Consider the following 121,974-nt stretch of genomic DNA (forward strand, 5'->3'; position numbering starts at 1 on the left):
AGCGAGGACGAGTGACCTCCCGCTCCGAGCCAGAAGGCCGGATCCAACCCCGTGGCTGTCGTCTGCCGACCACACGAAGGCTCAAGCCAGCGTCCCCCCAAGAGGCCGTCAGAACCACTGCCTGTCACCCTCGACTTCTGGCTGCCGCGGCCCCTCTACGAATTGGGGCTCTCAGGCCTGTCCTGTGGGGTTGTGTGAAGAGAAAATGAAATCAGAACAGCAGGGCCCAGCGGGCTGCAAAGCAATTCACAAACGGGAGACGCGACCAAAGGCATCTGTAAAAGACATTTATTCCGACGATCTAAAATCCGGACAAAGAATGGTGGATTTTTAGAAAACGCCTACACAGAATTCTGTCATTTCTTCCTAATACGTTAACAACCTAATAATGGGGGGCGGGGGGGACTTTTCAAACAATATTGCTCCAGTTTGTCTGCAGTTATGTGATTTAAAATATCCCTGTTCTATTGAGGTATAAGCTGCAAACTTTGGTAAAGTTAGAAAAATTAACAAATCATTCCAAAAAAATACAAAACCAAAAAAAAAAAAAAACAAAAACAAAACCAAACTCTAAGTTATAGAATTCTTGATACATATACAGTAACTACAAAAAAAAATTTCATTTATAAAAAGTGTTTACTTTAAAAAAAAAAATCCCTCTTGTAATTCTCAGTTGGTGAGTTGAAAATTCAATTTAAAGGAACGACAGAACTCAACTCAGCCCCAAACACTCACCCGGTCTCGGGAGAAACTGGTTGGCCGGTCTGAGAATCTGGTCGGCATGTCCAGTAATTAAATTCAGTGCTAAAAGACAGCCCTGCATTTAGAAAGAAAGAACCAAAGGCACTTGAACATGGCTTCGTGCGTCGGCTCCCGCGGCGCTCCAGCTTGGAGGGCGCGTGGCTGCTCGCCCAGCCTCGCCGCGGGGCAGAGTCCCACGGAGGCGGCCTCTGCATGGCCTTCGCTCTGCTCAGGAGGCGGTGGCCTCTGCCTGCGGGTCTCAAACACAGAAGCCAGCTGGTGGCGGGGGCTTGGCGGCCAGAGTTTAAACTGGACTGAACGGGGTTTTTCCTCTTTTCGGCAACATACTGACGGACGACAATGGGGCCACGCCACACCCAGGGCCACCGCCAGGCTCCGTCCAGCTGGGCTCTAGGCGGCGACATGCTGGCAGGAGGGCAGCTCGCATCCAGCTCGCGTCCAGCTCGGGGCCGGGGCCGGGGCCCCGCGTGGGAAAGACCGGAGCAGGCAGCCAGCGCCAGCTCGTGGCCGCCGGGGCCCGGGCGCTGGGGACGTAAGCGGCCTCCGGGCCGAGTCGCTTCTAATTCCATCTTCAGAAAAAAAATTTTCGTTTTTTGCTTCTATGTTGCAGGCTTTGTATTTTTTTAAAAAACCAAGATAAAACACTGAGAAGTCCAACTTTCTTTCTTTCTTTGAGCCGTTATACAAATTCTTGAAAATTTATAGATTAAAATAAACAAAGCCAGGAAGACAAAGGGCTTTTTTGGGAGCGGAGAAAACTACCTGTTTAAGTTAAGCCCACTAAAAAACAAGGGGATTGGGGAGGGGGGGCCAAAGACCCCTCTGATGCGTTTTTAGAAAACGCCGGCGCGAAGTGCTGAGCATCACCGCCCACTGCCGTAGCCGGGGAAGAGCTGGCTGAGGACCGCCTGCAGCGGCTGGTTCACCTGCATGGCGTAGTTCCGGCCCAGGTCGTAGCGGCAGGCCGGACAGCTGAACACCTGGGCCCGGAAGGATCTGTCCAGGCAATCCTACGAGGGAGAGGGGGCAGGTGAGACGTGCCGTCCTCGGCAGCGGGGCCACTCCTGGCCGCCCGCTGTCCCCAGCGATGGAGTCAAGAGCAAACACTGACTTCTCGCAAGGTCCAGAGGCCCCTCCTGCCTGACCCTCCGTCACCTCCTACCACTCGCCGTCCACCACCAGCCCGGCCTCCCCAGGACCCCCTAGAGACTCCTTGCTCATCCTGCCCCAAGGCCTCGGCACGTGCAGGCCACACCACCCGACAGGTCTGTCCTCTGGCTCTCGCAACACTCATGCCTGGGCTCAAGTCACCTGCTCGGAGGACCCGTCCCTGACTCCTGGAACACTGGAGTGGCCCCACCGCAGCCAGTCCTCGCCCAGTGCGCCTCAGAGCAGCACCTTCCCTCTGGAGCCGGCTCGTTTACTAACGTGTTTAGCTCTGACGGCCAGACACTTCCTGCAATCGAGGCTGTGTCTTACTGACCCTCCCAGCACCAAGTGCAGGACCCGAAACGTAGCAGATGCTCAATAACTGTACATCGACGAGACCAACAGGGAGAAGGAAGGCACTGCGGTGCTGGGCACACTCCCAGTTCACACTCGGTTCTCACGGCCGACGCCGGGGAAGAGTGCCAGGCAGGGGCAGAGCCACGGCGCGGACAGGCCCTGGCCAGTCAGCCGCCCTGTCAGAGGAACAGGGAAGACCCCGCCCGCCTGGCCGGAGGTAATGCACGTGGGACGGGGGCCCACATGGGCGTGCACACCCGGAGGATGACGTCGGGCAGCGGGGCGCGGGGGCGAATGTCAGCACAGCACCTTCGACCATGGACACGCGCCGTGGCTTGTTTCCTATTCCTAAAACTCCTGAGCTCCTTTTTCAACGTGAAGTTTACGGCCTTGATTCCAGAGGCAAAGGTAGTTCTCTTTGTGCTCAACAAAAGTAAGATTTGGGTCCACATTCAAAAACCAGGTTCTGATTGTGCATGAGTCACAGCACCCAAAGGTCCATGAGCAAAGAACGATACTCACAACGTGGTCCACCCAGGCCATGAGATATCGTTCGGCCTTAAAAATTAAATTCCAACACAGGCCACAACATCCATGAACCCTGAGGACGTTATTCTCAGTGCAACATGCCAGTCACAAAGGGACAAACACTGTGCGATCCCACTCACTGGGGGTCCCCAGAGGAGGCAGATCCATTAAGACGGGAAGTAGATGGTGGGGCCAGGGGCTGGGGGAGGGGAGGGGAGGGAGTGTTTAACGGGGACAGAGTGTCAGTTTGGAACGATGAGAAAGTCCCTGGAGGTGGATGGTGGGGACTGTTGCACATTTAAACGTGCTTACCGCACTGGACCGCACACTCACAAATGGCTAGGGTTGTAATTTTGCGTTGTGTGTACCTCAGTACGATAAAATAACTTTAGAGTACAAAAACACCAGGTGCTTGGACAGCAGGGCAGAGGGTCACAGCCACTTTCCCATAATCCCTCGGATGCCAAGTGAGTCTCTGGGAGACGCAACCAGTCACACGGACAGACGGGCAGACACATTAAGGCCAGTACCCTCTTCCCGCACAGCGATGGCCCTTTGAGACGGGCGACTGACCTGAGACACTCGGTCCCCGGAACCCCAGCGACTGGTCCACTCGTGCTGTACTAGCCGGCCTGACCCGCTGCAAACCTCCCCGCCACCAACGCCTCCGCCCGTGTGCTGGCCTACAGCCCCGCAGCACGGGTCACCCAGAGCCAGGAGGCTGTTGCTGTGCCCTTCGTCAGGGGCTGCGAGAATGAGGGGGCTTTCCCAGGCTGAGACGGGCAGGCTGGGGGGCGGTCCCACCCTGGCGGCTGACTCCGAAGGCCCCCACCCTCCTCCACCGAGCCTGTGCCACACCTCCAGGTCCCACACCAACGGACCCATCAGGCCACAGGACCGGGTGCGGGGCCCGAGGCAGGCAGGAAGGCCGGACCCTGAAGCCAAAGCAGTTAGGACGAGTCCCCCCCACGTGACAGCCAGCACTGGACAGCCCGACGGCCCCAAGGCGAGGACAGGGGCTGGGAGCGAAGTCGCCAGCAGCTCAGAGACCAAGGGGAAGCAGGAGGCAGCGACGGCCCCTCACACTGCTGCCGGCACTGCCCAGAGCGGCCAGAGAAACCGCTCCCGCGGGCCGGCACCTGCCGCCGGGCGGTCCTGCCCCAGGGGACCCTCGGCCACCCAGGGACACCCATGGTGCGCTCCTGGCACCGTGTGCGGGGGGGCCACGGAAGCTGCTCGCCCCCCACCCCAGTGCTCAGGACGCCCCTGCCAGAGAACGATGCGGCCCGACACCCGGTGTCGAAGGAGAGACCTCGGTCTAGTCTAATCTCAGCCCCCACCTGTCCATCACGTCCTTTCTCTCCAGAGACTGACCACCGGGCAGAGCCTGGAGCCCGCCTGCCCGCCCCACGTCCCGGATCTGCAGGCCCTAACTGTTCAGACGTGCCTGCTCGTCTGTCTGGACCTCCGCACGGGCCCTTCTGCCCTCCTGGAATGCTGCCCGAGGCCCCTCCTCCAGGAAGCCCTCCTCCTGCTCCTCTAGGCCCCTAGGGCGGCAGTCCCAGCCTTTGTGGCACCGGGGATGATGCTCCTATGAGCATCTAACGCCTGAGGACCCGAGGCGGAGCTGAGGCGGCGACGCCGGCGCTGGGAGCGGCCGCGGATGCAGAAGGAGCTTCGCTCGCCCACCCACCCCTCACCCCCCGCTGTGCAGCCCAGTTCCTAACAGGCCTCAGACCGGTTCCAGTCCGCAGCCCAGGGGTTGGGGACCCCTGCTGAGAGACCAGCACCTCATGCCTCTGTACCCCAACCCGCCACCTGTTTAAGTCACTAATCACAGCCGGACCTCAGGCCAGCGCTCTCCCACCCTGACGCGGGACCCCCCGGTGCATGGCAGGCTGGGAGGGTGTTCGACAGACCCAGCCAACGGGCGGCGCGGGGCCAGGTGACGCGGGGCGGCCCAGGCCAGCTGGGGGACGGGGGCCGGGAGGCGGGGGGCAGGGGAGCGGGGCGAGGGGGGCCCGCGGCGAAGGCGGGGCGCTGGGCCACCGCGCTCACCTTGCACACGTTGTGCTGGCACACGGTCGTCACGGGCCGGAACACCAGCTCCTGGCAGCAGATGCACCGGAACGTCTCCTCCACCTTGCTCAGGAACTTCTGAAACGGGAGCACACGGCGCCTGAGGCCAGCTGGGCCTCGCTCCGGGCCGGGCCGGCCACAGAGTGCGCGTCAGCGGTCACGGCAGACCGCCCGGGGCGCACGTGGCTGGGGAGCCGAGGAGAGCTGGTTCCCGTGGCGGGGGTGGGGGGGCAGCCAGAGGACAGCGAGTCGCTCGCTCGCCGTGACCATCAGCGTCACACCCCACTCAGGGCAGGAAGGTCAGGACAGCAGCCTGGACTGGCGGGTCGGTCCTCAGTTGACCATGTGACCCGGCAACCCCGCCGCCAATCCCCAACTTACTATGGCTTCGTTTAAAATTTTCCAACTTCGCAATGGTGTAAAAGCAATCCCAATTCAGTAGGGCCCACACCTCAGGTTTTTAATTGGGCTCGCGCCGCAGGCTCGCACGCCACCCTGCAGAGACGCCGGGCAGCGGCCCGGCCCGGCCGGAGGCCAACGTGAGCGTCCGCAGCACTTTACGGCCGGGCCGTCTGCGACGCAGGGTGGCTGAGGCGCAGCAAGCGCATTTTCCACGTGCGACGGTCTAAGATGTGACCCGTAGAGCACGGAACGTCTGCGCACACCCGAGAGCACGGCCGGCAGCGGCCGGGGGAGACGCTCGCTCACTCACGCTCACAGCCGTGCGCGGAACGCCGTCCGTCCAGACAACGGACCATCATTCGGCCTTAAAGAGAGCTTTCTGACACCTGCTATGATGTAAATGAACCCGGAGAACGTTACGCTCAGCGACATAAGCCAGACACGGAAGGACACGTGCTGCGTGGTCCCGCCCAGGACGTCCCCAGAGGAGTCAGATGCACAGAGACAGGAAGTGGGTGGTGGAGCCAGGGGCTGGGCGTGGGGGGAGTGAGTGTTCGAAGGGGACGGAGTGTCAGTTGGGGACACCGAGGAAGTTCTGGAGACGGACGGTGGGGACAGTGGAAAAGCAACGGGAAACCACGTAATGCCACTGAGCCGACACGTCACGACGGTGCCGGTGGTCAGCGTCACGCCCCCTCTGCTTCGGGGCGGGCGGCCGGGGCGGCGGGGCGCGGGGGACGCTCACCGGCCCGTCCGTGAGCGCCTTGAGGAGCTCGGCCCACAGCTTGGCGTTGCTCTGGTCCTCCCTGACGAGGCCCCTCTGCTGGGCCGTGAGGCTGTACGGCTCCACCTTGCTTTTCTTGGGCGTCCTTCCCGGGGACCCGGCGCCGGTCCTGCCGCCTGGGACAGAGCGGGCGGTGAGCGCGGGCAGCGCCGAGCACGCGCGCGGGCTGCCCCGAGACACCCACCTGCCGGCTTGCTCTTCCGCTTGCCCTTCCTGGGGGACGAGAAGTCCTCGTCCTCCTCCTCCTCCTCCTCCTCCTCGGCCGCCCTCTTTCTGTTCTCCTTTTCCTTCTCCTTCTTGGCCAGCGCCTCGAGGTAGCCTTCTGGGTACTGTGGGAGAGGGGACAGCCGTGAGGAGCGGGCTGGAGCCATGTGCGCCCGGGGCAGCCGGGAACCCCAGGGACCAGGGACCGCCCCGCCCCACTCACGCTTCCTGCCACCCCCCTCCGTGCCTTCCCCAGCCCCCCAGCCCCCCACAGCAGACCGCCTCAGCTCTGCCTCCTCCACTCACTCAAGCCTGGAGCCCGAGGCAGTGACTGTCACAAACCGGGTTCCCAGAATAAAAGGCTAACCTGCCCCTGGCAGGGTGGAGGTGACAAGTCAAATGAGACAGTGATCCAGCCAACCTGATAACCTCGCTATCTTTCTTACTTCCAGTAGGGCAGGCAAACTTTCTCCAGGGGCTAGGTGGCACACCGGCTAGCTTTGTGGGGACACCAGGCTCTGCTGGGCCCCACAGCAGGCAGAACCCGCAGGCGCACGGAGGGACTCGGCTGTGCCCCAAGAAAACTCCGTTTACCAACAAGCAGCCCCAGCCCAGGGGCTCGGCTCACCTACAGGCCCGCTGTGAGGAGCATGGGCTCCCACAGGTCCTCACAGGCGACTCGGTTACAGCCCCATCTCTGAGGCACCTACAGTCATGTCCGATTCCAAAATGTTTCGAGAAATTTCCACCTTCTTTAGAGCAACACTAAGTTGCAATAAAGACTGAAGTCGTCCATAAAGACCCTGCCCCCAGCAGGTGCCGACGTTCCCCGCCCACAGCTGGTTGTCTCCCCAATTCCTCAGCTTCTGAAATCCCCTGTGGTACTAACTTATGTTCAGAAGACAGCTCTCGTGACCCCCCCTCAAGGGGCAGGCACTTTCAGACTCTCAGTGGCAATTAAGATTCCTCAAATAGTCCCGCAAGCTACCAGCTGCACGGCACCTCCCCACGCGCAATTACGGAGCCGAGAGCCGCGTTCCGCACAGGCTGGATCCTCAGGAGGCAGGCCGCTCCATCTCGGAGAGAGGCGAGCCGGTGCCTGGGAGGGGCCCCCTCCTTACCTGTACACCCGCCGCTCTCCACATTCCTCCAGTTTTGTTGTTTTTTTTGGGGGGGAGGGGCTTCTAATTTAATTTCAGACAAACCCACATACTAACACACCTATGAGCCTGGGTCTCAACTCTAAAACTACGAATGCAAAAGCTCAACACGGTCTGCCCAGCCCCACGGCCCACTGGCTAAAGAAGTGAAACGGGCAGCCGCAAGCCGTGGCCAGCGCGGTGCCTGGACAGCACGCAGGAGAGAAACCCGGGAGTGCTTCCGAGCGGAGGAGGCAGGCTTCGGCTGGCTGAGCACTCCACCACCCAGCCATCCATGGGGTGGCTCCTGCCATGATCCCCAGGGACCAACCAAGAAGACAGGGCTCCAGGCAGCACTATGGGCCCAGGTCGCCAGGGCCTCAGCTGCCAGGTGGGCCAGGGGCGTCCCGGCCCCCGCAAGCCCAGCCTGGACGCACCTGCATGGTCAGCCCCAGCTTCTTGATCCGGTCCTTCCCCTCCTTGGTCCAGGGACCGGGTTCATTGTCGTCCCTCCGCAGGAGATAGCGCCACACCAGGAAGCCGGACTTCCCTTTCTCCGGCCAGTACCTCACGACCTGCGGGGCGGAAGGCGCCGTCAGGACTCTGGGACCGGGCGGCCAGGGGTGCGAGGGGGGGTGGGGGAGGGGCGCGTGGGGGCGGGGGGGGGGCGGGGGCGGGGCGGCTCACCTTGTAGATGCCGTCGTACCGGTTGCCCTCGGTGGGCGCGTACTTGCTGTGCTTGCGGCCCCTGACGTTGCGCACCACGCGGACCGGCTTCCCCGACCGCCAGTCCTTGGCCTCCGCCCCCTTGCGGTCGTTGATGGGGGCGCTGCAGTTGAGAGCCAGCGCCCTGTGGGGACAGCGGGGCCATGGATGTGGGTCACACTACGCCCCCCAGGAGGAGGGCCGCACCCCATGCCCTGGGACCTATGCACGTGGCCTTTTTAGGAAAGAGGGTGCTCGCAGATGGACTCGAGTTCAGAGGCCAGGATGGGTGAGGGGACCCCCACATCCGATGGCTGGTGTCCCTGTCAGCAAAGGAGGCGGACGGAGGGGAGGGCGCGTGGAGACGGGGACAGAGACTGAGCGCTGCGGCCACGCGCCAGGGGCGCCAAGGGCGCGGCAGCCACCAGGGGCGGGAGAGGCCGGAAGGGCCCCCCCAGAAGTGTCACAGGGAGCCGGCCCCGTGACACCTGGATTCTGACTTGGGGCCTGCAGGAACGTGCAAGAATAAATGTGTTAAACCACCTCGTCTGCGGGATTTTGTTACTGGCGCTGCAGGCCACTAACGCCCAGTGGAAAAGGTGCCACAGACAGGCGGCGGGGGCACAGGCGGGGGGGGGGGGGGTAGCCCTGGCCGGGCGGGGTGAGCCGGGCGGGGTGAGCCGCAGAGGCTCCGACGCCCTCACCGGGCGGGAAAGGGACAAGAGCTGCAAGTACGCGGCTGGTTTCTGGGCAGAAACGCCACTTTTAAAGAACACGTTTCTTGGACTTTTGGGCCCAGCGTGTATCACTTAATGTCAGCTCGTGCGCAGTTCGTCACATTAAACCTTTTTTCAAAACACGACTTTTAACAGCTACTGAAACTGAAACGCTCCCCCAAACGGATGCTGATATTTTGCTGTTTTACATAACAGTGCGATAAATACAGCTACCTGTAAGTTTCATTCCACGTCTCATAGACACTTTCGATTTTCAAGAGATTTCCAGAAAAATGGTACCAATTTGTATTTCTGGCATTTCTCAACATTTTAAAATTTTTGGCTGTCACAGGAGAAATAAATGGTACCTCACCATCACCTCCGTTTGTATTTCTTTGATTACTAAAGTTGAACGGTTTTTCATGGTTATTGAAAATTTCCTTTTCTTTTGTCGATAATCTGCATGCCCTGTGTGTTAGTTCCTATTGGTCTGCCACAGCTCCTCACGCCTGAGGACTTGACGATTATATGTCCCTCCAGAGAGCCATCTGCCTGCCTTGTCGTTTCAGTTATGGGTTTCACTGATGCAATTTACCATGTTTATGTCATCAAATCTGTCTCTTCTTTTGGACTTTACGATATTCTTTATGCTTAAAAAGTCCTCCCCCTTTCTGCAGTTGGAGGTCAGCAAACTCCAACCCACTGCTTGGTTCTACAAATAAAGTTTTATTGGAACACAGCCACGCTCCTTCACTTACGTAAGCTCTGCAGACGCTTTTGTGCTACGGTGGCAGATCTGAGTGGCTGCAACAGAGACCGTGCGGCCCACAAAGCCCCAAAGATTTATTATCTGGCCTCGCAGGGGAAATACTTAATGTCTCTGAAAGATTCATGAGACGTCAGCAGACAAAGAAGACAAGAAATAGCACCCTTAGGTTCCACCAGTCTCAGTGAGGATCCAGCTTCCTGGGTGTGACACCCCAAGAAAAGAACCAAACCCCCTTCCCTCCGCGCAGCCACCAGCGGACGGGGCAGAGCGAGCAGGCGAAAACGTGAAACCTGGTTTCTGCGGACCTGTTGGTGTTGGTGAGCTTCTGATCACAGGACTGTTCTGCAGTCCGCTTGTTGCCGGAAAGGTCTCGACCACCACTCCCGGTGTAGGTGAACGAATTCCCGTGGTCCTGAAACAGAAGGGGGAAGCTGACGCCCCCGCGGGGCGGGGCCTCACAGACAGCACGCCCAGGGCCCACGAGCACGTCCACTGTCAAGGACACAGGCGCCAGTCCGCGGAGGAGGTGGAGACGCTGCGACCCTGGCCCTGTGCGACCCTGGCCCTGTGCACTGCGACCCTGGCCCTGTGCGACCCTGGCCCTGTGCACTGTGACCCTGGTCCTGTGCGACCCTGGCCCTGTGCACTGTGACCCTGGTCCTGTGCGACCCTGGCCCTGTGCGACCCCGGCCCTGTGCACTGCGACCCTGGCCCTGTGCACGGTGACCCTAACCCTGTGCACTGCGACCCTGGCCCTGTGCACTACGACCCTGGCCCTGTGCACGGCGACCCTGGCCCTGTGCACGGCGACCCTGGCCCTGTGCGACCCTGGCCCTGTGCACTGCGACCCTGGCCCTGTGCACGGCGACCCTGGCCCTGTGCACTGCGACCCTGGCCCTGTGCGACCCTGGCCCTGTGCACTGCGACCCTGGCCCTGTGCACTGCGACCCTGGCCCTGTGCGACCCTGGCCCCGTGGCCGCCGGGGAGAACAGCGCGGCCGCTGCGTAAAGCGGCACGGAGGTCGCTCAAAAGTTAAAGACGGGACGACAGGGCCACACCCGAAAGAGCTGAGAGCAGGGTCTCTACGAGGTACTTGTGCACTCGTGTTCACAGCAGCGGGATTCACGACAGCCGGGAGGACGCGGCAACCCACGTGTCTTGTCCGCCGACACGGGGTGGGTACCAACGCGGCCCATCCCGAAGGTGGCACGGCACGGAGCCCTTAGAAGGATCCTCTGGCACACCCGCTACGAGGATGAGCCGGGAGGACGCTACGGTCAGTGACGTCGGCCGTCACAAAACGACGAGCACTGTGCGACCCCGCTCCCAGGGGGGCCCCGGGGGAGGCAGATCCGCAGAGACAGGAAGCGGATGGGGGGGCTGGGGGCTGGGGGGGAGTGTGTGGCGGGGACAGAGGGTCAGCCCGGGACAATGAGGAAGTCCCGGAGGTGGACACAGGGACGGGTCAGTGGCCTGGCGAGGCGCGTGTGCGCAATGCCGCTGAGCCGTGCACTTACAAGTGGCTAAACGGCACGTTTTACGTTATGCGTGTTTTCCTACAATTACAAAATAAATACCAGCCCCCCCACTCACCACGTCGTCCTCGTACCCGCCGGCCAGGACCAGGGAGTATGCCCCATCATTGCTCCGGCCGTGGATGCCCGCGACGTGAGGCCGATGCACCCCCGACTCGCTGACCTGCAGAAGCCACCGAGGTACGAGTGGCACCACCTGGGGCAGAGGCGCTCGCCCCGCCCGCCCGGCTGCCGCCCGCACCGCCAGCGGCCCGACTCGCCCTCCGAACGCGGCGCGCCCGTCACGAGACCCTCCTCCCCGACAGCACGGGCGCCGCCTGCTCGGGCGGGGGCTGGCGGCCGGGCCCGCCTGCCGGTACCTGGACTCTGAAGCGCCACATGGTGCCCACGGGGATGCCCGGGATGGGTCCGTAGTGGTTGGAGGGCACGATGGTGCACTCCTTGGTGCGGCCCACACACGCCATGCCCTGTCCGCGCCAGGAACAGAGGGGAGAGCAGCGTGAGCGGGCGCGGGGCGCGGGGGGCGGGGGGCGCACGGGGCGAGGGCCACCTCACCTTGCCCCAGTCGCGCTGTGAGGACGACGTGGCCGACGCCATCTTCGCCTTCTTCTTGCTCTCTTTCAGCTTCTCTCCGGCCAGCACCACCTCGCTGGCATCGTTGCGACACTCGGGACAGTACCTGCGACGACAGGGACGTCACCCCCTGCCCTCGGCCCGCTGCGCGCCCCAGCCCTGCAGGCACGACTGGCTCCTGCCACCCTGTGCTGTCCAAGCACGGGGCCACTGAAGTTTACGCTCATGCAAGATCCCAGCTCCTTGGCCGTGCGCGCCACGCGGAGCGAGAGCAGTTCCCCCACCGCCGGCCCTGCCACTGCACGGCGCCCCCGTCCCGCCCCCGCGGGGACCCCCCGGCCAGGCTGTGGGGACCTCAGTGCCCCGCACTCGGCTTCCCCAGCTCCACCAGGGTTGGTGTGTGGACAGTGGCCACTTCCGAGTTGCAGGGCAACTCTGCTGACAGGTTCGGGTCCTCGGACCAGAGCCTGCGGCACATCTGCGGTCACATGTGTGGTCACCGTGGGCGGCTCTGAGGCGGTGCCACGCCCCAGCCCCCTGCTCCCTGCCTGCAGGGGCTCCGGCCCCGCAGTGACCGTGAGGCCCGGGCCACACCGGAACTCAGGACAGTCCCTCGCCCCGTTCCCGTCACCACCCCTCAGGCGCTGGCCAGCCGACAGACGGCGCGGGCCCCCGCCAGCCCTGCCCGGCGGCCGCGGCGGCGCTCACCACTCGTCCTCCTTGGGCACGCTGCTGAGGGGCGGGCAGAGGCAGTAGGTGTGGAAGGCCATGTCGCACTCGTCGCACAGCAGCTGCTTGTCGGGGTCCTGCTTGCCGCCGCACAGGTGGCAGGCGCACACGCGGCAGGCCTTGCTCTGGTCGTCCTTGCAGTGCTTGCAGGACGGCCCGCTCTTCCCTGGACACGGGGGCCAGGGTCACCCCGCGAAGGGCGCCAGAGGCCCCCTCCCACCCCCGGGCGGAAGGCGCGGGCAGGACCCCAACTCACGCCTCAGCGGGTGTTCGGCCACGGGGCCCCCCTCGCCCGGGCGCTCGATCTTGAAGACCTCGTCCACGAAGACGATCCGGCAGTCGTTGAGAGAGTTCTCCCTGCAGGACACGGGCCATCAGGCCTCGCGGGGGGCTCGGCCGCCCCGCACAACCTCCGAGCACGGGAACCTGAGGCTCCAACCGGCTCAGGAACAGGCCTCGCGGGCCTCGGGCGAGCACCTGGCTGTTCCCCCAGCCAGTTCAACTCCTACTACATCAGACACAGCGGGGAGGAAGCAGCGCCTGAAACAGGATCGCCACACGATGCGCCAAGAGGAAGTTCTGACCCTTGGGCGGGCAAGGCCATTAGACAGGGCCCATCATGAAAAATCCACCAAGGTAAAGTCTGACCGATGTGCCTATGTCAAAACACAAAAGCTCCTCCAAGTTCAAAGGGCCCCGAGGGGCCGCGGTGCCATCCACGTCGGCAGCCGCAGTGGCGGCTGAGCAGGGGCCACACACCTCACAGCTGCGACTCCTAGTAACCGCTTCCAGAAAGAAGAGAGAAGCAATTCAAACGTGTCTGACGTAACCCAAGGCCAACAAATATCATTTCAACATGTAATTAATGGTCAAGAATGATCAGTGAGCTTTTCTACAGTCTTTTTCGACACTAAGTCTGCAAAACGCAGCCTGTACTGGACGGTCATGGCACATCTCGGTGACTCACTTGTTAAGAAAAAGGGGACAAGAAACCTAAAGATAAACAAGAGATTTAAAGATACGTGAACACTACTTAGAGCCTGATCAACAAATGGTTTTAAAAAAAGTGAGATAATCAGAAGACTGAACAATGACTGAAAACGCATTAAGAAATTACCGCTAATTTTTAAGTTGTAGTAATGACATTCTAACTACATTTCTTCAAGAAACATGTTTCTAAAACATTTATGAATAAAACCATTCGACGCCTGGGAGTTGCGGGGTGGGGACGATGGCATTCTCAGATGAAGGAAAATTAAAAGACTTCTCAGCTGGCAGACCCACTCATGCAGGATAACCAAAGGAAGCTCTTCGAATAGATAGGAAGTTACAAAGGAAAGACTCCTGGAGCAAAAAGGAAGAACGAGCAGAAATATGGGTAAATACAACTGATCATCCTCCTCAGGAGTATCCTGCACCAGGTGATGATCGAAATAAAAATCGTAACACCATCCGATACACTCACTACAACAAGTGACAAGAGACCAACACCGGAGAAACATTTCTAACTCTTCAAGGTGGTGACACCAGGGTGTCACATGTTTATGGGGTAAAGGCCGGAGAAACCACAAGGAAAACTATACAAAAGTCATTGCCCCAAAGACTGACATAAATCAAGACAGAATCCTAAAAACCGTTTAGGTAGGCGCCAGGAAGGACAGAAAGAGAGAAACAGAAAAAAACAGAGAACAGAAAGACGGGCTTAAGCCTTAACATACCGATAATTATTTCAAACATAAATGGTCTAAACATGCTAATTAAAAGGCAAAGACTAGCAAGGTGGATAAAAAAAGTGACCCATTCTATGTTATTTATAAGAAACGCACTTCAACCTCAACTATATAGGTTGAAAGTAAAAGGAACAAAAAAGATACACCATCCAAACATAAATGTTAAAAAAAAGGTGTGCTCAGTCCACACGCCTCAGGCGAAGCAGACTTGAGAACACAGAATATGACTCGAGACACTACAGGAGGACATCACTACCCTAAGTGTGTGCACCAAAAAACAGCCTCTTCACTATGAAGCCGAAGGGAGAACCAGACGAAGCCAGCTACAGCTGGCCGCCGACTCCGACGCCCCCCAACGCCAACAGAGGCACTGGGCGGAAAACCCGCCAGCACGCTCCCCGGGAACAGCGTGGCCAGCACACCCCCGGGCGCAGGCGCTGCGCCCCGCGCGAGCACCCCGACGGCCACGGGGTCGCCAAGGCAGGCCCGGCTCTGGGCCACGGAACCAACTCTGCCGACTCTCGAAGAGCCGAAATCACACAGCGCGTGCTCTTTGGACATCACGAAGTCAACCTACAAGTCAATAAACGAAAGACGACACAAAGGTCTCTCGAACCCAGCAATTAAGCGCCACACCACTAAAGAAGCCAGGAGTCCGCGAGGAAATCTCAAAGGAAACCAAAGAAACAGCACCGAACGAGGAGAGGGCCTGGCGGCACACACCGCGGCGGGCAGAGGCGAGGGGCGTCCTCGGCATGCGCGCTAGAGGAGCCGCCCTGCTCGCTGGTCTGAGCTGCCGCCTCCAGAGAAGGCAGCAAACTCGACCCGCGGCAAGGAGGGGGGCAGCGCGGGGTGGGAGCAGCCGTCGGCGCAATCGGAAACGAGCCGAGGAAAACGAACAGCGGTGCAACAAAAAACGGGGTCGCGTTTAATGGTGACGTCGCCACCGCCCGCCCCCGCCCCCACCCCCACCCCCCTCCCGCCACCCCCCCCAGGGCCCCTCCCCCGTGACCGCGGCACGGGCCACGTGTGTGTGTGAGACACCGCTGCCCAGATTTTCACGTCTGTGTTCTATGCAGACGTTGGAATGCTGTTCATCCATGGAAGAGGTAAGTTCTAACACGTCCTGCTACCTAGACGGGCCTGGAGGTCGTTACACCCAGTGACACAGCCAGACACAGGAGACATGCCGGGGGGTCCCACTCGCAGGAGGGCCACAGAGGAGCCGGACTCGCGGAGCGCAGACGGTGGGGGGGGGGGCGCGTGTGATGGGGGCAGTGGCTGTTTGGGACGATAACAAAGTTCGGGAAGCGGAGCAGCACTGACAGTTGGCACCTGATGCCACTGAACCGTACACTTACAAATGGTCGGGAGAGGTTTTGTGTTGTGTTATTTCAACATAGAAAGAGACAGACAGACAGACAGACCGAGAAAGGCAAAGCAGACTAGAGCCTGGCAAACGTTTTCTGCAAAGCACAGAAGAGTGAGTGCTCTTGGTCTCTCCCAAATACTCCAAATGCCAACACAAGAGGAGCCACCGATAACAGGCAAACAGATGGGCACGCTGTGTGCTGATAAAACTTTATTCACCGAAACAGGCAGGGGCTGGATCCAGCCTGCGGACAGCAGTCTGCCAACCCAGGTGTGGCGCACACCACCTCGGGCCTGTTTGTCTGCGTGCACATTCATGCTTGTTTAGGCACAGGATGTCCCCGGAAGGTGCCGGCACAGGCATGTCTCCAGAAAGGAGAACGGGGTGGCCAGGCGACAGAGGAAGGAACAATGTTCACTGTGGCTCTCCCGACCTTCTGGATTCTGACGCATTTAAAGTTTCTGCCTATTTGCCAAATCTACAGCAACAAGGAGCACAGGAAGGCTCGCATCTCCAGCCAGGGCCCAGAGCCGCTCCCGGCAGGGGCACGAGGCTCAGTGTCCCAGTCGGAAGATCACCTGGGGGCCCAGAGAGGCGAAGGGGGCTGGGCCCCCGCAGAGGGCGCTGCCCGGACAGCCGGCCACTCACCCGAGCCGGACGTTGGCGTACAGCTCCCGCGCCGTGCGGGTCTCGCGCTTCCGCAGGATCTCGGCGTCGTACCAGAAGCCCCGGTCCTTCGGGTTGTCGGGGTTGTAGTTGAGCATGACCTCCTGGCCCACCTCCAGCTCCTGCCACTTGAGGATGTGCCGGGCGCGGGCCCGGACGTCCTGGGAGCTCATCTGGACCACCCCGTTCTCCGGGTAGCTGCGGAGAGAGCCACGTTCAGACCCCAGGCGACACCCACCGCATGCTCTCCGCGGCAACAGGACACGGGTCCGGGTCCTTCTCACCACGCAGTTCGCAGAGTCCCCTCCCCCGCCACCTCAGGTGCTGGTGGCGGAAATTCACAGGTACAGAGGGCGCACCAATTACAGAAAATGTTAAGGGCTGATGCGTGTCCCCTGAAAAGATATGTCAGAGGCCTAATCCCTGGCATGTAGGAATGAGGCCTAATCTGGAAATAGAGTCTCTGCAGGTATTAATTTGGTTACAAACTAAGATGAGGTCACGTTGCCTTAATCCAGTATGACGGGTGCCCTTGTGAGAGGGCGTCACACACACAGGACACTGGGAGCCCGAGACAGCCGGCCAGCACTGGGAGCTGGAGGGGGCGGGAAGCACGGCCCCTGGCCGCCCGGACCCCCGGCCGTGGACATCCGGCTGCCGGAACCGTGAGAACAAACCTACTACAAACCACCCGGTCTGCGGCCCTAGGGACGTGACAAAGAAATGGGGCGGGGGGAGCCTGAGCTTCCTCCAGACGCACGGATTGGAACGGGTTCTGCAGAGGGGCGTCCAGCACCTCGTTTACGTAAGCACGACGTGGAGATTAGAATACGACGCCCGATCATCCTGAACATGCGGCCATAGTCCGGCAGCCTCGAAAAGGCATAAGATGACGGCTGGAGAAAACACCGTCAGGCAGAGTGAACCTCGACCGCGAGGGGGACGAGCCCGAGGTCGGCTGCGCCGCCTGGCACTCGCTGCGTCCACTGCGCTGCCAGCACGGGGGTGCCGAGCTCTTCCTGCGAAGGGCCGGGCAGCCGAGGGGCTGGGAGGTCTGCTGCCAGTACTCAATTCTGTCGCTATCACCAAGAAAGTGGTCACGGGTAACATGAAAATGGATGGGTGTCGACGTGTTTCGATAGCTTTGTTTACGAAAACAGGCAGTGGGCCAGCCTTGGCCCTTGGGCTGCAGTCTGCAACGCCCTGACCAAGAGGAATCCTGCTCGGACTGTGATTCACCTACTCAGTTACTCCAACTGTTCATATGGAGCTAGGCTTAGGACGTGCCCAAGACCAGGGCAGGCAGTAGGGACCCCAAAGAGAACCAGAAGCCCCGAGCACCCAGAATGGGACGCCCGCAGGCATACTCGCCCCCCGTTATGGACTGCATTGTGTCCACCCCCAATTTCATGCCTTAAAGTCCTGATCCCTAAAGTGACTGTATTTGGGCATGGGGCTTTGAGGGAGGTAACTGAGGTTAAATGAGGTCATGTTGCTGGGGCCCTTAGCTGACAGGATGGTGTCCTTGCAGGAGCCCCCAGAGCTAGCTCTTTCTGTGTGTACAGAGAAAAGAGAGGGGATGGCTGTCCACGGGCTGGGGGGTCGGGGCTCAAGAACGAGAGCTGCAGAGCTTCCCGCGCAGGGCCGGACCCGCCCGCCCCATTGGCCCCGGAACCGTGGAGAAGCAATGCCCGACGCCCGAGACGCCCTCCGCGCTCAGAGACGAGGCTCCCTGTGCCCAGCACAGGCCCGGGCACACAGTGAGCACTCAGCAGCTGCCATCGGTCACATCCGGCGGGGGAGGGACGCCAAGCCGGTGTCACGCGGTGACGCACAGTGTGAGCGCCACGTGGAGACAGGGCCTGGGGTGGGCTCTGACCGGCAGAGCAGGCTTCTCCAGAGGCGAGGAGGACTCAGCCCGGCTCTGGGTCTCCACAGCACTGGGCTTCTGGGGGTGCCCTCCTGTGTGGTTTGGAAGCCTGAGGGCGGGGTCCCCGAATCCTGGCCATCACGCCCAGGGCCGTGCCGAACCCCAGGTCTCGCACGGAGCGCCGACGCCCCGAGCCCGCCTGCCTGCGGCGAGGTGACACTCACTCGTCGTACGTCACGTGGTAGATGACGTCTCCTTCCGGCGCCGAGCAGGAGGTGGAGCTGCAGGGCTCGTCCTGGGCGGGCGCCCTCCTGGTCACCTTGACAACCTGCGCCTCAAACCACGCGCCCATGTTGGTGTCCCGAGCGTCGACGTACTCATTGACCTGTGAGGAGAGAGAACGCTCCCATCCGGCCCGAGCCAGGGAAGGCGGCCCGACCCGCGGCACCGGCCAGGGCCCGCTTCCGGTCCGCGTGCCGACGCCGGGGACGCGAGCCCAGGGCCTGCAGCGGGCTTCCCGCGGGGGCGCTGTGGACCTCTGGGGCCCGGCCGTCCGGGGCACCGGGGGTGCTGAGCAGCTTCCCCGGCCCCGCCCACTCACGCCAGCAGCACCCCCAGTCCTGACGACCCCGGAGGTCCCCGTTGTCCCCTGGGGGCAGGACCACCCTGCTGTGCTGCCCAAAGAGACTGGAACGGCCCACTTTTTCAAGATCGCTATGTGAATTTTCGCCAGCGAAGCCAGCAGCTCCACAGCCACGGCAGACCGCAGACCGAGAGGAGACGCGGGGAGGCCTGGACTCCCCCAGGGACAGGGAGCGGGAGCAGCTGCGATTCTGCCCCAGGAGCTCCCGGAGCTGGGCACGGCGGGACTGCAGTGCCCGCCGCAGGGACAGAGCTGCAGCGGGGGCCAGGGAAGGCAGGGGGCTGTGGGGCACGGAGACCGGCCGCCCTCGAGCCTTCCGCGGGGGCCCAGCCTCACCTTGTACAGGCCCAGCTCCGTGTCATCCCACGCGTCCTCGTCCCCCTCGGCCGTCTTCCCGTCCGTCTCCACGGCCGCCTCGCCGCTGTTGGAGGACTTGTCCGACTCGCTCTGGCCCAGGCAGCAGCCCGAGTCCGTGTCCGAAAGCTCGGAGTCCCTCTCCTTGCTGCTGCTGCCGCCGCCGCCGCCGCCGCTAGGGGGCAGCACGAGGCTCTGCCGCACCAGCAGCTGGATGGTGTCGTTCAGGCGGACGTCATAGTCAAAGAGGGTGTGGCCGTCCTCCATCTGCAGGGAAGCGGGACCCGGTCACTCGTGCCAGACATACCGGGTGCATCTGTGGGCCCCTGGCAGCCGGCACGGGCCCTGGCAAAGGCCCAAATGTGCCCCCGAGTGAGGGGACAACAGAATCCGCCCGCTCCCGAGGGCGCGCACGGATGCCCCTTCCGCAAGGTCCCCGGACCCTCTCGGACGAGGGCTCCTGGTGTCACGCGATGGCCCCGCTGGGCTGTGGACACACACCGGGTGTCCTGAGGCTCACGCTGTGCGTGTTTTGTGCTCCGCGGCTCTCGTCACGGTAAACGTGAGCTGCCTCTGTCACTGGCTCCCGGTTGGGGCGGTCCTCGGGGGACAACGGACTGCGACGTCTGGGGACGTGTGCGGTTGTCGCGGCTGGGTGAGGGGACCCTCCTGCCGTCAGGTGGGGGGGGGGCAGGGACGCTGCAAACCCCTAGTGCCTGGGACGGCCCCCCCAGAGTACCCCGCCCTGGCATGCGAGAACCCAAGGAGGCCCCCCCACCCCCCAGCCTCCCGGGAAGGCTCGAGCTAGAGTTTGACCCACTCAGGGCGCCTTCTCGGATCCAGTCGCCCACCCTCTGTTAACGCCTTCATGCTGACTCCACCCACCCTGGTCGCCTGCTAACGGGACCGAAAGGCCAGCACAGCTCAGCAACTGGCACCCCTGGGTGTCAATCAGCAGGCACGAGCAAAGGAGTTTTGTCATCTGAGCTGCATCCCAATGCACCAAGGAGTCGCCTTTTATTAGAAACTGTCTGTCACGCGGGACTCTGCTGGCATCCACCAAGGACCCTGCAAGTCCGTCCTGTCCTATCTAGACCTAAGGCAGGTCTCCATCCCCCACCGCACTGTGACCCGGGAGCCCGATCATGCTGTGGGGGGCCGAGCAGCACCCCTGCCCCCACCCGCTTGGTACCAGGAGCAGTCCCTAGTCGTGACAACCACAGATGTCCCCAGGTGCCCAGTGCCCCCTGCAGGCAGAACCACCTGGCTCAGAAGGAGCGCCCTAAAAAAAGGAAAACATACACGAAAGATCGATTTTCCTTCCTTCCCAATTTTTACCAAAAGCCGGCGAGTTCACAGGACTGGTGGCCATTCACATGCCAACAGCACAGTGGAGACGAGCTCCACGTCCAAGGTCACCCTTCGCCACAGACCTGAGAAGCTGATGGGCGATGACCCTCTCGCCCGCTGACGCGTCCAAACACCTCGACACGCGCCTACAGCCGCAGGGGGCCCCTGGCTTTCCGGTCCCACGCTGCCCGCTCCCGACGAGCCTGGCACGGCCCAGGTACCACGCGGAGGACGGGGGGTGAGACGTGGCGCCAGCTCAACACGGGGCCGCACGGAACAGCCGGGACGCCGGGCGGAGGGGACACGGCCAGGAAGAGACGAGCCGCCCTGCGCGCCCACGTTCGCGGCACCGTCACAGGAGCCCGGGGCGGAAACGGCCCAGGCATCCACTGACGGACAAACGGAGACACACGAGGTCGGCCGTCCACACACTGCAGTGTCACTCGGCCGTGACGGGCGCCTGCCACAGGGACGAGGCCTGAACACACGCCGGACGCAGGGGCCGCGCGGCAGCCCCGCGGGTGGGGCATGTCCAGAGCAGGCGCGTCCCCAGAGACAGGGCTCGGGCGAGTGGTCCTCAGGGGCTGGGGGAAGGGGCTGAAAGGCCCGGGCTTCTCTCGAAAATGTAAAATTTACTGTGATGGCTGCGAACCTGTGAAGAGAGCCGAACACTGAACTACACATTTAAATGGGTGAATTGTATAGCACGTGAGTTCAATCTCCATAGAGCTGGTAAAAAAAAAAGAAGTCCAAAAAAGCTACATGATTCCAAATACGGACTGTCCCCAACTTACGACGGTTCCACTGACGACTTTTCAGCTTTGCGGTGGTGTGAGAGCCACACACAGTCAGTGGAAGCGTCACTTCTCACTCTGAACAGGGCTCTCGTCCCGGGCTAGCAAGACGCGGCCGGACACGGTCCCCGGCCCGGGGAGCGCGTCTGCGGGAGGCCGCGCTGAGCCGTGGCGGTCGGCGGGCCGGGCGCATGCGCATCCGCCACTCACGGCACTTTCAACGGGCGACGGGCGCTTCGGGGCAGTAAGTCAAGGAGCGCCTGCCTACGACACTGGACGAAGCCGGACTACGGAGGTCGCAGACGGGTCAGTGGTTGCCAGAGGGGGGTGATCTAAAAAATAAAGTTTACTAACTTACAAAAAAAGATGGGGACAAGTGTCTCCAGCACAACTGTGACAGGAAAGCCGGCAGAGGGCCAGCCAAATGCTACTAAAGAGAATGAGCAAGACGCTCGCACCCTGGGGCCCGGCACCTCCCCAGGGAGGCAGCACCCCGCGACTCGAAGCCGGAGCGCTCCCTGTGGGGCGAGGAGCAGCAGCGGTGTGTGGCCTCCTCCCACGCATGACGCCAGGCACGTCGCAGTCAGACAGCCACGGCGTCCCCAGACGTGGCCCGGCATCGCCGGGGGGGCAGAGCGGTCCCCTGAGAACCAGTGACTAGAGACTCTCACATGTGCACCCCAGGGACACGGACACCAGTGTCCCCAGCATGCTCGCAGCAGCATCGCTTGCAAACAGAACAGTGGCTTTTGCTCACACAGGACCGTTTCTCACAAACAGTGGCTTTTTCTCACAGCTGCGTGTGACAGGGAGACACAGCAGCGTCTCCCACACACGTCAGGAGACGAGGACGGCTTCAGAGGACAGGAAATAAACCCAGCCACCTGAGCAAGACAGCCAGGAGCAGGGCCGAGTCAGGACGGAGCACACGGTCAGCTTTCTGTTCCGCAGAGAGCAGAGCAAGAGGCCGCGCTGGAGAGGAGAGGCCGAGGTGGGAGGCGGGGCGGCCAGCCGGGGGGCAGACGCACCGGAGTGAGCACTGGGGTGCGGGGTGGGGGAGGAGCCCCGACGTGGGCCCAGCACGCACACTGACCCCACCTCCCGCCGGTGAGCCCCTCGCTGGGCCTGGCCCGGGCTGACAGCACCCCCACCTGCTCAGGCCTGGGCTCCGTGGAGGAGGGGACATGCCTCCCAGTGCGAGGGTGCAGACAGTCACGAGGGGCAGGGCATAGGCAGGCAAGGCGGCACTTATACTGGGTCAGGCCAGCCTGGAGCTCCGCCTCCAGGGCATAATTCGTAAGCTGTTCCAGTGGCTTCCAGAGGCCCCTTCTGGAACTTTCCAGAAGGGCCCTGCAGTCATCAGGAAGAAGCTTGCACGACTGTTCACTGTGCTGAGGGGTGTGGGTGTGTGTGCACACGCATGCACCCCTCTGCCCTCCCGGCCCCCACTTCCCCAAAGCTGTGCGGCCCACTGAGGGAGAGAGGCTGGGCCTGGCCCCCCTCACACCAGCAAGTCGGCGGGATCCAAGAGTCCAAGTCCAGGGCTGGTACCGAGATCCTGAAATCCCAACCGAGGCTAATGACGTCGATACAAGCATAAAACTGAGTGACGATGAGCCTTACCTTACGCTAGAAATTCCAACGTTAAACCTGAGGTTAAAATCCTGTATGACCAAAATTCCCACTGAAAATCCCTTAACTTGCCTGTAGTAAAGCACGTACAGCTGTCCCTAGGGATGCAGGGGGACTGGGTCCCGGACCCCCGAGTCCCTCACGCGGAACGGTGGTTTGTCCACGACCCGTCTGCGCACCAGGCCGCGTACGGCACTTCGTTGCCGGGGATTCGGCGTCACGCTCAGCGTGGGGCAAACCTGGGTTTTGCTTTTTGGAACTTTTTTCTGCCCCCGGATACTTGTGATGTGCAGTTAGTTGAGTCCCTGGATACGAAACCCACAGATGCAGGGGACTGACTGTATGTGGTTTGGGGCAGATACCATCATACTGTAGATTCAGGTCTGAGGGCAAACTGCCCGCACTATTTAAATTACGTCTCTCTCTCTAAACCCCAGTATCCTTCCTGGATGTTTGAAATTTTGCACCATGAGCATCATGTAAAACTAAACAAACACGCGATTTAACAACTAGGCGCCAGTTCCTTTTGTAAACTTAGACTGAAAGCTCACTGTGCCTGCTTCCGCCCACTTCCTGCCCCTCGTGACATTCCTGGGGGATCTTTCTCAGGATGCCGAGTGCGGCCCAAAGACACAGAGGGCAGGTAAGAAATGCCACCGGGTTGGCACGTGCTGACTCTCTGACTGGCTTAGAGGTGGCACTCTGGGTGAGCGGCTATCACCCGGACCGCAGGGTCCACCCGAGGGCGGTGTGGGCCTCGAACCGAGACAGACCTCAAGCTGGAGGAAGGGAGCATCCCACGGCGGCCCCGACCGCCGCTCGCTGAGCTCGGGGGAGAGAGGAAGTGAGACCGCCGCCCCCCCTCCTGGGGATGCGGCCCCGGCCCCCGCCTCCCCATGTCAGCCTCCAGCCACGGCGGCAACCTGAGGTGCGGGCCAGACGGACGCCCAGACAGAAGGACACATGGGAGGCAGCACCCCAGGCGGGAAGGAGGGGACAGTGGACGGCGCCTCCAGGACAAGCGTGTCCCCCCACTTCCTGGACCTGCGCAGACACGGAGGGCGAGTCGGGCTTGACAGTGAACTCTGCCCTTTGACCCCAGAGGGCTGCAGCTGAGGACGTGCCCTGGAGCAACACTTCGGCGGGAGCTCACCGGCACCACGCGACAGGACCGCACCAAGCCACAGCGCCCAGCTCTGCCCCTGGGGCCCTCGGCCACGTGGACACGTGGAAAGGGGGCCTGAGGCCCAACAGTCCGAGCCCCCTGCCCCGGGGCCTGTCCCGCACACTCCCCGGCAGTGCCGTCCGCAACGAACCCTGGCTGCACAGCCCGGGGCGCGACCCAAGCGCGGTGACGGGCGCACGGAGGCCGGCCTGACGCTTGCGCCTGCACCTATTTTTGTAAATAAAATGCGCCGTGACCCCTGCCGGAACACGCCCGTTCGCTCACCCACTGTCGTGGTGGCGGTGGCGGTGAGCGGTCCCTCAGGGACAAACATCTCCCCGCGGGCCCCTTACAGACAGGACCTGCGGACCCCTGGCTTGGAGGGCGTGCCCTCCCGGGAAGGACACCCTCCCTCGAGCAGCCTGAAGGACAGGTCTCCGTGAGGCGACCGTCCTCTTTGCTGCCTGACCCTCTGGGAAGACAGGCAGCGTTCGGGACAGAGCAGCACGCAGGGGCGCTCGGTGGGGCCCTGAGACACGAGTGACCCTCGAAGGGCCATTCCGAGGACACCATTTCGACGGCTCTTTCAGACCGACCTCAACACAGCTTCGAGGCCAGCAAAGCCGCCGAGCTGTTTTCCTAAAGTCAAAGACCGGCCACAGTAACAGTCCTCGCGTGGGGGCGACGCCACCCCCAAGGGGTTGTCATGACTGGGGTGCTCCTGGCACTGCGTGGGTGGGGGCGGGACGCCGCTCCGCACCCCGGTGCGCAGGCGGCCCCCCGAGTGCCCCGGCCCCGACGTCGGCAGGGCAGGGGGACACAGCCTGTGGCTGCGTCTTCACCGCGAGGCAGGCACGGGGCGCGGCCCTCACGTCTGTTACCTCAGCGGACTCTCGCCGCGCCACAAGGCGGCGGGTCCGCCATCAGCCCTGTCTGAACGGTCACCCGCCAGGCCACTTGGCCGGGGGACTGGTGAAGATTACACTAAACACAAAGCGTGGTGCCCGAGCCTGTTAAAGGCCGTGCCACAGACGAGAGCTGTTGTTACTTTTATGGGCAGCCAGACAACAGCCGCCAGATGCCGCTCCCCTGGCCCGGCGGGGCCTGCCGCCCCGAGTCCCTGCCCCCATCCGCCCCCTGCATTTCCGTCAACCAGGCGACATAACCGCCGACCCATTCAGCTTAACGAGGCGCCCCCTCCCATATCCTGGAGACTCAGCTATGTGCTGCTTTATGGTCTTAGTCAATCTCCCCGCAGACCTTGGACTGCTGTGCATGTTTCTTCAAGAGGAAAAAAAAAAAAAGGACTGTGTACACTCTTCCAGAACATTCTGGAAAAACAAGAGCTCTCTTGAAGCCACGGAAGTTGCACGGCTCTCTCTCACGGTTAGGCCGCTCCGTTTGCAGACGTCCCCGGCTGTGAGCTGCTGCCTTCGCGGCCTTTGTCCCCCGGCCTCCTGCTGCTGCCCATACCTCCCCGCGGCCAGGCAGCCCTGGGGAAACTGCATCAGGCTGAGGCCCGGCTTCCTCACCCGGAAGACAGAAAGGACCGGGCGCTCCCTCGGAGCTGCCAGGTGGGGTGTGGCGGGGCGCGGCGCCGGGAGGGCGCGGGAAGGAGCACGGTGCCGGTGGCGGAGGAGCCGGGGCGAGGGCGCCCCCTGGCTGAGCGCCCCGGCCCTCACCGCCACGGCCTGCGGGTCGGGGGCGCGACGTACGCGTCCAACGCACGCTGCTGCTGCCGTCACTATCGCGTTTGGCGCCTCACGCAGACGTCACGAGGACTTCTGAGCGGATCGAAAAACTGTGACGAGTGAAGGGAGACACGGGTCTGGGCACGTGGGTGTGGACATCTGTCTGAACCCCAAGGGGTCTGCTTAAGACGTGTGTCTCACTATACACAAACTTTACCCAAAGACAATTTCCACAAATAGCGAACTCTGCTAACGACAGGCTCGATGAGCGTTTGGGAGTGACGAGAACTTACTTTGAAACGCATCCCCGGAAACAGAGCAGGCGCCAGAGGAAGCTGCGAGCTGCACGCGAAGCAACTGCGCACGGCATCACCGGTAAAACCCAGGAGGAGGCGTTCGTGTTCGTGGCTCTTTCCCCTGTTCTGCGTGTTTGAACTGTAAAGCTAAAACGCACGGGGCCTGGCACACGGCGCACTCAAATACGTGCTCCCCTTGACCCCCGAGAGGACTCGGCCCAACCCGCCTTTGAACTACACCCAGAACCACTTCGCAGCACACACAGGTTGTCCAAACTCCGAAAGGACCTCCTGCTGAGTGGCAACTATGGACCGAGTGGCAAATCAGAATCGGCGTGGACACCACGAAAACGAGCCACTGTGAGAAGAGGCAAAAGACAGACCGGCCCAGGGGGCTCCACGCCCGGCCCCCCCTTCTCAGCGCGCGCGCGACTGCACAATCCCCGAGCACGTGGGACCGGCTCTCCCTCCCCCGGCGGAGCGAGTTCACTCAGGTTGAGATGTTCGAGTCACCCTGTCTCTCACAGGAAGGAGGCCAGAGGTCTCCCGGGGCTCCACGAGCCGGAGAAATTAATCATCACATCTTGCTTTGCGTAAGCGCACCGGATCCTCCCAGCCCCCAAAGTCGTGGCCAGGCAGAGCGTTTACTTTCTAATCTAGACGCCAGATGGCGGCAGGATCCTGTTCAAAACGCGACAACAAAGTCGGGCACACGCGGCCCAACTGAAGACTTTCGGTCCAGTTCGCTGCTGTGGCTGCAACCCACCCAGCTCCAGGACGGGGCCGGCACGCGGGGCCGTCACGTCCTCATACCTCCACTTAGGGAAACCCCACCCCCAGTACACATCTCACCGTGCGCCCCAAAGACACCCACAAAACTGGAAACCCCCAGCGTCCCAATTGTGGTCAGCCGCTAAAGCAAGGGTGGCCATTTTAAGCGTTACGAGGGGCTGGAGAGAGAGCACAGAGGAAGGAAACCAGGGAGCAGCAGGGCCGCGGACCCCAGGCAGCGCCAGCCCCTGCTCACAGGCGGCCCTGCCCCGAGCGGCCGGGCGGGCGGCAGAAAAAATGCCTCATCGGCAGGCACCGTCTCCAGCCTCGGAAGGAGCTGATCCAAATTTCCAGAAAACAGACCCTGTGCGATCAAATGCTAAAGAGGTGTGGGCCGTGGGCCACCGGTGCGTTTCAAACAACAACTGGTCTCTCCTGTCCTAGTCTTTGCGAAACGAGTCTAGGTTTTTCCTCGAAATTCATCAGCCCTCCGTCGGCCGCCTCCAACTTCTTTTTCTAGAGATTTTGAGGGAGGCCTCGGAAACAATGAGATAAAAAGGGAGTTTTAAGAGCCCAAACGCCACCGATGCGAGTGCCAGCTGCCTGCCCAGTGTGTCAATCTGCGAGTTGAGCCTTTGTTCCTGGCTCGGGCGTCTGAGTTTTCTGCGGAGACGTGAAGCGGGACCAGGCGAGGGGGGAGAGCGGGCGCGCTGGTGGCCGCCAAGGAGCAAGGCCCGGGCGAGATGAGAACAAAGGTGCTGGGCGGGCGGGCGGCCTGCGGGGCGGGTTTACCTGCTTGCCCCGGTAGAAGAGCCTCTGCAGGCCGGGCTCCACGTGGAACAGCTCCTGGATCTTCTTCCTCAGCTCCTCCACCTTGGTCAGCCTGGACAGCGAGTCCACGGTGTGGGTGACCTTCCCGTCCATGGTGCGAACCTGGATCCACATGGTGTCTGCTGGTGCTGAGAGGGGCCAGAAAACGGATGCCTCCGTCAGTCCTGCGGCCGCCACCACCACCCGGCCCTGCCATGCTCCTTGCTTTTGTCCAGTCCGTGGACACCAGGAAACTCTGGGAACGCCTTCTCAGGCCCCTTGTCCCCACAGACCGCCAGAGCTGGCACAGGGCCCAGCAGAGTAAATTAAGTAGTTAGTGCGTTAATGACTAGCACCGGTGGAGGGTTGAGGAGGAAGAGGAAATTAGGGGAAGGAAAAACAGCACCTTGGACCACTCCGTCCAACCCACATCCCCCCGTTTTCAGAGGAAAAAGACACCAACGTCCAGAGCAGGAAGAAGAACACCGCCACACGGTGCTGGCCGAGTTCGTCCGTCTGTTCGTTCATTCATTCATTCATTCCCTGGATTAAGACTGACGCCAAGAGGGAAACCCGAAAGTCCGGCGCGGGTCGGAACTTCCTAAGTCCCTGGGAACTCAAGTAAGTGTGGCCGGAGGGGAAGAACGCCACCGGACACCAGCGAGCCCCCGACCCCTCGGTGCCCGAGGCCCCCTGCCGCCCCCCGCGCGCGTGCGCGACGCGGCCGGCCCACCGTGGCCATGGCAACCGGCTGCCCCGTCCCGGCCACCCCTGGGCACGCCGCGCGGCTCACCTCGGCCCCGCGGAGGTCCCGCGAGCCAGCGAGTGCTGCCCGGACCCCGACCCACGGCCCCGGAACCCCCCTGTCCTCCCGCCTGCGCGGGCCAAGCCGGCGAGCCCACGCCCACCCCCACCCCCGGGACCGGCCAAGGGGCCCCTCGCGCCAAGTCCCGCCCCCTTCACTTGGGCCGCCTCGATCATTGGCTCCGCGGCGCCCGGCCGCCCCGCCCCGCTCGCTCCCCATTGGCCCAGAGGCGCCCGGGGAACTAAGGGCGCGCGAAATCGGGCTCGGGCGCGACAATTGAATCGCGGGGCGCCTCGCGCGCAGGCGCGGAGCCTGACATCCTCCCCTGCGGCTCGCCGGGCCCTCCCCCCGCACAGCCGGCGCGACCCCCGCCGGGATCCCGGGAAGTTCCGCTCGCGAGTGCGGGAGTCTGGAGTTCCGGGGGGCACTCCCCCGGCGGGGGCAGGGCCAGAGGCCGCCTGCAGGCAGCGCCGCCGCGGGGCACGCGTGCGCCCGTGCCGGCCGCGCGTCCCGGGCCGCTCCGGGACGTCCTGCAAGGTCTCCGCGCCGGCTGCGCCGGGTTCCCCATCCCCCGGCCCGCGCTGGCATCCCGAGCGCCCCGCTGCTCACCTCTGCGGCCGCTCTGACCACTCGCCTGCCTGCGCACCTGGCCCGGCTGGGGATGGCGTTCGCGCCGCCTGCGAGCCCCGGGCCCAGCGCCGGCGTGCCTGCGATCCGGAGCGCCCACCCGGCTACCACTGCCCGCCGCGCTGCCAGCTGCTCTGATTTTTTTCCCGCGAAAACTCGGCGTTTGGGAGTTGCGGGACCGCGGGAGGCCACGCCAGGGGCGGGCGCCTGCCTGGTGATTGGCCGCTGCGGTGGCGGGAAGCAAGAAAGGGGGTGGGGGCCCCCCCCCCCCCGCCTCCGTCCACCCCCCCACACTCCGCCCAGCGGGCCACGGCCCCGCCCAGCCGGGCGCGCTCTGCTGGGTGCGCCCAACGTGCAACGGGCCCCAGTGGCGGGTCCTGGGTCTCCCCATTATTCGTGCGCTCCAAGAGCCCCAGGGATTCCCTGTGGCAGGGATCCCCAGAGTAGAGACCCCCTGACCTACTAATTCCGTTCCTGGAGTCCCTCTGCCTGGGCACTCGACCAGGAGAGCAAGGCCGGAATCGCTGTCTAAACTCTGCAGGAGAATGTGGGGGTCCCCCAGAAGACCGCCTGCACCCCTAAGGCCAGCCTGATCGCCCCCAGCCCCACCCCCTAGCGTCAGGTCCCGTCAGTGCTCCCTCTACCCACCCACAGGACTTGATTGCAGGTTTTTCCCGCCTCGTTTTCCCGCCTTCTCCGGGCTGTCCAGGCGGGCAGGGCTGCCCTGCCCCCTCCGCCTTGCCTGCTCTGCTCTGGCCAGTCTTGGCGGGCACACAGTAACGCACGCTGGGCACCTACAGAGCGCTTGGACAGGGTGCTCAGATCTGGGGGGCCCAGCAGGGAGGAAGGCTGACCCCGTGGGTGGTCTCCGGGAGGGTAAATTCTTATCTGGGGAGACCAGCAAGAAATGAATAAATGAAGCGTGTCGTTGCAGACACTAGGTGCAGCGAAGACAGGACAATAGCTGGAGAGCGACCAGCAGCCGTGTGGGGGTGGGGAGAGCGGATATGCTGGCCGAAGTGGAGAGGTGGGCCTCTGTGGGAAGATGACATTTGAGCTGAGATCTGAGAGGAGAAACCAAGGACAGATGGGCCCGGCAAGGGAGGGCAAGCTCAGAGGCAGGAAGAGGCCGAGAGGTGTAGGGGGAGCCGCAAGGAGGCCGGCGTGGGCTGGACAGACGCGAGAGGAGGGAGGTGGGAAGGGAACGAGGTCAGAGGGGTGTCAGATACGGTCTCACAGGCCACCAGGAGGACTTTGGTTTTCCTCGTGGGAGCAGCAGGCAGCATGGGAAGGCTATGAGCAGAAGAGCGATGAGTCCGCATCTGCGCTTCTCGAGGCTCCCCTGGCACTGTGTAGAGACTCCTCCATCTCGGCATCGGCACTTCTGCTTTGGTTTTCCCAGGTGCAAGCAGAGGCATGCCTCCTCCCACCCCCACCCCAGCCCCCCCGAGATGTCCACATCCTAATCCCTGGAGCCCCCGGACAGGGCAGCTTCCGTGGCGACAGGGACTTTGCAGATAGGGTTAAGCGAAAGATCTTGAGATGGGACAATTGGCCTAGATGGTCCAAGCTGGCCTGATGTCATCATGAGGGTCCCAATAAGTGGGAGAGGAGAGAGGGTCAGAGCCAGAGAAGGAATTGTAACAAGCCCCTAGGGGCTAGAGAAGGCAGGGGACAGATTCTCCCTCCTAGACCCCTGGAACGCAGTCCTGCCGACACCTTGATTTTACCCCTCGGCCCCATTTCCGACTCCTGACCTCCAGAACTGTGAGAGTATCAAGTTGGGTTGTTTTCAGCCACTAAATGTGTGGCAATTTGTTATAGAAGCCATAGGAAACTAACATGCTCCAATGCACAAAGCCCAGACGGGCCGTCTCCACCTTCGGGACCCTGCTGGCAGACGCACTCCGGGCGCTCCCCTGTCACCACCACGAGTGGGTCACATCACAGGTGCAAGAGCAGGGATCAAGCAGGCCTGCTGGCCCCGGTGTGGCAAACGAGACCTTCCAAATGGGGAACAGCTGCCGGGGGCAGCCGGCCCATTCCCGGAGCAAGCGTATCATCCACTTATGCCTGCTGCTGCAGAAACGCGGCGTGGCCCAAAGAGGGGGTGCATCTGGTGCAGGGCCCACAGCCCAGGCTCCTTCGGTACCTGACGTTAACGAAGAGAGGTGTCTGACGTTCCCTGCAGAAAAGCCCGCGAGGGGCCGTGGCTCACGGCCCCATCTCTCTACTCATTTCGAGACAGCCAGAGGGGTTATTTGGGTTAATTAACCAACACGAATGATGCTGCGCCAAGCATCTCCGAAAGATGCTCACGAACCAGTCCGGGAGACGAGGTATTGATGTCCACAAAAGACGACATGTAAATTCAAATGGCACCGCAGAGACGATGGACGAGGCCAGCCAGAGTCTGGGAAATGGCCACTTCCTAGTGCCTCTTCCACATCAATGTCTCTCCCTCTTCAGCTCCGGCCCATGTGCAAATCAGGCACCAGGAAAAGCTGCTAGGTTGCAAAGGGCCTCAGTTTCCCTTTTGCAAAATGATATGCTCTTCAAGGTCAGTAAGTCATTCAACAAACTTGTATTAACCTCCCTTGTCCAAACCAGGTCCTGGGGCCAGCAGACACCGGTGGACATGAAGCTTCCTGAGACAAAGTCCCACCCTGAAGGGGCTCCCAACCAATGGGGGAGACAGACGTAGGAGTACAGAGGAACGTCTGTTGTGCGGGGAGATGGTTCTTCGTGACGGCGCGCGTCTGTGTGTGGACCACACGGTGCTCCGAGCCGATGCCGTTCACACCAGGTTTCCTGTCCGGGCTGCATTCTAAACAGGCAGGCATAAATATAGAGCCATTAAAATGAAGATGATTGTGTACGACCCAGAACGTGTGAGCCCGGAGAGGCGCACAGACCACATCGGGCAGCCATCCGATGGGGCAGGAAGTGTCTCTGGGCCCAGTCGCCGAGCTGCTCCGTCGTCCGTGCAGCTCCCGACACCCACCTCAGCAGAGCGCTTGGAAGGGCTCTTCCCACCCAGGCCCCCCAAACCCTGGCGTGGGGACAGGTGTTGCCCGTGTGGCAGGAATGTTGGCTCCTTACAGTCGTTTTTGCTTGTTACTGCCTAGGAAAGACCGTTTCACACACCAGTGGGGACTCCGGGATCCCCAAGCTGCCGCCCACTCCCGGCAACAATCTTGCCTCCCCTCCTCCTGGCCATTGGGGACCCCTTCCCAGAACCCTGGCTGGATGATGTCACAGATGAATGACCTCACTGCGGCCAAGGAACTGGGCTCCTCAGTGGCATGGAGGAGGGGGAGGATGTTTCCCCACCCACCCAACCCTCCATGTCTGTGGTGAAGCTGATCGAGTTAGTGCTGCCCAAGGATGCGATCTACCTGGCTGGCTCCTGCGTCCAAGGGCAGGTGGTTCTCACCCTGCACAGCACCCTGGTGGACCCCATCGTGAGGGTGGAGCTCGTGGGGCGGGGTTACGTGGAGTGGAGCGAGGAGGTCGGGGCCTCCCGCGATTACAGCAGAGATGTCATTTGCAACAACAAGGCCGACTACGTGCACAAGACGAAGACGTTCCCAGTGGCGGGTAAGGACGAGGCCGGCAGCCAACCCGAACCGTACTGGGAACCTGGGTCTGGAAGGTAAACACATCTGTTAGTCGATCACCCAACCCCAGGGACAGCACATGGGCTGAGACAGAAGGAAGGGAAGCCATGTAAAACACTACGGTCAGACACACGTAAGGAGACATGAGGAGCGGGCCAGGGAGGTCTCTCCAGAGAGGTGGCCGTGGAGCTGAGGTCTGAGCAGTGGGAGGGGCGCCAGCCCTGCAGGTATCTGGGGGCGGAGGGAGCAGCAAAATGCGGGGTCTCAAGACTCAGCAGTTAGGCGGCCTCCCTGTCCTAGTTAGGCCGTCCAGAAAATGGTAACAAGAAGCTCGGCCTCGTAAGATGGCTCTAAGGACCTGGCAACTCGACGGCCTGGACAGGGCTGAGACGGTGCGGGCCCTGCAGCAAGTGCTTTGGAGCTGTTTGTCCTTTTACCCAAAATAACCCCCTGCCCAGAGCGGCCCCCGCCACTAGGCGCCACGCTTCCTTCCCCGTTTCCAAGAGACGGCATGTCCCCGCACAAGCATCAGCCTCAAGCCTGCAGTGGGTGCGTCCCTTTAGTTCGCAAAGATTCACTGAGCACCTACTGAGTACCAGACCGAGCCGAGCCTGGTGCCGGGAACGCAGCAGTGAATGAAGCAGACGCGGGGCCTGGGCCACCGGGCAGGGGGTCGCCCTCACAGGCAGATCGGGGCGGAATACAGAAGAAATAAAAAGGGGCGGTCGCGGAAGTGGGGGCGCTGTGAGTTGCTCCCTGGCCCTCGGTTGCGGCCGCTCGGCTCGGTCACTCAGCAAACATTAAGCACCTCCTGTGTGCCACACCCCAGGAGTTCATGCCGTCTCCCTCACTACCGCCAACAGCGCCTCATAGAGTTTCTGGCACATGTAGGAGCGAGACGTGTTTGCTGAATGAATGTGTGACTGAATCCTGAGGGCAAGTTTCTCAGGTCCAAGGCAGGGCTGAGCGAGTCCCTGTCGGTGTTCCGGGGTGACCGCCCCAGCCCTGTCACTCACGCGGGGCGATGCCCTGCAGCCCAGCTGAGGCCCGGGCCACATATTTATGGGCCGTGCAGGTCCCTCTAAAAGCACATAGCTCAGCCTAGGTCAGGGACAGAACAACCTCCCCACCAAAACAGTAAAGAGGAAGAAAAAAAGAAGAAGAAAAAAAAAAAGCTCTAGAACCTTCTGATGGCGTCGGTGTGTTTTGCTTTCAGATAATTGGTTAAGTGCAGGCAGCCACACCTTTGACTTCCATTTCAACTTACCTCCCAGGCTCCCTTCCACCTTCGCCAGCAAAATCGGCCACGTCTTCTACTACGTGCAGGCCTCCTGCGTGGGCCGGGAGCACATTCTAGCCAAGAAGAGGATATACTTGCTGGTTCAAGGGACTTCGGACTTCCACAGAGAAAACCCGCTTCAGGTAGTGATGGGGGAGGGGCGGCGGCAGGGCTTGTCCCCAAAGCCGCAGGAGGCAGGGGGAGGCGGGTGGGCAGGGGACAGAAAAGACCCCAGCGGGGAAGAAGGGGGAGGTGCTGCCCACTGCCACGGCCCAGGGCGTCCGCGCGTGTGAATCAGAAACCAGGGCAGGATCTAAGCCGGTGGGACTCGACTGGGGTCTTCTGCCCCCAGGGGACATTGGCGATATTCTGGGGACTGTGTGGTGGGCACGATGGGGGTGCTCCTGGCTCGGGTGGGCGGAGGCCAGGGATACCGCTCATCGCCCCAGAGGACGATCGGGCCCCGCCGTCCTTGACCCTGCAGGAGGTCAGGACTGAGCCGAGGTCGCCCCGTCACCCCATGGGTGAGGGAGAAGCCCGGACACTCAGTGAGCCCTGGGGGCTGTGAGCCCTCAGACCGGGAGACGGTGCCCCACACTCCCCACCGAGCCAGGGAGGGGGCGGCCTGCGTCGCAGGGCAGGAAGGGCCTGTGGCCTCAGTCCGGAGGTTTCATGGATGGCTTCTGGAGGTGCAGGTGCACAGGCGGAAGTGGGGGGGGGGAGGAACGTTGGCCAAAGTCACACTGCACCTTCCTGGGGACTCGTCTGCTCTCAGAGCAGTAACTGGGAGAGATGCCATTTTCATTTTCAAGGTCCAGACTACAATCCCAGAGCCCCCACCTACCTGCCGAGTGACCCTTCAGAAGTGGCTTTGCCTCTCTGTGCCCCTATGTCCTCGTCTGTAAAGTGGGCGCAGATACCGCGCCTGCCTCCTAGGTCATGGAGGGTGTAATAAGTGGACTTAATGCAAGTCCAGGTCTCCACACAGCGCCTGGCACGGGGTGGGGAGTGTGCCCCGTGAATCTCATTGCCGCTGGGCCCCCCGGTACTATCCTCTGTGTGACAAGGATCATCTCTAGCCCAGCCGACCTCAGGGGATGGTCTGGGAGGGGCCCGTCAGTGCTGAGACGAGCAGACCTGAGCTCAGGGGCTGCGTGGCCACCTGACCCCCGTGCGACCTTCAGCAGCCTAGTCCCTTCTCCAGGCCTCCCCTCAGAGCTGGCCTGGAGGCAGGAGCTCACGGAGCTGGGCGAGACACTGGGCAAGACACTGGCGGGTTGGACACCATTGCATGTCTCTGCCCTGGGCCATTAACAGCACCTCGCAGAGCCTCAAACGTCCCTTGCAATGGCCATGATCGTGACGCCGCCGCCTCCCTCCGTGGGCGCCTGCGATGGCTGCAGGGCACTCGGCAGTGTCCACACACGGCGGGGGGGTGGGGGGCATGGTGCGGGAAGAGGGCATTAATCGCAAGCAAGTGTGAGACTGTGAAAATACTGTTTCCCCTAACTACTCTGAACTGTTTTAACCAGACTGATCAAGGGAGGCCTCTTGGAGGAGGTGAACTCTTAGTAGAGTTGCAAGAGGAGAGGAGCACCCATGGGTGGAGTGTTTCAGGCAGAGGACACAGCGCACGCGGAGGTCCTGAGGCAGGACAGTGGGGGGGGGGCAGGGCGTGAGGACAGGAGCTGGGAGATCGGGCAAGAGGCTGCTGCTCGGGTCCAAGCGGACGCCAAGTCTTGACCCCCCGCAGTCTGTCCTTGTCAGAGCCCACCGAGAAAGTCGCCTCCTCTGCCCACAGCCCTCCCGGGCTCCCGCCTCCCTCAGGGTGAAAGCCCGAGTCCCCTCTGTGGTCCGCAGGGTCCTGTGGGACCTGCCCGGCCCCTCCCCACCCTCCCCTCCTCCCCCTCCCCCTCGCTCCCTCTGCTCCGGCCACATGGGCCTCCTCACCGGTCCTCCAACACGCCAGGCCGGTCCCGCCCCAGGGCCTTGGCACGTGCCCCCTGCTCGGAACACTGAGACATGACCCTCCTTCTCCGCCTTCACTCAGCCTGCGCTGCTGACGGCCGAAGAGACTGCCACAAGCCCCATGAAGGGCAATTCGGCCGTATCTATCCAAATTAAAATGGCCGCAGCCATTCCCCTTCTAGAAACTTCTCATATTCTTTCACATGTGTGACATATGACTTCCCACAGCACTGGTTATAGCGGCAAAAACTGGAAACAGCCTAAATGTGGCCAACTGAATTTTTCTAGTAGAAGTGCGGTCCAAGGAATACTCTACAGATACAGTAAAGTGAGAGAGACAGAGACAGAGAGACAGAGAAATAAACACAGAGAGACAGAGACTGAGAGACAGAGAGACAGAGAGACCGAGAAAACGAGGCGGCCTCCAAGTCCAGGGCTCCAAGTTGCCAGGTCGCGTGAATCAAGTTCAGCACAGCACGTCCAGCCTGGCGCTGTGGGCGGGAAACAAAGTACTTCCTTGCAGGTGCCACAGACATCTCTAAAAGCCCAGCAGAGAAACTGGCAACAGGCCGCCCCCGCGGGGGAGGAGGGGAAGGGGCCTTCCCCCTTCCACTCCTTCGGTTTTAGCTTTATCGAGATATGATCCACCCACCTGACAGTTCCGTGCCCTGTAGTGTGTTCGCAGAGCTAGGCAACCATCAGCACAGCCCATTTTAGAACATTTCATCACCCGCCAAAGGAATCTTGCACCCCTTGGCCGTCGCCCCCACACGCAGCGCCTCCCCTCCCCAGCCCCCGGCAACCACGAATCCACTTCCCGTCTCCCAGGATTGGCCTGTTCTGCACATTTCGCATAAATGGAATCGCGGGCGACGTGGTCTCGCTGTGTCCGGCGTACCCCACTCGCCGTGATGTTCTCAGGGCCCACCCACGGCGCAGCGAGAGGCCGAGTCACTCTCGGGCGGGCGCCCCTGCCCCCGCCGATGGAGCGGGGCCGCCCCCGCCCTGGGCTGCTCTGAATCACGCTGCCGGGAGCACTCCCGCACAGGTGTTCCTGCGGACATGGACGGCGGGGTCCTTTCTCCTGGGTGGTCTCCTGGAGCGGAAGTGCTGGGTCAGATGGTCACTGTGCTTCGCCTTGGGAGGCACTGCCCGTTCCCCGTTCCCGACGGGCGGCCGCCCCATACCACGTTCCCGCCCCCAATTTCTCCCCATCCGCTCCACTCGGTACCTTCAGAATTTCCAAAGACGTGACCCATGTCCTCCACCGACAGCCAGGACCATCTGGGAGAGGAGTTTGTCCCAGAACCCCGTCCTAACCATCCGCACGCTAAGGGACGCCCCCCCCCCAACTCCCCTTATCTCGTCCTGCCACAGTCTGTCTCGTCACTGCCTCAACCAGAGATGACCTGGGTCGTCTCACTGGTAACACTGACGTCCGCCTCCCCCATCAGAGCTTCACTACTGTAGGTTTTCCCTGGACTCGGCACCAAATAAATGCAAAGAAAGACCAGCCGAGTGAATGAGCCCCCAAGTTTCTGCACACCGAGGGAACACAGGGTTCCAGAGAACCCCAGGTGCAGGAAACCCAATGCTGGCTTTGCATTGGGAACATCACTGCCACGGGGCCCTGCCTCCTCCCCCCACCCCCGCCAGGCGTAGGGGTCTCCGCCTGGCCGCCTCTGGCACCTCCTCCAGCATCATGTTAGCCTCTGGTCTTGTGCCCCAGTTACAGCAGCAGCCTCTGGCCCACGAGGCCTGCAGGGTCCTAACGCATGCCGTGAAGTTTTGAATAAGACTAGAGGGATTTAAAACCAAAGCTGTCTGCAAAGAGCCTTCCTACAGGAGAGGAAGGTGGGAAGGCTGAGGGGGGCCACAGGCAGGGGGCAGGGGCTGAGGCAGGAAAGGGTCAGGGGTCGTCTGAGGTCCCCAAGAGGAAAGACAGCCCAGCCACCTGGAGCAGTGTTTCCCAAACCTCAGACCACGACCCGTTCATGGGTTGCAAAACCGATTTCGCAGGTCGCAGGCATGTTTCTATAAAACGAAAGAATTGGCAAGACCAACACAGAAAGGTCAGAAAATAGCAATTTTGTGTGTTGCAAACATTCATATATATTCATATAAAAATTTATAAAAATCATTTTTATATATTTATATACATGAAAAAGAATAGAATAAAATAAAGACAATAGAAAATATCAGAAAAAATTAGTTTGGGAGGTTGCAATCAACTTTAAATGAAAGAATAGTTTTCTGGAAAAAAATGAATTTGTGGGTTGTGACCAGCTAATTTTTATAAGATTTTTATTTTCTATAAAACAAGATAATAGAGTAAGTAGACAACTGTTAAAAAATAAATAAATTCAAGGGAGTCACAACCAACGATTCTTAAATGAATAGAATAAATAGAACAGGAAATCTTAGCAGGCATGTAGCGAGGATAAATATAATTTCATAAAACAGACTTATCTTTCACAGATAGATGCAGATGCACGTATAGATTTGTACTCTTTGCCACAATGTTAAAACCTATGTTTTAACTGTGAGTTGTTTCGAAAAAGAGAATAATATACGATTAATTATGTGGCCTGCAAAGCCTAAAATATTTATTATCAGTTCCTTTGCAGAAAAAGTTGGCCAACTCATGCCCTCGAAAATCTCTCAGGTGTAAGCCCAAGAAGATCATCTTCGGGCTGCTCCTTCGAGCATCAAACACATGGAAATGATATAAACGTCCGTCCGTTGTGGAGAGGACGGATGAGTAAATGGTTTTGCAACATGCTGTGAACCAGAGTGACATGAATGCCCTTCGAGCACACGATACTGGGCTAGCAGAGCAGGTGGCTGGCCGATCTACGTAGCTCGCTTTGTTTAAAACATTAAAACACACCAAACAATACCGCACACTTCTACCGCAAATAGACGTATTCCCAAATAACACAGAAGTCCGACGAGAGTAACAGATATCAGAGTCAGATGACGGCCGACTGTCCGGCGGGGGAGTCGGGGACATGACGAGGCAAAGCCCACAACTTCTGGGTTTCCTTCCCATCCGGAACGTTTTAGTTTATTTCTCAAACTGGTTGGAAGATACATTTTAACTCGTTAGATTTTTCTTTACGGGCTTTTTCTCTAAAACGATATGTCTTGTTTAGACCCCTACACACAAACAGGTGCAAGTCGAAGAAAGTGATTAAAACTCAGGATAGTTCCATTTTGGGGACCGAGTGGGGATGGGTCTGGGGACGAATGAGAGACTTTCGGGAAAAACAGGCAGATTTGTTTTTGACTTGGGTGGATAGTACAAGATCGGCCTTACAACAATTCACAAAGTTACACATTTGCTTTGTGGGGTTTTCTGTATCTGAGCTGTATTTTTTTAAATAACATTTAAGAGTTTTTCAAAAATGCATCAATATGATAAACCCCAAATTCAGGAATAATGGTTACTTCCACGGAGAGCGGGGAGGGAATGGCATTGGGGAGGAATCCCCAGGGACTTCAACTATCTCTCTGATGTTTTCTTTATTTCAAATTATGGTAAAATATTAATAACGTAAAACTTGCCGTCTTAGCCGTTTTTAAGTGTACAGTTCAGCAGCCCTAAGTACATTCACGTGGTTGTGCAATACTGATGTTTTATTGTTTAAGTGAACAGAGCCCCGAAGTAAATTGGGAGAAGTCCCACCCGCTAACAAAGCGGGCCCATGGCATCGGTGTGCTAGTGAGTGGCGGACCGCCGGCTCTGGTGCAAGGCAGCCCTGGCGTGTCATGCTTGCCAATGTCCATGGTGTAAATACTCCCATCATGGTCCCTTTCAAGTTGCTAACTTGATGCCACTAACGGGAAGTTGAGTTCGCAAGCGTGTTATACTTCTCCCTCTCTCTCTCTCCCCCTCCCTCATCGCCTCCCTCCCTCCCTCCCTCCCTCCTTCCCTCTCTAATATGCTTAAAGGAAATGAGTGCACATGGAAGTATCAGGTTCCTATGTAAGAACACACTGGAAGGCAGCCAAAGTGGAGAGCAAACCATTCCAAGCCCATCCCACATTATGTCGAATCTTTTCAATTATCCACAAATAAACACTAAAATGTTACCCAAGCCACACATTAAATATGGTGTGCGTGTGACTTCATTTGCAATCCAGCAGCTGACTAGTTAATGTAAGGGCTGCATTTTTACGCATTTATTTTAAAATGGTACCTATTTGCAACTCCACAGCTCTCTTTTCATAATTCAGACCCCCTGAGCTTTCCTCTGAGTCCGAACGACGTGGGTAAGCCCTAGTCTCGGGCTTCGACTGTGAGACATTCTGCGTCTTCCAGAAAACCAAGGCTCAGAGAGGTCAAGCCGCTTGTTCATGGTCACACAGCAAGCGAGTAACGGAGCTGAGCTGAAGCGAGGGTCTTGGGGATTTCTCAGCCCTGTTTTACAGATAAGGAAATGGATACTCAAGATGGCAAAGGGCTTTGACTAAAGGAAGCTGGGAGATGACTCCAGGCTTCCGGCTGCGAAATCCCCAAGACTCTGGGTTCCACCTCAGTGCCTCTTACTGGGACAGTCCCAAGAGGCTGGAGGCCGGAGGCGTGGTCATGGCGCCATGTCGGGCAGGCGAGTGGACGTTTCCGCCATGACGCCTCACTGTTATGTGTTGCCTCTTCCAGAAACCCCTGTTCGTGGAGGCTGAGAAGAAGGTCTCCTACAACTGCTGCAGCCAGGGCGCCATCGGCCTCCAGATCCAGATGGAAAAGAACCGCTTCACGCCTGGGGAGAAGGTCGTCTTCACCACGGAGGTCAGCAACCAGACCGGCAAGTGCATCAAGACGGTCATCTTCGCCCTCTACGCCCACGTGCAGTACTGGGGCTTCACGCCCAAGGCGGAGCAGCGGTCGCGCGTGGACAGCAGCGCCCTGCTCCGGCAGGAGGCCAACACCCAGATCGCGCCCTTCAACACCGCCAAGATCATCAGCACCTTCGGCCTCCCGCCCGTGCTATCGGTGAGCAGCGACATGGCCAGCAGCAAGATCATGAGCACCCAGTACGAGCTGGTCGGCACTGTCCACCTGCCCTGGTCCCTGACCTGCGTGAAGGCCAAGGTCCCCATCGTCATCGCCAGGACCCCCCCGGACTCAGACGGCTGCCAGCCGCAGGAGGGGGCGGGCGCACTCGCGAGGGAGGATTGCCAGGATTAAGTGCCCAAACTTCTAAATACTGAGAGTTTTATCACTCTACCAGCGGCCCTTCCTTCGTCTTGCACAGGGGCCTTCCGATGGGTCTGGGCGTGCGGGGGCACCGTGCCTGAGCCTCCCCAGGCTCCAGCCGCCTCGGCATCCGTTTCTCCGGCCCCCAGAAAGGTCACGGCCAGGAGAAGACAGTGAACCGACCAGCTGTCCAGACCCATCTCCGTGATGGAGTCTGACGGTGCTGACCAGGGGTCCTCAGCCGGGGCTGGTTCTGTCCTCCAGGGGGCCCCGGGCCATGGCTGGGACACCCACGGTTTCACGAGTATAGGGGTGCTCCTGGCACCAAGTGGGTAGGGGCCAGGGAAGCCGCTCAACACCCCACAGCGCCCAGGACAGCCTAGGCCCAGGGAGTGACCTGGCCCCAACTGTCAGCAGTGCCGAGGGGGAGAGCAGTTCTCAGGGAGCAGGCAGCCCTCAAGTCCCAGGGCGGGGTGCGGGCCTGTCACCCACATCGGCTCCTGCTGCTCCTCCACTCACGGCCCTCCTGGGGTTCCACCCACTACACCTGGCGTAAAAGCCAAAATCCTGCCCGCAAACGGCATACACGCCGGCCACGTCCAGCCCACCGTCCAGCCCACCGGCAAGCAGGAGCTGTCCTCCCAAATCCGCCCAGAGCCTGCTCACATCCACCCCCCTCCCGCCTCAGCGTTCTTCCGGCCTGGCCTCCGCCATCTCTGCTCACCTGGACCAGCGCTGGTCGCCTGCCCCGCCCCCGCAAATAAAAATCTAGAACGCCCACTTAAATGTGAAGGTCAGAGAAACAGTACTTTTTTTTTTTTTTGGTCCAGCTTAAGTATGTCCCGCACCATACTTGGGATATACTTAAGCTTAAAATATGACTCGTTTATCAGCTCTTCCAATGTAAGTGAGGGTCCTGGACGTTATCCCGCAATCCGATTCCCCAAGCAAGTAGGAGACCCTCCGCACGGACCGAGCCACCTCAGTCCTCGACCGGAAACCTCCACCAGTCCCGCAGCACCAGCCTTGGCCCGCAAGGCCCTGCAGGGCCAGGAGTGGACCGGAGTCTGGATTTCAGCCTCATGACTCTGAAATGTTTCTCCAGGCAACCGCGGGCTGCAAAGCACTCGCAGCTGCCTCGCCCGCCGCAGGCAGGAGGCACACCTGCATGGCGGCCCTCCCCACCCCACCGCCCGCGGCGGCCCGGAAGATTCCGGAAGAGACGGCGGGTAGCGCCAACGGAGCCGCTGTTGCAGATCCAACTTTTCTTGGGAGGCGGGGCAGACGGGATGCACACATTTATTTGCCTTCCACTTTTGGGGGTGGAGGGAGAGACCCCTCACTTTTAACCGTTTTCAGGGCATCTCCAAAGGAGCCAGTGGGGTGGGGTCCTGGCTCCCTGGAGGGGGCCGCAGCGCAGGGAGGCGCCCCATTGCCTTGGGTGTGGGATCTTCCCTTTGCACAGGACAAAAGGATCCATCCTGGGCGTGGCATAGTCAGGCCGCCTCGCTTCCCGGAAACTCACAAAAAAAACTTGGTGGGAGTGGGGGGGGGGGGCGAGGGACATGTGGACAGTCCTGGGTCACCTCATGTCCTCAGCCCCAGCCTGAGCATCCTCCGGGCTCCGGGGCCCAGGTCTGGGCAATCCCCACATCCCCGGAACCAGGTCCAGAGCGCCGCGCTCTCCAAAGCTGCGGAGCCAACGCACGTCCTCCAGGGAGGCTTCCGGTCTTGCCTCTCCCAGCCCCGGTTCCCCTCCGCCATCCAGCCTGACCACGTGCGCTGCAAAGGCCTGTGTCTAGCTCTGCTCTATGCCTGGGGGACATTGAGGTGTGTGTGGGCGGGGGCACGGCAAGCCCTCCTCGGGGCACGCCCGAGCGTTGGCCGAATGGACACGCCGCTGACCCCTGAGCCACCCTGGGACTGAAAAAAGACCGCGTGTGAGCAGACCTGAGAAGCCCAGACTGCGCTGCTCAAGGGGCGACCGACTGTAAGGACAGGACGCTGCTCATCCCGGGGATGGGGGCGGACAACAGCGCTCCCCAGGCCGGCTGGGGGCGCCCCTCACAGGCGGGGTGTCGTCAGGCTGCGGGGGCACCTCTGAACCCGGAGGCGGCCTCGGGCCCGTCCCCCGGCGGATCCACGCCCGCCTCTCTGGGCCTCAGTTTCCCCATTCTGTAAAATGGAGAGAATACTATTCACCCATAGGGTCTAGAGGTCCTGGTCACCTCGCTGTCCATGTCTGTCTTTTATCGTCTTAGACTTTTTACTTGGGAAGACCCCGGCCGCATGGCGGAGAGGTCGGGCGACATGGCAGACAGGCGGCTCGCCCTGGCGCCCCGGCCGCGGGCAGTGGCCGCGCCGCTCTCCTCCGGTCCCTCCCGGGTACTTCCCCCCACATGCTTAGAATCAGAAACTTCTAGGAAAGCACAGAGGTTCACACGGAGACCACGCGACCCTCTCACGCCTGGGCCCCTCGTTCCCGTTTGCCGTGGTCCCGCGTCTCTCTTACTGTAGCAATGTATGAGTAATGTAAAATTTGTCGTCTTAGTCATTTGTAAGCACAGCTCAGTGGCATGAAGCACATTCACGTTGCTGGGCCCCCGCCCCCACCATCCATCTCCAGAACTTTCCCATCTTCCCAAACTGACCCTCTGTCCCCTTTGAACACTCACTCCCCTCCCCTCCCCCAGCCCCTGGCCCCACCACCCACTTCCTGTCTCTGTGGATCGGACTCCTCTGGGGACCCCCTGTGAGTGGGATCGCCCGGTGTTGGTCTTTCTGTGTCTGGCTCCTTTCACTCAGCATAGTGTCCTCGAGGTTCATCCACGCTGTCGTATGAGTCAGAATCTCTTTATTTTTTAAGGCTGACTAATATTCCACTGTCCGGACACCGCGTGTGTGCGTCCATCATCCATCGATGGACGTTTAAGCTGTTTCCACCTCTCGGCCGTTGTGAATAATGCTGCTATAGGCACAAGTGTACAAATAAATATTTTCTACCCAGAAACGGAATGCTAGATCATATGGTAATTCTATGTTATTTTTTTTTTTGAGGAACCGCTATATTGTTTTCTACAGCAGTTGCATCATTTTAGATTCTCACCAAGTGCACCTTCTACAGTTGGGATTTTTTTTTTTTTTGAGGGGGAGGAAGGGCAAGGAGCTGGAAACAAATCCAGGCTCCAAGGGGGGATCACAGGTTGCATTTTCCTGACATGTTTCTTCATCTCCTTTTGCATCGAGAACCTTCCCCTGCCTTTTTGGCATGTTTGATGACTGTCGGTTTTCAGGGGTCTGGGCCAGGAATCTTCCAGAACCTCCCACAATCTGCTGTTTCCTCACAATCAGGTTCGACGTGTTTTTGACACTGAGCAGTTTCCAGAGGGCCGTCGCGTCCCCCTCGGGGCACGGTGCCAGGAGGCACACGCCTTGTCACCTGATTGGCGATGCGAAGCTTGCTCACTCGGTTCTCGCGCTGCCAGCCGGATCCCCCCACCGCCGGGTCCCCCCACCGCAGGTGTCTTCTCGCCTTCGTAACGATGAGCCATCTGCGGGAAGGACATCTCCAGACTGTGTGACCGCCCTGCCTCGTGACCCCGGAGCAGAGGCCTTTCCGACGCCACCCCCTGTGACGGCTAGCCCTAATCTCTCCCTAGCATTTCTTATAGCTGACCTTTTCCACTTTCCTCAAACATCCTGCTGACTTCTCTGGTGCCACACCCTTCTCCTCCCACTTCTCGGACTTTGGATCTTACGTTTCCGCTTTCTTCCAAGCCCCAGCAGCAATGCCTCCTCTTCCATGAAGCCTTCCAGCCATGCCGGGTCCTGACAGATGGATGCCCTTCCAGGTTCATTTCCGTAGACACCCCTATCCCACTGTTTGCTCAACTTTTTGAATTCGGAAACAGCGGGTGGAGGGACTGGACTTGGTCCTACGGCTTATGGGGAAATGCTTGGAGTGTTTTTCTTTGTTGATGGGATGGAGAGTGAGGATTTGAGAAAATAGGTTTGAAAATCACGCCAATAGCCCTGCGGATGGAATAGAGCTGAGAAATAACACGGGAGTAGAAATATGTTCAGGAAGCTGCTATATCTGAATGATAACAGAAATAATTAGAAAAATAATACCGTGGCACAGACTGGCTCCATGTCCATCAAACTGCTTCCTCCTGGGCGTGTGGCTGGACTACATTTCCCAGCATCCCTTTCAGTTAGGTAAAGCCACATGACTGATTTGGCCAATGGGCTGTAAGAGGAAGTGATGTAAGGCACTTCGAGCCAGCTCCCTTAAAAACTTGCCTCAGGGTCTGTCTGGTTCTGTCTTTTGCCTTTTGCCAGCTGCTTGGAAAAAAACTGAAGGAGAGCTGCCCAGAAAACTCCATCCTCACGTGACTGCCACAGACACAAGGAATAAAACCTCACCGAGTAAACAACCTCCCCTGGAATGGAGAACCGGTCCTAACGGCCACCGGCCTACCCTAGGATTTCTCCACCAACATGACATTTGGGGTCAGATCATTCTTTTTACAGGGAACAGTCCTGCACATTGTCAGGTGTGGACGGCCGTCTCTGGCCAGTAGCACGCTCCCCTACCCACACCCCAGTTGTGACAACCAAAAATGTCTCCAGACATTGCCTAGTGTGCCCTGGGTATGCAGAATACCCCCCAGCTGAGATTCTCAAGCTACATTTATGGAGGCCCTTGGGCATTTTGGGGACATGAACTCAATGTGGCCACAGCTACCCCGTCATCCCGTCTTCAGCTCTCCGTTGCCACACAGGCCCCACCTAAGGGTCAGCGGGGACCTTTTATTCTCCCCAGTCCTGTTTGCGTTACTTCCTAAACGATTAAACCCGTCCGCTTCTCCCCGCCTCCCCCGCCACCATCGGAATCCAGGTCCCCATCCGTGCGTGCCTGGACTGGTGCAGTAGCCACTCCCAGGTGGCCCGGCTTTGCCTTCTTCCCTCTACATTTCATTCCCAACACAGCAGCTCGAGAGAGCACTTTTCAAAATGCCTTTGTGAGTACAGGCTCGACTGGGGCTGAAGGCGCCGCTTTCCAAGGCGGCTGACAAGGCAGGTGGCTATCGGCCGGAGGCCTCCGTTCCTTGCCATGCGGGCTTCTTGGGTGTCCTCACAACATGGCAGCTGGCTTCTCCTGGAGGAAGCGATCCAAGACAGAGAGAAGGAAGGCCACAGTGCTTCTCATGACCTGGTCTCAGAAGTATCGGAAGTGACTTGACACAATCACTTTCGCCATATTTTATTTGTCAGAAGCAAGTGCAGCCCTAAGACCAGCCCACGCGCATGGGGGAGAGACTCGGCTTCCACCTTTTAAAAACGTCGTGGATCTATTTTTATAAACCACATTCTCCAACCAGTTTCTCGGTGAACTCTACCGGATCCACCTGCAAAATCCTTCTAGAGTCCTAACGTTTCCGTGGTCCCTCTCCGGGTCCAGCGATGCAGGAGTCCGTCGGCCGATGAGAAGGGACGCACAACGTGGCATACCACTGAACGTCATTCAGCCCTAAAAAGGGAGGAAGCTGACAGGGCCACAACACGGGTGAGGCCGGAGGGCTTCACACTCCGGGAGAGGAGCCAGACACAGAAGGACACACACCGTGTGGCCGCGCATGCACGGGAGGTCGCCCGAGGAGTCAGATCCACAGAGACAGGAAGTGGACGGTGGAGCCAGGGGCTGGGGGAGGGGAGGGGAGCGAGTGTTTCACGGGGACAGAGTTTCAGTTTGGGACGATGAGAAAGTTCTAGAAATGGATGCTAGGGATGATTGCACAACAGAGTGAGTGGACTTAAATGCCACCGAATGGCGCACTTAAAATGGTTACGATAAATTAAGATAAATCTTACGCTGTGTATATTTTATCAAAATTGAAAAAGTTTTAAGTAGTGCTATCCAACCCTTCTCGAGCACTGTGTCCCAGGCTCTGTGCTCAGATCTGTATCGCCCCGTTTAATCCTCTCCATCGTCTGAGCCAGGGACATGATCGTTACCCCCATTTTACAGGCGGGGCACCCGAGCCTCCTTGGACCACAGAGCCGCTTACCATAACTGCTTCAGCCAAGAAGGAAGGGACCCATCCTGGAGATGCAGAGCTGAGGCCAGGGCCCCTCGACATTGGTCCCAGGCTGGGGCCGGGGACCCGGGAGGGGCTGAGCCCGCACGGCCACTGCAGGCCTGACGGGTGCAAAGGGGGCTTCCACGCCAGCACTGTGGGTTTGCGTCTTCACTCATGTCGCTGCCCTGGGCCTCAGTTTCCCACGCCGCAAAGCTTAAAAGGGGAATGGGTGCCCCCGGGGGGCCAGGAGTCCAAAATACAGGCTTTCCGAACCTCCGCTTCCTCATCCGTAACATGGAGGTAATATTTAATAACAATAACTATCGTTATTAATATTATTTTTTCGCCTCGGTAAGACTCGACATTTGGGGCTGGATTGTTTCCTGGGGCACCGTGGGGGTGTCGAGCAGCATCCCTGGCCCCACCCACTCCATGCCAGGAGCACCCCTCTGGTCAAGAAAACCCAAAATGTCTCCAGACCCCCAAGCGTCGCCGTCGCCGAGGGGTCGAGATCCCTGTGCAGGTTACGCGGCCGGGGGCCAGCGCCGAGTCCGCCTGAGAGCAGGTGCTGCTGGGACGCCGCGCTCTTTACTTGCTGGGTGGCCTCGGCCTTGGCATTTACGTTTCTGATCCTCGGTTTCACCACCTGTAAGCTCGGACTCATCACTAGCCCCTCCCTCTCGAAGACCTGGGATCGAACAAGCCAGTGTCTGTAAACCGCATCGGCCAAAGTAAGCAGTCACTCACGGGCCCCCTGCTTGTCCCAGCGGAGCTTTTCTGGAAGATTCTGAGCCTCAGTCGCGGTCCAGGAACCCTCCCCCCCTCCTCCCGCTGCCTCCCCTCCGGGCCCCAGGTTCAGGGGACCACACAGGCGGGCGTTGGGAACACTTCCTGTGCGGTGGCCTGCGCTGCCCACGGACCAGGTGGGCCAACGGGAGAACACAGCTGGGGCCGCCCCACTTCCTGCCCCAGGAGGCGCCTCTCACACTCCTTCGCCCCTACCCCCAAAATAACATTCCCCCTCCACCCCCGGAACCGAAGCCACGGCACCAGCTGCAGCCTCCAGCTCGGGGCACACAGGACGAGCGGGGGCCAGCAGCTGCCACCTCGATGCCTGCCCCGCTGGGAATGTCCTTCCCCCCCACCGCATTCCGATCTCAAGGGGGTGACCTGGCCTCCCCCGTGGTCTGAGACACATGAGCTCTAAGCAGGCTGGCCGGTGGGGGAGGGGTCTCCTTTGCCATCCTGACAGAGGGCCCCCTCTGGCCTGGACTCCCAGATCCGATGTGCCTCCAATCTTCACCTCAGGGGACTCCTTTGGGGGGTAAGGGGCCGGTTGCCAGGACAACAGTCCACCACCTCTGCCCAGAAACAAAGAAGCAGCCAGGAGAGCCAAGAACTGCATGTTCTTCCCCTGCCAACGTGACTGGCACATCCTGGCAGCTGGCACTCAGAGAGCCACGGCCTGACTGCGGGGCCTGGCCAGCCCAGACAAGGCCATTCAGGGCGGGGGTGACAGGGGGGCAGCTGCGGCCTGGAGGGGGAGTGGCCCCTAGGCCTATGTCCTTCCGGTACCTTCTGATAAGGAAGCCCGCCCGTTCTGCTTGCAGGACTTCACAGAAAGGCCGGGGGGCTTCTGGCTCTGCGCTGGACGGGCCACCAGGGCCTAGGGGACAGAGGCCGCATGGAGGCCTTCCCACTGAAGGGATCCTCAGCCCAGATTTCAGTGGGACCCACTGGCCTGGGAGGCGCTGGCCCAGGGGACAGCGGGTCTTAACGTGTCTCCCCTCCCCCAAGCCCGCCACTGCCTCGCAGGCGGCGGCGGACAGCTGGTGCCGTGTGGGGGGTGCGCAGGACAGGCCGGGGCCTGCATGCTCAAAGACCCCGGCTTCCTGCGGCGGGCCTGCCGGAGGAGACAAAGCCTTGCCGTTTGGCCGCCGGGCCACGCTGGTCAGGCTGCCCCGCTGGTGGGACCTGCGGCCCAGGGAGGACACAGGACAGCCTGTCATAGCCGGGGGAGGGCTGCCTGGAGAAACATACAGGCCGCACAGGTAAAGGAGGAATTTCTTAGCCTAAGTATGTTCTTTGCGACGTCTGGGACATACTTAAGCTAAAACTGTTCATTGCATATCTAAACTCACGTTTAACTGGGTGTCCTGTGTTTTTATGTGATGAGTCTGTCATCCCAGGCCAGGGCTCTGGGAGAGGCAAAGCCGAGCTCACTTATGTCCCCCCGAACTCGCTCCTTGGCTGGTCCCAGCCTCAGACATGGACAGCCTGGCTGTGTCTCCCACCCCACCCTGCACACGCCTCAGGGCCTCCAGCCAGCAGCCACCGCAGCCTCCCCTTCTGAACCCCAACCTGTCCTCTGCCCCTCTGCAGTCTCTCTGCCCTTTGCCCCCACCCTGCAGACCTGGCCTCGGCTCCCACCTGCCCGCCTACTGCCCTTCCTTGCCTGGCTGGGCTTCCCCCAAAGCTTTCTGTTTCTCAGAACTGGGTGTGGGCCATAGTATCGGCCTGAGCCAGGCTCCCTCCCTCCTCTGCCGGAGGGCGAAAGCCCAAGTCCTCCCCGAGACCCGCACTGCCCTGTGCGACCTGCCCCTGTCCCCCGTCCCCCACTCCCTGGCCTCACCCCCTTGCTCTCTCCCCCTCGCCCACTTTGCTCCAGCCACGTGGACCTCCTGGCTGTTTGTCCAACATGCCAGGCACAGGCCTGCCTCAGGGCCTTTACACCAGCGGTTACTGCCGCCTGGAACACACCTTGTCCAGAGAGCCGCACGGTTAAGTTCAACGGCCTCCCCGCCACTAGGTCTCAGCTCCGACGTCACTTCCCAAGTAAAGGTCTCCCTCGTCCACCTTATCTAAAATTGCAAACCACCCCGACTCTCCATGGTCCTTTCCGACTGTGTCATTTCTCCACGGCTCATGCCCCTTCTGATACACCGCGTGACACGCGGTCTGGAGTTTGTCCCTGGCCCCTCCCCCTCCACGCGGGCGGGGGTCTTCCCTGTCTCGCTCACTGCCGTGTCCTCAGCGGGGCATGCACGAGGCACTTGGTAAACGCTTCCCGGATGAAGGAACACCACAGGGCCGGGGACGTCCTCCTGCACACGCCTCCACGTTTCTAATCCCCGCTTTTCTTCAAGGCTCACCCGAAGCAAGTAGGCTCATTTTCCTCTTCCGGGTCTCCTTCATCCTCAGGGTGGCCGGAGAGATCTTCCAGATACTCCGACCTGCCCACGGTGACCCTGCTCCAGAAGCTTCTGTGGCTCCCGGTGTCCTCAGGACTCTGCCAGCCTGACCCGTGCCCACCTCTCCTCCCTGACACCCCTGTCTCCACCATGTCTCCCCTCCAGCCTCACTCTGCACCTTCGCACTCTGCTCCCTCTTCCTGGAACGACGCTCCTGTACCTTCACCTGCCCGACTCCTATTCGTCTCTCAGGCCTCGGCTTAGACCTCGCCTCCTCCTGGAAGCCTTCCGGGACCCCCCACCCCCACCCACCTGGATCCAGCGCCTCGTCCGGCTCGACCATGCCTGTGCACCCCCGTCACAGCCCTGATCGCCCTCATTTCATCCACCTGGTCACCGGAGCCACTCGTCCATCAGACACAGGAGACCCTGCCAGGGCTCGCGACAATTTTAGGGACCCACAGAATGGTTTCGTTTTAATTTCTCTGAATGTCGGAAGAAAAAATGAAAAAAAAAAAAAGATACCAGTGCAGTTATAAAAGATCGTTTGCGATCTTCGCGGAGGGAGGGACCTGTAACAGCAGAAGTGCCTCCGGCCCACGTGGGTCGCCACACTGAACTACGAGTGCCCGTGAAGGCAGAAGTAGCGACTCGGTCCCCAGGGCTGCCCAGCACGAGCCTGGCGCACGGCAGGTGCTTAATAATTGTTGAATGGCTGGACTTCCATCCAGCGGTCGCTGGTCCTCAGTGCGAGGCCTGGCATGGCCAGGGTAGGGCTGCCATAGTAAGAGATGCTTAATACACAGATGGAAGCTAAGCAGGGTCGGGCCTGGTTAGTACTTGGATGGGAGACCACCCAGGAAGACCAGGTGCTGTAGGGCTAAAAAATAAATGAAAAAATAAGGGATTGTAAGCTGACAAGTTCCTTGCAATCTGTGAGGTCAACCAAGGGTTGCTCCCCCCCCCCCAAAAAAAAATAGATGGATTGACGAAGGGAAAGGCTGGAGGACAAAGGGGACGCCTGGACCAGGCGAGACCATCTGGGACCAGCAGCGCCACCTTGTGGTACAACGCTGGCCTGCCTCTTCCTCCCCTCCACTCAGTGGAAAAGTACTTCGGTTTTCAGTGTCCACAACTGGAAGGAGGTGGAATGAAGGAGGGCAGGGGAGGGGAGGGGAGGCAGGCAGAATCTCAGAAACGAAGACTGAAGACAGAGCACCCCGGATCCGAACCCCCGACCGCCCATCTCTAGCCCCATGATGGGGGTGGCGCACCACCTAACTGATCCTCAGCTCCCTCATCCAGAAACTTGGAAAAGTCAAAATCGGGCCTCTGGAGAATGTGATGAAATAGCGCAGAAAACAGCAACTGCTTCCCGCCTCCCACCCTGGGCCCCTGGACAGCTGATGCCCTTGAGGAGGTAGCTGAAGGCTACCAACCACATCTCCCAAGGCTGGGAGGGGACAGTCCCCATGAAGACATGGCTGGGGCAGAGAAGGAAAAATGGGTGCAAAACCAGCAAAAGAGAAAGAATACCCAGCTCCACCTGAATTTCAGATTGACGATTAATAATATGTGAGTATTAGTGTATTCCAAATAGCATGTGTGATAGACTCATACCTCCAAAATGTATTCCCTGCTGACCTGAAATTCAAATTGAACTGGGCAGCCTGAGTCTTATCTGGCGTCCCCAGCATCGGGGAGCCTGGGGAGGTAGGCAGGAAGGCTTCCAGGAGGAGGGGGCAGTGCCGGTGGGGAGAGAGTGGTACAGCCGCCCTTTCCTTTCCCTCCCCCACCCCCACGGGCTCACGCACAGTGGCAAATGCCCTTGACGCCCCCTCGCAAGGGACTGGAGGTGGCAGTTGATCCCCCTACCAGGGAAGGAGGTGGGCATGACAGTTCTCCTTTTGTTCAGAAGATGGGGGGAGGGGGATTACCAGGACTTTATTTTCCAAATCAGAATTGTGTTATAGCCCCTTGACCAGAAATATTTTGGCCACTTCCCAGCACTGAAGGCCACTCGGAAGCTGAAGGCTACCGTGAATATCTCCCAGTGACTTTTGAGCTGTGTGAGTTTGGACAAGTCGCGTCACCTCTCTGAGCGCTAGACATCCCTGACCCCTTCTCTTCCACTCCTCCCCGTGCCACACTCTGCTCCAGCCACATCGGCTTCTGGGCTGTACCTCTGAGTCGCCAGGCACAGGCCAGCCTCAGGGCCTTTGCACGTGCCGTCGTTCCCTTCATGAGAAACACTCCTCCCAGATCTCTCCGTGGCTCCTTCCTCTCCTCCCTCACTTCCGTGCTCAGGGCACGGAGCAAGGCCTCCCCTGAGCAGCTGTTAAAGGCAGCAGCCCCTGCATCTTCGAGGCCAGTCCCCGGCTTTTCTCAGCAGCACTTGCCACACCACCTGACCCAATATGCATTTTACTCACTTATCTTGTTTATCGTCCGTCTCTCCCACTGGGTGCTGAGCACCACAAGGCCAGGATCTGTTTTACCCACTGCCGTGTCCCTGGCGCCCAGCTTAGCAGCTCATCAAAAGCTGCCGAATGAATGAACAAGTAGGAAAAAAGGCCCGCGAGCAAACGTGCAGTGCGTATCTGTCATAGTCTATTGCTGCGACTGTCTGGGGGTCTCGGACTCGCTTGCAAATCTAACTGAAGGTGGCTACTGAAATGTAAACATTCGGCGTCTTGGTGTGCGACAGCCACGTGGCACTGGTGGCCACCTTATTGGATGCGGCAGAGTTCTAGGACGTTCCTAAGATCTCAGGAAGCTCTATTACACAACACGAGCGTAGGCTCTCTCAAAAAAATACGCTTAGTCACAGACACACAATTCTTCCCGTGTTCTTACCAGAAAGCCCCACCCCAACCCACATAATTAGCGGGGGTGGCAAACTGCTGGCCCTGGACCGGACAAGGTCCCAGCGGGCCTTTATTGGGTCCAGTAGTTTTCTAAGAGTTGGCACATTGCTTCTACCTGCTGGAATTCCCGCGGACCCATGCATCCCTGGGTGGACCTCCGCAAGGCTGTGTTCTGCCCTGTCCCAGCCCGGCATGCTGCCACCCCGTTTACCTCCTGCTCAACCCCTAGGGACCTCTGAGTTTGAGACCTTGGTTTATAGACCAAGAGAACAGAGGCTGGTTTTCTAAAGGGGGGGGGGGAACCCAGTGGGTGTGGCTTCAGGAAGGGGTTGATTCAGTAGCCAGATCCAGGCTTTGGCCCCTGCATTGCCCCTGGCGGCTGTCTCTGGGCCTCAGTTTTCTCATCTGTAAAATGGGGATAGAGGGACACATAATTTTGGAGAATTGAGTGGCACTGTAATGGTCGGGGCTGGCAGAAGTCGCTGGAGGTCTGTTCACCGCAATGGTTAAAGCCGTTTACTAAAGCTGGGTCGGGTCTGGCTCCTCACCCTCGCGCCCCAAGTCGGGGTGCGGCCCATGACTCGCCGAGTTCTCATAGACTTGGTTTGGCCACCGGGGAAAGGGGGTCCGGGGGACCCCAGGGACACATCGCCTCGCCCTAACAAGTGCATAGGGTCTCCATGTGGGCTGGGGCGCCCTTGGTTGGATCCGGCGTCGTATTGGGGTACCCCTCAACCCCGAGCGCCGCGCGGAGGTCGCGCACCGCCCTCCCACCCGACGTCCGGCGCCTGCAGGACATCACTGTGGCTCCAACGTCCAGGGCTGGGAGGGGGCGTGGCCTATCCGACCCCACTGGATTGGCCCTTCGGCCCATCACTCCCAGGTGCCCGCCCCCCACTATAAAAGTCAGCTCGAGACTGGCCCAAGACAGTTTGGGAGTCAACTTTAAAGTCGTACTCGCTGCGCCCCCGGACGTCCCGCTGACCGCGGTGAGAGGCGGGGGTGCCGGAATGCGGTGGGGGGCGTGACCGCGAGTCCTGGGGCGCCCCAGGGGGGAAAGGGGCGGGGAGGGCCTTCCCGGGGCCTCCGCTGGTCCCTACGGCCGGGGGGAGGGGTCCCCAGCCCCAGCTGAGCACCCCGCCCCGGCAGGTCAGCTTCTGGAACTGGCTGAGACTTCCCAACTCTCTCCTCTCTGTTCGTGGGCCTTTGGGTGGGAAGCTGCGGAGGAGCCCTCTAGACGTGGCAGTATAGAGCGGGGTACGGATCCCCGGTCTGAAACCACATCCTCTCCGAACTTAACGCGTGCTTTATTTGCAAACGCAGCTCGGAGGCTCGCCGCCGCGGGTCCTGCCCAGGAATTCCGCCCTCCCAGGCCCCCAGACCCCTCCCTCTCACCGGGGAGCAGTCCTCCTGCCCAGCACGGCCCCGCCCCTGCAAATGCTCTTACCTCCAGGGGCCCTCTCTCGCCGCGGCTTCTGACCCCCAGCTGCCGGTGGGGAGGTCGCGAGCAAACCCCGCCCCCTTCCTCCGGACGGACGCGGCCCAAAGGCCTGCCCCTCCTGATCTGAGTCCTTGGGACCGATGTCAGGACTGAGACGAGGGGCCGGGCCTGGGACCTTGGTCTCGGGGAACTTTGGAAGTTGGATCTTAGCGAATCCTGGCTGCAGCTGGGGGGCAGTGCGACTCCATCCAGTGCCTGCCCGCTCTTCCCCTGGCCGCTGGGGCGGCATCTGCCATGCTTACCCCTGGTTAAACCCGTTCGCAAGGGATTGATGGACAGAGGGGAGGAGAGGGGTGGCCTCTGAGCTGCCAGGTGAGCTGAGGCTCTGAGGAAGGTGAGCGGAATACTAGGACTCAGGTGATGATCCGGCAGGGGCAGGTGACTCCTCACCCCAAGTCGTAAGCAGGAAGCCCGTTCCTGGCTGGCTTCACCCTTCAGGTCTGTTTACTGAGTAACTGCTCTGTGCCAGGCTGAGCGTCAGGTGTGCCACCTCTCCCCCAGTCCGCAGGTACCCTGAGGTAAGAGCAGGTATGCCCATTGAATGGATGGGGCAAGCAAGCTCCGAGGGGTTGCCGCCTTCCCAAACTCAAAGCTGGGGCGAGAGCCCGGTTTGGCCTCCAGAAGTGGCGCTCTCAGAGCATCAGGTTCCACTTGGTGGAGCACCTCTGGGCCCCCATCCTCTCCAGCGCACTCTCAGAATCAAGGTCAGGGGTTCTCAACAGGCTCAGCCCAGAATTATCTGGGGGGCCGGCCTTTAAGGCAGGCACCCCTGTTAGCCCCAGTGTACATTTGAGAGGACGCCCCCCTGCCCAGCATAGCGCACCCAGGCAGAGCTGAACTCCTGGGATCTAGTACGGACGTCTTCTGCTCATCTCCTCTCACCTGGCCAGGAACATGGAGCACACCCATGGCTCTCCTACAGATGTGTGCGTTAGACCCACCTGGGCAGCCTCCCTCGCCCTTCCCACACCCCTCGGTCTGACTCGATGGGTCTGCAGTGGGGCCAGTTTTGTTTCTATGCTTTGTTTTGTTTGAACAGGTAATTTTATCTACCTGGCACGAAAGTCAGAGAAGCCTGCCCCAGCTACCTGACCTTCCTCCCTGAAAAGCAGCCACTTTTAACAGTTTCCTGGGTCTCTTTAAAGATTCTGTGCAAATGCAAACACTTTTGCCTCATCCACATTCTGTCTCTTAACGATATCTTTGTCCGTGTCAATCACACACAAATGTTCATTCTTTTGCCAGGCACTGGGCCAGCCCTTCAGGTTGTTAACCAGTGTCTTGTGGCGGACACTGGTCCACCCACACCTACCCTTGTGGCAGTATAAGTGGGGGACAGTCCTCGCAGTGAGGTTTCTAGGTCAAAGGGAAGATGCCTGTTGAACCCTGGTAGCTATTGGCAAACTGCCATCCACAGAGGTTTTGCACTGTGGGTGTCTCTGGAGTGTTGATACAGGTGAGAGCCCTCGGAGGGCTGGCTGTGCCCTGACCTTGCCCCTCAAAGTGGGGCCCCAGATCAGCTGCCTCAGCAGCACCTGGGAGCTCGTTAGATAAAAATGCGCTCTTGGGCTCTGCTGAATCAGCACCCGCTTTTGAACAGGGCCATAGGTGTGTGTGTGTGAGTGATTGCGAGGCAGGGCTTTCAGAAATGGGGGGATGTCAGGGCAGGTGTGAACCCGGACTTCTCCCTGGAGGGAGGGGCCAGGCAGGCTGCACCCTGACCAGTCCCTCTGTCCACAGTGCGTGCTTCTGAGAAATGTCTACCAGTGAGACGGAACCCCCCGCCAGCACCCCCGTGACGGCAGAAGAACCGGTACAGCAGGTGAGGACGTCCGGGATCTGTGGGGTGCAACTTCCTTCATCACAGCACCGTGGCCAGGAGCCAGGGAGCTGCTGGCAGCACGTGGGGGTCAAGAGAGATCTTTCCAAGTGGGTGAGGGAGAGCCAGCGGACACAGCCCTAACAGGTGCCCCACTAACACGTGGGGGCAGGAGAGCTGGGGTGGGGTTGGAGCTGCCCGGCCCTCCCGTACGCCCCGGCCAAATGTTCCCTACCTCTGCAGGCTCTTAGGGTCCCCCTTCCGGAAGTCAGTCCCCATTCCTCCTCCCCCTCCCCAGTTTAAATCAAGGTTAATTTGTCAAGGTGCCTTGAAATGCTCCCCTAGGAAGGGCGTCGCTCAGCGATCTCTGGCGATCTGCCGAGTCATGCCGCCGTCACCACCATACGGTTCTAGAACATTTTTCATCTCTCCCGAAGGGGACCCCACGCCCATTAGCAGTCACCCCCCATGCCCCCTTCCTCCGGCAGCCACTCGTCCAGCTGGTCTCTACGGATTGGCGTATTTCGGGCATTGCACGCGAGCAGAGACATGACACGAGACCCTCTGGGTCCGGCTTTCGCCGCGTGGCGTTTTAGAGGTGGCTCCGTGCAGGGTGCGTCAGTGAGTGCTTCATTCCTTTTCAAAAACTGAGGTAGAATACACGTAACGTAAAAATACACTATTCTGACCATTTTAAGGAGTACAGAGCAGCGGCGATAAGTGCGTTCGCGGTGCGCAGCGGTCCCCTGCCCGGGAATCCCAGAACTTTTTCCTACCCCGAGGAAACCATCGCCATCGCGGCTATTAATAGTCCCGTTCCCCGCCCCCCCCACCAGGCGCTGACGACCCCAACTCCACTTTCTCTCTATGGATTTACCCATTCTGGACATGTCGTGTAAATAGAATCATGAAATCATTTTATTATAAAAAGTGAGCCTTCTATGTTAGGTACCCCATCAGTGGAATCATACACTATTTGTCCTTTCGTGTCTGGCATGATATCCTCGAGTTTCATCCACATCATTAGCGGGGATCAGAATGCCCTTCCTTTCCAAGGCTGAATAACAGTCCATTCTGTGGGGTGGGAGGGGAGACGACATTTTGTTTATGTCATCCGTCAGCGGACATTTGGGTTGCTTCCACATTTTAAGCCATTGTAAATAATGCTGCTATGAACGTATGTATGCAAATCGTGTGTGGGGGAGAGAGAGAGCTGGAGAGAGCTGAGCAGACTGCGTCCTGGTCCCTGATTGGTCCATTTTTATGCAAATGAGGAATCCACATTTGCAATTTGATTGGTCTACGTGGCCGGTCCTGATTGATCGGAACTGTGCATCCCAATTGGTCATTATGGAGCCACTCTGGTCAATAAAGATGCAAATGAGGATATAACTGTGCAGCTCCAATTGGACAGGACAGGTCTCAACCCACTGGTTGAAGCTGGACTCTGACTAGCGTTTGGCCCCAGCTCACTGCAAGGAGTCCTTCTTAGCCAGTAAGTTCTCTCTGGAGGCCCAGCACACTCCGGTACAAGTCTCAAGCGGATGCGCCGGGCAGATTCCCAGGAGTAGAATTGCTGGTTCCTGTGGTAAATTTGTTACATTCAGAAGCGACCACATAGCCTTGTGGGTGAATGCTGGAGGCAGATGGCCTGAGTCCAAGGCCCAGCTTTGCCAGTTTTGTGACCTTGGGTGACTGGGCCTCAATTCGCCCATAGAATAAGACTTCCCATCTCCCAGGACTGCCGATTAAGTCATGCGAACAGCACCCGTGGGAGTCAGCGCTTCTGCTGGCAGGCACCTTTACACGCGTGACCTTTGCAGCCCAGGACAGAACGACTGTGTTGTGTGGACGGGAAACCGAAGCTCAGAATGGCTTAAGGCAGCTTACTCAGTTCTGTGCTTGGAGGGCGAAAGCAGCCGTACTCGATGGGTAAACGAATGGCCGTGGCCGTATTCCAATAAAACTTTATTTACACAACCGAGTAGCAATGGAATAATTTTTTTTCTTATCGAATTTATTGGGATGACGCTGGTTAATGAAATCATACAGGTTTCGAGTGTACGATTCCACGACACGCCATATGCGTATTGCATCGCGTTCACCCCCCGAGGTTACATTCCCTTCTGTCACCCTGTAGTGGATGTCCCGCTACCCCTATCCACCTCCCCGCTTCCAAAAACATGGACCGCTTCACGAATTCGCGGGTCCTCCTTGCTCAGGGGCCAGGCCAGTCTTCCCTGTCCCGGCTTTAGAACATTGCTGCGGAAGCGAGCTCATAACGGGCTGTTATTTAGCCATATAAAGGAATGAAATACACACGCTGCAGCACGGGTGACGCTCGAGGACATCACGCTCCGTGCGGTAATCCAGACGCAAAACGGCAAATATGATTCCGCTCACAGGAGGTCCTCAGAGGAGTCGGGTCCACAGAGACAGGAAGCAGGTGGGGGAGCCGGGGCTGGGGGAGGGGAGGGGAGCGAGTGAGTCACGGGGACAGAGGGTCAGTTCGGGACGACGAGCAAGTCCGGGAGGTGGACGGTGGCACAGCATCGTGAGTGTCCTTAACGCCCGGTAAATGTTATGCTGTCTGCATTTTACTACGATTAAACATAAAACGTGAACCACATACACGGACTGCTACTTGAATGAACCCTGAAAACATCAGTCCGCGAACGGAGCCAGACACCAAAGGCTGCAGAATTTGCGATTCCATTTATTTGAGATTTTGTGCAAAACCTCTTAAGATCCCAAATTCTTCCCGAAGAGGCAAATTCATAGAGACCGAAAGCAGATTAGTGGTTGCCAGGGGCCGTTAGGAGGTACGGGGCTCCCTTTAGGGGCGACGGAAATCTTCTGGAATCAGACAGTGGTGATAGGTGTGCAACCTCGCGAAAGCACTGGAAACCACTGAACCACATGAGCTTTAACAATGGTGAAAGTCATGATGTGTGAACTAGATCTTAACGAAGCTATTTGGAAAAAAAAAAAAAATCAGGTGGTGGGCGGGACTTGGCCCGTGGGCTGTGGTTTTCAGGCCTGTTTCGGACCCCAAGCTGGGCGAGGGCGGGGCCCTTGTCCCTGCCAGGCACACAGTGGGTGTCAAGTGCATGTTCAGACAAATGAGCTGCAGTGCCAAAATAAGGGAAGCCGGCGGCGAAAGCCGAAGGTTCCCGGCTTGTGCAGCTGCACTGTGGGTGCACGGGGGGGGGGGGGGGGCGGGGGGCAGCCGAGTGTCAGGCCCGGCCCCCCGGGCGCCCCAGCCGGCCTCAGCTGCGACTCTCCCGTAGCCCAGCGTGGTGGATCGCGTGGCCCAAATGCCCCTTATCAGCGCCACCTGTAACATGGTGTCTGCGGCCTACACCTCCACCAAGGAGAGCCACCCCCACGTCAAGACCGTCTGTGACGCGGCGGAAAAAGGCGTGAAGACCCTCACGGCGGCCGCTGTCAGCGGGGCGCAGCCCATCCTGTCCAAGCTGGAGCCTCAGAGTGAGTGCGGACCCTCCCCTCCTGGCTGGCCCGAGGGTGTCTGCCCCTCCCCGGGTCCCGTCCTCCCCGGGCACCCGAGGGATGCTCACGTGTGGTGACCGCCGTGTTTCGGGCCTGCCTTGCCCCCGCAGTCGCATCGGCCAGCGAGTACGCCCACAGGGGGCTGGACAAGCTGGAGGAGAACCTGCCCATCCTGCAGCAGCACACGGAGAAGGTAACGGGCGCGCGCCGGCGGGAGCCCCCGCGGGGACGGGGCCTGGCTGGCTGTCGAGTCTGGCGTCCACCTGGACTAGGGCAGACAAGCGTGGCGGCTTACCCTCCGACACCCCTGTCCTGTAGCGCTCCCGCACGGGGCAGTCGGGCGGATGTTCTAAACACCAGCCCGATCTTCTCAGAACCTGCTCACATCTTCCCACCTTGCCCAGAGGAAAAGCCGCAGCCCACGAGGCCCCCGCCACCTCCCCGCCCGCGTCACCCACCTCACTCGCCCCTCTCCGGCCTCGCTGGCCTCCGTCCTCGGCAGGCAGTTCCTCGCGTGCCCATACGCACTGGACACAGCGAGGGAGACCGTCCTCGCCCCTGTGGGGCTTGTGTTCTCGGGAGAGCAGCCCGGCTCAGTCGCACCCCAGGGCCTGTGTGGTTTCTGCGCCGTGGTTTCCGGGCCTCTGTTCTGACCGGGCCCCCTTCAGAGGCCGCCCTTCCCCTCCTAGGGCCTGGCCCGCGCAGCGCTGGCCAGGGGGACTTTCTCTGATGCCCGTGTTCTCTGTGCGCTGCCTGGTACGGAAGCCGCCAGCCCTATGAGGCTGCCGAGTCCCTGGAATACACCGAGCGTGACTGAGGAACTCAATTACCAGTTTTAATGATCGCAAATTAAAAGGGCTACTTGTAGTCTATAGCCAAGGCCATCTGTTTTAGACCGCTTCCTCACCCCGGGAAGAAACCTCACGCCCTTTGGCTGCTCCTCTCCTTCCCACCAAATGCCTCGGCCCCCGGCGGCCGCGAATGCCCTGTCTCTGTGGATTTACCCGTCACGTTTCCCGTCAATGGAGCCACAGGATGCGCGCGTGGCCTTACTGCATCTGGCTTCTCTCACTGAGCGCCGCGTCCCCAGGGCTCACCCACGCTGTAGCAGGTGCCAGAACGTCTTCACTCTCGAAGGCTGGGTGACATCCCATCGCGTGCATGGACCGCATTCGGTTTACCCATTCATTGGTCACTAGGTCACTTTTGGCCGTTGTGAGTCATGCTGCTGTGAACCTCTTTGAGATCCTGCTTTCAATCAAATTTCACTTAATTTTAATATGTTTAAATGGCCACATGTACCCAGTGGGAAATGTATCAGTGTGGCTCTGGAAGGGCTGAGGCGGGGAAGTGGGGGGGCGGGGGGGGGCATACCACATGCCCCAGGCCACACAGCTGGAAAGTGTCAAGCCAGGACTAACCAGGCCGCTCGCTGCTCCCGAGCAAGTGGTCTTCACCATGACGCTGGACTCATCGCCGGCCCTCGAGAATCCGCCAGCGCTGGCCCTCCTCCCCTGGGCCCCCCTGGCGATGGGCGTGCGGGGCAAGGGGACCCCGGCACAGAGGGGGTGCGGAGATGCCGATGCTGGCCTGTCTCGTAGGTGCTGGCGGACACCAAGGAACTCGTGTCGTCTAAGGTATCGGGGGCCCGAGACGCCATGTCCAGCACGGTGTCCAGCGCCAAGGATGCGGTGGCCGCCCGAATGACAGGGGCAGCAGACATGACCCGGGGGGCCATGCAGAGTGGCGTGGACATGACCAAGTCGGTGGTGACCAGCGGCGTCCACTCGGTCATGGAGTCTCGCGTGGGCCAGATGGTGCTGAGCGGAGTGGACTCGGTGCTGGGCAGGTCGGAGGAGTGGGTGGACAACCACCTGCCCATGACGGACTCCGAGCTGGGTGAGTGTGGCCCGCGGCCTCCCCCGTCCCCCGACACCCCCCACGCAGAGTCTGTAGGTTTGAATGACATTTGAATGAACAAATAAATGGCCGGTGGGTGAGGGAAAGGACAGAGGAGGGTCTGCGTGATCGAGTTCAGGGATCTGGGCACCTGCCGAGTACCGGGCCCTGTCCCAGACATGGGGACGCAAGTGGTGAGCAGGCTGGGTGACAGAGTCCATGACGGGTTCTGGAGAGCACACACCGGGGGGCGGGGAGGGTTTCAGGACAGTGTGGGCTGGGACGGTGCATGTCCCATCGGAGGCCCCGTGGGAAGGCGGCATTTGAGCGCAGAACTGGACGTAGCAGGGAGCCAGCCACCTGGAAAGTCATAGGCGGGGCCACAGCCCGGGCCAAGGCCTTGGGACAGGACCTTGCCTGGCGTGTTGGGGGAACAGCTGGGAGGCCCCTGCAGCTGGAGCAGAGTGAGCGAGGGGGTGAGGGGGGGGGCAGGTGGTGCAGGGACCATCCTCGGCTTTACCCCAAGGTTGGGGCTGTGGGCAGAGGAGGGACCGGCCCTGACTCAGGTGCTCACAGACGCCCTCTCTTGGCTGCTTTGGGGAGGACAGGCTCTGGGGGGCGTGGGCGGGAGCTGAGGCACCAGGCCAACAAAAATGGGGGCTGGGCCAGGCTGGGGCAGGAATGAAGACGCACAGACAGACGGGGGGTGAAGCCCCTGGAGACAGAGCAGCCTGTGCTCGTCCGTGTGGCCACGGCCGTGGCAGTGGATCTCGGCCACATGCGAGGGATGGCCCTCGGCACCTGCGCCCGCACTGCCCGCTCCGGTACCCACGGCAGCGAGGGCCCATGGGGCCTGCGAGCACCTAGATACCATGCTCCGTCCGGTGGGCAGCGGCGGCCCGGCCCCGGCCGACTGGCCAGAGCTGATTTGTGTGAACGAGGAGACGTTTGGGAGAACTGGAAAAAGTCGAAGACAGACTAGACCAAGGTTTCCCACTGCGGGGCTCGCGGGGCCGGGTCACTCTGCAGGGCGTCCTGGGCACTGGGGAGGAGGGCAGTTGAGCAGCATTTCCAGCCCCCACCCACTCGATGCCAGGAGCGCCCCAGGTCGTGACAACCACAGACGTCCCCAGACGTGGCCCGGTGGCCCCTGGGGGGCAGAATCACCTCCCAGATGAGAACCGACTGGGACTTCCTAAGTGGAACCTTGTGGTTTCAGAACGGGTTGGCTCCTCCCCCCTCCTCCTCCCCCTCCTCCTCCTCCCCCTCCTCCTCCTCCTCCTCCTCCTCTCTGTCCCCAGCAGCAGGTCTCGCTGCAAAAAGTGTCACTTTCTCAGTAGCTGGGAAACTTCCGTGGAGAAAGTTCTCTGCGATTTTGACTACCCCACGGTACAGTTTGTTGAGGAAAGCAGGGAAAATGGCCAACTTCCCCCCCCTTTATTTATTGACATCATGGGCTGCCTCGCCAGCTCCCTCCATGGGCCAAACAGCGAGTCTTTATGTTGTATGTTTGAGTACATGGAGTAACGGGACGTTTTCCAATCTGACATGTTTATTTCGTGGATGCTTCATTTGTCCCATTATTTTCGGCCCCCCTGAGGCCCCCCTGGGGTTGGCTCCGAGTCCCCATGATCCTCCCTGAGACTCCTCGGTGGAAAGGGGGGCTTCCCCACTTTCTGGAGAAGCTTGATGTCCCTGGCGGGGCTGGCGATCTTCAGCGTCGCGTCGCATCACGTGGCTTGAATGGGGCATGTCACTTGTCCTTTGAGTTCCCACCACCCCGGCTCTGAACCTCCTGAAGGACGGGACCTGGCCGATGTCTTTGATGCTGAACCCCAAGTTCAGGGCCTGCCGGCCCACACAGTAGGGGCTCAGCCTGAGTAAGGCTCCGCGTGGGGTCTCAGGCCCTGAGGGCAGGAGGGGCAGGGTCTGCAGGGAGGAAGGTCTTGGGCCAGGCCCTGGGGTCACAGCAGAGTGCAGATGCCTCTCGGCTGCTTTGGTTTTGGGCATCCACCCACTGTGGATGAGAATCATCGTGCACACCCGATGCTTAAGGCGCTGGGCGGAGTGCAGGTGAAGATATGAGGAGCTGCTGCCTGTGAGAACTAGGTGTGCTGCTTGGCTCGGGCCCTGAGAGCAACCCTCCGCCCCACCCCACCCCGAGGTGCTTCTCTCTGCCGAGGGACCTGCCCCCTCCCCGGGGCCCTGCCGGCATGCCCAGACACGCCAGGATTCTGCCAGATGTCCTTGGCCGAGATTACAAAGATGCTTTCACTTCCGAGGCCCGAGCTCTGGGATTCCGGAGAGCTGGGCGGATGTCCCGGACCTCAGCAGGGTGGTTTCAGAGTGTTGCTGGTTGCGGTTAATCTCTGCGAACCTGCCTTTGGTGCGAGAATAGGACGAAGATGTTTTTCTCAAAATGCAGGGTTTTATTTTGCTGCCACAAAGTGTCCCACATCTTTGTTTTTTGTTCAGTTTTTTAAATGTCAGCATGAAATGGTTCTTCCATGACTTCTCTTCCCCAGCCAACTGGAGGGCCACACCTGGCCCACCACCCACTATTGTGAATAAAGTTTTATTGGTGCACAGCCACACCCATCGTTTACATTTTGCCTAAGGCTGCTTCCGCAGGGCAGTGGTAGAGCTGAGACTCAGGCAAAGTACTGCCTTCAAAGCCCCAAAATGCCTACTCTGCCCCTGGGGAGAGTGTTTTCCTAGACTTTGATCATGTTTACGGGGGCTGAATTCCCCACCAGAGGCTCACCTTGATTGCGCAGTGGGTCGATAGCTCTACCGTGGAATTTGACCACTTTATTTTCCACTGTGTCTGCTTTCAGGGACAGTGCCTGACCCCGAGGCGATGCGCAAATATGTGGCTAAAATGGAGATTTCACTTAATCATCAGAACAGCTCTGCTGTTCGTCTCTGACCAGAGCATACCTCTCACGTTATCTTGGTCTTACAGTTACATTCCCTGAACTGTTTGTTTGATAGTCTTCTTTAAATCAACTTTGCCAGATTCTTTTAGAAAGGAAACTTTCTCACTTACTATAAACATAAATAAAAAGCCTCATCATCTGCTGTAGATAATAGAAATAGCTAAACATTCATTTGTGTGCCTTTTTTGAGTACAGGGTAGTCCAAATTTCACACTTCAGGCAGCTCTGACTTGGGCGGTCATAGAGAAGGGGAAACTGAGGCTTACTGGCAAAACCACTTGTGCGTAGACCAGGGGGTAGCAAGCATAATGGGCAGGTGGTAAATAGTTTTGGCTTTCCGGGCCGTACGGTCTCCGTTGCGACTCCTTAGCTCTGCCATCGTAGCATAAACGCGCATAGGCTGCAGGTAAATGAATGAATGTGACTATGTGCCCGTAAAACCTGATTTATAAAGGCAGGTGGCATTTGGCCCTCAGGCCGTAGTTTGCAGCGCCCACTACAGAGCATCACAAAGCCTGTGAGAGAGTCTGGATTCGAACGCAGCTCAGGTCACTTAGAAAGCTCACACTTATCACCACTCCATTAACGTCTCAGAGCAGAAGGCCCACACGATCCAGGTAGGCAGCCTTCCATCCTGTAGTCTCGTAGCTTCATGAGCACGTTCTGGACGAGGCGGTACTGACCCAGCCGCTATTAAGACGGTTCTAGTGTGGCGGAGACTTCTCCCATCAAGGGTCACGGTTCAGAAGATGGCCTGGCTTCCCATCCTGACTTGCTGCTTCCTAGCTGTGTGGCCTTGGGCAAGTCCGTTCACCCCTCTGAGCCCCAGTTTCCTCAACCGTAACGGTGAGAGAACAGGGCCCCCCTCCTAGAGTTAAGATTTAATAAGAGTGTGAGGGAAGCACCTAGAACATTGTGAAGGATTGGCCACTATTAATACGGGCCAGGCGCCAGCACGGGGTCGGCCTGTATTTTTTCTGTAAAGGACCAGATTATAAGTATTTTAGTCCCCAGGGACCAAGAGGCCACGCCCTCCACTTCTGCACTTTGAAAGCAGCCAAAGACAATATATGAGTGTGCATGGCTGTAGTCTCAGCTCACACCAAACCGGAAGCGTGCCGGAGGGGCAGGGGGCTGTGGTCTGCAGACCCTCCTGCTCATTGAAAGCCTGTGACTCCTGGGAAGTTTGGTTCCCATCATGCTCACTGTGCAGATGGGGACGCAGAGGCAGGGAACGCTCCACTGCGAAGCCTCGATGCTTGCGAGCGCCAGAGCCGCGGAAACCCGGGCAGTGCATGCGGCCGAGTGCCACACGCTGCAGCGGGCCCCAGGCAGCCCGCGTCCCGGCCTTGACGATGCTTTCCCTGTCCCCGCAGCCGGCCTCGCCACGTCCCTGGAGGGCTTCGACATCGCCTCGGTGCAGCAGCAGCGGCAGGAGCAGAGCTACTTCGTGCGCCTGGGCTCGCTGTCCGAGCGGCTGCGCCAGCGGGCCTACGAGCACTCGCTGGGCAAACTGCAGCGCACGCGGCAGAGGGCCCAGGACGCGCTGCTGCAGCTGGCGCAGGCGCTGAGCCTGGTGAGGCCCGGCGGGGGCGGGGGCGGGGGGCGCGCGCGCTCGTGACGCCGCCCCGAACCTAGCAGCTGACCGCTCGCCATCCCGCGTGTCCGCCGGGCTGGCTCGTGGGCTGCGGGGCCGAATGGGTTTGCAGGGGCCGCCATACCAAGTCCCACAGTCCGGGTGGCGGGAAGTCCGAGACAAAGGCATGGGCAAGGTGGGTCCCCGAGGCCCGTCTCTTTAGCGGGTAGTTGCCCGTCTTCTCCCGGTACTCTCACGGGGTCTTGCCTGTGCGCACGTCTTTGGCCCATCTCCTTATGAGGACCCAGGTCATACTGGATTAAGGGCCACCCCGGTGACCTCATTTTATCTTGCTTGCCTCTTTAACAACTCAATCGCCAAATACGTTACATTCTGAGGTCCTGGGGTACCACTTAGCCCATGACAGGTTGCCTGGGGGCTGAGCCTCAGGCCGGCTCCTCCCGCAGCCGGCTAGCTCCTGCTCTTCCCCTGGACTTAGTCTGAGGGACCCAGGTACAGAGAGAAAAAACATGGGCACGTTTTCTTGCCTTGTTTTGCTTAAAGTCCGCTTCATCGAGGCAATTTGCATACCATGAAAATCACCCTTTTATAAGGGTACCGTATGAGGAGTTTTGTAACTATAAATGTATATATCGCTGCCACCAAAATCAAGATCTGGAATATTTCCATCACCCCACAAAGTTCCCCCTGCCTCTTTACAGTCAAATCCACTCCCCCGCCAGGTTTTTTATGTTTCTGTTCTTTAAAGAGCCAAATTCATATTATTTTCTCTTAACTTTCTCTGCTAAGTATATCTCCTTTCTTTTTAAAAAAAAAAATATTTAATGCGTTAACCTACACATAACAAAATTTACGGCCTTCACCACTTGTAAGCACAGCTCGGTGACATTAAGCACATTCACGTCGCTGAGCCTCTGTCCCCATCACACACTCATGCCCCTCCCCTCCCCTCCCCCAGCCCCTGGCTCCACCATCTACTTCCTGTCTCTGTGGATCTGACTCCCCTGGGGACCCCCTGTGGGTGGGATCGCACAGCGCTTGTCCTTCCGTGCCTGGGTATTGCACTGAGCATCGCGTTCTAGGACTCATCTACATTGTAGCAGGTGCCGGAATGTCCTTCCTTTTCAAGGCTGAATAAGATTCTCTCACGAACGCTCTCTAAGCCTCTGCTGCTGTTCTGTGTGCTTCTGTTCACTGGCCGCAGCCAGGCACGTGGCCAGGCCCAGTTTGTAAGGGGCGGCAGAAACCCCGACAAAATGGTGCTTGAAAACAGCACCCCCCTCTCCTTCCCTCCCCTTATCTCGGATAAAAGGAGGACTCCCAGGCCCCTGGAGCCCGCTCCCCGGGATGCTTGAGCGTAGGCAGGGGCTCTGCCGGCCCAGCACCGAGGCGGCCTCTCTCTCTCGCGCTCCAGATGGAAGCCGTCAAGCAGGGCGTGGACCAGAAGCTGGTGGAGGGCCAGGAGAAGCTGCACCAGATGTGGCTCAGCTGGAACCAGAAGCAGCTCCAGGGCGTGGAGGGGGACCCCGGGAAGCCAGAGGTAGCCGTGGCGCGGGGAGGGGCGCGGGGGGGTGCCGGGGTCCTGGCTCCCTCCTGCACCCCTCTGCTCGATGGACCGACCAACCTGCCGGGCACGCTTCCCCCGACCTCGCTTCCCTTTCACTGCCTTCGAGGTGCGCTGACGCCGCCTCCGGGAAGCCTGCCTGGTGGGCGTTGCCTCGGAACCTGGGACACTTGCTGGTGACGTGCCGCAACCTGCTAACTTCTGAGCTATGTCCGAAATCACCTCGAGTCTTACGAGTCTCAGAACCGTCTCCGCCCCATCCCCATGTCCCCTTCCCGCCCTTCGTGTCACCCACCTGGCTCTAGCGGCGTCCGGCTTTCCCCGGCCCCTGCCGCCTGCCCCGGGCGTTCCTCCTGCACCCCGCTCTGACCCTGCCGCCTGCGGCGTCACCCACGTCTCGGTCCCCGCGTTCGATGGCCCCCCCATCTCGGTCCGCCTACCACTAGAGCTGCTCGGCGTAACCTCCCTGGGCCGCGGCTCTCGCTGCGGGCTTGAGCGGCATTTCCCCCGGGGGCTAATGAAGTCGGCCGTCTGTCACGTGCCCCTCGGCCGTCCGCGCATCTTCCTTGGAGAAACGTCTGTGCCCTTTTTTCAGTCTGATTGGCGTACTCCTCAGGGCTCAAAACTCCGAGGGCCAGTGTCCCCAGCCACCGTGCCGGGCGGCCTGTCCCTGTGGGAGGGTTTCTGGAGGTCGCGGGAGAACCCCACTTCCTTTTTCCCAGCTCTGGATCTGGTTCCCCCCTAAAGCAGTGGTCCTCACGACCCCCTCCCCACTGTCCCCTCTCTGCAGGTGGAGTTGCAGACGCTCACCATGTTCCGTGACATCGCCCAGCAGCTGCAGGCCACCTGCGCATCGCTGGGCTCCAGCCTCCAGGGGCTGCCCGCCCATGTGAAGGACCAGGCGCAGCAGGCTCGCCGCCAGGTGGAAGACCTCCAGGCCGCCTTCGCCGGCGTCCACTCCTTCCAGGACCTGTCCAGCAGCATCCTGACGCAGAGCCGCGAGCAGGTCACGAGGGCCCGGGAGGCCCTTGACCGCATGGTCGAGTACGTGGCCCAGAACACGCCTGTCATGTGGCTGGTGGGACCCTTTGCCCCCGGAGTCGCCGAGAAAGCCCCAGAAGAGAAGAAGTAGAGAAACCAGAAGGGGGCTCGGGGCTCCGTCCCTCCCCCAGGGGCCAGCAGCAGCCCTGGACCCCGTGCCCCCCAGCCCTTCTCAGCCACCACCGTACGAAGCTGGGCTCCTCCAGACGGACCAGTCCCTCCCCCATCGGAGAAAGCACGTTCTGAGCCTCACCTCATCAATCGTTAGTGCGAGGCTTCTGGAAATGTTTTCTCTAGACGGTTCTAAAAAATCTGTTTTTTTTTTTTTTTGAAAGCCAGGAATGTAGTTTTTCTATCTCGCGTTCTTTTTTTACCTTAAGAGCCCCAGACATCGATCTTTAGCCACTGGACTTGGACTTGGGTCTGTGCCGCGGGCCTCTGGGGGCGGGGCAGACAGCAGGGTTCCGTGGTGCCCGGAGCGTCAGCGTGTCCTTAATAAATTTCCCCGCAGCTAAGCACAGGCCGCGTGCGTGTGTATTTCTCCAGCAGCCGAACAAGACCACGTCGGGGCTCATGGCTGTCTCCGCCCCACGCTTGCTTTGCTCACGAGGACGCGAACGGGACAGGGCGGGACCTGCTCCTGAACTTGAAGTTTGCGGCTCAGTGCCTCGGCGAGGCCGCGTGTGGGTTGTCGGTGACGCGTGCGCTCCCCACACTCGCTGGGCCTCGGGTCCTCGAGTTTGGTCCTGGGCGTTGCGGGCGAGAGCGGGGCCCGGGGGCCTCTCACCCGCCTCCCGCCCCGTGCCATAGCTGTGTGGCCGGAGACGGAAGCCCGCTGCTGTTTCTGTAGTGGGACTTCCTCGGTGCGTGTGGGGGTGGGGGGACAGCATAACAGGCCGGCCCCCCAAAATGTCCTCATCCTAATCCCCCCAGCCCTTCCACGGTTAAGGGGACTTTACAGATGGGATTCATATAAGGACCTGAGATGGGGGGTGAGCCTGGCTCACCCGGGTGGGCCGGGTGTCATCACAAGGGGCTTTACAGAAGGGGGAGGGCGAGGGTCAGAGGAGGGGACGGGAGGACCGGGCCGAGCGGAGTCGGGCAGATGCTGCCCTCACTGTGAAGCCAAAGGAGGGTTCGGCCACCAGCCAAGGACACAGGTGCCTTCAGAAGCCGAAACAGGCAGGAGACAGGGCTTCCCCTGAAGGTTCCAGAAGGACCCTGCCGTCTCCTGACCGGCCTGGTAAGACTCGCCTCAGACTTCCGACCCCCGACGCCGCGAGGTGACGCGCGCGCACGTCCTCGGCGCCCGCGCGCGCGCCACGGGTCCCGGCGGCGGTGGCCGCCTTCCGGCCCAGTCCTCTCGCCGTGCTGCTGTGGGCCGGGCTGGCTCCCACGCACCCCACTTCTGATCGCCTCGGCCGTGCAGGTCGGGTGTCCCCACTTCACCCGTGCGCGGACGGAAGCTCGCAGCCGGGGAGGGGCGCTGCCCACTCTCAGCCTCGTCTGCAGCGCCGCAAATCTGCCCGCACCGTCCGCGCACGTCCCCTGCGGCCAGGCGTCCTGTGCTCCTCCGTGCTGGCCCGGCGACGCCGGACTGCAGCTCGGCGACGGGACGCGAGTCTCCTGGCCAGCGCCCCGGCGTGGGACCCCGGGCGGGAGGGGCCTTTGCGTCTGCCCCTCCGCGTCACCATCTGAGATCTGGCTCTGGTGTCTTCTAGTGCAAAGACTGCATGGGTCGTGCATTGAAAGAGGCCGCTACTGAGGTCATCTCAGGCCTGTCCTCCTCACAACGGGCATCTGGCCAGGTCGTTCCCTGGGAGGAGGGGTATCCTAGATACCGTGGGGGTATGGAGCAGCATCCCTGGAGAACCCCTCCCCAGTGGTGACAACCACAGATGTCCCCATACGTTGTCCGGTGTCCTCTGGGGGCAGAACCACTGCCGGGTGAGACCACCGAGTTAGCTAGTATCTCAAACTCTTATTTCCCTGCCTTTTAAGTGACCACTGAGCTTCCCCAAGCAGGGCCATTTATATGACAGGGAACAAATCGTGCCCAACGACACATAGACTGGAACTGGCCCTAGCAGTGAGTCCGGTGCTGCTCTGAGCACTTGGAGGACGGAGGCCCCGTCCTTGTCTCAAGCCTCTGGCTAGTTGCTACTGATCATCCCATTTTACAGGTGGGGGGAACTGAGGCAGCTAGAAATCGAATGATTTGCTCTAAAGCCTCCCGATCGGGAAGTGGCGGACCCGGGCCGCGGACCCGGGCCTCAGACCCAGGCCTCAGACCCAGGCGGGCTGGCGCCGGAGCCCGCAAAGGCCTGGCAAGCGAGTCGGGGTTCTTGTCTCTCTGTATGTCCCCCAGCTCGCCGGAGGAGCGTGGCTGACCAGCCTCCCGCTCTGCCCATCATTGCCCCTCCTCTGCAGAACGGGATATGTTAGTCAGCAAGTGCCATGTAACAAGTTAGCACGAACTCGCTGACTTTGACCACATTTTCCCACGTTATTTCATGAAGTCGACTGTACTGTGACTAGGTGGCAGCTTCCATCCTGGCCTTTTGGATTCGTCCCTATTCTGATGGATAAGACTGCAGACCTTTCTTAATAAAATGAGTGCTGTCAGCGGCTCTGGGGGAATCCCCTCTATCGTAAGGGTGGGGTGAAAAGAGGGAGGGTCTTCTCTTTTGCGCAGTCCGTGGCCCACAAAGCATAAAATGCTTACCGTCCAATCCTTCCCAGAAAAGGTTGGCCAGCCTCTGCTCAAGACCACCGCTCTGTACTTCCTGTTAACATCTTACTGCTTAGACTCAAAACTTCTCCCAGTACTTAAAAGCTGTGATGTGTTTTGCTGCAGTAACTGTAAAGACCATCAGTGAGCCACACGTACGATACTGAGGCTAAGGATGTGGATGTGGGCACATCTCTAGCCGTGGGACAGTGGCAGCGTTGGGGACAGGGGGGCAGACGTTTGGTGCCGGAGCGATGGGAGGGACCAGCATGGTGTCTGCTCCCAACAGAGGCACGGAAGTGAGCTCAGCCCCCAGGCCCACTAGAGAGCCGAAACGATCTTCCGTGCTTTCTCCTGGGGGGCTCCGGGTCCGATGGGCAAGGATTTACAAAGCCCTTTCGCAAAAGTGACGTATGGGATACCCCCCAGCAGCCCTGTTCCTGGGTTTATACCCACGCTGAATATGAGCAGATGTTCATGGCAGCTTTATTCAGAACAAACCCCAAATGGAACATGACTCGAGTGCACATCCAGAGGCGAACAGAGCAGCGAGGTGGGGCGGTCACTCAGCGGAATATGACGTAACAAGGGACAAGGATAAATTCGTATTCGTAACCACGGGGATGAGACTCGCAGGCATGACACCGAGTGAAAAGTCGATGAAGTTTCAAGACAGATGGAACTAAACTCTCAGGAGGGAAGTCTGAATAGCAGTTGGCCGGCGACTAATGAAGGAGCCAGCAGGACTCCTGGGGCCTGGAAACGATCTGGGCGTTGGCTACGAAGAGTACATGCTTTTGCAAAAGTCCACTGAGCTGTCCGTTTATGATTTATGCACTTTAGCACGTATGAATTATACTTCAAATGCAAATTTTAAAAGTGAAAGTAACATTCGGTAGTGGACGGGGGAAGTGAGCCCTTTGTTCACTTCTAGTGGGAGGGCAGAGGGGGAGCGCTGGTCTGGAGAACAATGGCCAATATTTAGCAAGAGCGAGAATGCATCTTCTCCACGTGGGAGAAGTCCCAGAAGTTCCCCTTCTCGAGAGCTACCCTGCAGAAACCCTGTGGGCAGATGCTGAGACCTCCACGTCACAAAGGAGAGAAATTGAGGCACTACGCACAGGGCTCGCCCTCGGCCCCACCTCACAGCCGGTAAATGTCAGAGTAAGGATTCGAACCCAGCACTCGGCTTCCCCCCACCCCGTACTGTGTTCTTGACTTGTCAGGTGATGATGCCTGTTTGGGGGAACAGTGAAGCAGCCGGCACATCCCATGATGGGGGACTCAATAAATTGTGACACAGTCATGCTAAGACAATTACCCGCTTAAAAAATGGTTATTAATGTCCCCCAATACTTTTTAATGAAATAAAAATGGGGTTACATATATTGGATTAGAAATATGTTAAGATACATTGATAGGATAAAGCTAAATACGCCACATATGTCTGAAGTCAGCTAACTATAGCCATTGTCCAGCCCGCCGCCGCCTGGTTTTGTAAATAAAGTTTTACTGACACGACACGGCCCTGATCATTTCTTGATGTATCACCTATGACCCGTTTCAAGCTGCACCTGTAGCACAGAGTGGTTGTAACAATGATATTTGCTATCTGGTCCTTTACAGAAAAAAAGTTTGCTGACTTCTGGCAGGTGTCAGGAAAGAAGCCAAACCAGACTGAAGAATACTAAATGTGACATTCACGGTTACACGTATACGTGTGCAGAACTGAAAAAAATGGGCGCCCACGTGGAGAGCTGTCTTCCCTGGCGCAGGAGGAAAAGAGGTTGGATAGGACCATGGACCTAAACTGGAAGGTGGCCCTTTTGTTGAAGAAGCGAGGTGGGCAACCGCACCTGCCTGCAGGTGGTTAAATGTATCCATCTGCAGCCCAGGGTTTCCCGCGGAAGCCAGGATGCTCCATCCTGTTCTTTTTCTCTGCGTCTCAGTTCTTTCACCTATAAAATGGACACATTCTAACCTACCTGGAAAGGGTGAGACACAGATCAGAGGACCCCCAAGATGTTCGACATTGGGACAGGCACAAAAGATCGGTGATGGTGAGGCAGGGGGGAGGGAGGCAGGGCTGGTGGATTCAATGCCCTCTCCCCCGCTCGCTTTGGAGCCCCCAGAGGCAGGGACCACTTCTTCCACGCTCCCTGTCGTATCCTCAGAGCCTAGCTAGACACGCCTGGCACACAGTAGGTGCTCAATAAAATGTCTCCCTCACTGGAGACGGGCACTAAGTAAGGGCCCTGAGCGAGGAGGGTACATCTCTCTCCTGTGAACCTTTAAGCGAACTTCGGCCTATGATCCATGAACCTCTTGGGGGACCCGATGATGGAATTCAGGGTGCCCATGAACTAACTGATGCTTCCCATCTTCATTTTCGCTGACTCTAACCGATATTTACCATTTCCTTAATTACGAACGAAGGCAACGGCAGGACTTGTGACTTTGTCCCCAATTGAAAACCACAGGTATTTTCATATCGGATCACATTGCCGCAGACGGCTCCGAGCACAGCTGACACTCAACGCAAGGACGACATTGCTGTGGTTATTAGATGTTGTTAGCTCACACGGCGATAAAGGTACCTCCCTAAGAGGTGTCTGTTGTTTCAACATAGCTCTATTTCAAAAGTATTTTTAAAACGATTGCCTTACAAGAATTTTTTTTTTTTTAAGATTTTTAAATGGCGGCGAAATACACTTAAAACTCACCGTCTCGACCACTGCGAAGTGCACAGCTCAGCGGCACTGAGCACACCGTCCCCGCCTTCCCCACCGTCATCTCCAGCGCTTTGTCCCCTTCCAGAACTGACCCTGTGTCCCTATCAAGCGCTCGCTCCCCTGCCCTCCCCCAGCCCCGGGCTCTACCATCTACTTCCCGTCTCTGTGGATCTGACTCCTCTGGGGACCCCCTGTGAAAGGGGTCGCACGGTGTTTGTCCCTTTGTGACTGGCGAACGTCCCCAAGTTTCCTCTACATAGTAGCAGGGGTCAGAACTTCCTTTTTAAGGTTGAACAATACCTAGTCCTCCGAATTGATACGTCACGGCGTTTTGTTTATCCATCTGCCCAACGATGGATCGCTAATTCGTTTTTAAAAAAATATTTTAATAAATGCATTTCCGCACCATGTCCTTGGAAGCGCCTGTATTTAGTTTCTGCACCCACAAGTAGTATTTTGAGAGGAGGCACCTCTATTCTCCAGGCTAAAGGGGCCCAGACAAAAGCACTAATAATTTCATAGGCCTCCCTCCTCCATTAAAAAAATAATAAAAATCACATTTTACTTCTGCATTGTTACAAAGATGAATCTAATCCAGGCTGGATCCTATTCATTTTCGTTTCTGATTTTAAAAGAAATGAAACATTTGTGCAGGCCTCTAAAAGTATGATGGGCGCTGCCTACTGCGTCCTAACCACGCCCCGTGGGTGTGTCCACCTGCGTCCGGGAACCCCAGGTTAGGACCCTCGTCGGTTCTACAGCGTCGTGTTTGCAACTTCGAGAGGTGCCATCTTGCTGTCCCCCTTCCCACCACGTGGGTTTCCCCAGCCCGCCCCGTGTGGTCACATTCGCCTCCCTCCCAATTCCAGACGTCTCGCCCGTTATCCCAGCCCCTAATTCTACTTCCTGGATGGCACCGATCGCTAATGGCAATGATCTCATGTTAAACCGTGGCGCCTTTCTCTCTGGACCGTACGCCTGCTTCCCGCAGGCCTTGTCCCTCTCGTCCCCAGGGCGGTTTGCAGAGCGCGGCGCGGCGCGGCGCACGGGAGGCGCCCGAGTCTGCCGTCGGGGTGGGCGTGCGGGGCGGGGGCGGGCGGCGCTGCGGGGCGCCTCGGGGACTTTCCCGGTCCGCCGGGCAGGCGTGACCTCACCTCGGTTCCTCCCCGCCCGCGGGCACCGCGGAAGAGGCAGGCGGAGTCCCGGGGGCGGAGCCGCCCGCGCGCCCTCGGCGCTGCGGCCCCCGCTGGCACCACCTCCAGGCCGGGCCGCGGAGACGCCCGGGCTCGGCCGCGGCAGCCAGGGTAAGTGCGGAGGGGCGCGGGCCGGCTGCGGGGCGGCGCGGGCCGGGGCCGGGGCGCCTGCAGGCTCCTCGCCAGGGTTCGAGGCCCGCCGCCCCGCACGCTGCCTGCGGGGTTCCGCTCTCACGGCTCCGGCTGCCCTCGCCGGTGACCCAGGGCCTCCCCAAACCCCCCACACCCCGAGTTCCTTCCCAGCCCCCCATTTCTTTCCGGGTTTCTGATTTCTCCGCTAGTCTGGGAGAGTTCTCGGCCCCGGGCCCCTGTTCCTCCTGGGCTGGGAGTTCCCGTCCCCGTAGCCCCTCCCCTGAGCCCCTTCCAGGCTCTGGGTCTCCACCTTTCCCTGGGGCCTCCGGGACATCCGCTCAGAGCCCCGCTGGCGCCAGGCAGCCGTCTGGGCACACTCTCCTGCCCACGCCCCACCCCCTACCTTCCCTCTCCTTGTGGCTCAGGCCGCTAGGGCCTCAGGGAACGCGCCCCACAGTGAAACTGCCCGGGCCTGTTTCCTCCCCTGATGGAGGGGCCTCCTTTCATTCTTCCGGCAAGAGTTGATGGAGCACCTGCTGTGTGCAGAAGACTCTGTCCAGTACGCTGGGCACCCGGGAGGGACCAAGTAGTGCCCTTCAAGACAACCAGCAAAGCCTGTGAATGCTCACAGCAGTGTGTGCAAAATGCAGAGGGCGGATATCCCGTGGCTCACCCGGGGGCCTGGCCTGAGGATTCCTCAGATCCAGGCGAGGGAACATGCCTGCACATAGTAGGTGCTCAATGAACACTTGTTGACTACATACCCCTTCAGTTTTCCATACTTTTTTCAGAGGCAGTCTGGCTATGTTTTGCTTTCCAGGTCTTGTAACATTTCTTTATTAGCCAAAAAGAGTGAATTGTGCCCCTACTATGTGCCAGTTCTGGTAGGAGTAGATTAAACTTTTTTCTGGGTAGAGGGAATTCCAACAGGAAACGTCTTTTAAACACTAACTGTGTGCCAGGTGCTGTTCTATTTGTCGATTTAGTCGGTCAGGATGAAGCACCTACTGTGTGCCAGTCACCAGCGGTACCTCTGTGAATAAGACGGATGAACGTCCCTGTTTCCGTGGTGGTCCCGTAGGAAGCGATGTGTGTTCAACAGTGAGCAAGCAAACTCCGTGGTGTCAGGTGGCGAGCAGTCGAAAGTAGGGGAATGGGGCTCACCGTCGAGCAGGGCGGCAGGGTCGGACCTTGAGGAGTTGGTGGCAGTCAAGCCCGAGAGGCGACGAGGATGCGGGGGAGCCGGCCTGGCGGGGGCTCCAGGCTGCAGGAACGGCAGGTGCACAGGCCCTGCGGCGGGACCCAGGATGGCTGCTGGCACGAGGCGGCTGGATCCGGGCGGGTCAGGGGGGGAGTGGGAGGAGGGGGGGGCTACAGGGAGGACTTTATCATATGAATCATGCCTAAAACGACTCTCGATCACTCCCTCCCGACCCCCACTTTGTCCCCGGCTCAAGCATCCGGGCCTGAAGCCCAACGGTCCTGCTCGCCTCGCCCAGTCTCCAGATCATCCCCGAATCCAACATTCCCATCCTTCCTCAAGACCACCACCTGGTCCAGGCCCCGTCCTTGCTTGCCTTGCTCTACCTTGGTCCCCAGCTCCCCTGCTCGTCCTCGCCCTCAACAGCCTGCCCTCTCTGCAGTACCCCCTCCGGCCAGCGAGCCCCCCGAGTCAGGTCCTGCCCCTCCTCTGTCCCTCACCCTCCCGGGCTCCCACCTCCCCGGGGTAAAACCCCAGGTCCTCCTCTGGCCCACAAGGCCCTGCTCAACTCGCACCACCCCTTCCCTGCCCTCTCCACTTCCTTTCTGTCCTTCACTATGCTCCACGCAGGCCTCCTGGCTGCTCCTCCGGCATTCCAGGCACGGTCCTGCCCCAGGGCCTTTGCATGGGCTGTTCCCACTTCCTGGAACTCTCTTCCCTCAGATGACCCATGGGTCGCTCTTGTTGAAACCTCTCTTCTCGGGGCCTTCCTGACCATGGCGTTTGAAAGTGCAGACACCCCCCCCCCCCATTCTGGGCGTTTGTGACCCCGTTTCCCCCATTATGCTTCTCCATGGCATTCATCAGCACGTTATACTGAGAATTCCACTCATTTATTTGTTGATTTCCTGTCCCCCGCACAAGAAAGTCAGCTCCATTGTCTGGGTCTCTGCCGTTCTGGTCCCCTGTGGGCATCTCATCTTGTCCGGCTGCTTCCGGTTCTCAAACGGCCGGACAGCGAATGACCTCCAATGACCCCCGTGTGTCGTGCCCCCAGCCCCTCTCCTCTGCCCTCCTCCTGCGGTCTGCTCGGTCATGGCCGCACCCCCTGGCGCTGCCACCACCTGACCCCAGCTCTCCCCGTGCCCTCTGCCCTGCATCTGACTCCCTGGAAAGGCTGACCTTGGCCCCCAAGCCCCAGGACACCACGTGACACCTGCCCAAAATGAATTTTTAAAACATTTTGAATCATTTACAGATTGAGGTCTGTGATTTATCAGCAAATGGAGGTCAATCAACAAATCAGCTCTTGGTCTGGACTGGGGTCCCTCAGCATCGGCACTTGGCAGCATTTGGGGCCCGATCGTCCTCTGTGGGGGCCATGTTGGGCCCTGCAGGGTGTGGAACAGCCTCTCTGGCCTCCACCCCACAGTTGCGACAACCAGACATTGCCCAGTGCCCCAGGGGGACGGAGTTGTCCCGGCTGTGAGGCACTGCCCTAGCCTGCAAGGTCTCACCGTGGGTGGGTACTGGAGTGGGTGCTGGGGCGGAACAGGCAGAAGGCCTCAGCCCCGCCCACCTGATGATGGGCAACTGCAGGGCCCTTGGCCCCTTGGGATGGCCCGAAGGCCGCGTTTCTCCCGAGTCTGACCATGACTTGCTTTGAGCGCCTGGTGACTTAGACGATGGAGTCTGGGATGCCCTGCGTCCTGGAAAGGCCTTCCCTGTGCCTCTCTTCCCTGCGCACACTGGGAGGGTGTGAGCACTGGCCTCATCCATTCGTTGGTCTGGCAGGTGTGCGTTAGGGACCTGTTCCGCGCTCAGGGACCCAGCAGTGCCGGCGCCCTCCGGTGCCCACCGTCAGAAGGCAGGTAGTGAAGGCGAAAGGTTCGGCACACGAGGAGAGTTCGCCCAGTGGCGAAGTCTGTTGAGGGGGAAACAGGGTGGGAGAGGGACTGGTAATGGGGAGCGGGGGTGGCCGCGCCTCTGCACCTGGGAGCTGAGTGATGAGAGTAAGGTCACTAAGGCTCCACGCCCGCAAAGAGCCTGGAGCGGCAATCGCCATGACGTTTCGTGAGAAATGGAAAGAGGAGGGAACGGCCTCCCAGTGGCTTGGCAGCCCTGTGAGGCGCAGAGCCAGCAGGCGGCGACGGTCAGCCCACCGCACTGACAGTGCGACTTACGTCGGTTAGCGTTAGCTGCGTAACAGATCACCCCAGAACTCCGTGGCTGAAAAACCAGCAAACATTCGTGACTGCGCACAGAGCCTGGGGACGGAGAGGGGGCCGGTTCCGTCTCGGAGCCTCTCGTGAGGTCACAGCGGCGGCGGGGGTCGCGGGGCGTCCCTCACCTCGCTGGTGGCAGGAGGCCACGGCTTCTGTCCACGCGGGCCTCCCCCGAGGGCTGCTCGCAGCGTGGCTCACAACACGGCGTGACAAGAGACAGAGAATGACCAGGAAGGAAGCCAGTGCGCTTTACGACCTAACGGCATGAGTGACACTCCGTCGCCGATTCTCTCGGTGACAGAGGTCAGCTCTGGCTCCATGGCGAAAAGACCACCCAAGGCTGTGACTGCCAGTTGTGGGGGCTTTGGGAACCTCCCAGGAAGCGGGCTGCTTTCCTGTCAGACGTGTATTGAGCACCTCCCGACTTCCGGTCGACGGCTCCGGAACGTTCCGTGTACTGACGCAGCCCCGATGTGGTCCCCTGCGTGGGCTCGTTGTCCGCCTAACAGGCCACGCGTGTAGTCCCGTGGTTAGGCGCAGGACCTCTGGAGCCAGATCGCTCGGGTTCAAATCCCGGCTCTGTCTTTCACTGGCTGTGTGACTTTGGGCAAGTGACTTCACGTCTCTGACTCACTTTCCCCATCTGCAAATGGGGAAAATAGTAGTGTCTACCTCTTGGGTGACACTCGGCACCTGTCGGCTGCTCTCCTCTTGCAGAGGAGGAAGTCGAGGCCGGGGGAAGTGACATGTCTTGCCCAAGGTCCTCCTGATACGACAGGTCATGGCGACCTTTGAAAGCGGGTGGGGAGGGGGTGTCTCCGGGCCGCCCCCTTTCTCGTGGTAACTGTGTTTCTGGCTTTCTGCAGGTTTGCTCCAGCATTCCCCATGGGACGGGGGACCGTGCGCGGGTAGACGACACCGCCCTGCGGGAAGGCGGGCGGCACAGAACATGCCTCGCCAGCCAGGGCTTCTGCCGCCGTCGGAGGCCACGCCCAGCCGTGTCCATGGCCTGCACTGGCCCGTCGCTCTCCAGCGCCTTTGACATCCTAGACGCGGCAGGCCAGGACAAGCTCCTGTCTCTTCAGCGCAAGCTGAAGACCCTGCGCCCAGGCTGTCGGGGGGCAGAGCTCCTGCACGCCATGGTGCTCCTGACGCTGGGCCAGGAGGCGGCGGCCCGGGTCTCCCTGGAGGCCCTCAGGGCAGATGCGGTGGCCCAGCTCGTGGCCCACCAGTGGGCCGGCATGGACAGCAATGCCGAGGCCCCGGAAGAGCCCCCAGACGTGTCCTGGGCTGTGGCCCAGGTGTACCACCTGCTCGCTGAGGAGCAGCTGTGCCCAGCCCAGATGCGGGACGTGGCCTACCAGGCAGCCCTCTGGGCTTTCAGCTCCAGGGATGACCCCCAGCTCAGGGAGCTCCAGGAGGAGGCCCGGAATCGGTGCGGGGGGCACATCGTCGGGGGCCCTGGGGGGTTCCAGCCCCTCCGCTCTGATCTGGGCTGCCTCCCGCCATCCTCGCCTTCGCCCTCTGGGACCCGCAGCCTTCCTCAGCCCATCCAGGGCCCGTCCGGCTGGAGCAGAGGACACTCCCTGAGATCCACGGGCAGCCCGGCCTCCCTGACCAGCAACTTGGAGATTAGCCAGTCGCCCACCTTGGCCATCCTCAGCCAGCCCCGCAGCTCCTGCGGGCCCAGCAAGCTGGGTGACGAGCCCCCGGCCAGCCCGAGGTACAAGCCTGTTCCCGTGGGCTGCCAAGAGCCCGAGGAGATGAGCTGGCCCCCGTCGGAGGGGACAGCCAACATCCCAGTGTCACCAAACAGCCCCGTCCTCCCACTTCCTGGGGTGGCCCCGGACGCAAGCCCTGCTGGCCTGTCCGACCCATCTGAGGCTCCAGGCACCGGAACCCACTACTCGGTGGAGTGCACGGAGGTGTCGCCGGCCCCCCAGTCTCTCCCTGCGCCCTCCACAGACGCCTGCCCTGTCGAGGACCAGGTGCCACTACAACTTCCCACAGAAGACACGACCTGCCCGACAGCCCAGCCATGCACACCGGCTCCCTCGGCCACGAAGACATCCCCTCCCGACCCTTCCACATCGACCCCTGGTCCCGCCCGCCCGGCCTCCCCAAACCTGCATCCCCCTCCTCCCGAGCTAGAGTCGTCGGAGAAGAAGTTTTACAGCTTTGTGGTGCTGCATGCCAGGGCGGACGAGCACATCGCCCTGCGCGTCCGAGATAGGCTGGAGGCGCTGGGCGTGCCCCACGGGGCCACCTTCTGCGAGGACTTCCAGGTGCCCGGGCGCGGCGAGCTGAGCTGCCTGCAAGACGCCATCGACCACTCGGCCTTCGCCATCCTGCTGCTCACCGCCAACTTCGACTGCCGCCTGAGCCTGCACAAGGTGAGCCATTCCCTGATGAGCAGCCTCACGCAGCACGGGCGGCAAGACTGTGTGGTCCCTTTCCTACCCCTGGAGAGCTCCCCGGCCCAGCTCAGCCCTGACACGAGCGGCCTGCTCGCCAGCCTGGTGTGGCTGGACGAGCACTCCAAGATCTTCGCCAGGAAGGTGGCCAGCACCTTCACGCCCCAGAGGCTGCAGGCCTGCAGGGCCGCCTGGAAGAGGCAGCAGGATGCCCGGGCCTTGCGGGAGCAGCGCCGGCACCTGGAGGGTGAGCGGCAGCAGGCGGCCGCGTTGCACGCCGCGTACTCAGCCTACCTCCAGTCCTACCTGTCCTGGCAGGCACAGATGGAGAAGGTCCAGGCGGCTTTCGGGACCCACATGACGTTTGGGACTCAGCTGCCCCCTGGGGCTTCGGCGCCCTATGGAGCCCAAGGGCCCTTGGGAGCACAGCTACCTTTCCCTACCTGGCCTGGCCATCAGCCGTCACCCCTGCCTCCGTGGCTGGCCGACAGCCCCCCGCCGGCCTCCCCGCAGCCCCCGGTTTGCCCGCAGGCTCCACCTGTGACCCCTCCGAGCCCCGGGCTGCAGCCCCTCATCATCCACCATGCACAAATGGTGCAGCTGGGGCTCAGCAACCACATGTGGAACCAGAGAGGGACCCAGGCACCTGAGGACAACACGCAGGACACGGAATGACCAAGCGATAGAGCCCAATGACCCTGACCTCAGGCCCCCTTTGAAGATACCCACCCCCCGCCCCTGTCTCCACAGGGAGCGGTGGAACATGGGTCGCCTGCTGTTTTCAGGACATTGCTGGGGCACCTTCACGTCTTAGGGAGTTGTGTGATATGGGCCCCAAGACTTTCTGGCCCTCGAGAGGCCAGACTCTCACCCCCTCTGCCTTCCCGTCTCTGTCTCTCTCTCTCTGGATGGTGGTGGTGGGGAATGGACTGGGGGATATTATTAGTGCACTGTTTTAATTATAATAAATATTTATTGAAAGCTTCTCTAACGCCATTCTCCGCTGCTCTGCGATTTAGTGAGAGAAAAATGTGGCTACTTCCCAAAATAGGGAACTGGAAGAGCCGCTCTCTTCTGCCCCTGCAGGCACGGGCAGGAAGTTGCATGCCTTTGCTCACTTCCTTGGCCAGAACATAGTCACATGGCTCCACTCCCGCCGCAAGGCGCACTGGGAAATGCAGTCTTCCAAGGGGCCACGTGCTTTGCCCAAAGTGGTTCTGATGCCAGCGGAGGTGGGCAGAAAAGACACGGATGATATTGAGCAGTTTCTGCTGCAGCTTTATTTATTTATTTTTTTTGTGGGGGGGGGCGGGGGTCTTGCTTTGATGCCCCCACCAAAGCTGGGCTCGGATCCCACCGTGTGGTTTTGGGAAAATGTCTTCACCCCTCTGAGCCTCTGCTTTCTCATGTGGGAAGTGGGTTCATGATTTCAGAGTCATCAGCAGGTCAGGAGCGATGGTCTGAGGGCTCATGAGCTGCATTGCCTGGCGGGGAGGGGATTCATCTTTTCTTGAGAAGAATAGAATTAATTAGGCCAAGCACTTACCACTTATCGATTCCGGAGGCTTCAAATATCTAAACATAGTTTAATCTCCCAAAATGAGCCTTCGAGGTAGAAGTTTCTATGATTGGGCCCATTGTACACATGGGGAAAACTGAGGCTCGAAAAGGTGAATTCTGGTCTCGAAAGTCCTGTGGATCAGGAGTGGGAGATGACAACTGAAGAAGCCAGACTTCCAACGGAGGAAAAGACGGGGCCCAAGGGGGGCGCATTCGAGCGGGCCGAGCCAGCTTAGCCGAAGGCGCCCTCCCCCCGGCGGCCCGAGTGGAGCACAGACTGTGTGCCCTTTCCCCCAGTGCCCGCCGCCCCGAAGGGCAGGCCTGGTGTGAGTCACCCAGGCTGCTGGGGGCCACTTGCAGTTTTAATGGCTGACTCAGGTTTTGTTTGGGCTCTGCTCCCTCCCGCCCTCCCAGCCCTGATGAAGTGAAACTCGGGGAGGAAAGCCTGAGATTCTGGCCAAACCAAAGTGAAACGACACCAAATTCCATGGCGGGATGAGGTGTGGTAGGGCGGGGTCCTGGGCGACTCGCTGGGCAGTGGCAGTGACCGGGCCACTGGCTCATCTGACCCACACTTTCTGTGGCCTCGGCGTGCCAGGATTTCCCCGGGCACGGACTGGGGTGTCCTCGCGGGGAACGTGATCGTCCCTTGCTCTCTTTTCAGTTGGAGGTGCCAGGAGAGGGAGCGGTGAATAAGTTATCACATGAGGAAGCAAGATCATTCCAGAAAGTGAAGAGACTTTGGAAGAAATAAACCGGGCGAGGCGACGGGAGTGTCTCGGGAGGGAGAACTTTGGCCGGGTGCCATGGGGCCCTCTCTGGTGGTGCTGGGGCCCAGCCCTGGCGGAAGAGGAGCTGGCCATGGAGAGAACTGGGTGGGACCGGGTGAGGATGATCTGGGCGGAGGAAGCAGCCCGTGCAAAGGCCCTGGGGCAGGACTGTGCCTGGCGTGTTGGAGGAACAGCGAGGAGGAGGCCCCTGTGCCTGGAGCGGAGTGAGCCAGGGGGAGAGGGAGGGGACAGGGCAGGCTGTGCAGGGCCTTGTGGGCCACGTGGAGGACTCGCGCTTCCCCACCCAGGGAGAGGGAGCCCTGGAGGGCTGTGGGAACCTAACTCAGGTGCTACAGGGAGGACGGGCTGCGGGGGTGAGGGCGGGAGCTAGGGGACTAGGGCAGGTGAGCTCATTTCATCCTCCCAACAGTCCAGAAGCTGGACACTGTCACTGTCCCCAATTTACAGATGAGGAAACTGAGGCCCAGAGTGGTAAGGTCACTTCTCTGAGGTCGCACAGCACGTAAGTAGCCTCCGAGGGCAGGAAACGGAGCTGGACATCTCTCGACTGGATTCTGGCCCATAAGCAGCTTCGATTTTTCAGTTCTTTGACATATTCTTGTGTATTTCATTATTTGTTAATTAGCGATTTCTCCGCCACACCCCGTCCGCCCTGGGAATGCTGGGGCAGACTTGTCTTGGTGACCGCGGTGTTTCCAGAAGCCAGGACAGGGCATAGCACACAGTTATGGGGTGATTAGGGCTCTGATGGGGACGTGTAGGAGGCTGTTGGAGCCCAAAGGAGACCCTTGGCCAGCGGGGTGGGATTGAGAAGCTTCTGGAAGGAGGAAGTAAACAGACCTGAGGAATGAGCCACGGGCTGGGAAAAGTATTCCTGGAGGTGGGCGGCCTGCGGCAAAACCCTGCTCGGGAGACTGCCAGGACAGGGCGGCCCCACCGGGCCCCGCATCCTGCGTCCACAGCGCCCCCTGGTGGCCACCAGCAGCCCGAGGCCCCACATGGCCTGGGTGGAGGAAGTCCCATGTCCCTTGTGGGCCTAAGAGCCATAAAAGAAAACTGTGACCTGTGAATAAATGACAGATGCTTTGTTTTCAGAAGTCAAGAACTGTGTCCCTGCCTGGAACGATGTCCTTCTGCGACGATTAGATATTTTGTAAATATTCTCCCACCCTGTGGGCCCGGAGCGGGTCGCCCTTTGCCGGGTGGCACACAGCACATGCATGGCTGAGGCTCGGCTCGGGCAGGACACAGGGAGTGCGGGCTGCGTTCGAATCTCGTGTATCTGCATCTCCACGCAACCCGGCTGGCCCACCGCCTGGCTACACACTTCCCCCACCTCTCGGCCTCCCCAACAGACCATGTGGGCACCCGAGTCACACCCTGTCCGTCCTCCACCCACAGCCCTCCAGGGCTCCAGCGTCCCTCGGGATAAAAGCCCACGTCCTCACCACGGCCCACGAGGCCCTGCATGACCTGCCCCGGCCCCTCCCTGCGCTCCCCCCAACCCCTCCCCCCCATTCCACCCACGCCAGCCACGCAGGCCTCCAGGCTCTTCCTCCCACATGCCAGACACCGTCCTGCCCCAGGGCCTTTGCACAGGCCGAGCCCGCTGCCAAGAGTGCCCTTCCACCAGACGCCTACAGAGCTGCCTCCTCACCTCCTCCGGGCCTTTGCTCGAAAGGCCCCCCTCTCAATGGGGGCTCCTCTGAGCACCCCGTTTAAAATCCATTTACAATCACGCCCACCAGACCGCCCCGGCGCTTCCATAACGCTCAGTGCTTTCGCACAGAGTGAGTCCCTGCTCATCGCGGACTCGGCCACCCCCCTTCTCCGCGAGGGTGAGCTCTGTCCGTTGACTTCCCGCTGGATCCCAGCGTCTGGCGGGGCAGCAGGCACTCGGCGACGAAGCAGAACCGCCGTCCAGCCTGACTTTGGACGGCCTCTCGGTCCGCGTCCCCTCGCGGCCTGTGGGCAGGCGGCTTGTGCGCCCCATTACCCACGCACTCGTTTATTGAACAGTATGTATTGAGCACCTACTGTATGCCTGGCGGGATGGTTTCAGATTTGGGGGACATGCTGCTGACTACGGCAGACTCCGTTCCTACACTCACGGGGCTCACAGCTCTGTGAGGGAGACAGACACCTCTCTGTGTGGTCAGACCCTGCGCGGTCCTGCGTGGGCCAGGGGTCCGCAGCAGGTGCTGGGGCTGGTGTCAGGGAGGCTTCCTGGAGGGGGCGCTCCTGGGAGGAAAGGGAACTCCAGGCAGAAGGGCTGCCTGTGCAGAGACCCCGGGGCAGGAGGGCGCTTGGTGCCTCCGAGGGATGGAGAGGGGCCAGGGGGCTGACCGGGTGGAGTGGCTGGGTCCCCGGCCCCACCTGGAGAACAGGATGCCTGGTTTATTCGTGTGGACGCAGGCGGAGCCATAGCCTTCACCGCCACCAGGAGGTGTTGTCAGACAGTGTTTCCAGCCTCTCTCCCCGACACGTGGGGTGGGGAGATTCCTCCCAAGAGGGCGCCCAGGGTATTCATTCAACAAACGCTCAGGGAGCTACTTTGCATCCGCCTTCCGTCGGGCACTGCGACACAGCAGAGAACGGGCTCGCGTGGCTGGCATCCCCGGAGGGGGCCACCAGGACCTAAAGCGGCGCGCGGAGAACATGATGCTTGTGCGGGGTAAGGTTCTGAGGGCTGCCGTGGGAACGCAGGCGCGGGCCGTGACGCGGGGTCACTGGGGCGGCACTTCTGATTATCTAGAAGGGCTTCACGAAGGAGGTGGCACTTTATCAATCAAGATCGTCGCTCCATGGGCTTTTAGTACAGGACATCAGGGCATAGGGCGGGGGGAGAGGGCTGTGCTGGGGGGTCTCAAGTATCTTCTTCAACGCCTAGGTTCGACGTCTCTCCCGTGACCCGTGAGAAACGGATGCTGGGGGGAGGGGGCGGGACGTCCTGCCACGCAGGGCTGGTGCCCCCACACCTGGGTTGGGTCCCGCCGAACACGTGTGGCAACCACGCGACGGAGCCACCTTCTCTGTCGGGTCCTATGGGACTCTCCCGCAGCAGCCGCCGCCCCCACCCATCATTTCCCCAGTCACGGGCTTGCCGCCCGGCCGGTCCCAGGGGCCGCTCACCTCACCTTCCTGGCCTGCGGCGTGAGTCAGAGCCGGGCTATCTTTAACCTTTGGCAGGGACACTCCGCTCCCCTCCCTGTAAACACCGCTCAGATGACAGTGTGGAACCCCGCGGGGGCAGCGGGCTCTGCACGCGGCCCAGCCATCGGGCCTGCCCCGTGTGTCCCCTGCTCTGCCCAAGGAGGGCTGGAGCTCCAGGAGGCGTCTGTCACTCCTCAACACATGGGTGCTGAGGACGCGGCTGTGACCAAGACAGACCCTCGCGGGGCCGGACGGTCTGAGAAAGGCACTGCATCGATGAGCAAATGGCAAAGCCTCAGGCCCTGAAATCAGTTCTGTGGAGGCGGGAAGTGGGGTGGGAAGGGACCGGGGAGGGGGAGGGGGCTCCCACTGACGGGGCGAGCTGTGTGCTTCCCGACACCCTCCCCCCAGATGCTCCCTGGCTGAGAGCACCTCAGTGTGCTCAGCTGTGACACGGGTCACCATCCCGGCCGCACATCCTTGGGCAGGTCACTCACTGGGCCAGTCTTTTCTCTGATAAGAGGTAACGATTTTATCGTTGTGGGGGATGTTCTTTGGCTTTGCCATCCGCGACTCCACCGTTACATGGGGTACAGATGTTTCGGGGAGGTGGGCTCCTCCTTCAGCCCCACCCCTGGCGGAGGGCTCTGACGAGTGGACCTCAGGTCTCCGGGAGCAGGACGACGCCTCCCACCCTGTGGCCTGCAGTATCAGGACCCCTGGAGAAACCAGGTCATTCCCAGTGGTCTGAGCTGCAAAAGAAACTGTCGCCTGAGACCTGCCTAAGCTTTACGGTGGCTTTCACTAGGGGGTCTACGGCCCACGTCACGACTCTCACTCAGGTCTGAGCTCCTAAAGCGAGCACGTGGCACAGATCGCTTTCCTCCGGGGCGAGCCTGCCTCCGCCACCCCCGGGCGGAGGCAGATAGTGCCGCCCGCTTGACGGGCCACACACGGGGTGCCGCTTAGGCACGCGGACCGGCGCCGGCAGTCAAGGCCTGACGGCCGCTCCGCTAGGCCCGGGCTCGCGAGCACCCGCCGCCGTGAGTCCGCTCCTGCGGGGCGGGGGCGGCGGCGTGAAGAGCTGGCGGCCCCCAGCGCCGCCGCATGTGGCGAAGCCTCCAGCACGACGCGCTGCCGGAGGCGAAGTGTCACCGTGGCTCGGCCTCCGGCAACGCCGCAGGAGCTGAGGACGCGGCGAGATCGATGACCTCAGGAGTAACAGCTCCGTGCTCACCCCCACGGGGCCCGGAACTCGCGGACACACGGCGGGCGCTCGGGGGAGCGAGCGTCCAGCGGGGCAGCGCCCCCGGCGGGACACCGGCACCCGACCGGCGCGGGGCAGCAGGGAAAGCGTGTGCGCGCGTGCGCGTGGCGGGGGGGGGGGGGCGCTGCTCCTGCGGTGCGGCCAGCTCCAGGAGCCCAGCAGGCTCACGGACAGACCTGGGCCGGCGCTTCCCGGCACCCCACCGGGCCTCCCTGCGCCCCTCCTCGCCCTCCGGGAGGGCCAAGCCACCGCGTTTTCCGTGGCGACCTTACTGCGAAGTGGGCGTCTGGTCTGAACAACTCTTAGACGGAGCCCCGGCCCGTGAAGACAAACGCCCGGCCGGCCCTCCGCGTCCACCGTGGAAGCCACGGCCTCTCGCTCCCCGTCACCCCCTCCCCCCGCCTCGTCCCCCGCTGCCCCAGAGGAACCCGTTGGGCGCTTCTCTTCAGGGTCTTTTTAATGAGCTACACATCAGCGCCAGGACTCGCGGTTTCAACGGCCTTCTTTATTCCGTGCTGCAGGACAGTAGTGCGAATCCCGCCCCGGCAGAGGGGACAAGCTGGTCGTGTAAATGAGACGCCCTAACTAGCACTGCAAACCCCCGCGGGCTGTGTCCTCGGGCGCGGCGCATCCAGGGTGCCGCCGCGGCCCCCGAAGGCCTCCGCGCGGCGTGGGCCACGGGCGCCACTCTCCTGAGCGTGACCTTCTGAGCCTGTCCCCTTCTGCTAGTCACTGCTCTGCCAACGGGCTGGGAAGTGCCCCCTCCGGCCCGCAAAGCGCACGCGGCCCGGCCCAGGCTCACGCGGAGGCACTTTCCGCCCCAGCTCCCAGCGCCTCCCGTGGCCGCGCTCAGGGTTTTCCCAGGAGGCCCTGGGTGTGGGTCCCTGAGCAGCTGGAGGAGTGGCTGGGGCCTGCGGGGTGGCTGCCCGCAACGAGAGCCCTGTGCCTGCTCCCAGCGCCTCCCGTGGCCGCGCTCAGGGTTTTCCCAGGAGGCCCTGGGTGTGGGTCCCTGAGCAGCTGGAGGAGTGGCTGGGGCCTGCGGGGTGGCTGCCCGCAACGAGAGCCCTGTGCCTGAGCGCCGGAGCTGCAGCGGCCCGCGGGGCTAACCCAGAACCTGTGAAGCCCAAGCCTCGGACCCGCCCTGCCAGCTGTCCCTTGGCTCCCTGGGCGTCTGGCCTGCACCTCGTTTAAAAATGCTTCTCTGATGACGACGGCCATACCCGAGGCCCAAAAGGCAAACGAGGCAAGTTTTAAGAGAAGTACAGCCACCCGCGTGCTGGGGCCCGACACCACGCTGCACCTTTGTCACCCGATTCTCCACACAGTGCAGCCCGCGCCGGACGCCCCGGCCTGCGCGGGGGGCGGCGAAGCCCTCGGTGCGCGAAATCGACTTATCAAGTCTTAAAGAAAAGTCCAAATTCTGAAGAAAAAAAAAAAAACGGCAGCAGAACCTCAGGCCTCCCGAGCGATGCCTGGCTTGCCCGCCTACTAAGCAAACTGCACATCACACCAGCCAAAAGCCACGCGCAGGGGAGGCGGGGCGGGCGGGGCGCCGGGAGGCAGGCTGGCCTCTTGGGTCTCCGACTCTCCGCCTCGGGGGCCCCCAGTCCAATGGCACTGGGCGGCTGGGGCTCCCTGGCCACGGCCGACCCGACTCAGCTTCTTCCCGTTTCTCGCAGGGAGGGAGGCAACGGCGTCCATCCCTCTGCCTCTCGGGAGGAAGGTGCAATCTCCCGAGACCCAGGCGGGGGTGACGTGTGGACGGCCATGCGTCTCGTCCCAGGTGATGGCTGTGCTCCTGGAGGAAGGCGGTCTCCGAGCTTGCGACCCCGAAGGCTTCCAGCACCGACGCTGACGCCCTCCGCCCTCCCTGCAGAGGCCGGACAGCCCTTCTCCCGGTTCTTGCCCCCGGAGGCGCTCACGAGAGGGCAAGGACAGGCGTGGCCTGCGCCTCTCCCGGCTTCCCCCTCCCGGAGCCCCCTTAGTGCAGCTCGATGAAGGCCTCCAGCTCCTCGGGGATGAAGCCCTTGTAGGGGACCTTGTTCTTGTCCAGGGCGCGGGCTGCAAGGCACTGCAGGGTGACGTGGTTGAAGGGCTGGATGGTGCTCCTGGCCAGCAGCTTCTCATCCAGCAGCTCGTAGGCCGTCTTCTTGAAGGCGTTGGTGGCATCCATGTGGGCGCCCGCTTCGATCAGGGCGTTCATGATCCCCGGGCAGCCGTTCTGGGCCGCCACGTGCAGCGGGGTGTTGTTGTCAAAGTCCCGGCTGTCTGGGTCGGCCCCACAGTCGAGCAGCACCCTGACCACCTGGAGGGAGGGGAACCGGCCCACCGGGTAGCGGCCCACGTTCGTGGTGTCCTTGTCCACAGCCATGTGCAGGGGGGTGAAGCCGTTCTTGCCCCGGGGGGCACACTTCAGCAGCCGGTACACGGTCTGGTGCTTCAGATGCTCCTGGTCGGGCGTGCACTCCACCTTCTCCAACAGGTAGAGCAGGTGGAGGATGATGGCCAGGGCCTTGGTGAACTGGGCCGAGTCCCCGGGCTCCTTGGGCAGCTGCAGGGCCCGCTCTACCTCCCGGACCCCTTTGCAGAGCACCCCCATGAGGTCTGCAAAGCCTATCTGCGTGCCCAGGCTGCCCTTGGCCGCCCGGTCCTGGAGGACGTAAGAGAAGAGTTCGGCAAAGGACAGGAAGCTGCTGGCGGTCATGGGGCTCAGCGGCTCCAGGTTGTTCTGCTGCATGTCCAGGGCGTACTTCCACAGGCGGATGCAGCGCTCGAAGTTGCCCGAGTCGGCGTACACCGCGCCCCTGTAACGGATGTAATAGGAAGTGTCTGGGTGAGAGGGCCCGAGGATGCGCTCTCGGATCAGCAGGGCCTGCATGCGCATCTCGTCGGGGTCGGTTATGAGCGCCTCCAATTCCTCAGCGGTGTTCACCTCCCTGGAATAGTCATAGGCCAGGACCAGCTGCGGGGGTTCCGGTTTGGGCAGATACGCGCCCCCCTGGTGACGAAGCTCCATAGCCCGCCTCCAGTGTTTCAGGGCTCCGAGCAGATCCCGCTTCTTATCCACGTACGTGGCTCCCAACAATTCCAAGGCTTCCACGGCGGCTTCCCGGCTGGTGGGGCAGCAGCTCTCGTAAGCTTCGCCACCGAGCGCTTCCTCCGGGGAGGCGGTGCAGCAGCTGGCCCCCTGGAGCCGCACGCAGCCCGGGCCGGTGGCGGGGCCTTCTCCGGCCGGCCCTGGCCGCGCCTCCTCCCCGGCAGGCTGCTCCTGGATGAGGTACTCCACGATGTTGGTGTGGCCTGTCACGCTGGCCGCCAGCAGCGGTGTCATGCCGTAGCCGTCGCGCTCCATGCGGGCGTTGCACCCGAGCAGCAGCTGCAGGATTTCCAGGCTGCCGGACTCGGCGCAGTCGTGCAGGGCCGTGTTGCCCTTGGCGCTGCGCCGGTTCACCTGGGCCCCCTGCTCCAGCAGGTAGCGAGCGATCTCACGGTGGCCCTTGTAACAGGAGATCATGAGGCACGTATGCCCGTGCCGGTTGGCCACCTCCAGGTCAGCCTGGTGCTCGCCCACCAGGTAGCGCACCACCTCCAGGTGCCCGTCGAAGCAGGCGGCGCGCAGGGGCGTGGAGTTGGTGCGCGTGGTGCGGTTCACCGAGGCCCCGCGGCGCAGCAGGCTCCGCACCACGTCCAGGTGGCCGGCGGCCGACGCGGCCCACAGCGGCGGCGCGCCCTCGATGGTCTCGCCGTCGAAGTGCACCGAGCCGCCCGCCTCGACGCTCGCGCCGCACCGATCCACCAGGTACTCGACCACGTCCAGGTGGCCGTAGCGGGCGGCAATGAGCAGAGGCGTCCCCCCGCCGGCCACCTCGCCCGTCAGCTCATCCAGCTCCTCCCGGCTCCGGCCGCTAAGCAGCTTTTGAAGCAGCTGAAGCTTGCCGTCGCGGGCGGCGTTGTACACGGCAGTGCGGAGGTCCATGGTCGGGGCCTCCACCAGGCCATGGGCCGGCCGCCGGGGACAGGGGGACGGCGAGACGGCGGACTAGAGCCCGGAGGGGCAGGCAGCAACCTTCACCGTTCCCCCCGCCGCCATCTTAGAGGCTCCTCTAGCGGAACGAAATGGCTGCCGCAGCCTGGCGCCGTTGACTATTGGAAGCGCGCAGGGAAATGTAGTCCTCTGAGCCGGCCTACTCCGCAAGATAGGGAAGAGGCTGTGAGGATTGAAGACTACATCTCCCAAGAACCCACGGGCTGCCCTCAGGGCTCTTGTGGCGTGGTGCCTTGTGGGAATTGCCGTTCTACTGTCAGCGGATTGCGGCGGTAATTCAACAGGAGGACAACAATTCCCGTGATGCAATGCCATCGCGATAGCTTGTGCTTGGTTAAGCACTTCCGGTGGCTGCCTGAATGCCCGAGCCAACAGGAAATGCGGACGAGGGCCAAAGGACCACAGTCCCCAAAAGGCATCGGGAGCAACTCGGAGCCAATTGAGAGAGAGAACGAAAGCTAAGACCGCCAAGCGGTCTGATTCCGGCTGGGCAAGGCGCCGCAGCTGACCGACAGGAGGTGCTCGGGAGAAGTGGAAAAGCCTACGGGGCAAGGATGTTAGGGGGTGGTCAGCACGGGTGGCTCTAAGAGTCAGCCTCCTGTGCTCACTCACTTCTCATTTATTTTTTTTCATCCCCTCACCCATTAATACTGTCAACTGAAGGTGGGCACCACCAATTCGACGCCACCAGGAATCCTCGGGGTACTGTATAGCGGGGGAAGACAATTTAGTGAAAACAGGGCTTGGCTGTGAGGCGACAGCTTAGGCGTGAGAATGCCAATCCAGTGGCTCCAGAGCGGCTCCAGCAAGGCCCCTCTTGCAGCTTCAATTCTGATGTTAACAGTTCCTGCTGGGGAAACTCAGTCTTGGAAGGAAGGCGAAAGTGCCCTCCGTCAAGGCAGAGGAGAAGCCGGCTTATAGAGAGAAGAGAACCGATCCCCATCCCTGACTGGTCCATTTTTATGCACGTGTGGGCTCCAAATCCTCACAGCGCGATTGATCCCTGATCCTTCTTTCATGAGAGGTGAGGACTGTGTCCCCTCCCCTTGAATGTGAGTGGACTCGTGGTTGCTTTCACCTACAGAGTAAGGCAGGAGTGGCCCTGGGATTTATGAGGTTAAGGCATAAAAGGTCACCAGCTTCTCTCTTCTCTTGAGGTGCCCACTCTAGGAAAGCTAGCCACCATGAAAGAAGTCGAGACAGTCATGAGAGACAGATCACGTGTAGACCCTTGGATCCACCATCTCAGCTGAGACCAGCCTTCCAACCATCCCCTCTGGCGGGGTCCCTGCTGTGAGTGAAGCTGTTTTGGACCTTCCAAACCAGCCATCCACCAGCTGACACCATCCACAGGTAACAGAAGACGTGCCGGCCCCCTCCTAGCTGAGCCCTGCCCAAATCCCTGACCTACAGAATCCGTGACATATAAGAAAATGATTGTCCTAAGCCTATACCTTTTGGAGTAGTTTATGATACAGCGGTAGTAACTGGAACCGTGTTAAATGTAGCTTGTGGCTTTAATTTGCATGTCTATAATTACTAACCAAATCACACAGTTCCCCAGGAGTTTGTTTACTATGGTGTTTCCTCTCTCCTGGGAACTGTCTGTTCGTTGGGGAAGTATGCCATCGTTTAGTTTCTAAGAAACAGTCTCAGTGTGTCCTTGAAGGGACTAGATAGATCTATGTTGTTCAGCTCGGCCTGAGGTATTTTTATACGTCTTTGTATCATTCATTCAAGCATATCTGTTCATATTCTAAGCACCTACTAAGCTGGGGATGTATCAGTGAGCAGACAGACACTGTTGTCAAGAACCCAGAATCTGAACAGGGTGGGTAACTTAAGTCAGGGTGTGTGGTCAGGGATGAGGGAGCCCAGCCGGTGAATACAGTGTTTCAGATTGTTCTAGTTATCTGTTTCGGCTTAACAAAGTACCCAAGCTTAGTGACTGCTGTGGAGTGAATCGTGACCTCTCAAAACTTAGATGTTGAATCCCTAACCCTCAATGTGACTGTTTTCAGACAGAGTCTTTCGGAAAGTCACTCAGCGTCACTCCAGCCCCATGCTGTTTGCTGGAAGAAACTCGATAAGTCCGGCGCACTTACAGAGGGGAGAATCAGACGCTGCTCTCTCAGGGGAAGGGAGTCAAACGTGGGAGGGGTGTCAGTGCTTGTGGATGTCATAAAACCCCGCACAGGAGCGAGGACCCAGGGGAAGGACCATACAGCGGACAGGGAGCAATCGCTACCTCACCGATCACTTCACATCTACAAGACAGCATCGTAGGGGAATTCTCCAGAGATGAAGGGACACTCCCTTCTCTTTAAAAGTCCCTGAATTAATTACATAATTGATGAGAGATTCAGAGCTAAACATGTCTATTGAAAGGACATTTTAACAAAGTCCTATTGATTTTTCCCTCAAGAAAAGATGCTGCTGAGTGATGAACAGACATTGTCCACACTTTCATAGCTGTCTGTGGTGAAGTGTCCTTTTTTTTTTTTTAATAGCAGAAGTCTGAATTGTGAAGAAAGCCACATGCGTGCTTGAAGTTTGGGGAGAGAGGCACTGGGCGCGGGAGAGCGCTGTGGAGGCGGAGGTGACGTCAGTGGCGTCCAATGACAAGTATTTTTTTCTTTCCCATCAAGGGCCTTAAGAGGTGACCCTCTCTGGCTCCCTGTGGCAACAAGCAAGAGGAACTTTTCTTTGAGTCTGTAATTTTTAAAATGGAAATAAAAATTCACCACATTGAAGTGTCCACATCAGCGCATTTAGTGCACTCACAGGGTTTGTGACGACTGCCTAGTCCAAAACTTTTTAACACCCCAAAAGGAAAACCCATCCCTATTAGCAGTCACCCCCATATGTTATATATTTATTATATAAGCACATAAATATGATACATAATGTAAGTATATAATACAATACATAACGTGATAATATACAATATAATTTATAACAACACATAATGTTATATAATACCTATAAAGTATATAAAACACTATGTAACGTATAAAATATAAACTCGTGACATATAAGATAAAATGGAATGCACATATATAGATACACAATGTATACATAACGTTTTCCGACTGATTCGAGGAAGCAAGTTGCAGTCTCGACAACCTTTACCTGTAAATGCTCGGACGGGCGTCCCCTAAGACTGAGGACCTCCGCTCACAGACGCACAGTTCAGTGATTGGAACTGGGATGTTCCACGCTGACCAGCCCTGTCATCCGCCCTCTGTCGGGATTCCAGCGCTTTCATCGTCCCGGTAGCATCCATCACAGCGACTCTCCCTGGAAGTCGGAGACGCTCGCAATCGCAAGCTTCTCGTGCTTTCCTTCTCTCGAGCACAGTTTATCACTGAGTCTGAGCCAGTGGGATAAGGATGAATTTTTCTCCGCATCGCCTTCCCTGCTGTCTGCGAGATGGCCATTCTCTGCCCTAAGGAGCACGCTCTGTAACCTGCCTGGTCACTTTCAGTTAAAAAGTCTCACCCTGTCCAGTCCTGTTCATTTCCATCTCAGAGTTTTCTACAGCCCCTCGGCTAGCTGGTCACGTTACTGGGGAAACTTGGAGTGACGTGGAGTCCCCTGGGAACCCCCCTCTCTGTGCCCAGTACCTTCTGCTGCACTGTGCACATGTGTCTGGCGTGTGCTGTTTCTGTCCATCCCTCCGTCACTGTCTTAGCTCTGGGCCAGAGGGGTCTCTGAGCTTACCAGCCGGGGTGAGCACCAAGCACCCACACAGCTGCCCTTTTTGGTCTGGGCTGGGCATGGGCTGAGCCTCTTGGATCCAGAAAGGCAGGGATGGAAGAGAACAGATTCTGGAGCCAGATGTGGGTTGGGGGAGGAAACTCAGCTATCTCCTTGTGATGCCGCCTGCCTGTCGTCATGGAAACCCAAGCCACTCTCTTTTGAAGGACCCATTAAGGTGTAGGATATAATCAGCGCTCCGGCTCTCTCCGGCAGACCCCCACCCTCTCCGCGGGAGGGGACCGCAGCTGGAATCCCAAGGCGCGAGGCAGCATCCGAGTTCTGCCCTCACCGCCCCTCTGCAGCCCTCGCTGGGCGTGACTCGCTGGGCCACCACGAGTCTCCACTCCTGTCTGCACCGTGGCCTCCTCCCCTGTGGAAATGACAGATGGACGTGCCACAGCTGCCACACTACATGTACCAAACTGTGAGGAGGGCGTGAGATGGGTTCAGAATGCAGACCCTGGATGCAAACCGCCCACGTTCAGATCCTGGCTCCGCCGCCCACTAGCTGTGCGACCTTGAGCAAGTTGATTTACCTCCCTGAGCCTCAGTTTCCTCTTCTATAAAATGCGGTATAATAATGACATTTACCTCATAGTGGGTAAAGTATCTAAAGCTATTTAAAACAGTGTCTGGGGGGAAAAAACTAATGTGTCCATCCAGTGGAATAGTATTCAGCCATAAAAAAGGAATGAGCACTGACGTACGCTACCATGTGGTCGCACCTTGAACACACGATGCTCAGCGGGAAGCCAGACACAACAGGCCACACGGTGTGTGATTCCGCTTGTGTGAACGGTCCGCAGCGGGCAGGCCGCCCAGACAGAAAACATGATTGTGGGTGCTGGGGTCTGCAGGGAGAGAAGCGTGGGGGAGTGACTGCTCGGCAGGCACGGGGTTCCTTTTGGGCTGATGGAATGTTCTGGAAGTAGGTAGCGGTGATGGTTCCAGAACTCTGTGGGTGTACTCAATGCCACCGAATTTTTACTTCAAGATTGTTGAAATGCAAATTCTATGTTCTGCGGATGTTTTGCGACTTAAAGGTTTTCCGACGGCAGGACACAGCCCAGTGACACCTGCATAGAGGGGTAGCGAGAGGGCACGAGGCTCGGCGGCAGCGCACGGGGGCTGTGGGGGCTGCTTCTGCGACAAGCGCGCGGGGCTTTCCGGAACTGGCTGATCTGAATAATTTCCCAGGCTCCGGGACAATAGGGCTGTCCCTGGTTGCCTGGTTCCTGGCCCTGGGGCAATCGAAGCAGGTGCCTAGTGGCCCTCGAGTAGGAGAGGTGATAAGGGAAGTGGTCCAGGTGTGGACTTAATCAATTGCCCTAGAGGAACTGCTCAGCCTCCGGGTCCCTGCCGTCCCTTCCCGCCATCTGTGGAGATAGATACTCGTCTCTCGTCTGTGTAAACCTGGCCTTGGAATTGCCGAGTCAAAGGGGAGAAAAGAGACTTCCCTTCGGTTTCAGCCGCAGCTGCTCGATGAGCCTGCCAGGCCGGACGGGCTCCGCGTACTGCCGCCCCCGTGGCTTCGCCTCACTCTCCGGACCCTTCACTTCCACTTTCCGGAATCACCTCACAAATAACCCACGCACCGGGCCTTCGTCTCAGATCCCACTGCCATGCAATCGCAAGTTAAGGTAATTGGACACCGACCAAGTGTAACAAGATGGCTCAATGGGCTGTGCCTTCAACTCAGACATCCGCTGTGTGTAGCGGCCCGCCTGGTGAGTGCCTGTGGACCTCCGTGTCTCCGCGTCTGACGACGGGCTCAGTCACCAGCATTTACATCTCAGCCGGCTACTCACTGGGCGCTGCTCCGCGCCAGGCGTGGGGGTGCGTAACGACGAGACCGGTGAGATTAGCTGAGGTGCCCCCTTTCAGAGGTCTTTGGGAGAAATGAGAGGTTGGTGGGGTTTTTTCCCCAAAGTTTTTTCAATCAAAGGAAGGGGTCCCTTAAGTAAGGCTCACTAGGGAAGCTGGTCAAGATGCAGGTCCCGGGGCTGGGCCTACCTGCGGCTTACTGAACCCAGGGAGGACCTAAGAATCTGCCTTCTCTGTGGGCTTCCTGGGGGCATCCAAGCCAGAGGCGGTCCTGGGTGTGTGGCTGTTGAGTGAGCTGCTGGGAACATGATATACGCTCATCGGGAAGGTGGCCAGTCAGGCTGGCTGAGGATATTTGAATATTTTCACGCAGGCAATGGGAATCTTGGAAGGGTTAAAGGCAAGGGTGGGACTTGATTAATTTGTGTTCCGAAAGACCCCTCGCTGTGCGCGGAGAATGAATTGGCTGTGTGTGTTTTAGGAAGGGGGGAAGAGGCCCTTAGGTGGCCAGGCAGTGATGGAGGCAGAGGGGTGGAGAAGAGACAGGTTTGCCCAGAATCACTTGCCTCGGTGAGTACAGGGTGGATGAGGAGGGGAGGGACTCCGGGATGTGGAGGGGCGAACTGGGGGCTGGGTTGCTGGGTATTTGGCTTGACACGATTAATCCGCAGTGGTCGGGAGACACCCACGGGGAGACAAACGCAGAAATACCAGGGCAGGATCTCCTCTCCCGCGGGAGTCCCCGAAGGGCAGTGTCCAGGGGGCTTCTTAAAAAGCACATCCGAATGCCCTCCCATTCCCAAAGGGCACTTCTAAGTGTGCCGCAAAAGCTCTCACAATTAGCCGCAGCCCAGACATCGAGCCCCTTTCTCCACACCGTTCTCGAAGCGCCTCTGGCATGTGGGTGTCTGGTAATCGTGTTTTCTCTGCTTGTTAATGGACCCACTGAGGCAGCACTCCCGGGAGAGAGAAAGATTTCATTTGTCTGGGGCTGAGAAGGGAGACGGGGGTTGCCAGAGCTAATGAGGAATCAATCCTCGTAATTGCTAATTAGAGTCGGGCTCTCTCCTGGGGCTATTAGTTGGCTGGCTGGCCCTTGAGTGTCCACAAATTTAATTATACTCCCCAATAAACACCTGCAACAGCCAGCACCCTGTGGGAGCTCTGTGGGGGAGACTGAGGAGAAGCAGGATCTCCATGGTTGTGCTGAAACATTAATTCGTTTATCGATTAACGCATCGGTTTATTCTCTGATGCCTTTATTGATTCAACAAATGTTTATTGAGCGCCTGCTGCGTGCTAGTGCCTGGGCTGGGCGCTGGGACGCGGCAGTGAAAGCAGAGTCTCGGCCCCGATGGCGTTCGCAGCCCGACGGAGGCACCTGCGGTCCTGTAGACAGTTACCACGACAGTAACTGGAGCAGGCTGCAGAGAGAAGATGTCCCGGGTTACGCGCGTGCACAATACAGACTTGACATGGGTGGTGGTGGGGGATCAAGGAAAGTTTCCCTTGATGCAACGAGGCTTGGACGAGGAGGCAGGAGGTGCTGCGGGGTGCCCTGGGAGGCAGAACGAGCTGAGGGGGCAGCAAAGGCAGAGGCTGTGAGGCTGGAGTGACCTCGGCGCGGTGTCTGCAACTCGGTTAGGATGTTGCAGAGACCTAGAGATGAGCCGCGATGATGCTGCCACTCACCTACCAGGCACGAGTTGACATTTGTCCTGTAGTTGGTCCATGGAGCTGATGGTGGGGTCAGGGAGAAAAAAAAAAATCATTCCTGGAATTGTTATTGAAAAGTCTCTGTGGAATCCCGGTCAGGGGAAGGCTTCAAAGTCCAGTCCTTCGTTGATTCCCCAGGAAAGAGTAGCGAGGCAGTTAGGCCCTGGGTTTAGAGTCAGATATCCTGTATGTCTGGGGCCGTGGGAGCAGTCGGGAGACGTGGCCATGCCCGGCACACCACTGTGCTCACAAGGTGCAGGCCCCTGTTCTACCCCCTCCCCTGCCCTCGTCCCAACGAACCGGCCATCTCAGCCCCCGGGTGGAAGTCGCTCCTCCCTGAACCCCCACCCCACGCTTGCTCGCCCAGCTCGGGTGGAGGTCGATGGGAGTCCACGCTGTGAGGAAGCTGTGACTTGTTGTCATTGTGCACCAGAACAACAAAATCACTAGTCTTCCACACAGCACTAGACCACAACTGCTCCAGGCTTCTTTGCCACCCCTTGGCCCGTGTTTGAGACCCCCGCCCCGGTCTTTCCCAGGGTGTAACGGCCGGGCTTCCTGCTTCTCCACTGCCTCCCCTCTTCCGTTCCTGGTCCTCCTGGAGAGAGGCAGGGTCTGCTCTCCACGGGCCCGACGCCCACCCATGCAGCATGGCATTTGGAGTTGGAAGGATGTGAGGCTGACGTGAAGGTTCACCTTGGCCTGGGAGCCCTTGGGCTAGTTGTGTATCTGCCCCTCTCTGGGCCTCAGTTTCCTCGACTGTCACCTGGGTGCAATAACACTCATGTTCTGAGGTCGAAGGTGACATGAAATTATGTATATAAAACGCTCGGCACAATGCTTCTCACACAAGTCTAGAAAGAGCACAAGAAGGTCATTTCGGCCGCAGTCCTACCAGTTTGCCGTCTCACCTGTTGAGAGTTGCGGATTTCTCTGTGGTTTCATGTCGTCTGGAAAATAATGCGTTGAAAAGCCCATTAACTGAGCAGTAAGTCTCCGGAAGCGTCAGACACCTCAGACCACCCTCTGTTCCTCCATCTGGGTACAGGGGCTCTCCCGTTACCTGGGGAGCTCTCCCGGGTCCTGGGGCGAAAACGAGGCCGGCCCCGGGAGCCCGCCGGGAGCTGTCCGCGGTCCTGGTGCTGAAGCCGATCGCGGGTCCCTTTCCGGACCCCGAGAGGCGCTGTCCGGAGTCTCGGTGCTGAAATGAGTGGCCATCCTCTCTCTCGGTCGTCCCAGTGCTCTTCTCCGCCTCGGTGCTGAAGAAAACTTGACTTGCTTCTCTCTCCTCGCCGTTCATCCCACTCCCTTCCGTCCTCCGTTTCTCGGACTCTGTGGAGCCCCAGCCCGCCAATTTCCCCCCTCCGATTCTCTTCCCCGGGGTGCTTCAGGGTGCCAAGGGGGGACAAACGGAGAAGTTGCAGCTACGACTCACCCATACCTGCTTCCCACCTCGTGGCATGGCCCCAGAATTTACCTCTCAGGTAGTCAGCCCGGTTGGTCTCCGCGTTCCAGACCGTCAGACTTCAGCGTCTTTGTCCCTTTCTGGGAAGATGTCCATGCGCTGACCTGTAGACCAGCCCCATCCCCAGGGTACCGGGTCCCCCAGACCACCCCTCCCCCTACGCAGCAGAAGCCCATCCCCTGTGTGCCTCACCTGCTTCCAGTCTCGGGGGCAGATGCAGGTGTCCAGTGGCTGCCCAAGCGGGGACGAGCGCCTTTATGGGCTGCAGGGAAGGCGGGGCACCGGGAACCCGGGGAGGGGCTTTGCCAGCCGGCCAATAGGACTCCGCCTCGAATGCAGCCCCAAAGATTACCTCATAGGTTGTGGCCTCGGCTTCAGAATAAAAGTCTGGCATCTGCCCAAAAACTGGGTTGGGGCTGGAAGGGTAGAGAACACTCGTCGTGGTCCCCAGGACCTCCCCGGCTCGGCTCGGCCCTCCTGGGTCTCTGAGTCCCAGGGCCTCTGAGCTCTTGCTAGTGCCTGCTTGTCTCCACCTCCAGCTTGTGCTACTGCTGGATCAGGAGAGAGAAAGCTGCTAAATTGTTGTGGGGGAAAACAGAGTAGGTTCAGAGTATTTAAGTCCAGTTCTGGCTTTGGAAACTGAGGTCTGTGGGAATGTAGGGCTCAGGAGCCTGGAGAAGAGGTGAGACTCAAACCTAGACCTTCTAATTCCTCAACTCAAAAACCAACTCATCCCTTAGTTTGTCGTTTTGCTTTACCGAGCAGTCTCTGAGCCAAAGAACACACAGACCTGTGTGTCTCGACCTTCCTGTGAGACTCTGGGCACGGTTGACACTCTCTGTGTTTCAGTTTCCTCAGCCGTAGGATGGTGATAATAGTAGTGTGGTCTCAGAGGTCGCGATGCACAGCTAATGATGCGATGGGGACTGCGTGTTGGAAATAAACAATCAGGGCCAGGACTAGGGTGAGGGAGGCAGCTGCCTCGGGTGCAAAATGTAAGGAGGCACCAAAAAACTCCGTGATCAAAACGAATCATATTTCAAGGCAATGTTTTAAGAAGTCAAAATAAATGCAAAAAACCCCCACAACGAACAAAGTACGAACATTTTAAATAAAGCCCGGACCTGCATTACCAATTTTTCCTGTTGCCCAGGTTGGTATAGCATTAGAAATAATGTCTGGGCATGGTAAGTTTTCCAACAGTGTAGCTATCGTTATTTTCCGAGATGTTCCACCCATTAATTTACTTGAAAAAAATGTTTTCGTATTAGGCGTTGGGGATGCATACGTGAATTCAGCAACCAACCTTCTTTTGGGGCGGGGGAAAGACATGGAAAAGTAACTCTACTCAAATGTAATATGTTCGACGATAGAAGGGTTTGTGTCCCAGCCTGTGCTCTCAGCGGTATGAAATTTCCCTAAAAGGGCTGATGATTTTGTGGAATTTGAGCTCACGAATGAGTTTCCTGCAGATCACCCTTGGATCCAGGAGCCTCAAATAAGGCACCTAGCAAGCGTCAACAAAGCTGCCCAGACCAAGGCTTAACTCCATGGATGTGCTGGGGCAAGGTTTAGTCAAATCCATAGGGAGTGGGTGCTGCAGCTCTATGGGATTCTGACACATAGTAGGTACTCATCAAGTTCCCTGTCAAGTGCATGACTTGCGTGAGCTCATCTGAAACACACTAACTCCTCCATTCTGCCTCCCACTCAGAGGCTGGTTCTGGCCTCTTAGTTTCAAAGGAGGAACAGAGAACTCGCTGCAAAAGGAAGAAAAAGAAATTGGAGTATAGCCTGGAAGTGGCTGCTTTGTTTGTGTCTCTGTTCCCCTACTTTTCCCTTTAACTTTTTTATTTCGAAAAGAAATTCAAACCCAAAGAGCAGTGCAATGAACTTCCGAGTCATCTTTACCTAGGTTCGCTCACGCGTCATTAACACTTTGCCGCATTCACTTTATCTTTGTCTCTGTCCCCGTGGTGTTAAGTGGCAGACACGACTGCCCCCCATTGCTAAGTTCGTACTTCAGCATGCACCCCCCAAGATCAAAGACAATCTCCTATGTAACCAGAATGCGATCATCAAACCCCAAAGTGAGAGCCGTAACATCGCTCCCTAATCCCTAGGCCACATTCCAGTCCCACCAGCTGCTCCAGTACTGCCCTTCAAGGCTTTTCTTCCCAAGTTGGGGTCCTGTTCAGCAGCACGCAATGCCATTTTGTCGTCCTATGATTCCCTTCTCTTTTGCAGAGGTGGGCCTCGTAGTAACCAGGTAACTGCAGACCTCAGGTTCTCCTCTCGACCCGGAGCTCTGGCTCACTCAGCCTCTTCAATGCGGGTGTGCTCCCCACCCCCTTTATTTTTCACAAGAGTTTGTTTAGAGGCTTTCTTCAGGCGCTTCCTCCTCCGACATCCTAGAAAGACATGATAGACGCACTCCAAGCCTACTTTAATGCATTCGTTCTCTCCATAACAAAAATAGCTTTGAGTGCTCGCTATGTGTGAGTACTAGGGATACGGCAAGGAACAAAGCCAATCTGATTTTTTGTCCTCCATTAGGTGCAGAAGACAGACAATAAACAAGTAATTAAAGGAACAAGGTAACCACACATCGCGATGACAGCTATGCAGAAAACAGACCGGGGCATGTGACAGAGCAGCACACTGGCTGAAAACTTTTTCTGTGAAGGACCAGAAAGTAAATATTTTCTGCTTTGCAGGCCAGCCGACTTCTCTCCTGCCTACTCCACTCTGTTGTGGTAGCTCAAAGGCAGCCTTGGAGAATATACAAATGAATGGGTGTGACTACGTGCCAATAAAACTTTATTTATAAAAACAACGGCAGCTCATTTGGCCCCTGTGTAGAAGAATGCAACTGGCTGGTGAGAGGCACATGGCTTGGGCCGGGTGGTTGGGCAAGGTCTTTCTGGGGTGGGCCCATCTGAGCTGAGATCCAAAAAGTGAGAAGATGACCATGGGAAAATTTAAAGGGCAAATATCGGCCTAAATAGTTAGTTTTTGGGTTATTGTCTGTAGGAACAGTTAGCTCCTAGAACCAGGGCTTGTATGCGTGCACACGCATGTGTGTGTGTGAGAGAGAGACAGAGACAGACAGAGAGACAGAGACAGGGAGAGATAGAGACAGGCCCTGATGTGCGTGTCGGATGATCAAGGATGGAAGGGACTTGTAGGAGATATAATCAGAGAGACGTAGCCAGAGGTCTGGTCATTCAGGCCAGGAGCAAATCACACAGGAGAACCTTTTCCCCTTTTTTCTCTCCCTCCTTGAGCTTTTACTTTGCGCCAAGCACTCTACATATGTCCATTAATCCTAAGGCCTCAGGGCAACCCCAGAAGATAGCTATCACTGTTGTCCCCGTCTTGCAGGTGAGCAAACTGAGGCTCAGAATGGCTAATGAACTAGGCCACCTGAAAAGCAAGAGGCAGAGCTGTGTTCAAGTCTCCGAAGCCCACGCTCCTTCACGTGCACCCCGCCGCCGCCCGCCCCGCACTTCCAGGAGAGTGGAGAACGCCTTCACGCCGAGGATTCCGAGGTCCTCCTGTGAGTTCTTCCGAGCTGCAGAGCAGATGTGAAGTGGCCTGTTTTACAGATGGGGCAGAGGCCCCTACCCCACAGACCGCCGTGATCGGGACCGGAGCTGGGATGGGGACCCCATCTGCTGACTCCAGGACCTAAGTTCCTGTCGCTCGTCCACTCCTTTCCCTGTCCCCTTCCGGAGGTCCTCATGTGTACAGAAGCTCATACTTCCTTCTCCCCACACACGGTCTTTTTAAAAAATCTTATTAAGAATTCATTTTTAAAGCCAAGTTTATTGAGGTATAATTTATATTCAGTAATGTTCATATTTTTAGGTGTACCGTTCTATAAATTTTGACAAATGCGTTGTTGTGTATCCAGCACCATAATCGAGATACAGAACGGTTCCCTTGCTCGGAAAGCTCCCACGTGCCCCTGCATAGTCCAGTTCCTTGTCCGCCCCTGACCCCTGGGAACTGCTGACCCAATCTCCACCACTATCGTCTTGCCTTTTCCGGAACATCACTGAAGTGGAATCGCACAGTGTGCAGTTTTTGGTGTCCGGCTTCTTTCACTCCTCACAACGCACCGGAGATTCGTCCCATGTCATCGTGTGTATCAGGAATTAGTTCTCATTACCGAGCGGCATTCCATGCAGGTGGGTGGTGTGCGGTTTGTTTAGCCGTTCACCAGTGTGGGGACACTGGGTTCAGGGACATCTCTAGGTTTGGGGGCTCTTATATCTCTAGGCTCCTACAGCCCGGAGTGAACAAAGCTGTGATGGAAGAGACTTATGGCACTGTGGGGACCCAGGGGAGTCACCTGACCCAGTCCAGGTGGAGGAAGGAGAGCAAACCAAAGAGGGCTTCCTGGACGAGGCACCCCTGTATAAAGTAAGACTAAGGTAGAGGAGGAGTGATCAGAGAGAAGTTGGAGGAACCGTGTTCCCGACAGGAGAAACAGCACGTGCAAAGGCCAGGAGACGGGACGTGGACCGCCGGGCTGAGGGCCACCCGGTCTCAGAGGCCTTCCTCCTCCTGCCCCTTTCTCCCTGCCTTTGGGTCTGACTGGTCCATGCAAACAGAGGCGGTGACTTCCCCTTCCAGACACTGGCACCCTAGGAGTCTCCATTACGCCTTCTAGAATACTCATAGCCGGCTTTTTTAAATCACTTGCTATGCCCTTGCTAATTCGGGCTCTGCCCTTGTTGTCTCCCTGAGACTCTCAGCTTCAGAAAGAGCGCCCTTTGCTTTGGTCTTTCCCCTCTGGGCCCCCAGGATCTGCAACCTTTGCCTGTGTCCCAGGAGAAAGACGGCTGCAGGTGGGCAGAAATGAACGAGTCTCATTAGAGAGTGTCCCTCACGAGACTCCAGCGAGGAACAGTAGCTAATTATCTCTGGGGATAAAAATTCAGCAATGACTACTAATTAATAGCTCATCGTTGTAGAAAAAAAAAAAGACTTAGGAAAAAGGGTCTTGGGTGACTCTTCCTCCCTGTCCCCTGCCTGACACACACATACACGCACACGTACAAGCACACACACACACACACACACAGCCCCTTCCTCAGCCGTTACTATAGAGACCTTGTTCCCGCCACCCTCATGAGCATTTATAAATCGAGACTGCACAGATGGTGGCCTCAGCAAGCCTGTTGTTCTTTCTTTTAAGGACAGTTTCTGGAGCCCTGAGGATTAAGGAAACAGGGCTACTCTGGACAACATCTGCCTGGGGCCCCGAAACTTGACCCTCAGGCCCAGGCAGGGGAGGATTAATGGAGGCGTGTACCCAGAAGGGGCAGACGCACAAACAGGGCCACACACAGCCTGAGGCCTGGGGCGGGGTGGGGGAGTGGGGGGGTGGGCAGAGTGGATTCCATAAGGATCCAGCCCCAGGGAGAGTCACCTGGGCACCCAGGGAGGGTCACCTCGGGCACTTTAACACTTCAGACCGGGTGAGGAAGAGAGAATCTGGCAGTGCGAGTCCTGGAATTACCGCAGTAATAGTAGCTAGTGTTTCCTAGGCATCTGTTTCGTGCCAAGCACTGCACACTTGAAGTACAATAAGCGCGTACTGAAACACTGTGTATGATAATTACTGCAGTGCCGATGCTCCTTTATTTGTTTAAGAGCCTCGTGTATCATACCAGGGCGAGGATCTCACCCATCTTAATCCCAATGCCTGGAATTGACAGTCAGTGAATGAATGAATGATCTCCTCTACTTCTCACGGCCACCCTGCAGCATAATTACCGAATCCCATTTTTCAGACGTGGAAACTGAGGCTTAGAGAAATGGAGACTTCCCCCAAGGACATCCAGCAAGCGGGAGACAGAGGAAGGACCTGAAAGGAAGCCTTCCTGTTACAGAGCCCCCCTACCCTCCCTGTGGATGGGGCCCGGAGAGGGAAGGCAGCTTCCTCCTGCTCCTGAAACAGGTCAGGAGCCCAGCCGGGAGGAGAAGCCCGCTCTCCCGCCCCTCTCTCCCGGGCTCTGCTCCTGGGCTCTCCCATGTTCTCTTGCGGCCCTGGCACCGAGCACAATGTCCCAAGAACACTGGGTCACCATAGTAGATATTTGCAGACGATGCTGTAGGTACCAGGTTTGGGCCTTTCAGAGCCTGGTGTGGGACCAGCCCCCAGTCTCCGAAGGCTGGTTTTCAGGCTGCAGGGCCGGTGAGGAAATCCAAGCCTGCGTGGTTTCCTGTCCCGCCTCGAGCCCTGGAGGGACCTGAACGAACACAGGACAACGCGTTCTCTAGCCTCGGCTTCCGGAGGCTCTGCAGAACCGTGCGCGGGCGAAACTCCCGGCACAACCCTCCCCCTCCATGGCCCTTCCTCCAACGGCCCACCCTAGCGGCGGGGGTGGGGGGGCGGGAACAGAATTCCTAGCAGCCCCCGCGGTGGAAGGGAGCAGAGGGCACGACGTGCTCTCTGCGTCGGGCGGGGGTGGGGGGACCCCTCCGTGGCTGTGCCATCTTTCTGTGCGGAGACAGGAAAGGCGAGAAAGAGCCAGCGAGGGCTCCTGGAGGCGGGAACCGGCCAGGGCGAACCCGGAAGACGGCCAGACCCACCGTGCTGCCCGCCGTCCGCCACAGAGCTGGTCCTTGGGGCCCGTGTTTGACGTAATGAGGCTGAGGACTCAGGGCCTCAGCAGGCCCGGCACACAGTAGGTGCTCAATTAAAGTTCGTTGATGAAAGAATGAACAAAGCAAGGACCCAGAAGGGATTTAAGAAGTCAGCCAGTCCAGGAATCAAAAGGTCCAAAAGCCTGCAGGGGCTTTTCATGTGAAAACCCCCAATTAAGGCTCTTTTTTAAAAAAAAAAGCATGTAAGGAAACAAACCCCAGTGGCTACTGTATTTGACTTGAGGCCTCCTCTGCAATCGTTCATCTTATCTGTGGAAAAAACTGAGTTCGGAGCCATTAAAGACACTTGCGGGCACAGCTAAGAGCGGGACCACCGCGATGAGCTTCTGTGTGCTGAATGCCTGCTATCCGCTCCCCACACATTCCTTCCATAAATACCGCTCCCAGGAATATATACTGAGATCTCCGTGTCTGTTTGTTTGTTTGTTTGTTTTTTAGATAATGAGGAAGCAGAGGCTCAGAGAAGTTATGGGACTCATCTAGAGTCGCAGAGGAGTCAATAGCAGACTGGTTTGGGACCCGGTCTGCCCAGAGCTGAGTTTTTTATACACTTCCTTTAGGAGTATATCGTACATGATTTTGTACCAGAGGAAACCGAGACTCGGTGAGATGTGGTGTGTGCGCGTTTAATTCAGCACAGCCGACAGTGACTGATTCGTTTCTTTGAGACCCCAGATCTTAAGAATTGAGCCCATTGATCTGATTCCAGCCCCCAAATCTAGATTTATCCAAGCAGGAGGCCGTGGTTTCCCACTCCCACTGCAAATACCCAACCCTCCTCCCAGACAGTAACGCACAAGTGGGTGTGTTAACTGGTCCAAACATTCGCGTGCGCCATGCTTCAAACAGGCGTCTGGAGTAGAGAGAGGCTCGTTAATGGAGAAAGCACCTCACTGAGAAGATGAGGGCCTCAGAGCTTCCTCAAATCCATCTTAAGCAAGTCCAAAGTTGAGGCATCTTTTCAAATCAAGGGATGGGAACCTGGGAGGGGCTGTTCCTGTAAAAACTCCAGCCCCAAGCAGAGTTCTCTAGCGATCAGCATGACTAAAGCAGGAGCTATTAGCCTGAAGGCCATGGGAACAACGCACGCCCAAACAAGATGGGGTCGGAGAGACCCGGAATTTCACCCCGGTACAGGCGCTTAATGAGCCCTTTTTGATGGAGGTTACGGAGGCAGAGGCGAGGCTGCTGGACGGAGAGGCTTCTACTTCCCTGCCCCACCCCCTCGGCTCCGGGGGCCTGCCCAGCCCCCAGCTCCAGCCCCCGCGCGCCGGAGCTCTCCCACTGCAATTACGGTAATTAGCTCCCAGCCTCTTGCCCGGGAGGGAGGATGAAGGGAGGCGGACTTTGGCCCAGGCTGACCTGCTTCCGGGAGCGCTCTCTGATTGGTCCACTCTGGGCACGTGACGCGCGCCTCGGACTTGTTGCTGGGCATCCCGGCGTTGCTAGGGCAACGCCTACTGCGAGTTCTCTCCACCAAGTGCCCGGGAGAAGTGGCTGTGCTGAGAATCTGGACACCCGGCGGGAAAGCGAGGAGGGGGGTGTCTCCCTTCCCCAGCTCTTCCCAGCTCCTATCCCCCCAGCCGCTCCCCCCACGGCTTCCCCATGAACCCGACATCCAAGTGAGTGGACAAGGCAGGTTGGACGTCACAGACTAGGCCAGGAAACACACCCCCCGCCGGCACAGACAGGACCCGTGCCAGGGACTCCCCCGTGTGCGGACAGGGTGTGCAGACAGAACACAGACACACAGATCTGCCACGCGTAGTCGCTGAGAAGCGCGCCAGGCTCAGAGCCTCTGTCCAGAGAGGCATGGCACCAGACGAGACAGAGAAGAGGTGGTCCCTGTCTCCGCGGCCGCCATCCTCCTCACAGGTGCTGCCGGGCCTCAGGCAAGCGCTTTACCTACCTCCCACCTTCATTCCATCCTCCGTGAATCCCATTTTACAGCCGAGGAAGCAGACTCAGAATGGGGCCGGCACCTAGTTGGAGGCAGGGACTCCACCCTCCAGAGGTATCTGTCAGAGTCCACATACTTACTCACTTTACACAACTTGCTTTAATGATAACGATAATGATGTATGAGTTAGCTATTGCTGCATAACAAGTCATTCCAAAACTTAGTGCCTTAAAACAACAATATTCGACGTTTTGATGTATCTCTTCTTATGTCACCACCTAAGGAAAAGGATGTTTTCTTACATCATCGGGACACGACAAAAACATGAAACTTAGCGTTGATTCGATGTGATTAATATGTAATCCCTCTTCGAATGTCACTGACCGCCCACACCACTTTCTCTGTGGCACTCTTCTTCTCCGATCTGGGATGTGATCGGAATCATCTGTCGCGTTTGGACTGTCCATCCTGCCCGAATGGACCGTCTTCGTCTTCCACGACACTTGAAGAGAGCAGAGTTGTTTCATAGACGCTTTTGGTTTCGAATCGTCCCACGGTCTCTCTAATTCATTTCATTCATTTGACAAGCACTTGTTGAGCTCCTACTGCATGCCAGGCGCCGGCATCCCAGCAGCAAACAGGACGGGCGCTAGCGATGCTCTGAGATTTCCAGTCCTGCCTGGCGAAACATCGGCTCTACCGTTCACTCACGGTGTGACCTTGCGTTAGACACTTCCCCTCTCTGGGCTTCAAGTTCACCCTCTGGAAAATGTGCCTGGTGCTAGCTCGTCTTTTCCACTCACAGGGGTTCTGAGAATTTGATGAGACCACACGCGGTGGCAGTGCTAAATACTGAATGCGCAGTAAACAAAGTTAACTCATGATTTTTATTATTCTGTGACCCGAGTTCAGGGTTTCTCCCCCTCGGCACTGCTGACACTGGAGCCGTCCTGCGTGCTTGTAAGCCGTTGAGCATGACCCTTGACCTTCACCCACTCCATGCCAGGAGCACCCTCCCTTAAGTCGTGATGACCACAGATGTCCCCAGACATTGCCCAGTGTCCCCTGGAGGAGAATCACCCTTCGGTGAGAACCACGGATCTATAATACATGATTTTAAAGAATGATGATGATTGAAGCAATCTGGAATTAGGAGATCAAACACTCCATATCTACACAACGAAGGCTTGACAGATGCTGATGAGCCTAACGTGGCCCTCTAAGCATCTTTGAGCTTAGGGTCTCCGGTTTCACGGGAACACTTCCCAGGCTGAGGTCAGACACTCCTTGGCGCCCACCTGCCTGGGCCCCCAGAGCTCCACTCCCGGCTCATCCTCTCTGCCTACCCGCCCAGCCTCTGTCGCCAGCCCTGAGGACAGGGGCTCAGGTTTCAGCTCTGGGCAGCTGCTGGGAGGCCCCGCCTGGCAGGTGAGGGGCTTGGGAACGAAGCCTCTCTGATGAAGATTGAGCCTGATAATCCCTGCGTCTCTCTTGTTCTTGGCACAGTGTCCCAGCTCACCTGTGACATCCAGCTCAGGGGCCCAAGAAACGGAGAGGCCATGTGGGTGGGCGGTCATACAGACATGTGTTCTGTGTGTCTACACCAGTGGTGGTCAACTGGGTGTGGAGGGGTGGGGATTTGTCCCCCAGGGGGCATTTGGCAGTGACTAGAAACATTTTTGGTTTGAAGCGCTGCCGGCATATGACAGGTAGAGGCTAGGGATGCTGCTGAGCATCCTACAGTGCACAGGCCGGCCCACGCTCCAGCGAGACTCGTCAGCCTGGACGTCGCTTCTGTGGGGGTGGAGAGACTCTGGTTGGCGTCAGGGCTGCGTCTCCACACGCGGACCCATCCTCCGCCAAGCGCGCGCACGGCCATTTACCGCTACATTCGTTTCGTCTTCCCATAAAGCATTTTATTAGTTGTCCTTTTCTTATTTCATGATTGCATATTCTCTGCAGATAGTTTAAAGAATGGAGAAAAACACCAGTGAAAATGAAAGTCACCCACGACAACCCCATGCGGAGGAAATTGCTGCCAAGAGTTTTTAATATCCTCCCCCGACTCTGCCCCTGATGGATCTGTGTTCTCATTCATGTATTTAAAGACCCAGAATCATCCAGCGCGTTATTTCACTTAATAGATGGGAAACATCTCTTCGTGTCTTGAAATCCTCTCCCACGTTATCTTTCCTGATGCGGCTGCCCCATAGTTCCAGTAACAAATGTCCATCATTGGACTTCCTGGGGCTAAATCTCGCCCTCACATTTATTTCCTTAAGATAAGTGGTTGGGGGCAGAATCGCCACATCAGCAAATGCACTCATTTTAAAGTATTTTTTTCAATGACAACTTACCTACTTCCTACACCTGCAAGAGCAGTTGTAATTGCAATTATCAACTACAATGCAATTTGAAAATGCAGTTTGTGAAAAGTTTCAAGGGGGACGCGAACAGGAAAAGTAAACGTTTCGGTTAGTCCCGCGCTTGGTGCAGTTTGGAGCGCGCCCTGCCACAGCTTTTTCCGTATGGACACAGACGTGCTCACGAGTTTCGCTTCTACGAAATATGAGGTCGCTCTGATCTTCGGCACAAAAGTCCTTTCTAAAGTGAGTAAGGCCATTTCTGTTCCCTCTTTTCTCGTTTCTAATGACACGAAAAGCCCAGGCCCGTCTTACTTTTATTTTGGTGTTGGTGGTGCGAGCAGAGGGTTGAAAATTTCCTCATTCATTTGCTCATTTGGCACATGTTTATTGGACACCTGCTGCATGCCAGACATTGTTCTAGATGAGCCATGAATAAGACAGACAAGCGTCCCTGCCCTCATGGGGTGTATAACCTAGAAAGACAAAGGAGACAGACATTAAATGAGGAAGTCTTCGAACGCAGGGCATCGGAGGAAAATATAGGGGGGACAGGAGTGGACACATAACAAGGGACCAGGGCGGGCTTCCCTAGGGAGGTGACGCGTGAGCCGAGACTAAAGGACGCATCGACACAACAAAGAGACACAGAGAGCAAAGAGTGTGCCCAGGGGTGGGGACTGCGTGTGCGAAGGCCCTGACTCGTGAGGGAGCACAGCCCTTTCTAGGCACTGCCACCAGGCCAGTGTGGAGCAGCGAGGCTCGGGGCCCAGCCGGAGCTGCCTCCGCAAGGTCCTGATTCTGATGCTGGCCGGGACCGAGCTGGGCGTGAGCAGGTGGGACTTGGGTTGGGAGCAGAGGCGGTGTCGACGGGACTCCCAAGACTCTGGCCTGGTGAGAGGATGGTGGGGGGGGGGTGCGGCTCGCAGAGGGCCAGGATTCCAGGGGGCGGATCACGAGCCCAGGTTTGGATGCCTCGAGGTAGCTCTCAGTGTTGGGGAGCTGGGGGGTTGAGAGGTCGGCTGGGAGTGAGTGAGAGGCTGGGGAAGAACTCAGAGCAGGTGAGGACGAGGGGGCCCGATGGCCCGAGCACTGGCTTTGGGGCCTGGTAAGCCAGTACCCAGTTGTCCCCCACCCCGGGTGCCCCTACTTCAGTTCTAGATTTGGAGCAGAGCCCGGGGAGGGTCCGTGGGGCCTGCAGTTGCCGGCCTGGGTTCTGCCTCCTTTACCTCCCCTTCCAGAACTCTAAATAGATGTCTGTGTCTATTAAATCCAACGCCAGAAAAATGTATAGCAAGAGAGCAAATGTTTTCTTCAAACGGGGGAGGGGGGGAGGGAGAAGGGGAGGGAGAAAGTGGCAAGTGCAGACGACATGCTCCTGGAGCCATGGTGACCAGTGTGACTCAGGAGGGGGCTGCCGATGGCATTAATAATAATTCTGTGTGGATGTTTTCAGCACGAGTCTTTATGAGAGCAAGGCAGCACGTGCCTGTGGGTGCGTGCACTGGTGTGGCTGTGTGCATACTTTCGCAGGCGTCTCGAATGCGTGTGTGAGTGACTGCGCACGCGCGGGCTGCAGGTGCGTGATTCCGTGTGGTTGTGCGTGGATGTGACTGCAGGCGTGTGCAGAGCTGCGTGTGGACAGTGTCGAGTCCCACATGCATCCAAGGGTTCCTCCACATGCATTTGTGTAAACGGCTCTGCGCACCTGTGCATCCGTGCGTGTGTCCGGGTGCACATTTATGTAGGCATCTGATTCTGCGTGTACAAACGAGTGCACGCAGTGCTGCTGGTCAGTGGCTCGTGAGTTCGGATGCCGGTGTTTCCATACATGCGTGCGTAAGTCATGTGTGTGCAGCTCCAGAAGTGTTTGTGCACCGACTTAGGTGTGTGTGTGCACAAGGGAGCTTGAGGGAAACGTCTAGAAATGAAGATCTGTAGTCTAGTGAACGGTCTTGGAACAATTCCCTGATTTCGAGAATGTTCTAGAGTTATGCAAGATGTTACTATCGGGAGGAGCTGAGGTGAGGGAACAAGGGACAGTCTGCGCCATATTTGCAACTTCCTGTAGAGCCTACAGTTGTTTAAAAATTAAAAGGTTAAAGAATTCGGGACTGGGAAACATACATTTCACACATTTTCATGTTTTCTCAAAATAAGCAGGAGAAAATCCAAAAGAAAAAATCTAGGCAGCCAACCTATAATTTTTTTAAAGTGAGATTTTAAATTTCGAGATCACGGTCGATGCCCTAAGTCTCCCAGGTGGGGGATGGTGAACTGGGTGCCATGTGTTTGGGGGCAGGGGTGGGGTTGGGGGTGAGGAGGCTCAGACCAGACACAGGCATGTGGCCGTCTGGTGACTCGGGAGGACCTGGGAGGAGACGGAGGGTGTGCAGAGTGAAGTACAGGATTAGCCCAATTAGAGAACACGGCGCTTCACAGGTGAAGACGAGGAAATTTAATCAAGGTGAAGTGGAGAAGTCCGTGGCATCGAGTCTCCTGGGGTGGCTGGGGAGCGAGGGGCAGAGCAGCTAATCCCTGGGGGTGTCGGGTTGTCTGACCACCTGCTGCTGTGGGGGTCCCCCCCCCAAGGCCCAGAGTCTGGAGTTGAAGGGGTGTGGGAGTGGGGAGGGAGTCAGAGACACTGAGATGCAGAGAATGAGGCAGGGTAAGGGAGAGAGAGACAGAGAGAGATACAGAGGGAGAGAGAGAAAGAGGCTACAGAGAGACAGAGACATGGAATCAGTGAGAGACACAGAGACAGACAGACAGACAGAGACACACAGAGAGAGACCAAGAGAGAAAGACAGAGAGAGAGACAGAGAGAGAGAGAGAGAGACTATTTAAGCATTGCTGCCTCTATCGAGCCGTTATCTGTCTGCCTAAAAAGGATGGATCGATTCATTGGTCCATTCAATAGCCTTCTCTCAACAGGCCAGTCCTGCATCGGTTACTTATTGCTGTGTAACAAACCACCCCAAGACATAAAGGCTTAAACGACATTATTTCTCATGGTTCTGGGGTTTGGCTGGGCAAGTCCTGCCTGGGAGCATTCACGCAGCTGCATACCCAGGGCAAGTGAGTGGGGCTGGAAGGTCTAAGATGTCACATGTCTGGGGCCTGGCGGAGCGGCTGGAAGGCGGCCATCTCTTTCGAGGTGCTGTGCTGCTTGGGCTGAAAGCCTAAAAACTACATTTCCCAGAATCCCTTGCAGCTCAGCTCCGGATGGTAAGTTCTGTTCATGGGACACAGCCATGCAGTGGTCCACACGGAGACCGTGTTTCTGCCACCTCTGTGCTGTGTTTCTTGGCAAGCATGGTGGAGATCAGGTGTAAACAGAGGTGTGATGGTCCGGCTGCCACTTTTGCGTGGGCATCAAAAGGCAGGGCGTGGGGGATCCATTTTTGCTTCTGTCCTTGGCAGTCGTCGACCAGTTAAGCCTGTTGGAGGTCAGTTTCCTGTCCCCTGCAACCCAGAAGGTCCCAACCAAAGTGCTCAGGAAGGTGAAGTCTGCATGGATGGATGTTCCCTACAGAAGAAAGCAGAGAATTTGGTTTAAGGAAAATAATTTCTGTGAGGTCAGGTTCCCGGCTCAACCAAAGCGAGAGAGGCAGTAATGCCGAAGCCACGAAGAGCCCTCGGAAAAACATTACATAAACACGGCGAGGTAAACCGAGTCCAGGAGGGGCAGAAGGGCTCGCCCAGGGTCACATGGGGGTGCCTGACGCTCCTCCTCTCTGGCCTGGGAGGGGCTGGTGTAGGAGTGACGCTGGAAAGGAGCGGAAAATGAGTCACCAGCAAGATGGCCGAGAGGCGGAGTCCTAAGCTGTCACTGGTCCGGAAAGGGCCCGCTCCGAGAAGGATGATGAGATGTCCCGGCGTCAGCGAGCACTGTGGCGTGGATGCCGGTTTTTCAAACCCTAAACTTGGTCCGGTTTTCCAGACAGAGACCAAAGTCGTCAGGGTTCTAGGGCACAAAAATGATCTGCTCAGATGTTGACTTCTCTGTGGGCATTAGGGCACCTTCAGATTTGGCACACGCCCCATCCTATATTCACCACCCCCTTTCCCTGCTTTATTTTTCTCCTTAGTGTGTAACACCATCTAATATGATACAGTGTATACACTGAAACCCTTTGCTGACTGCCTTCCCACTGCAGCGCGAATTCCAGCAGGGCTCTGAGTTCTATTGCTTTGTGTGCTGCTCTAGGCACTCAATAAACATCAGTGAAACGAGTGAGTGGATACCGTATGTATAAAAGTCAACCGTGAGAAAAAAGAGAAATCCTGCCATTTGTGACAACATAGATGGACCTTTAGGACATCATGCTCCGCGAGATGAGTCTGACAGAGGAAGAAGAGCTCCGTCTGGTATCACTGACGTGTGGAGTCTGAAAAAGCTGACCTCGTAGAAAAGAGAATGGGATGGTGGGTACCAGGGGCTCGGGAGGTGCCGTGGAATGGGTAAGTGAGTGAGTCCTGGAGATCTCATGCACAGCGAGCGATTAGAGACAACCACACTGTATCATATACCTCAAGGTCACTAAGAGGATAGATCTTAATTGTTCTCAGAACAACAAAGAAATGGTAATTATGTGACATGATGGAGGTGTCAGCTAACTATGTTGGTCATCATATTGCAACATACAAATGTATCAAATCAACAAGGTATACTTTAAACTTACACAATGTTACTTGTCAATTATATGGCAATAAAAACATTTATAAGACCTTATTCAAATTTCACTAATTGTCCTATTGATGTCTGGTAAAATACAATTAAACTAAATTATAGGTCTTATTCAAATCTCACCTATTTCTCCTTTTATTTGGATTAATATTAAATTATTAATCCTCTTATTATTATTAAAGTTAATTTCATATAAAATTGCAAAATGAACCTGATTAAATATCAATTAAATATCAATAGGATTCTGGTCCGGGATCCCACGCGGTGTATTAAATCCTCCAGTCTAACACAGTCTTCCAGTCCTTCAATTTCGGTTTGTCTGATGTTTGCTCACAGTTAGATCGAGGTTACGCATTTCGGGGAAGGAAACCACAGAAGTGATGTGTTCACGGCACGTGATATCGGAAGGTACACGACAGCGACGCGTCTCGCAATTGATGATGCGACTTTCACCCTGGTCCCTTGGTGACGGTGACTGGGGCCAGGCGTCTCCACTGGGAAGTCACCATTTTCATTGATGGAATTCGTAAGTGTCTTGGGGGAGACGCTTTGAGACCACGGGCATGTGCGCATGCTCAAACGTTTGCTTCTCCTCAAACTTTAGCCCGCCGATGGTAGCATATGGACAGATTTGGAAGGCAAGCCTTTCCAAGCCGGTTCTCAAGTTTGGAATTTAGGCGCTGTGGGTGCCCCACCCATGTCCCCTCAGCCCACCCTAGACTTGACCTGCTGTCAGTTCCAGAAACTTGCAAGTTGGGGGTGTTCTCTGGTTGGGGCACTGAACTTGGCCAGCTCGTTGGATGGGGAGCCAGTGCTGCAAGACGGCCCCTCAACCAATGGGACGCGGCAATTGATGCGTCAAGGGGAGACGACTCTGAGAACACACCGTGAGGTCTTTCTGAGCCCCCCGCGAGCACCAGCCCCTCTTGTCCACGGTGGTCACCACCTGTATCACCCCTTCCACGCCCGGCCTCGTTCCCTGCCCCTCTCATGTTCCTTCTGCTCCCGCATCAACTATTTGTCCCCAGACCCTTGTCCCAGGGGCTGCTGCAAAGGGCTGGTGTTCGGGGCACTCTCGTGAGCTCCAGTGGGATTTGGGCGTTCGTTTGTTTTATTAACAGCTTTATTGAAATATAATTTATGTAGTATATAATTCCACCTTTAAAGTGTACAATTCATACTGGTTCCTTTTTTTTTCTGTCTGTTTTTCATATATTCACAGAGACACGCCACTGGTGCCACAATCTAATTTGGAACATTTTCATCCCCCGAGAGAGACTCTATCTCCATTAGTAGTCCCTCCCTGTCCCCGAGCCCCCGGACCACTCGCCCCCTTCCTATCTCTGGATGTGCCTGTTCCGGACCCTGCGTGGTCTTTTACGCCTGGCTGCTGTCACTCAGCATCATGCCTTCGAGGTCCGTCCACGTCGTAGCGTGCGGCAGAGCTTCACTCCTTTTCGTGGCTGAGTAATATTCCGGCGTCCGGAAGGACCACGTTCCTCTGCTGGGGGACGTTCGGATTGCTCGCATTTTTGGCTGCTGCGAATAGGGCTGCCGCGAACATCGATGTGCACGTCTTCGTGCAGACGCGGCTTTTCATTTGTCTCGAGTGTAGACAGGAGTGGAATGCTGGATCGGGTCACAATTCCACGTTTACCTCGCTGAGGGCGGGGGCTGCGCTGAGCCCCCAGCTGGAACCACTGTCTCTGCTGATCTGTTTCTTATAGAATCGCTGGTTCACCTTTCCCACTGGGAGGCCGGCCCCCAGGACAGGGACTGCCCTCTGTCCGCAGGGTCTAGCCCGGCGCCTGGCGTGCAGCTGGAGCCGGGTGCATATCTGCTGTTACGGGGAGGAGGCGAGGCTCCCGGAGAGCTTAGCACGGTGCCAGGCGCACCCCACACCTGTGACCGCTGGTCCCGCTGCCCGGGGCCCTGGGCCAGGGGGTGCCTGGGCCCGGACCCCGTCCACTTTCCACGCTTGGTCGTCGGGGCCTCTCTGCCCGTCTGTCTCTCTGTGTCTCGCTCTCATCTCTCCGTCTCTCCCCCCCACCCCACTGCCACCTTCTTTTTCCTCTCTCGGCCTCCGTCTGCCTGGCTGCCTGGCTGCCTGGCTGTCTCTCATTGCCCGCCCCTCCTGGCTTCTGTCTCGTTTCCTCTCTTCCTCCTCTCCTGACTTGCGGTCTGTCTGGAGCTCCATCTTGCTCCCTCTGTCCTCTCTCTGTCTCTCCGCCCTGGGGGGCCCCCCTCCCAGCTCCCTGCCCATCTCCCTGCCCTTTAAGTGCAAACAGGAGGGAACTGCAGTCCACAGGTCTGGGGACCCCCCCACACTTGGTTGCCAGGGCGCTGGGGCCCAGGAGGGGCTGAGGGCTCATTACCCTAATGGCATCTGTGGAGGGCGCCCAGCCGGCCTAGGAAATGGGCCACTTAAGCCTTCTGGAGCTAATGGCGGCTTCGGCCACTTCCCCCTGCTGGATTCTAGGCTGCGCTGAGAGGGGGAAGAGGGGGACAGGGGAGGGGAGGGGAGGAGAGCGAGGGGAAGGAAATGAAGTGGGGGAGAGAAGGAAGAAGGGGGGGAGGGAGGGCTGGCAGGGAGGGAGGTAAGGTGGGGGGGGCTGCATCCCCTTCTCAGCCCGGAGTGTCCTGGGGAAATGCACTGGGCCGGCTGGGGGGCCAGGGAGGCTGGGCCCCGACCTCAGAAGCAGGGCCCCCACACCCTCGCACGCCACCCACACATTCCTTCTCGAGGGCACCCCGGAGCCACACACACCCTTGGTCACAGGCACCCCCATGCTGCTCTGGAAGTTCTTGGGACCTCCCCCACTACAGGCCCCTGGGACCCGCAGAGCCACAAACATGGGCCGTAGACACCGTCTGGCCAGGCGGGCGCCTCCGGCCACACGCAGAGGCCTTTGCACAGGATTCGACAGGGAGAAGCAGCCCACGTGGCACTAGGCTCGTCCAAGGACACATGGCCGCAGACACGGGACACGGGTGCACACGCGCGTGGACACACACAAAGACACAGGACACGGGTCCACACACACGGCTGCAGACACGGGACACAGGTGCACACGTGCGTGGACTCTCACACAAAGACACAGGACACGGGTGCACACACATGGTCCAGACACAGGACACATGTCCACACACAGTGTCACGGGCCCACAGAAACTTGTCCATGCACACGTTCACGCTCACACTTACTTGGCCACAGGCACGTGCAACACACGAACACACACGTTTATATGACACGGCCATGCACTCACATCCATGCACATTCCCACACATGCTTGCGCAAACACAGACACATATACACACGGTGCCCGGCGGGGGGCGGGGGCGGGGGGGGGGGGTTGGGGGGATGGGGGCAAGCCCGGCCCGGCCGAGCCGCCAGGGTTTCCCGGAGAGGCGGCCGTCTGGACTTTAATGGGAAACTGTTTAAAGAGAAAACAGTGCGCAGCCCAGACCCGCACGGCCGCCTTCGCTTTGCGGAGGGACCGGACTCCACGACCCCGCTAACAGCCGCGCCAGCCCTGGCCTCCACCAGCCGCCCCCCGCGGTTCTCTCCTCGAGGGCCCGAACGGAGCGCGGCGGCTCCGCCGGCCAGCGCAGGGCGGCTCCGGCCCAGTGCCACAGGTGGCCCCCAGCAAGCACTGGCTGCGATTGTTGGCGTGTCGGGGGGACCTACCGTGTTCCAAGCCCCACGGGGAGCCCTGGTTTGGTCTAATCCTCCCGCGATCCTCCACGAGACAGCGCTGTTCTGATCCCATTTCGCAGGTGAGGAAGTCGAGGCTCAGAGGGAGAGAGCACCACCTGCTCAGTGTCATGCGGCGAGGCTGAGTTCACCAGGCCACCCAAGAGAGAAGGAGAGAGAAACCCAGTCCCCAGCGGTGACCAGAGGCTGGGGAGCGGGGAGGTAGGTGGGGTCCAGGCAGTCAAATATCTGGTGACGGAAGGAAATTTATCTTTGGGTGGTGAACGCACAGTGCAATATACATATGACGTATTCTTGAATTGTACACTCGAAACCCATACGATTTTATTACCCAGTGTCACCCTGATAAAAAAAATTAAAAAAGGACCCCAGTCCTGGGGACATGCGGGGAGGTTCGGAGCGTGGGGGTGGGGAGCGAAAGCACGCGCCCCCTCCGATGTCCTATCGCTCTGTACGTTTATCCTTCAGATGGTGACAGTTTCATTGTGCAGAGCTAAGAACATTCCCGAACAGTGCTAAGTGGCCTCGAGATGCAGGGAAGTGAGTAGGAGAGAGGAGAAAGGAGGAGGGAGGGACGAAAGTCTCACCCTCCACTCACGACTGAGCCCCAAGGGTTCCCAGTGTGTAGCTTCTGCCCCCCTGCGCGTGCGCGGACTCAGAGTGCGGGGGTTCCAAGCCTCGCTCTCCCGCTGGCCAACGGTGCGGCCTCGCCTCTGGGCCTCGGTTTCACCGTCTCTACAATGGAATTAGTCGTCATACCTCACAGGGTAGCGGTGAGGACGAAATGCATTACGGGAGTGTTTAGGAGGGCTTCGATAAACGTCGCCTCGTGCGGACATGGGGATCGAGGTGTGGGAAATGGAATTTAAGGACCCCACCCCCCCAGATGGCAGGAATGGGGGGAGGGGCTCCGGCGTGGCCTCAGACAAAAGGCGTCATTTCCTAACTGGATGAAAACGGCAAAGATACGGATGGTGGAGCGGCGAGTTCTCGGCTACCACCAGCCTCACCTGCTCATCAAAGAATTGTCTCCATGGCACACGGAGAATAAACAGGGTTATTGTCCCTACGACACCGAGAGAACAAATAACTTAGTTAAAAGTATTCGTCAATGGCAAAAAAATTCCTCTTAGCTATTGCAGGGGTGCCAGTGCGGGGGTGAAGCGAGCAAGATTGTTTATGAAATTAAGTTCTCTCTCTCCCCCCGCCCCCACCCCGGAGTAACTTAAATCTGAGCCTTATTTTCTCCAACTGCAAAATGGGCATAATGAGAGACCCAGTCCCCACAGGGTCAGCTATAATAAAGAAATCATTTAAAAACCCAGTCG

At 58.8% G+C, this 121,974-nt stretch overlaps 5 protein-coding genes, 5 long non-coding RNA genes and 1 pseudogene across 16 annotated transcripts; 4 read left to right on the plus strand and 7 right to left on the minus strand.

Annotated features, from left to right (window-relative positions):
• Positions 1 to 273: 273 nt before the first annotated feature.
• Positions 274 to 29,150, minus strand: UHRF1 (ubiquitin like with PHD and ring finger domains 1). Of its 4 annotated transcripts, XM_016144654.2 has the most exons (18): positions 28,370 to 28,467; positions 28,040 to 28,130; positions 27,559 to 27,725; positions 19,050 to 19,334; positions 18,295 to 18,455; positions 16,183 to 16,398; positions 12,689 to 12,789; positions 12,412 to 12,598; positions 11,686 to 11,809; positions 11,490 to 11,597; positions 11,189 to 11,293; positions 9,900 to 10,006; positions 8,092 to 8,254; positions 7,842 to 7,979; positions 6,246 to 6,390; positions 6,023 to 6,177; positions 4,855 to 4,953; positions 274 to 1,772 (listed from the first exon to the last, which is right to left on the minus strand). In XM_016144654.2, exons 3-18 carry the CDS (start codon positions 27,709 to 27,711, stop codon positions 1,626 to 1,628), a joined length of 2,394 nt encoding a protein of 797 aa, XP_016000140.2. In that variant the 5' UTR covers positions 27,712 to 27,725; positions 28,040 to 28,130; positions 28,370 to 28,467; the 3' UTR covers positions 274 to 1,625. The 4 variants fall into 4 exon arrangements, with proteins under 4 accessions (XP_016000140.2, XP_016000111.2, XP_016000120.2 ...); XM_016144625.2 differs by lacking the exons at positions 28,040 to 28,130; positions 28,370 to 28,467 and adding an exon at positions 28,991 to 29,150; XM_016144634.2 differs by lacking the exon at positions 28,040 to 28,130 and having other exon boundaries at positions 28,370 to 28,497.
• A 2,573-nt stretch (positions 29,151 to 31,723) lies between these two features.
• LOC107510869 lies at positions 31,724 to 34,007 on the minus strand. Its single transcript, XR_001596943.2, has 3 exons — positions 33,896 to 34,007; positions 32,407 to 32,656; positions 31,724 to 31,835 (listed from the first exon to the last, which is right to left on the minus strand). It is a non-coding gene; the product is annotated as an uncharacterized LOC107510869 (long non-coding RNA).
• Positions 31,832 to 43,302, plus strand: ARRDC5 (arrestin domain containing 5). Its single transcript, XM_016144735.2, has 3 exons — positions 31,832 to 32,608; positions 33,845 to 34,050; positions 40,539 to 43,302. The coding sequence occupies exons 1-3, from the start codon at positions 32,314 to 32,316 to the stop codon at positions 41,064 to 41,066; spliced, it is 1,029 nt and encodes a 342-aa protein (XP_016000221.1). The 5' UTR covers positions 31,832 to 32,313; the 3' UTR covers positions 41,067 to 43,302.
• Positions 43,303 to 44,205: 903 nt separating this feature from the next.
• On the minus strand, positions 44,206 to 48,947 carry LOC118612474. Its single transcript, XR_004954976.1, has 2 exons — positions 47,147 to 48,947; positions 44,206 to 46,624 (listed from the first exon to the last, which is right to left on the minus strand). It is a non-coding gene; the product is annotated as an uncharacterized LOC118612474 (long non-coding RNA).
• A 2,366-nt stretch (positions 48,948 to 51,313) lies between these two features.
• Positions 51,314 to 55,149, minus strand: LOC118612473 (annotated as a pseudogene).
• Positions 54,147 to 69,604, plus strand: PLIN3 (perilipin 3). Of its 2 annotated transcripts, none has more exons than XM_016144692.2 (8): positions 54,147 to 54,205; positions 56,458 to 56,539; positions 59,827 to 60,025; positions 60,157 to 60,239; positions 61,648 to 61,945; positions 66,261 to 66,460; positions 67,896 to 68,021; positions 68,836 to 69,604. In XM_016144692.2, the coding sequence occupies exons 2-8, from the start codon at positions 56,474 to 56,476 to the stop codon at positions 69,175 to 69,177; spliced, it is 1,314 nt and encodes a 437-aa protein (XP_016000178.2). In that variant the 5' UTR covers positions 54,147 to 54,205; positions 56,458 to 56,473; the 3' UTR covers positions 69,178 to 69,604. The 2 variants fall into 2 exon arrangements, with proteins under 2 accessions (XP_016000178.2, XP_016000183.2); XM_016144697.2 differs by lacking the exon at positions 54,147 to 54,205 and adding an exon at positions 56,153 to 56,173.
• A 6,133-nt stretch (positions 69,605 to 75,737) lies between these two features.
• TICAM1 (toll like receptor adaptor molecule 1) lies at positions 75,738 to 82,710 on the plus strand. The gene is made up of 2 exons (XM_016144668.2): positions 75,738 to 75,853; positions 80,167 to 82,710. Exon 2 carries the CDS (start codon positions 80,305 to 80,307, stop codon positions 82,387 to 82,389), a length of 2,085 nt encoding a protein of 694 aa, XP_016000154.2. The 5' UTR covers positions 75,738 to 75,853; positions 80,167 to 80,304; the 3' UTR covers positions 82,390 to 82,710.
• Positions 82,711 to 89,444: 6,734 nt separating this feature from the next.
• On the minus strand, positions 89,445 to 92,609 carry FEM1A (fem-1 homolog A). Its single transcript, XM_016144682.2, has one exon. The coding sequence runs from the start codon at positions 92,459 to 92,461 to the stop codon at positions 90,467 to 90,469; it is 1,995 nt and encodes a 664-aa protein (XP_016000168.2). The 5' UTR covers positions 92,462 to 92,609; the 3' UTR covers positions 89,445 to 90,466.
• Positions 92,610 to 92,681: 72 nt separating this feature from the next.
• LOC107510854 lies at positions 92,682 to 95,288 on the plus strand. Of its 3 annotated transcripts, XR_004954978.1 has the most exons (5): positions 92,682 to 93,048; positions 93,194 to 93,232; positions 93,375 to 93,554; positions 93,688 to 93,883; positions 95,041 to 95,288. It is a non-coding gene; the product is annotated as an uncharacterized LOC107510854 (long non-coding RNA). The 3 variants fall into 3 exon arrangements; XR_004954977.1 differs by having other exon boundaries at positions 92,684 to 93,232; XR_004954979.1 differs by lacking the exon at positions 93,194 to 93,232 and having other exon boundaries at positions 92,684 to 93,048.
• A 3,543-nt stretch (positions 95,289 to 98,831) lies between these two features.
• On the minus strand, positions 98,832 to 101,580 carry LOC107510861. The gene is made up of 6 exons (XR_001596941.2): positions 101,490 to 101,580; positions 101,310 to 101,377; positions 100,896 to 101,091; positions 100,744 to 100,782; positions 99,809 to 99,853; positions 98,832 to 99,540 (listed from the first exon to the last, which is right to left on the minus strand). It is a non-coding gene; the product is annotated as an uncharacterized LOC107510861 (long non-coding RNA).
• A 13,646-nt stretch (positions 101,581 to 115,226) lies between these two features.
• On the minus strand, positions 115,227 to 115,967 carry LOC118612475. The gene is made up of 2 exons (XR_004954981.1): positions 115,895 to 115,967; positions 115,227 to 115,770 (listed from the first exon to the last, which is right to left on the minus strand). It is a non-coding gene; the product is annotated as an uncharacterized LOC118612475 (long non-coding RNA).
• Between the last annotated feature and the right edge of the window lie 6,007 nt (positions 115,968 to 121,974).

The sequence above is a fragment of the Rousettus aegyptiacus genome, unplaced genomic scaffold (genome assembly GCF_014176215.1).
Source record: "Rousettus aegyptiacus isolate mRouAeg1 unplaced genomic scaffold, mRouAeg1.p scaffold_m13_p_16, whole genome shotgun sequence".
Classification (NCBI taxonomy): Eukaryota; Metazoa; Chordata; class Mammalia; order Chiroptera; family Pteropodidae; genus Rousettus; species Rousettus aegyptiacus.

Excerpts from the sequence above, each read along its gene's own strand:
- ARRDC5 (XM_016144735.2), top strand. The coding sequence starts at position 32,314 with ATGGAGGAGGGGGAGGATGTTTCCCCACCCACCCAACCCTCCATGTCT. Across the intron at positions 32,609-33,844 it reads GAAGACGTTCCCAGTGGCGG|ATAATTGGTTAAGTGCAGGC; the intron begins GTAAGGACGAGG and ends TTTTGCTTTCAG. Across the intron at positions 34,051-40,538 it reads ACAGAGAAAACCCGCTTCAG|AAACCCCTGTTCGTGGAGGC; the intron begins GTAGTGATGGGG and ends TGCCTCTTCCAG.
- FEM1A (XM_016144682.2), bottom strand. The coding sequence starts at position 92,461 with ATGGACCTCCGCACTGCCGTGTACAACGCCGCCCGCGACGGCAAGCTT.
- UHRF1 (XM_016144625.2), bottom strand. The coding sequence starts at position 27,711 with ATGTGGATCCAGGTTCGCACCATGGACGGGAAGGTCACCCACACCGTG. Across the intron at positions 12,599-12,688 it reads GGCCGAACACCCGCTGAGGC|GGAAGAGCGGGCCGTCCTGC; the intron begins GTGAGTTGGGGT and ends CCCCGTGTCCAG. Across the intron at positions 6,178-6,245 it reads GCGGAAGAGCAAGCCGGCAG|GCGGCAGGACCGGCGCCGGG; the intron begins GTGGGTGTCTCG and ends GCTCTGTCCCAG.
- TICAM1 (XM_016144668.2), top strand. The coding sequence starts at position 80,305 with ATGGCCTGCACTGGCCCGTCGCTCTCCAGCGCCTTTGACATCCTAGAC.
- PLIN3 (XM_016144692.2), top strand. The coding sequence starts at position 56,474 with ATGTCTACCAGTGAGACGGAACCCCCCGCCAGCACCCCCGTGACGGCA. Across the intron at positions 60,026-60,156 it reads GTCCAAGCTGGAGCCTCAGA|TCGCATCGGCCAGCGAGTAC; the intron begins GTGAGTGCGGAC and ends TTGCCCCCGCAG. Across the intron at positions 66,461-67,895 it reads TGGCGCAGGCGCTGAGCCTG|ATGGAAGCCGTCAAGCAGGG; the intron begins GTGAGGCCCGGC and ends CTCGCGCTCCAG.